Here is a 144,179-nt window from a genome sequence, read left to right as displayed (position 1 = left end):
TTCTTTTCAAAACCTGACTTCTCTTGGCCATTCCTTTGGGCACGGGCAGCCTTTGCACACTTGTGGGTTCCACTTGTTCCGCGTTCCCAGGGATTCAGGTCCCTGGGGGTGCTGGCACGGCCACACCAGGGCTGGGGGTCCCTGTGCACAGGGGCTCCCACTGACACCACTCCTGCCACTGGGCACTGCTGCTCTTCCTGGCCTGGGGCACAGCGCTGTCCCCAAGAGCTCAGCTCTTACCAGCTCTCACACAGGGGGCTCTCACAGCACTGGCCCCTGCAGCCATGCCACCAAAGCAGGCAGCAAACCTTCAGCCACCCTTCCTGCTGCAGCCACAGGCACTCCTGGGCCCAGAGCCACCAGCAGGCCACAGCCCTGCAAAATCCACCTGCATGCTCTCAAGGCCACCACAGGCTTGACAACTGGGCCACCTGCATCTGGGCTGCTGCAGGGGCTGATCTTTAAGCCTTGCAGCCTCCAAAGGCCCTGGGCTCTGCTTCCCAGCCTGCTCTGCACTGCCCTGAGCCCGCTTTGTTCCAGAGACAAAAGCCAGGCCAGGGCATCCTCACCCTGCCCACATTGCTGCTGCTGCCAGTGGCCACTGGCCCCTGGGCCCCACTCGGGTGACAGCTGCAGGGACAGGGCAGCCTGTGCTGGGCAGGGAGCCGGGGGCTTTGGGCCCTGGGGCTGCTGCTGCTGCTGCTGCTGATGCTGCTGCTGCTGGGGGCCATGGGCCCAACAGGGCCCCGAGCTCAGCCCCTGCCCAGGCAGCTGCTCCCAAAGCCCCACACTCCCCGAGCATCCCCATCACAGCTGCCAGGGGGAAATACCACGGGCTTCAGGAAAGAAATTACCCATAGTGACTAAACCAAAGGGTCCAAGGGGAAAGTCAGCACAAGCTGGGGTTTACAGACCCTTGACAATGGTGGCTGCAGGGCAGGTGAGATCTCCAGGCCTCTGGCAGTGCCTGCTCTGCACGTGAGCCTGTGGGGTCCTCCCATTGGGACACAGTACTAGGCTCAGGCCAGCCCTCAGCCCTTCACAGCTGATCCCAAGGAACAGGCTCAGAAAGCAGTTTCAGACCACTGCCTGCAGATATTTCAAAGGACTAAATATCATTCAAAAACCCAAACAGCTGATTTATTTTTGGTGTTGTGGCATGAGAAGCCATGGAGGTGCCTCTGAATGTGCACTCAGGGCAGTTCCACTGCCTTCCCAAAGGGATCACAAAGGACAGGCCTCAGCTTTCAGCACTGCTGAGCTCCTCACCCAGCAATGAAGTCTGAGGCAGAGGCAATGTTTTGCAGGCTGGGGGGCCTACCACTGGAATAGTAATACCTGATGACAATGATATAGAATTAAAGCAGGTTGAATAACCCCTCTGAATACAATGATCTTTCTCATTGTCTTTTGTGGGATCATGCAGATTCAGCACATTTTCTTGGTATCATGCACTTTCTCCTTTCCTTATATATACTCCTCTAGGATGTTCTCCCCTCTCTTAACACCTGTTAGTCCTGAATTACTGCATACAAGGTCCTTTTTTCCCGCATATAAAGCCTTGTGTGCCCACCCCCACTTTGTCTCCCTCCTTGGACCCTCTCCAGCGCAATCCACAGTATTTGCAGTTCCACACATAGATCCCTCTCTTGCCTCATCCATCATGCATTCCAGCAAGTCTGCTCCTACCTCTGGGAGTGCAGGTCTCTCACAGTGTCTGGCTGTGGGCACGTCTCAAGGGCTGCCCAAACAGGGACCTTCTTTGAGAATTCCTGAGAGCCACTCCAGTGAGAATCCAGCTCTTCCACCGTCACGGGACAGAAGACGCCTCAGGTCAGCCAGCACCCTGGATTGGGACCTGAGTTTTATCAGGGCTTGCTGAAGGCAGCGTTGGCACCATGCAGCAGCAACAGGGCCGGCTCAGCTGGTGAAGCCCAGGGACATTTTGAAACACCTGCATCCAGAGAAACCAGAGCAGTGAGCTGGGGGACAGCGGCCTGCAGTGCAGGATCCTTGAGATATTTTAGTCCTGTGGGTGGGCTAACCATTATTTCAGGGGCAGCTCTGGGTAACAAATTATCCCATCCTTAGAGGGATATATAACTCCCAGTTTGGTAGTCTCTCCTTTCAGAGTGGAAGACTTTTACTAAGGGAAGTTGAAAGTCATTTGTTCATTGGCTTTTTAAGGAGCTCCCAGACATGTCTGTTGATTCAGTTTGTCATGTAGCATTTTGAGACTGAGTTAGGGAAAGACTCTATCTTTGGCAAACTCAGAGAGTGATAAGAGTCACAACATTTTACCCAATTTTTCATATGATTTATGGAGTTTTCTCAGGGGTTCAAAGTTCTAATATTCAACCCAGAGTTGGAGTTCTGCCCCCAGCATTCCTGAACCCACTGACACCATCAGGATGAGAGACAGGAACTGCTGTAAAGCACATACAAGACACCTGCTGTCTGCCATCTCCCCTCTTTCTCTACCTGCTACCCACGTCTGTACTGATCACACTGGCCTGGATTCTACCCTAACCCATTCTCCAGTACCTCTCCTCACTGGATCCCCTTCAGATAGCTCACAAAATGGAGTCCCTCCTCTGGAAGGGGTTGTCAATATCAAACTCCCTCCCACCCCCAGCTCTCTCATCGGGTCTTCCCCCTGTTTGGGTCCTACCCCTGCATCAGGAACCACCTGTGCATTGGGATCCAGTGCTTCCTTGCCCAATCCCGCTGCCCTACCCCCTCCAATTCAGCCCCTTGCGGATCCCACACTGTCGGAGCCGGAAGTGTGAGGGGTGGTAGCCACCGCCATCTTGACTACCAAAGGCCCATAACACCGGGCCTGGTCGGGTACCCCAAGGCCCCGCTCCTCTGCCAAAGAACAAGTTCCCTCTTCTGGAGAGGAGAGGGAAGGTTCATCCCACCTTCAGCATGAGCCTGAGGCTTCTTAGCAGAGGATGGAAAAGCTGGCAGCTAAAGAGGGGGACTGGGAATTGGTAGCTAAAATACGAGCAGCACCGGTGCAGTACCAGAGGGGGGCTAACACGTGATGGGAAGCTGTCCCACACGGGGAGATGAAAGATCTTTGTAAAGCAGCGAAAGACCATGGGAGGTGCTCACCGTAATTTAATAATTTGTTAAAAGCCATCTTCACTGCACATGTTATGGTGCCTAACGATCTGCTCCATTTTATGCACATCCTACTTTCTCCCACTGAAATTCTTCGGTGGGAAGAAATGGGGAAAAAACTAGTAAAACAATTATTAAAAGACTATACTAGGGAAGACAGGTGGGCACACATAACATTAGTCCATCTAGCCAGTAAGGAAGATTTCACTTAGACTCATTCAATAGACCTTCCCTGAGCTCTTTTAGAAGAGATGAAAGTGCTGCAAGGACAGCTCTCATGCAGACAGCCAATGGAGAAACACCTACTCTAGATTTCACAGACATTCTGCAGGGACCTGGGCAATACTTTCTAAAATTTATTGACCACCTTACACAAGCAAGAGAGAAACAAGTTGAAAATCCAAAAGCCAGGAAGGTACTCCTTACTAAACTTGCTGAAATAAATGCTAATAACACCTGTAAAGACATTTTATCTTCTCTACCACTCAACCCAAAGCCTACCATTGCACAAATGGTCGAGGCATGCACACTTAGGGCATCCCTACACTGTCACACCAGCCAAGCTAAGGCTACCAGTCAGGGTGTAGTAGAGGTGCTAGTAGCCTCCCAAGTTATTCCCTGACATACACATGAAAAAGGACCTTGCTTTAAGTGTAGGGAGATGGAGCATTTTCAACAGAATTTTAAAAATAAAGCCTATTACCGGGGACCTTCCAGCTGTCACAGGCACTATCCCCACTGCCCCCCTCGTCCACACGCTTTCCAACACCAGAAAAACCGCTGGCCTGCGGGAAACCCCACACAGACACAGAAAGGCCCCACATGATGACACCAAACACGAGGCCATTCCGCTCCACTCTCCCCAACACCGTGGAGAACCAGCACAGCGACCTTCTCAGATCCAGCGGGACAGCTCGATCGCTGCAGAAAACTTGACAGGAGACAGCTCTGCCCTGGAACCCAAAGGCAGCTGGTAAGAGCCTTTTCAATTCCAATCCACGATATTTATGTTCACCATATTCCAACAGGCAAATACAGGCCTGAAGAACAGGCCAGAGACATTTTGATTTAAACCAACACCAGAGAAGGGATGGAGACACTCACTATACTACCTGAGGTACTCGCCTTGACGTCTTTGCAGGAGAAAACTCTCCAGGCTCTATGCTTAGACTTTCCCCTTTTTATTCCAAAAGGAACAGTTATAGCCAGAGCCGACCTCCTACGGGACATGATCAGCACACCAGTTGATCCAATGGTGATGTGGGCACATACAACATGCAGAAATAGACCCGTTCTAAAGTGTGCTTGGTCATTTAAAGCGAGAAAGAGATGTCTTTAAGGATTATTAGATACAGGAGTTGACATCACCAAAATTTCCTGCTCTGATTCCCTAAAGAATGGCCCCTGGTCCTAGCTGCTGGGGTAAATATCAGCTAGCAGGGGAGCCACTACCAGCTTCTGGAGTCAAGGTACACTCTGCATGGAAGGTCCTGAGGGCACAGTTGCTACAGTAAGATCATTTGTCACCCAGGCACCAATAACACTTTGGGGAAGAGACCTCTTGTCCCAATGAGGGAAAAGGCTAGAGATCCTATCAACTCCTCAGGATTTCTAGACGGGGCCACTGAGCAGCGCGCCACCCTTCAGTCAACCTGGAAGATCAATGACCCCATATGGGTGGATCAGTGGCCCCTTCCAGGCAGAAAGTTAAAGGCCCTGCAGTCCCTCGTTCAGGAGCAGCTGTCTGTGGGCCACATCTACCATCTACTAGCCCCTGCAATCCGCCTGTCCCTGACATTCAAAAGCCTGGCAAAGAAAAGAGGCAGCTACTGCAGGACCTCAGGAAAATCAACGAGGTCATTGAGGACATGGGTGCCCTTCTGACCGGCCTGCCCTCAGCCTCCATGTTACCGCGAGTTTGGCAGATGGTTGTTATACATCTAAATAACTGCTTTTTTGACATCCCCTTGCACCCCAATGAAAGCCTCTTGTTCGCCTTTTCCATCCGTAAATTGACAAGCACCTTTTACAGAGGTACCAGTGAACCGTATTGCCTCAAAGAATGAAGAAGAACCCAACTACTTGTCAATGCCTGGGAGACCAAATTTTATTGCCCAGCTGGAAAAGACAGCCTAATGCTATAATTTTTCATTACATGGACGACACAGTCGTTTGTGCAGAAGCTCAAATAATTCTGGATGTTGCAGTACAAGATGTCATCACTGCGATACAGGAGAAAGGTTTTAAGATTGCAGCAGATTAAGTTCAAAGGACAGTCCCTTGGAAGTGTCTCGGCCTAAAACCTGCAGAGAGAGCCATCACACCACAAACACTGCACATCAAGGACAACTCAAAGACTCTGCCAGAACTCCACCAGCTCTGTGAAAGCATCAGTTGGGTACGTTCACTGCTGGGATCCACCACAAAAGATCTCACGCCACTGTTCCTGCTGATTCTTAAAGGCAGTGAAGGACACGATTCCCGTGATCACTGACACCAGAGGCAGAAGCAGCTGTACAAAAGGTATCCTGGATGATTCAAACTAAACAGGCACACAGATACCACCCTAATTTTCCTTTCTCCCTGGCAATCCTTGGTGTAAGTCCAAAATTCCATGCATTATAGTTTCAGTGGGATTCAACTTTCTCAGATCCCCACATTGAAATTGAAGGCGTTTTCAGAGCACAGCAACCTATTAAAACGATGAAAACCCAACAGAGAGTTATTGCAGAACTATTGCAGGAATCGTAGAGAGCGTCTGTGCTCCCTTGCAGGAATAGACCTTGTGAATATTTACTTGCTTCTCACTCAAGAGCACCTCAATTGCCTACTTCAAACATCTGAACCACTGCAATACACCTTAGATCATTTTTACACATATTACGATCAGCCACCAATTCTACCATCAAAACATTCCTGCGCTGCTCAGGATGTTCAAAATTACCCGAGACCCGGCAAGATCCATTGTAGCCACCGGCCCAAATTGTCAGGAACATGGCCTTGCTTCTCTCAGAGCTGGAGTCAGTCCAAGAGGACTAGAGAGTCTCCACATCTGGCAATCAGACATCACACACTAAGCCCCTTCTGGCAGACTAAAGTACATCCACCTCTCAATCGACACCTTTTACAGTGCAGTTTTTGCCTCTGCCCATGCTGTTGAAAAATCAGAAGATGCTATAAAAGATTACTTTTTAGTTTTTTCCACCTTAGCAATTCCACAGGAAATTAACACTGATAATGCTCTTGCTTATACCTTGCACTGATTCCAACAAGCTTCTGACCACTGGGGTATAAAACATGTCACAGGCATTCCACACTCCAGCACACGACAGTCCTTAGCCGAAAGAGCCCACCGAGCCATCAAAAGGATCCTAGATCAACTAAGCTTGGGAGTCCAGATATTATCTTCCATTGGGAGACTGGCCAAGGCCTTTTACGTATTCAACTTTTTGAACAACCCATTTATGGAGACAACTCCCCCAGTCATCAGGAATTATACTAATTCAACTGCAGCCCAATTAAAACACCAGCAACCTGTGTTGAGCAAAGCCCCGAATCTAAACAAATTATTTGCCCTTTTCCATTAATTACTTGGGGAAGCGAAGATGCCCTTGTCTCTACAGCAATACTCCTAAGATCGATCCCAGCAAAATACATAAAAACTCTTTCTGGGAACGGTGAGGCAAACACCAGAGCCACCACCAGAAGAACAGAATGGAAGCCTAAGAGGGACAGCAGCAGCCTGGAAAAGAACAAGGAGAAGGACAGAAGAAGATCTCCTAAACAGCGCTGACCACACACACCAAGACCAAGATAGCTCAGACACCACTAACCAGGATCTATGTCTTAACATTTGTAAAAATTATATTTTAGCATTGATCCATGATTCTTCTAATAAGCTGTGTTCACACCCTTGGCTTACAGAAGAGAAAGTTTAGTGGGACCACAACTTAAATTTCATCTTCTACTCACTTTATCTGTTAAATTTTTGGCCACCAACGCCTCCAGATACTAAATTGCCCAAGTCAGAAGATGCTGCCGTTGGTTGCCGCTGCAGCAGGAATCTGGATGCTCCTCACTGAGCCACATGCCTTCAACTGGGTGCTTCCACAGACAAGCCACAATTTCTTGTCCATGGCCATGCCTGTCAGGCATTTGAAAGCATGTGCTTTTTCTACCTGCTGTCACATAGGGAGTCAGTATACCAGGGCATCCAGCTCCTAAAAGATCAAGGAAAAAAGATCCAGATGGAAGGCAACTACGACTGGTTCAGTAGACTTTCCAAACAAAGGGGGGATGAAAGGCTGGCTTTCATCTTTACTTAATACTCTTCTGTGGAGTTTGTTTATTGTATTCATTGTGTTGGTTATTTTGCCCTATTTTGCTAAATGCCTCCTAAATTCTACGGCAGAAACCTTCTTTACAGACAACAAAAAGGGGGGAGTTGTGAGGGCCCAGGGGCCTACCACTGGAACTGTAATCCCTCAGGGCAAAGTGACCAAGGAAAAAGAGAGACACCGCTCTGAATGCAATGGTGCCACCCATGGGCATTTGCAGGCTCCGGATGATACAGCTCGTTTGTTTCGTATTACTGAGTTAACCTGCTGTGTTTTCCTTATATGTACACCCCCTGGAAGGTTCTCCCCTCTCTTCTACAGTTTTGGTCTTGGCTCACTGCAATGCTACCCTGATTTTTCTCCCATTTTCCATCTGTGTGCCCAGCCCCAATTTGTCACCTTCCTAGACCCTCTTCAGGGCAATCCACAGTGTTTGCAGTTCCACACAAAGATCCCTCACTCGCCTTGTTCACCAGCAGTTTAAGCAAGTGTGCTCCCAGCTCTGGGAGTGCAGGTCCCTCACAGAGGCTGGCTGTGGGCAGGCGGGAACACAGAAACTGAGTGCACGAGGGAACTTGGCCTCTAATACAAGGCATGAATCCCGTTGCCCACCCCAACCAATGCCTTGCATTTTTCTACATTTTCCGTCTTCTCTCGTCTCACGTGTCATTTCCCCCATTTTCTCTTACTGGGAACTTGGCTTCCCTGTCCTGTCTGCAGGTCCAGCCACACGTGTGACCCTGCAGGAACAGCCTGACCCAGGGAATTAGGAGAGGACTCTTGGTCAGGAACTGTAGTGACAGGACAAGGGAGAATGGGATCAAACTGCAAGAGGTAGAGGAGATTTGATGATGGGAAGAAGTTCTTTACTCTCAGGGTGCTTGTCCCTGACACAGGGACCAGTGCAGAGAGGCTGTGGATGCCCCATCCCCAGCAACATCCAAGGCCAGGTGGGACAGGCGCCACAGCCACCTGCTGTGCTGGGAACTTGCTCAGCTTGGAGCCACATCATCTTGAGGGTCCCTTCCAAGTCAAACCATTCAAGGATTTGATCATTCTGCCATCCCCACATCCCCCTGCGCAGCGGCCCTGAAACTTCAGTGACATCACAGCTCCCAGAGGGTTCCAGGTGGAACGTCCAGGACCCAGAAACGAGCACAGCAGACACCTCACCGGCTGCCAAGGGTCAGTTGCCGCTCACCCTGCGCTCTGACCCTCAGCGCTGAGCTGTGTCTGCTGCCTGGGCTTTTCCTGTTGCCAGCTCTGGAGCGCCAATCCCAGCAGGATGTGCTCTGCTGTGCCAAAGGAGGTACAGTGCCATGCCAGGCAGGGGGCACCTGGCTTGGGCAGGCTGCAGCCATGTGGCAATGGATGGTGTGGGACAGGAAGCCCACTGGGAGATTGTGCTGCCCCTTGCAGATTGACAGAGACACTGTGGAGGAGATGGATGTGGACCAGGGGCTGGATGAGGAAGAGATGATGGAGGTGGACTCCTCGACTTCCATGTCCTCCACTGTTGAGGACATGGAAGTAGAAGACAACACCGAAGAGATGGAGGTGGATGCGGAGGATGACACCGAAGAGATGGAAGTCGATGAGAACGAGGAGGAGCCCATGGTCCTTGGATGAAGATGCAGCCTCACAGGTAAGACAGGCAGATGCTTCCCACGCCCTGCCCACACACACACTGGGTCCCCTGACGCCAGGCTGGGGCTGGGCTGATGGCCCCGCTCAGGGACACGGTGCCCGCAGGGGGCCTGGATTGGGCTGCCACAAGCACCAGCCCCGGCCTGCCCTGTGCTTGCCCGGGGCCATGCCAGCCCTGCCAGCCCCGGCCCAGCCCCTGGGGCCCAGCTGCCAGCCCTGCTGGGCCCAGTGCTGCCGGCTGAGTCCAGCTCTGCTGCTTCCTTTCTTCCAGGACTCATGCTCAAGATGGCACAGATCCGATACCTTTGTAAATATGTTTGAAAGTTTAGAAGTTCTTTGTAAATATGTTGACCAGATTAGAAGATTTCTGTAAATACGTTTTGAAGATTGTTAGCCCATCGGATCCCATGTAAATATGTTCTGTACATTGTTGTTGTTGTTGCTATAGCAATTGTTATAATGACACATGTTCTGTAAATCCTAGATTTGCCCATCTTCGGCAAATAAATCCTGTTTCTTTTTCAAACCTGACATCTCCTGGCCATTCTTTTGGGCAAAGGCAGCCTTTGCACACTTGTGGGTTCCACTTGTTCCACGTTCCCAGGGATTCAGGTCCCTGGGGGTGCTGGAAAGGCCACCCCGGGGCTGGGGGTCCCTGGGCACAGGGGCTCCCACTGACACCACTCCTGGCACTGGGCACTGCTGCTCTTCCTGGCCGGGGCACAGCGCTGTCCCCAAGAGCTCAGCTCTCACCAGCTCTCACACAGGGGGCTCTCACAGCACTGGCCCCTGCAGCCATGCCACCAAAGCAGGCAGCAAACCTTCAGCCACCCTTCCTGCTGCAGCCACATGGACTCCTGGGCCCAGAGCCGCCAGCAGGCCACAGCCCTGCAAAATCCACCTGCACACTCTCAAGGTCACCACAGGCTCGGCAACTGGGCCACCTGCATCTGGGCTGCTGCAGGGGCTGATCTTTAAGCCTTGCAGACTCCAAAGGCCCTGGGCTCTGCTTCCCAGCCTGCTCTGCACTGCCCTGAGCCCGCATTGTTCCAGAGACAAAAGACAGGCCAGGGCATCCTCACCCTGCCATCATTCCTGCTGCTGCCAGCGGCCACTGGCCCCTGGGCCCCACACGGGTTAAAGCTGCAGGGACAGGGCAGCCTGTGCTGGGCAGGGGGCACGGGGCTTTGGGCCCTGGGGCTGCTGCTGCTGCTGCTGCTGCCGCTGCTGCTGCTGCTGCTGCTGGGGGCCATGGGCCCAACAGGGCCCCAAGCTCAGCCCCTGCCCGGGCAGCTGCCCCCAAAGCCCCACACTCCCCAAGCATCCCCATCACACCTGCCAGGGGAAATCCCACGGGCTTCAGGAAAGAAATTCCCCATAGTGACTACACCACGGGGTCAAGGAGGAAAGTCAGCACCAGCTGATGTTTACAGCCCCTTGACAAAGTTGGCTGCAGGGCAGGTGAGATCTCCAGGGCCTCTGGCAGTGCCTGCTCTGCACGTGAGCCTGTGAGGCTGCTCCCAGGGGGACACAGCACAGGGCTCAGGCCAGCCCTCAGCCCCTCACAGATGATCCCAAGGAACAGGTTCACAAAGCATTTCCAGACCACTTCCTGTAGATATTTCAAAGGACTACATGTCATTCAAGGAAGTCACATTCCACATTTAGTTTTGGTGTCGTGGCATGAGAAGCCATGAAGGTGCCTCAGAATGTGCACTCATGGCACTCTTACTGCCATCCCAAAGGGAACACAAAGGACGGGCCTCTCCTTTCAGCACTGCTGAGCTCCTCAATGAAGTCAGCAATTAAGTCTCAGGAAGCAGTAGTTTTTTGGAGGTCCAGGGGCCTACCACTGCAACTCTAATACCTCATTAGTACTATGACGAACTTAAGTAAGTTGCGGTACCCCTCTAAAGCAATGATCTTTCCCATTGGCTTTTGTAGGGTCATGGGGATTCAGGTAATTTTCATGATATCATGAAGGTTTTTCTTTCCTTATATGTACTCCCCTAGGTGTTCTCCCCTTTCTTATCCTCTGTTGGTCCTAAGTTACTGCATACAAGGTCCTTTTTCCCGCATATAAAGCCTTGTGTGCCCAGCCCCTTTTTCTCTCCCGTCCTGGACCCTCTCCAGAACAAACCACACTGTTTTGAGTTCCACACAAACGCTCCTCTCTTGCCTCATCCATCATCCATACAAGCAAGCCTGCTCCCAGCTCTGGGAGTGCACGTCTCTCACAGAGGCTGGCTGTGGACATGCCACAACAAGGGGTGCCCAAACAGCGACCTTCTTTGAGAATTCCTGAGAGCGATTCCAGTGACGATTTGACTGTTCCACCATCACGGGACAGAAGACGCCTTGGGTCAGCCTACGCCCTGGAGTGAGAGCTGAGTTTTATCAGGGCTTGCTGAAGGCAGCGTTGGCACCCTGCAGCAGCAAGAGGGCCGACTCGATGGACAAAGCCCACGGGATATTTTGAAACACCTGCATCCAGAGCCACCAGAGCAGTGAGCTGGGGGACAGCCACCAGCAGTGCAGGATCTTTGGGTGATATTTTAGTCCTGTGGGTGGGCCACCCTTTACATCAGGGGCAGCTCTGGGTAACAAATTATCCAAAGACGAGAGGAACATATATGTTCTAGTTAGGGAGGTTCTCCTTTCAGAGTGGAAGACTTTTACTAAGGAAAGTTGGAAGTCATTTGTTCATTGGCTGTTTACGGAGCTCCCAGACATTTCTGTTGATTCAGTTCGTCATGTAGCATTTTGGGACTGAGTTAGGGAAAGACTCTATTTTTAGAAAACTCAGGGAGTGATAAGAGTCACAACATTTTCCACAATTTTTCACATGTTTTATGGAGTTTTCTCAAGAGTTCAAAGTTCTTATATTCAATCCAGTCTTTGCGTTCTGCCCACAGCATTCCTGAACCCACTGACACCATCAGGATGAGAGACAGAAACTGCTGTAAAGCACAGACGAGCCACCTGGTGTCTGACATCTCCCCTCTTTCTCTACCCCCTCCCCACATCTGTACGGATCACACAGGCTTGGATTCTACCCTAACCCATTCTCCAGTACCTCTCCTCACTGGATCCCCCTCAGATAGCCCACAAAATGGAGTCCCTCCTCTGGAGGGGGTCGTCAATGTCAAACTCCCTCCCACCCCCAGCGCTCTCATCAAATCCTCCCCCTGTGTTGGATCCCACCCCTGCGTCAGGTACCACCCCTACATTGGGATATCCAGCGCTTCCTTGCCCAGTCCCGCTGCCCTACCCCCTCCAACTCAGCCCCGTTGCGGATCCCACACTGTCAGAGCCGGAAGTGTGAGGGGCGGTAACCGGAAGGCCGCCATCTTGGCTACCAAAGGCCCACAACACCGGGCCTGGCCAGGCACCCCAAGGCCCCGCTCCTCTGCCAAAGAACAAGTTCCCTCTTCTGGAGAGGAGAGGGAAGGTTCATCCCACCTTCAGCATGAGCCTGAGGATTCTTGGACAAGAATGTGGAAGCTGGCGGCTGAAGAGGGGGACTGGGAATTGGTAGCTAAAATACAAGCAGCACTGCTGCAGTAGCAGAGGGGGACTAAGCCCCAATTGGAAGCTCTCATACATAGCAGATGAAAAACCTTTATAAAGCAGCGCAATACCTTGGGAGGGGCTTGCCCTATATTAATCATTTGTTAAATAACATCTATCCAATACATGTGTTGTTGCCCCACAATTTGCGCCATTTTATGCACATCCTACTTTCTCCAACTGATATTATTCTGTGGGAAGGAATGGGGAAAAAACTACTACAACAACTATTAAAAGACTATGCTAGAGAAGACAGGCGGGCATACCTAACACTAGACCATCTAGCCAGGGAGGAAGATTTCACTAAACCTAATTCAATAGACCTTCCCTGAGCTCTGTTAGAAGAGACCTGTAGGGACCTTGGAAATCCCTTCTAAAATTTATTGATCCCCTTACACAAGCAATAGAGAAGAAAGTTGAACATCCAAAAGCCAGGAAGGTACTGCTTACTATGAAACAAATGCTGACAACACTTTTAAAGACATTGTACTTTCTCTACCCCTCAACAGAAAGCCTACCATTGCACAAACGGTCGAGGCATGCACCATTAGGGCATCCTTATACTGTGATGCTAGCTGAGATAATGCTTCTTGTCACGGTGTAGTAGAGGTGCTAGTAGCCTCCCAGCTTATTCCCTGGCACAGACATGAAAAAGGATCTTGCTTTAAATGTGGAGAGATGAGTCATTCTCAATAGAATTGTAAAAATACAGGCTATTACGAGAGACCTTCTAGGTGTCACAGCCACTGCCTCCCTCGTTCACACGCTTTACAACACCAGCAAAACCACTGGCCTGCGGGAAACCCCACACATACACAGAAAGGCCCCGCAGGATGACACCAAACGTGAGGCTGTTCCGCCCCACTCTCCCCAATATCGTGGAGAACCAGCACAGCAACTTTCTCAGATCCAGCAGGACAGCTCAATCACTGCAGAAAACTCGACAGAAGACAGCTCTGCCCTGGAACCCAAAGGCAGCTGGTAAGCGCCTTTTCAATTCCCATCCACGATATTTATGTTCACCATATTCCAAAAGGCAAATACAGGCCTGAAGGATGGCCCAAAAACATTTTGATTTAAACCAACACCAGGGAAGGGATGGAGACATTAACTATACTACCTAAGGTACTCACCTTGACGTCTTTGCAGGAGATAACTTTCCAGGCTCTATGCTTATACTGTCCACTTTTCATTGCAAAAGGAACAGTTATAGCCAGTGCCTACCTCCTACGGGACATGATCACCACACCAGCTGATCCAATGGTGCTGTGGGCACAGACAACAGGCAGAAACAGTCCCATTCTAAAGTGTGCTTGGTCATTTAAAGCGAGAAAGAGATGTCTTTCACGACTTATTAGATACAGGAGCTGACATCACGATAACTTCTTACTCTGATTGGCTAAAGAATGGCCCCTGGTTCCAGCTGCTGGGGTAATTGTAGCCATCGGGAGAGCCACTACCAGCTTTGGGAGTCAAGGTACCATCTGCATGGAAGGTCCTGAGGGCACACTTGCTACAGTAAGATCATTCATCACCCAGGCACCAATAACAATTTGAGAAGAAGACCTCTTGTCCCAATGGGGAACAGGGCTAGAGATCCTATCAATACCTCAGCATTTCTAGACGGGGCCACTGAGTAGTGTGCCACCCTTCAGTCAACCTGGAAGACCAACAACCCCATATGGGTGGATCAGTGGCCCCTCCCAGGCAGAAAGTTAAAGGCCCTAAAGTCCCACGTGCAGGGGCAGCCATCTGTGGGCCACATTGTACCATCTACTAGCCCCAGCAATGCCCCTGTCCTTACCATATGAAAGCCTGGCAAAGACAAGAGGCTGCTGCTGCAGGACCTCAGGAAAATCAACGAGGTCATTGAGGACCTGGGTGCCTTCCAATCCAGCCTGCCCTCAGCCTCCATGATACCCCGAGACTGGTAGATACTTGTTATACTTCTAAATGACTGCTTTTTTGACTTCTCCTTGCACCCCAATGAAAGCCCCTTGTTTGCTTTTTCCGTCCCCAAATCGACAAGCACCTTAACAGAGGTACCAGTGGACTGTATTGCCTCAAGGGAATGAAGAAGAACCCAACTACATGTCAATGTCTTGCAGCCCAACTTCTTTCGCAAAGCCGGAAAAGATGTCCTAATGCTATCATTTTTCATTACATGGACCATATATTAGTTTGTGCAGAAGCTGTGATCATTTTGGACTTTGCAGTACAGGATGTCATCACTGCGGTACAGCAGAAAGGTTTTGAGATTGCAACAAATAAAGTGCAAAAGACAGCCCCCTGGAAGTATCTTGGCCAAAAATGCACAGAGAGAACCATCACAGGCTAAAAACTGCACATGAAGGACAACCCAAAGACTCTGCATGAATTCCACCAGCTCTGTGGAAGCATCAGTTGGGTATGCTCACTGCTGGGAATCACCACAGAAGATCTCGTGCCACTGTTCCTGCTGCTCCTTAAAGGCAGTGAAGGACTCGATTCCCGTGATCACTGACACTGGAGGCAAAAGCAGCTGTACAAAAGTATCCTGGGTGATTCAAACTAAACAGGCACACAGATACCACACTACTTTTCCTTTCTCCCTGGCAATCCTTGGTGTGAATCCAAAATTCCATTCAGTATTGTTTCAGGGGGACTCAACTATCTCAGATCCCCAAATACAAATTGAATGTGTCTTCAGAGCACACCAACCTACTACAATGATAACAATACAACAGAAAGGTATTACACAATTATTCAGGAAAGCTAGAAAACATCAGTGCTCCCTTGCAGGAAGAGACCTTGTGAATATATACTTAGTTCTCACTCCAGAGCACCTCAATTGCCTACTTGAAACATCTGAACCACTGCAATATGCCTTAGATAGATTTTGGACAGGCAAGGATCAGCCACCAATTCTACCATCAAAACATTCCTGTGCTGCTCAGGATGTTCAAAATTACCCGAGACCCGGCAAGATCCATTGTAGCCACCGGCCCAAATTGTCAGGAACATGCCCTTGCTTCTGTCAGAGCTGCAGTCAATCCAAGAGCACTAGAGAGTCTCCACATCTGGCAATCAGACATCTCACACAAAGCCCCTTTTGCCAGACTAAAATACATCCACGTCTCAATCGACACCTTTTCCACTGGGATTTTTGCCTCTGCCCATGCTGGTGAAAAATCAAAGATGCTATAAAAGATTACTTTTTATTTTTTTCCACCTATGCAGTTCCAAAGGAAATTAAAACTGATAGTGCTCCTGCATATACCTCACACTGGTTCCAACAAGTTTCTGTCCACTGGGGTATAAAACATGTCACAGGCATGCCACACTCCACCACACGACAGTCCATTGCCGAAAGGGCCCACTGAGCCATCAAAAGGATCCTTGATCAACTAAGCTTGGGAGTCCAGATATTATCTTCCATTGAGAGACTGGCCAAGGCCTTTTACGTATTCAACTTTTTTACCAACTCATTTATGGAGCCAACTCCCCCAGTCATCAGGCAGTTTACTAATTCAGCTGCAGCCCAATTAAAAGAACAGCCACCTGTGTTGATCAAAGACCCTGAATCTAAACAAATTTATGGGCCCTTTCCCATTAAATACTTGGGGAAGAGAAGATGCCCTTGTCTTTACAGCAACACTCCTATGATCGATCCCAGCAAGATACATAAAAAATCTTTCTGGGAACAGTGAGGCAAACACCAGAGCCACCACCAGAAGAACAGAACGGAAGCCTAAGAGGGATAGCAGCAGCCTGGAAAAGAACAAGGAGAAGGACAGAAGAAGATCTCCTAAGCAGCGCTGACCACACACACCAAGACCAAGATGTGGGATCTCAGCACCTCAGGATGAGGGTGCAGAGCAACCAAGACCACCCTTGGGGGGCTCGGGAGTCCTGGAATGTTGCCAGAAGTGTCTGGTGGCTGGACTTTGATCCTACACAGGAGATAACATCTGTATGAGGACTGGGAGGATTTCACTGGGGTGAATGGTGAAGGGATAAGTTAGTTAGAGTATAATACACAGGGTTTAGGATTTCTGTACAGGGGGGTCTAGAGAAGTAAGATGGAGGAATTGGGGCGTGTCCTGTCCTTCTTCTTCTTCTTTTTGGCCTCCATCTTCTGTGGTGATGGTGGCACTTTGGGATTGGTCATTACTAGAAGTGCACCGATTAATAAGAGTAGAAAGTATTGGAGAAAAATCATAAATATTGTACACGTAACTTCGAGTATAAAGATAGGTGACCGCCCAGGAGGCTGGGGAGTGTGCCCATGGCTGACTGCTGTGCAGACCTCTGTCGGGCTGAAAGAAAATCTTTTAGATAAACAATTAATAAACACTGAGACCGAAGCAAGATCAGAAGTCTCTCCTCGTCCTTTGAAGCGCCGGGCTGTCCAAGGCCACCCTGGGCCTTTCCAGGTCTTTGGAACAACCGAGAAACCGAGCAAGTGGCATCCCTGAGCTATCTCCGAACATAAAACAGCCGGGAAGAGAAACCGACAACCAGCAAACATAAATCAACCATAAAACAGAAGAGAAAGAGAAAAATGGGATCCAACAACTGGCGTTCACTGCTTGGGCTACTCCCCACCAACCCTTTCGGGGGGGGATCAGCCCTGAAGAGCTGAAGAGCTGAAGAGCTGAAGAGCAAAGAGGGCAGCTCCAATCTAGGACGAATTCCCAGGAGAGCACTGATAGCTCCTGAGGAGAGAAGCCTGAAGAAAAAAGAAAAAGAAGAAGAGAAAGAAAAACAGCCAGAGGAGTCTGCAAAAAACAGCAGTCACTGAGAATTACATCTCTCAGCTTCTACCGAAGACAGTTCGTGGCAGAGCAGCCCGGATCGGAACCGGAAGGCGCCTCCGGATCCTTCTCCTGTGACCTGCTGGACAGAGACGGGAGGCTTCGGACAGCTCTGACGACAGATTCGGTGAGAAGGTCAAAATATAAGAACATAATTGCACACACTCTCCCAAGAACAACGGGAAATTTTGTCCGCCTTACAAGGCGTGGCTCAAACACACACAGAAGAGATCCCAAAGAAAGAATTAAAACAGCTATTGTTGTGGGCAAGGCTTAATTACCCACTGGCCGAAACATGCCTGCTATTCGAAGTGGGGTTTTGCAGGAAATCAATAGGCACTGATATTTCTTAACGACAAAAAAGACGAGACAGCGTTAAAGCTGCTCTCGTCGGCAAGGGTATTGCTGGAAAAGCATACCGGTTCAGTCGAAAAGACTGGGAGAGCATCCTCAACAGAAGGGTGGGGGAGCAAGGCTCCCGGAAAAAGAAAAAAAAAAGAAAAGCATACCGGTTCAGTCGAAAAGACTGGAGAGCAACGAAAAGTTGCTCTGCATCCTCAGCAGAAGGATGGGGGAGCAAAGCTCCGGAAAAAAAAAAAAATTATTTCTGGCCTTAAGAAGCCAGGGGGAAAGGGCTCTCGAGAAAAGAGAGCAGGAAAAAATATTAAAGCCCCGGTCCCAAAACCCAGAAACCCCAGGAAACTCCTAAAGCGTCCTGAAACTCCGGAGAGTACAGGGGAGTCAGGATCGGAGGGGGGGGTGAAGGGGGACAGAGAAGGGATCGGGGGGGGCGCTTCCTCGCGGGGGCACGGCGCGGTAGCGGCGGAGCAGGCGGGGAGCGTGGGTGAAGAGATACCGGGAGACACATGTCCCGGTGCGGCTTTTGTCAGCACGGCGCCGGGGGGTGGCGGCCGCTCCGGAGATGCGCGCGGCGGGCAGAACTCGCAAAAACCCGCGGACAAATTCGGCTCGAATTGCGGGGCGGAGCGGGCCCGGGTGCCGGCGGGGGGCGGGCCGTACACACCGGCGGGAGGAATGGACACAGAGACAGAGTCAGGGGCAGACCGAGGGAGGAGACCTGGGAGGTGGAACAAGGGAGAGAGTGACGTCAGCCCAGGAGAGACGGGGAAAGGCTCGGAGAGCACGCATGCGCAGAGTAGAGCGCGGGCGGGGGCGGGCCCGTGACGTCTCGGGCGAGGAGGGGCCGTGCTCGGGTTCCTATGTCCCAGCGGCTCCACACTCTCTTCAGACTTGGTACCTCTGGATGAAAACCCTCAGAGTCCCAGTCCCTTCCCTTCAAGGGAGACGTTCTGATGTCCAAGCTCCATTTCCAGCTGAATTAAAAGCCAGACAGACACGGTCTCAAACGAGATCACGAACACGGCAGTTGACAGGACGAGGGGCAGTCCAGCTCATGCTGTTGTCCGACCTGGGGAGGCCGGTGACAGCGCCACCTAGAGGGGGGCAAGGCTTTCGCTTGTGTCTCCACAGAGCGAGATCTGACGTGGGTGTCGGTACGACACGTGAAACTATTTCGAGTGCGAGAACATGAAAACGCGGATCCGAGAAACAAGATCCAAGAAACAAAAAGACGAGTACTCAGACGGAGGTCGAGACTCAGACTGCACAGAACGATTCAAAAGAAAAATAAGAAGAGGCTAAAGACTTTGGGGGAATTTTTCTCTAGAGCCTTGAATGAAAAATAGAATGATAATTTCACGCAGAGGCGGAATTATGGGTTTTATGATGCTTATGTGCATCATTCTTTCATTTGTTGCAGTAAGCAATGGGGGTAATTTACCTATTACTCAACCAAGACAAAACGTATGGGAGACTTTAGCTCAGGCAGCAAATTTAGATAGCATTTGCCTGACACATTCAAGGCCAGGAAAACCATTTTCAGCATGCATGGTTGGATTGCCAGTGGATGAATGGCCAGTTCCAGGGCACTCCGCAGTTAACATTTCACAGGTCATTAAAGATCCTGTGAAAGAGTGGTGTGCTTGGACACGTCTACTTCCTGTGGCTTCTACAGAACCTCAGGAATTGGAGATTTTTGGGTCCATGACAATGGAACTCTGCATGCAGTTTGAGGCTCCAAATGTCACAAAGGTGAAAACTGTCGATGTGACTCCCGTTCATGAATTTTATAAAAATGCGTCAGCATGGTGTAAATATACAGAAAAAACTACCAAAGGATCGGTCCAAGTTCCAGTGCAATTGCCACGGGGTTTGTTTTTAATTTGCGGTGACAGAATTTGGCACGGCATTCCTGCTAATGCCACGGGAGGTCCATGCAGCATTGGGGAAATTTCAATGCTATCACCTGATTTGAACATGTTAAGGGAAAGAAAACGCAGAGAAAAAAGATCAATACAGCAGTATGCGGCAGATTGCAATGATAAAATATTTTCTTGGGACAAGAAAGCGAGTATTGCTACAGCAATCTTCTCACCTCAAGCAGCATCAGGGGTGGCCTTGACTCAAGTCGACCGCATGGGTTGTTGGTTAAGCAAACATGCACGGTCTGTGTCTGTCGCATTGGATGACATGCTAAAAGACATCAGTGGTGTAAGGCAGGCGGCTCTTCAAAACAGAGCGGCGATCGATTATCTATTGCTCGCTCATGGACATGGTTGTGAAGAGTTTGAAGGGATGTGCTGCATGAATCTCTCAGATCATTCAAGGTCAATTCATGAAAGTATCAAAAATATAAAAGACAGCATAAATAAGCTTGGTGAGATCACAGGATCATGGATCGATCAGCTGGTAGACTTCTTTGACATCTCTCCCATTTGGAGAGGAATTTTAAGAATAGGGTTCTATGTTTTAATAGTTCTCCTAGTCCTCATACTTGTTATCCCATGCATATTTGCATGTTTAAAACACGCTATGAATCGGATAGCGAAAGAAGTTTTCCTAGTGCAAACAGAAGGGGGAGATGTGGGATCTCAGCACCTCAGGATGAGGGTGCAGAGCAACCAAGACCACCCTTGGGGGGCTCGGGAGTCCTGGAATGTTGCCAGAAGTGTCTGGTGGCTGGACTTTGATCCTACACAGGAGATAACATCTGTATGAGGACTGGGAGGATTTCACTGGGGTGAATGGTGAAGGGATAAGTTAGTTAGAGTATAATACACAGGGTTTAGGATTTCTGTACAGGGGGGTCTAGAGAAGTAAGATGGAGGAATTGGGGCGTGTCCTGTCCTTCTTCTTCTTCTTTTTGGCCTCCATCTTCTGTGGTGATGGTGGCACTTTGGGATTGGTCATTACTAGAAGTGCACCGATTAATAAGAGTAGAAAGTATTGGAGAAAAATCATAAATATTGTACACGTAACTTCGAGTATAAAGATAGGTGACCGCCCAGGAGGCTGGGGAGTGTGCCCATGGCTGACTGCTGTGCAGACCTCTGTCGGGCTGAAAGAAAATCTTTTAGATAAACAATTAATAAACACTGAGACCGAAGCAAGATCAGAAGTCTCTCCTCGTCCTTTGAAGCGCCGGGCTGTCCAAGGCCACCCTGGGCCTTTCCAGGTCTTTGGAACAACCGAGAAACCGAGCAAGTGGCATCCCTGAGCTATCTCCGAACATAAAACAGCCGGGAAGAGAAACCGACAACCAGCAAACATAAATCAACCATAAAACAGAAGAGAAAGAGAAAAATGGGATCCAACACCAAGATAGCTCAGACACCACTAACCAGGATCTATGTCTTAACATTTGTAAAAATTATGTTTTAGCATTGATACATGATTCTTCTAATAAGCTGTGTTCACACCCTTGGCTTACGGGAGAGAAAGTTTAGTGGCACCAGAACTTAAGTTGCACCTTCTAATCTCTTCATCTGTTTACTTTAAGGACACCCAAGCCTCCAGATACTAAATTAGCTAAAGTCAGAGGATGCTGCCGTTGGTTGCCGCTGCAGCAGGAATCTGGATGCTCCTCACTGAGCCACATGCCTTCAACTGAGTGCTTCCACAGACAAGCCACAATTTCTTGTCCATGGCCATGCCTGTCAGGCATTTGAAAGCATGTGCTTTTTCTACCTGTTCTCACATAGGGAGTCAGTATACCAGGGCATCCAGCTCTTAAAAGACCAAAAAAACAAGATCCAGATAGAAGGCAACAATGACTGGTTCACTAGACTTTCCAAACAAAGGGGGGATGAAAGGCTGGCTTTCATCTTTAGTTAAGACTTTTGTGTGGACTTTGTTTATTGTATTCATTGTGTTGGTTATTTTGTCCTATTTTGCTAAATGCCCCCAAAACTCTAGGGTAGAAACCTTCTTTATAGACAACAAAAAGGGGGGAGTTGTGAGGGCCCAGGGGCCTACCACTGGAACTGTAATACCTCAGGGCAAAGTGACCAAGGAAAAAGAGAGACACCGCTCTGAATGCAATGGTGCCACCCATGGGCATTTGCAGGCTCCGGATGATAGAGCTCGGTTGTTTCGTATCACCGAGTTGAACTGCTGTGTTTTCCTTTTATGTACACCCCCTGGAAGGTTCTCCCCTCTCTTCTACAGTTTTGGTCTTGGCTCACTGCAATGCTACCGTGATTTTTCTCCCATTTTCCATCTGTGTGCCCAGCCCCAATTTGTCACCTTCCTAGACCCTCTTCAGGGCAATCCACAGTGTTTGCAGTTCCACACAAAGATCCCTCACTCGCCTCGTTCACCAGCAGTTTAAGCAAGTGTGCTCCCAGCTCTGGTAGTGCAGGTCCCTCACAGAGGCTGGCTGTGGGCAGGCGGGAACACAGAAACTGAGTGCACGAGGGAACGTTGCCTCTAATACAAGGCATGAATCCCGTTGCCCACCCCAACCAATGCCTTGCATTTTTCTACATTTTCCGTCTTCTCTCATCTCATGTGTCATTTTCTCATTATCTCTTACTGGGAACTTGGCTTCCCTGTCCTGTCTGCAGGTCCAGCCACACGTGTGACCCTGCAGGAACAGCCTGACCCAGGGAATTAGGAGAGGACTCTTGGTCAGGAACTGTAGTGACAGGACAAGGGGGAATGGGATCAAACTGCAAGAGGTAGAGGAGATTTGATGATGGGAAGAAGTTCTTTACTCTCAGGGTGCTTGTCCCTGACACAGGGACCAGTGCACAGAGGCTGTGGATGCCCCATTTGCAGCAACATCCAAGGCCAGGTGGGACAGGGGCCGCAGCAACCTGCTGTGCTGGGAACTTGCTCAGCTTGGAGCCACATCATCTTGAGGGTCCCTTCCAAGTCAAACCATTCAAGGATTTGATCATTCTGCCATCCCCATCTCCCACTGCACAGCGCCCCTGAAACTTCAGTGACATCACAGCTCACAGGGGGTTCCAGGTGGAACGTCCAGGACCCAGAAACGAGCACAGCAGACACTTCACCAGCTGCCAAGGGTCAGTTGCCACTCGCTCTGCATTCTGACCCTCAGCACAGAGCTGTTGCTGCTGCCTGGGCTTTCCCTGCCGCCGGCTCTGGAGCGCCGATCCCAGCAGGATGTGCACTGCTGTGCCAGTGGAGGTATAGTGCCATGCCAGGCAGGGGGCACCCGGCTTGGGCAGGCTGCAACCATGTTGGAATGGATGGTGTGGGACAGGAAGCCCACTGGGAGATTGTGCTGCCCCTTGCAGATTGACAGAGACACTGTGGAGGCTATGGATGTGGACCTGGGCCTGGATGATGAAGAAATGATGGAGGTGGACTCCTCCTCTACTTCCATGTCCTCCACTGTTGAGGACATGGAAGTAGACGAGGAGGAGACCACCGAGCAGTTGGACGTAGATAAGGAGGATGACACCGAGGACATGGAAGTTGACGAGAAGGATGAGGAGGAGCCCATGGTCCTTGGATGAAGATGGAGCCCCACAGGTAAGACAGGCAGATGCTTCCCACACCCTGCCCACACACACACTGGGTCCCCTGATGCCAGGCTGGGGCTGGGCTGATGGCCCCGCTCAGGGACACGGTGCCCGCAGGGGGCCTGGATTGTGCTGCCACAAGCACCAGCCCCGGCCTGCCCTGCCCTTGCCTGGGGCCACGCCAGCCCTGCCAGCCCTGGCCCAGCCCCTGGAGCCCAGCTGCCAGCCCTGCTGGGCCCAGTGCTGCCGGCTGACTCCAGCTCTGCTTCTGCCTTTTCCAGGACTCATGCACATCATGGCACATATGCCACGCGTTTGTAAGTACGTTTGCAAGTTTTGAAGATTTCTGTAAATATGTTTTCTACGTTGCAAGTTTTCTGTAAATATGTTTTGAAGATTGTTAGCCCCTCGGATCTCATGTAAATATGTTCTCCACATTGTTGTTGTTACATTTATAAAGATTGTCATAGTGAAAAATGTTCTGTAAATCATACATTTGCCGATCTTCGGCAAATAAATCCTGTTTCTTTTTCAAACCTGACTTCTCTTGGCCATTCCTTTGGGCAAAGGTAGCCTTTGCACACTTGTGGGTTCCACTTGTTCCACGTTCCCTGGGGGTGCTGGCACGGCCACCCCGGGCTGGGGGTCCCTGGGCACAGGGGCTCCCACTGACACCACTCCTGGCACTGGGCACTGCTGCTCTTCCTGGCCTGGGGCACAGCGCTGTCCCCAAGAGCTCAGCTCTCACCAGCTCTCACACAGGGGGCTCTCACAGCACTGGCCCCTGCAGCCATGCCACCAAAGCAGGCAGCAAACCTTCAGCCACCCTTCCTGCTGCAGACACAGGCACTCCTGGGCCCAGAGCCGCCAGCAGGCCACAGCCATGCAAAATCCACCTGCACGCACAGAAGGCCACCACAGCCTTGGCAACTGGGCTGCCTGCATCTTGGCTGCTGCAGGGGCTGATCTTTAAGCCTTGCAGACTTCAAAGACCCTGGGCTCTGCTTCCCAGCCTGCTCTGCACTGCCCTGAGCCCGCATTGTTCCAGAGACAAAAGCCAAGACAGGGCATCCTCACCCTGCCCGCATTCCTGCTGCTGCCAGCGGCCACGGGCCCCTGGGCCCCACTCGGCTGACAGCTGCAGGGACAGGGCAGCCTGTGCTGGGCAGGGGGCACGGGGCTTTGGGCCCTGGGGCTGCTGCTGCTGCTGCTGCTGCTGCTGCTGCTGCTGCTGGGGCCCATGGGCCCAACAGGGCCCCAAGCTCCGCCCCTGCCCAGGCAGCTGCCCCCAAAGCCCCACACTCCCCGAGCATCCCCATCACAGCTGCCAGGGGAAAATCCCATGGGCTTCAGGAAAGAAATTCCCCATAGTGACTAAACCAAAGGGTCCAAGGGGAAAGTCAGCAGCAGCTGAGGTTTACAGCACCTTGACAATGGTGGCTGCAGGGCAGGTGAGATCTCCAGGGCCTCTGGCAGGGCCTGCTCTGCACGTGAGCCTGTGCGGCTGCTCCCAGGGGGACACAGCATAGGGATCAGGCCAGCCCTCAGCCCCTCACAGCTGATCCCAAGGAACAGGCTCAGAAAGCATTTCCAGATCACTTCCTGTAGATATTTCAAAGGACTACATGTCATTCAAGGAAGTCACCTTGCACATTTAGTTTTGGTGTCGTGGCATGAGAAGCCATGAAGGTGCCTCTGAATGTGCACTTAGGGCACTTCCACTGCCATCCCAAAGGGATCGCAAAGGACAGGCCTCAGCTTTTAGCACTGCTGAGCTCCTCACTACCATGATATCTCAGGAGAACACAAGGTTGTGGACGCCCAGGGGCCTATTACTGGAAATATAATACCTCATGACAAAAATGACAAATTGAAGTAAAATGAGGTAGCCCTTTCAATGCAATGTTTTATCAGTTTTACCAGGGCTTACTGAATGCAGCGTTGGCACCCTGCAGCAGCAACAGGGTCGGCTCAGCTGGTGAAGCTCAGGGGACATTTTGAAACATCTGCATCCCACGCCACCAGAGCAGTGAATGTGGGGACAGCCACCTGCAGTGCAGGATCCCTGGGTGATTTTTTGTTCCTGTGGGTGGGCCACCACATCAGAGGCAGCTCTGGGTAACAAATTATCCAAAGCTGAGAGGGACATATATGTTGGAGTTAGGTAGTCTCTCCTTTCAGAGTGGAAGACTTTTACTAAGGGAGGTTGGAAGTCATTTGTTCATTGGCTGTTTACAGAGTTCCCAGACATTTCTGTGTATTCTGTTCATTTTTTATAGCATTCTGGGACTGAGTTACGGAAAGTCACTATTTTTAGGAAACACAGGGAGTGATAAGAGTCGCAAGATTTTACACAACTTTTCATATGATTTATGGAGTTTTCTCAAGGGTTCAAAGTTATAATATTCAATCTTTGAGTTCTACCCCCCTCTTTCTTGAATCGTCTGACACCAACAGGATGAGAGACGGAAACTGCTGTAAAGCACAGACAAGCCACCTGGTGTCTGACATCTCCCCTCCTTCTCTACCCCCTACCCACGTCTGTAGTGATCACACAGGCCTGGATTCTACCCTAACCCATTCTCCAGTATCTCTCCTCACTGGATCCCCCTCAGATAGCCCACAAAATGGAGTCCCTCCTCTGGAGGGAGTCATCAATGTCAAACTCCCTCCCATCCCCGGCTGTCTCATCGGGTCTTCCCCCTGTTTGGGTCCTACCCCTGTATCAAGAACCACCTCTGCATTGGGATATCCAGCGCTTCCTTGCCTAATCCCGCTGCCCTACCCCCTCCAACTCAGCCCCTTGCGGATCCCACACTGTCAGAGCTGGAAGTGTGAGGGGCGGTAACCGGAAGGTCGTCATCTTGGCTACCAAAGGCCCACAACACCGGGCCTGGCCAGGCACCCCAAGGCCCCGCTCCTCTGCCAGAGACCAAGTTCTGTCTTCTGGAGAGGAGAGGGAAGGTTCATCCCACCTTCAGCATGAGCCTGAGGATTCTTGGCAGAGGATGGAAAAGCTGGCAGCTGAAGAGGGGGACTGGGAATTGGTAGCTAAAATACGAGCAGCACCGGTGCAGTACAAGAGGGGGGGCGAACCCCAGATGGGAAGCTGTCCCACACGGGAGATGAAAGATCTTTGTAAAGCAGCGAAAGAGCATGGGAGGGGCTCACCGTACTTTAATAATTTGTTAAATGCCTTCTTCACTGCACATGTTATGGTGCCTCACGATCTGCTCCATTTTATACACATCCTACTTCCTCCCACTGAAATTATTCTGTGGGAAGAAATGGGGAAAAAACTAGTAAAACAATTATTAAAAGACTATACTAGGGAAGACATGTGGGCACACATAACATTAGTCCATCTAGCCAGTAAGGAAGATTTCACTTAGACTCATTCAATAGACCTTCCCTGAGCTCTGTTAGAAGAGATAAAAGTGCTGCAAAGACAGCTCTCATGCAGACAGCCAATGGAGAAACACCTACTCTAGATTTCACAGACATTCTGCAGGGACCTGGGCCATGCTTTCTAAAATTTATTGACCATTTTCCACAAGCAATAGAGAAACAAGTTGAAAATCCAAAAGCCAGGAAGGTACTCCTTACTAAACTTGATGAAACAAATGCTAATAATACCTGTAAAGACATTTTAAATTCTCTACCACTCAACCCAAAGCCTACCATTGCACAAATGGTCGAGGCATGCACACTTAGGGCATCCCTACACTGTCACACCAGCCAAGCTAAGGCTACCAGTCAGGGTGTAGTAGAGGTGCTAATAGCCTCCCAAGTTATTCCCTGACATACACATGAAAAAAGACCTTGCTTTAAGTGTAGGGAGATGGAGCATTTTCAACACAATTGTAAAAATAAAGCCTATTACCAGGGACCTACAAGCTGTCACAGCCACTGTTCTCACTGCCCCCCTCGTCCACACGCTTTCCAACACCCGCAAAACCGCTGGCCTGCGGGAAACCCCACACAGACACAGAAAGGCCCCGCACAATGACACCAAATGCGAGGCCGTTCCGCCCCACTCTCCCCAACACCGTGGAGAACCAGCACAGTGACTGTAGTAGATAGGGTCAAACGCTCGGAAAATCTCGTGATGTTACGGAAAGCAGTAGAGCTCTTTTCCCCCTAACTTCTAGTGATAAGGGATCACCCAAGAATGTAGTCCCCCCTAACATTAGTAACTTTCTACTCCTTACTAACCAATTACAGTAAAGTAAAGCCCCCTGACGTAGGGAAAAAACTTTCCCGGTATAAAACCCGACGAAACGGGACAATAAAGGTCTTGAACCATCCACCATACTGGTGTCCGTGTGTGTTCTTGGCCCGAGTGACCCTGGAGAGTTTGGGTCGCCGTGCCGTTTCCTCAGAACCAGGTCACCTCGCCTTGCATCAGAAGGCGACAAGTGGTGCCGGAAACCCGGGATCGAACCAGTGCTCGGGGAACGGGTATCGCCTGGACAGAGGACGGCGGCTGCACAGCTGGCCTTGTGCAGCGGAGGGGACGCCCTCGAATCATGGAAGTGATTGCAAAGGTCGTAAGTGAAGTGTGCACACGATGGGGAATTGTTTGTAAGCTTAAAGATACGACTCTCGCATTGTCGAGATTGATTAAGCTGGGGGCTATAGAGAGGCCCGGGGATATTTTACACCCGGAGGTGTGGGATAATTGTACGAAAACCCTGGCCGAGGATACCATGTCTTCGGGCTTGGGGAAAGCCCTAAAATCCTGGGGCAGAGTCATCCGGGCTCTGCAAAAAGTTCGAGAAGTGCAAGAAACCTGGAAAGCTGCCAGAAGCTGCTTAATAGCTACTCCGCAGCTAGGGGTGGGGGCAGCGACACAGACCACCCCGGAAAGTGATCAGATTGCAGACGGGGACGTGCGGGGGCTAGGCGCGTCCCACCTCCCCCCGAACCCCAGCCCAGAACCCCCGGGAGACCCCCCAACCCCCCTGTGGAGCCCGCCAGATCCCAGCCCCCCCTCGGAGCCCCTCGACAAAACCGCGGCCCCTCTACCCGTCTCCCCCCCGCCGATTGCCGACCCGACGCAGGAGGCAGAGCAACGGGCGCAGTGTTTTTGGGGGGGGCTGGCGGAGGAGGCGCGGGAAGCGGCGGGACGGTCAGAAACCGCCCGGATCGATACGATCTCTCCGCCGCCGTATGGGCTCGAAAATGGCCACCGACCGCATGGTCAGGGCGGAAGAGAAGAGGGGGAAAAGGGCGGAAATGGAGTCAGTGCGCCTAACATCGCATGCGCGGGAGAGCGGGGAGGGGGGGCGTTCCTCGCGGTGGAGGGTGAGACCAATCAGAGCGCTCTATTCAAATTAAGCCCGTATAAGGCAAGGACCTCCCCCAGCAGGAGGCGGGGAGACCCCAGGGGGAGGGAACGGTCCGCCCTCCGCAGGTGGGGGCAGGGTCGGAGCCCGAGAAAAAGGCAGAGCAGCGCGGAAGTGCTCGGCAAATCCACATCTGACTCCGACTCAGACCCGAGCCGGGACGAGTCCGAGAGGGAGTTGGGGAGCTCCGGTTCGGATACTAGCCTTAACAGAGGGAGAGCAGCAGCATATAAGGTCTCTAGTCGCAGCGCTCCCGCATGGGTGAAGGGATCATCAGAGAAAGACCGGACCCCGCTTACAGACTGGCGAAAAATAAAGATAGCCTGCGCCGAGTACACCCCTTCAGCTAAGTTAGTGTTCCCTGTCCGTGTGGGGGGGGCAGACGGAAACCAAAGAACCTATTCACCGGTCAATCCGAAAGATGTGCAGGCAATTGTTAAAGCGATTGTGGATAAGGGAATTAATTCTGCCGTGGTTAACACACTCATAGACGGGGCTTTTGGGGGGGATGACATGCTTCCCTTTGACATCAAACAGACGTGTAGGATGATTTTTGATGGGGCAGGAATGATTGTTTTTGAACAAGAGTGGGAGGATCAATGCACAAAGGAACTAGCCCAGATAACGGGACCTGACCATCCACTACACGGCTCCAGTATACAGAGATTGATGGGTAAAGATCCCACTATGATCACCCCCCAGGCCCAGGCTGAGGGATTAAGGGCCCATGAAGTTATGACAACCACCCGGGCTGCCCGAGAGGCCATTCATTCTGCTTCCAAAGTAGTGGCTAACCCTGCCCCGTGGTCCACCATAAAACAGGGTGAGAGTGAGAGCTTCACTCAGTTTGTTGACAAGCTTCAGGCCGCATTAGATTCCTCTGCGCTACCCTCAGAGGCTAAGGGTCCCGTGCTGGCAGACTGCCTACGCCAGCAATGCAATTCAGCCACCAAGGACATCTTAAGATCATTGCCACCTGGGGCTAACATAGCCGACATGATCAGACACGTGGCAAAGGAGGAACACCTTGCTCCCATCCAAGCAGCGGTCCACACTGCAATAACCAGTGTGATGGCATGCCTTGAGTGTGGCCAGGCAGGCCACGTGGCAGCAAACTGCCCCCAGCCAAGGTGCCTATCAGCAGCTGCTCCACCACGAGAAGGAGAACTTAGGGGACCGTGCTGGGCATGTGGGAAGAAGGGACATTTAGCTGAGGAATGCAGATCCAGGCTCCAGGGAAATGGGGGAGGGAGGGGGTGGCCGGGCCGTGTTCAGCCCCCTCCCATCTGGAATGTGCAGCAGCCCAACTACAGCAACCCCCAGTGGGGCAGGGGACCCTCATACCCCATGCCCCCACAGGGAGCAGTCAATTTTACATCCCCACCTACAACGCAAAGCCAGAACTGCACACCACCACCAGTAATGCTTTCACACCCCCCACCGCCACAAGCCGCGCCGGAGTCACAGGAACAGGAGGGGATGCCCCAGCGTGGGATCCCTGGGTGGCCTTGGCCATGAGAATAGGGAAGGAACCCCTGATGGTGGGGGGGACATGCCGCCTTTACGGCAGTCAGCATCCCCACGCCATAGGGTTTCAGTTCTGGGCAGACACGGGATCAGACTGCATGATTTTTCCCCAAGCACATTGGCCCGGACACTGGCAATTCAAAGAAGTCCCTCCAGTGAACGGAGTGGGAGGGCAGTCCCGGGCGTGGAAAAGCACTCAGTTGGTGGCTTTAACACTTCACACAAAAAAGGGACCAGGAGTGTCAACATCAGCAGCAGCCCTAATGTTGGAAGAAGCAAAGGCAGAGCTGGAGGACGAGAGGGACCGCGGGAGAGATGTGGATGAGGAGCTGCAGCAGGGGAAGCAGAAGCTGCCGCAGCGAGTGACAAGGATGAAGCCGGAAGAGGAGGAAGATGTGCAGGAACTGAACGCGCTGTTCCTCAGTGCCAAGTCCGACATGATCTGGGACAGGCAAGTCCTGGAGAAGCAGATGATCCTCGAGGAACTGACGGAGGAAGAGAAGCGCCTGAACAAGATGATGGAAATAGAGCGAGAGAAGGACACGGAGGTCCAGGAGGAGCTGGAGCGCCAGAGGAAGCAGGAGCTGATGAGAGCCCGGCAGGGCATTGTGAAACAGACGGAGCAGAATGCAGAGGAGCGGGCATTGAGGGCTGAGGAGCTGCACCAGGAAGGCCAGAGGCAGCTGGAGCGACTGGAGCAGATGAAAAAGGGAAGATCAGAAGGCCTGAGAGCAGAAACAGGAGCGGAGGGCCCACAGGTGGTAATTAGAAACGAGCTAGGCGAATGGGGATGGGGCTGGAGGTTGACGCTCACGGGGAGAGGGTACGCAGCTGTCAAAAGGGACGGCAAATCAGGTGGTGTCCACTTAAGCCAATTAAGCCGGACCTCCATAGCGAGCAGAATGAGACTGACGAGAGTTGCGAGTTTCTGTTTACAGGACCTGCTCGTGGGATGTCCTCGTGACGTGTACATCCCGGTTCCAGACGAAAGTGACCGACCACCAAGCCGTCAGGCAGCACCCGAGAGACCCTCACGGGTGAGACCCAAGCATCAATGGTGTTTCTGTGTGATCTTGCTGTTGGGGCTTGTTGCCAGAGGGCAAGTCAGCCCAGACCACAACCCCCATCAGCCATTCAGGTGGGTCATGTGACACCTTAGTAGTGACAAGGTGCTCACAGAAATCACCACACCAAACACCCCATCCTTCGTGCTCTGCATCACCGACCTGTTTCCAGGACGGCCAAAGGTAGACCCCAATTCCCCACACTCCATACACATGTCCTTTCGGGTAGACCATTTAGCCGAGTCAGACTTAGATCCAATCCTTCGTATGTTAGAAGCTACCTTCCTATTCCTGAACGAATCTAACCCTAACCTAACCGAATCCTGCTGGCTCTGTTAAAACGTCGAATCTCCCTTTTACAAAGGAGTCGCTTTAAACACTCCCTTCAGTTACCCCACAGCAGATGCACCCAACCAATGTAGATGGGACACCCCCGGCAAAGGAATCACCCTGAGTCAAGTCACGGGCAGAGGCAGATGCTTTGGCAATGCAACCCTAGCTAGGCAGAAAGGCAACGTCTGCACCGAAGTTGTCAAACCCAACGGGAAAAACAGTAACTGGGTAGTCCCATCCGCACCTGGGATGTGGGTTTGCCAGCAATCTGGAGTGAGTCCCTGTGTGTTCCTTGCCAAATTCAATGACTCTAACGACTTTTGTGTCCAAGTTCTGATTGTTCCTAGGGCCCTGTGCCGCGCAGATGAAGAGGTGTATCGCCATTTCAGGGAGCCCAGCCGGCTCCACAAAAGAGAAATAGCAACAGGTGTAGCTGTCGCAATGCTGCTGGGCCCAGGAGCAGCAGGAACGGCCACAGGAGTCTCAGCCCTAGCGACCCAGCACCAAGGACTGTCACAGCTGCAGACAACAATTGACGAGGACCTGCAGAGGATCGAGAAATCCATCTCCTATCTAGAGAAGTCAGTCTCCTCACTCTCAGAAGTGGTCTTGCAGAACAGGCGAGGACTAGACCTCCTGTTCATGCAGCAAGGGGGCCTGTGTGCCGCCTTGAAAGAGGAGTGTTGCTTCTATGCAGACCACATGGGAGTCGTGAGAGACTCCATGGCAGAACTCCGAAACAGACTGGCTCAGAGACAGAGAGACAGGGAAGCCCAACAGGGTTGGTTCGAGTCCTGGTTCAATCGATCAACATGGCTAACCACCCTACTTTCCACCCTAACAGGTCCATTGGCAATGCTGCTTTTAGCTGTCACCTTCGGACCATGCCTGCTGAACAAGCTGATCTCATTCATTCAGACCTGCCCAGAATGGGCCAACATCCTGTTCATAGGCCAGCAATTCGCTGCTGTGAATTCGACCAGAGAACACTGCCAGTCACAAGATTTTCTACCCAGGTTCACCAAACCCCTTTCTCTGTTGACAACCCCATGCCTCAGCTCAGTACCCATGTATATGACTACTTCGTTCATTTGTAAAAAAGGGGGGGGAGATGTAGTAGATAGGGTCAAACGCTCGGAAAATCTCGCGATGTTACGGAAAGCAGTAGAGCTCCTCTCCCCCTAACTTCTAGTGATAAGGGATCACCCAAGAATGTAGTCCCCCCTAAAATTAGTAACTTTCTACTCCTTACTAACCAATTACAGTAAAGTAAAGCCCCCTGACGTAGGGAAAAAACTTTCCCGGTATAAAACCTGACGAAACGGGACAATAAAGGTCTTGAACCGTCCACCATACTGGTGTCTGTGTGTGTTCTTGGCCCGAGTGACCCTGGAGAGTTTGGGTCGCCGTGCCGTTTCCTCAGAACCAGGTCACCTCGCCTTGCATCAGAAGGCGACAAGTGACCTTCTCAGATCCATCAGGACAGCTCGATCGCTGCAGAAAACTTGACAGGAGACAGCTCTGCCCTGGAACCCAAAGGCAGCTGGTAAGAGCCTTTTCAATTCCAATCCACGATATTTATGTTCTCCATATTCCCACAGGCAAATACAGGCCGGAAGAACGGCCCAGAGACATTTTGATTTTAACCAACACCAGGGAAGGGATGGAGACACTCACTCTACTACCTGAGGTACTCGCCTTGACATCTTTGCAGGAGATAACTCTCCAGGCTCTATGCTTAGACTTTCCCCTTTTTATTCCAAAAGGAACAGTTATAGCCAGAGCCAACCTCCTATGGGACATGATCACCACACCAACTGATCCAATGGCGATGTGGGCACATGCAACATGCAGAAATAGACCCGTTCTAAAGTGTGCTTTGTCATGTAAAGCGAGAAAGAGATGTCTTTCAGGATTATTAGATACAGGAGTTGACATCACCATAATTTCCTGCTCTGATTGGCTAAAAGAATGGCCCCTGGCTCCAGCTGCTGGGGTAAATATTAGCTAGCAGGGGAGCCACTACCAGCTTCTGGAGTCAAGGTACACTCTGCATGGAAGGTCCTGAGGGCACAGTTGCTACAGTAACATCATTCGTCACCCGGGCAACAATAACACTTTCGGGAAGAGACCTCTTGTCGCAAAGAGGGACAAGGCTAGAGATCCTATCAACACCTCAGGATCTCTAGACGGGTCCACTGAGCAGCACGCCACCCTTCAGTCAACCTGGAAGACCAACGACCCCATATGGGTGGATCAGTCGCCCCTCCCAGGCAGAAAGTTAAAGGCCCTGAAGTCCCTCGTTCAGGAGCAGCCATCTGTGGGCCACGTTGGACCATCTACTAGCCCCTGCAATCCGCCTGTCCCTGACATTCAAAAGCCTGGCAAAGAAAAGAGGCAGCTACTGCAGGACCTCAGGAAAATCAACGAGGTCTTTGAGGACATGGGTCCTTCTGACCGGCCTGCCCTCAGCCTCCATGTTACCGCGAGTTTGGCAGATGGTTGTTATACATCTAAATGACTGCTTTTTTGACATCCGCTTGCACCCCAATGAAAGCTCCTTGTTCGCCTTTTCCATCCGTAAATTGAAAAGCACCTTTTACCGAGGTACCAGTGGACCGTATTGCCTCAATAAATGAAGAAGAATCCAACTACTTGTCAATGCCTGGGAGACTAAATTCTACTGCCCAGCTGGAAAAGATAGCCTAATGCTATAATTTTTCATTACATGGACGACACAGTCGTTTGTGCAGAAGCTCAAATAATTCTGGATGTTGCAGTACAAGATGTCATCACTGCGATACAGGAGAAAGGTTTTAAGATTGCAGCAGATTAAGTTGAAAGGACAGCCCCTTGAAAGTGTCTCGGCCTAAAACCTGCAGAGAACCATCACAACACAAACACTGCACATCAAGGACAACCCAAAGACTCTGCCAGAACTCCAAACACTCTGTGGACGCATCAGTTGGGTACGTTCACTGCTGGGATCCACCACAAAAGATCTCACGCCACTGTTCCTGCTGATTCTTAAAGGCAGTGAAGGACTCGATTCCCGTGATCACTGACACCAGAGGCAGAAGCAGCTGTACAAAAGGTATCCTGGATGATTCAAACTAAACAGGCACACAGATACCACCCTAATTTTCCTTTCTCCCGGGCAATCCTTGGTGTAACTCCAAAATTCCATGAATTATAGTTTCAGTGGGATTCAACTTTCTCAGATCCCCAAATAGAAATTGAAGGCGTTTTCAGAGCACACCAACCTACTAAAATGGTAACAAAACAACAGAGAATTATTGCAGAACTATTGCAGGAAACGTAGAGAGCATCTGTGTTCCCTTGCAGGAATAGACCTTGTGAATATTTACTTACTGCTCATTCAAGAGCACCTCAATTGCCTACTTCAAACATCTGAACCACTGCAATACGCCTTAGATCATGTTTACACATATTATGATCAGCCACCAATTCTACCATCAAACATTCCTGCGCTGCTCAGGATGTTCAAAATTACCCGAGACCCGGCAAGATCCATTGTAGCCACCGGCCCAAATTGTCAGGAACATGGCCTTGCTTCTCTCAGAGCAGGAGTCAGTCCAGGAGGACTAGAGAGTCTCCACATCTGGCAATCAGACACCACACACTGTGCCCCTTTCGGCAGACTAAAATACATCCACGTCTCAATCGACACCTCTTCCACTGGGAATTTTGCCTCTGCCCACGCTGGTGAAAAATCAGAAGAGGCTATAAAATATTACTTTTTAGTTTTTTCCACCTTAGCAATTCCACAGGAAATTAAAACTGATAGTGCTCCTGCATATACCTCACACTGATTCCAACAAGTTTCTGTCCACTGGGGTATAAAACATGTCACAGGCATGCCACACTCCACCACAGGACAGTCCATAGCCGAGAGGGCCCAATGTTCCATCAAAAGGATCCTTGATCAACTGAGAGGGGTACTCCAGATATTATCTCCCATTGAGAGACTGGCCAAGGCCTTTTATGTATTCAACTTTTTGACCAACTCATTTATGGAGCCAACTCCCCCAGTCATCAGGCAGTTTACTAATTCAACTGCAGCCCAATTAAAAGAACAGCCACCTGTGTTGATCAAAGACCCTGAATCTAAACAAATTTATGGGCACTTTCCCATTAAATACTTGGGGAAGAGAAGATGCCCTTGTCTTTACAGCAACACTCCTAGGATCGATCCCAGCAAAATACAGAAAAACTCTTTCTGGGAACGGTGAGGCAAACACCAGAGCCACCACCAGAAGAACAGAACGGAAGCCTAAGAGGGACAGCAGCAGCCTGGAAAAGAACAAGGACAAGGACAGAAGAAGATCTCCTAAGCAGCGCTGACCACACACACCAAGACCAAGATAGCTCAGACACCACTAACCAGGATCGATGTCTTAACATTTGTAAAAATTATATTTTAGCATTGATACATGATTCTTCTAATAAGCTGTGTTCAGACCTTGGCTTACGGGAGAGAAAGTTTAGTGGCACCAGAACTAAAATTTCATCTTCTACTCACTTTATCTGTTTAATTTTGGCCACCTGGCTGCAGCAGGAATCTGGATGCTCCTCACTGAGCCACAAGCCTTCAGCTGGGTCCTTCCACAAACAAGCCACAATTTCTTGTCCATGGCCATGCCTGTCAGGCATTTGAAGGCATGTGTTTTTTTAATCTGCTGTCACATAGGGAGTCAGTATACCAGGGCATCCAGCTGCTAAAAGATCAAGGAAACAAGATCCAGAGGGAAGGCAACTACGACTGGTTCAATGGACTTTCCAAACAAAGGGGGGATGAAAGGCTGGCTTTCATCTTTAGTTAAGACTCTTGTGTGGAGTTTGTTTATTGTATTCATTGTGTTGGTTATTTCGTCCTATTTTGCTAAATGCCTCCAAAATTCTAGGATAGAAGCCTTCTTTATAGACAACAAAAAGGGGGGAGTTGTGAGGGCCCAGGGGCCTACCACTGGAACTGTAATCCCTCAGGGCAAAGTGACCAAGGAAAAAGAGAGACACCGCTCTGAATGCAATGGTGCCACCCATGGGCATTTGCAGGCTCCGGATGATACAGCTCGTTTGTTTCCTATCACCGAGTTGAACTGCTGTGTTTTCCTTATATGTACACCCCCTGGAAGGTTCTCCCCTCTCTTCTACAGTTTTGGTCTTGGCTCACTGCAATGCTACCCTGATTTTTCACCCATTTTCCATCTGTGTGCCCAGCCCCAATTTGTCACCTTCCTAGACCCTCTTCAGGGCAATCCACAGTGTTTGCAGTTCCACACAAAGATCCCTCACTCGCCTTGTTCACCAGCAGTTTAAGCAAGTGTGCCCCCAGCTCTGGGAGTGCAGGTCCCTCACAGAGGCGGGAACACAGAAACTGAGTGCACGAGGGAACGTGGCCTCTAATACAAGGCATGATTCCCGTTGCCCACCCCAACCAATGCCTTGCATTTTTCTACATTCTCTGTCTTCTCTCATCTCACGTGTCATTTTCCCCATTTTCTCTTACTGGGAACTTGACTTCCCTGTCCTGTCTGCAGGTCCAGCCACACGTGTGACCCTGCAGGAACAGCCTGACCCAGGGAATTAGAAGAGGACTATTGGTCAGGAACTGTAGTGACAGGACAAGGGAGAATGGGATGAAACTGCAAGAGGTAGAGGAGATTTGACGATGGGAAGAAGTTCTTTACTCTCAGGCTGCTTGTCCCTGACACAGGGACGAGTGCAGAGAGGCTGTGGAGGGGACCCATCCCCAGCAACATCCAAGGCCAGGTGGGACAGGGGCCGCAGCAACCTGCTCTGCTGGGAGATTGCTCAGCTTGGAGCCACATCATCTTTAGGGTCCCATCCAAGAAAACCATTCAAGGATTTGATCATTCTGCCATCCCCATCTCCCACTGTGCAGCACCCCTGAAACTTCAGTGACATCACAGCTCACAGAGGGTTCCAGGTGGAACGTCCAGGACCTGGAAAGGAGCACAGCAGACACTCCACTGGCTGCCAAGGGTCAGTTGCCACTCACTCTGCGCTCTGACCCTCAGCGCTGAGGTGCTGCTGCTGCCTGGGCTTTCCCTGCCACCGGCTCTGGAGTGCCAATCCCAGCAGGATGTGCTCTTCTGTGCCAATGGAGGTACAGTGCCATGCCAGGCAGGGGGCACCTGGCTTGGGCAGGCTGCAGCCATGTGGGAATGGATGGTGTGGGACAGGAAGCCCACTGGGAGATTGTGCTGCCCCTTGCAGATTGACAGAGACACTGTGGAGGAGATGGATGTGGACCAGGGGCTGGATGAGGTAGAAATGATGGAGGTGGACTCCTCCTCTACTTCCATGTCCGCCACTGCGGAGGACATGGAAGTAGATGAGGAGGAGACTATCGACGAGATGGACGTAGATGAGGAGGATGACACCGAGGAGATGGAACTTGACGTGAAAAATGAGGAGGAGCCCATGGTCCTTGGATGAAGATGGAGCCCCACAGGTAAGACAGGCAGATGCTTCCCACACCCTGCCCACACACACACTGGGTCCCCTGATGCCAGGCTGGGGCTGGGCTGATGGCCCCGCTCAGGGACACGGTGCCCGCAGGGGGCCTGGATTGTGCTGCCACAAGCACCAGCCCCGGCCTGCCCTGCCCTTGCCTGGGGCCACGCCAGCCCTGCCAGCCCCAGCCCAGCCCCTGGGGCCCAGCTGCCAGCCCTGCTGGGCCCAGTGCAGGTGGCTGAGTCCAGCTCTGCTGCTTCCTTTCTTCCAGGGCTCATGCATATGATGGCACATATGCCACACGTTTGTAAATACGTTTGAAAGTTTTGAAGATTTCTGTAAATATGTTGACTACATTAGAAGTTTTCTGTAAATATGTTTTGAAGATTGTTAGCCCCTCGGATCTCATGTAAATATGTTCTCTACATTGTTGTTGTTACAGTTATAACGATTGTCAGAGCAAAAACTGTTCTGTAAATCCTAGATTGGCCGATATTCGGCAAAGAAATCCTATTTCTTTTTAGAACCTGACTTCTCTTGGCCATTCCTTTGGGCAAAGGCAGCCTTTGCACACTTGTGGGTTCCACTTGTTCTGCGCTCCCACGGGCAGGCGTCCCTGGGGGTGCTGGCACGGCCACCCCGGGCTGGGGGTCCCTGTGCACAGGGGCTCCCACTGACACCACTCCTGCCACTGGGCACTGCTGCTCTTCCTGGCCTGGGGCACAGCGCTGTCCCCAAGAGCTCAGCTCTCACCAGCTCTCACACAGGGGGCTCTCACAGCACTGGCCCCTGCAGCCATGCCACCAAAGCAGGCAGCAAACCTTCAGCCACCCTTCCTGCTGCAGACACAGGCACTCCTGAGCCCAGAGCCACCAGCAGGCCACAGCCCTGCAAAATCCACCTGCACGCTCTCAAGGGCACCACAGCCTTGACAACTGGGCCACCTGCATCTGGGCTGCTGCAGGGGCTGATCTTTAAGTCTTGCAGACTTCAAAGACCCTGGGCTCTGCTTCTCAGCCTGCTCTGCACTGCCCTGAGCCCGCATTGTTCCAGAGACAAAAGCCAAGACAGGGCATCCTCACCCTGCCCGCATTCCTGCTGCTGCCAGCGGCCATGGGCCCCTGGGCCCCACTCGGGTGACAGCTGCAGGGACAGGGCAGCCTGTGCTGGGCAGGGGGCATGGGGCTTTGGGCCCTGGGGCTGCTGCTGCTGCTGCTGCTGCTGCTGCTGCTGCTGGGGGCCATGGGCCCAACAGGGCTCCGAGCTCAGCCCCTGCCCGGGCAGCTGCCCCCAAAGCCCCACACTCCCCGAGCATCCCCATCACAGCTGTCAGGGGGAAATCCCACGGGCTTCAGGAAAGAAATTCCCCATAGTGACTAAACCAAAGGGTCCAAGGGGAAAGTCAGCAGCAGCTGATGTTTACAGCACCTTGACAATGGTGGCTGCAGGGCAGGTGAGATCTCCAGGGCCTCTGGCAGTGCCTGCTCTGCACGTGAGCCTGTGCGGCTGCTCCCAGGGGGACACAGCATAGGGATCAGGCCAGTCCTCAGCCCCTCACAGCTGATCCCAAGGAGCAGGCTCACAAAGCATTTCCTGACCACTTCCTGTAGATATTTCAAAGGACTACATGTCATTCAAGGAAGTCACATTCCACATTTAGTTTTGGTGTCGTGGCATGAGAAGCCATGAAGTTGCCTCTGAATGTGCACTCAGGGCACTTCCAATGCCATCCCAAAGGGAACACAAAGGACGGGCCTCTCCTTTCAGCACTGCTGAGCTCCTCAATGAAGTCAGCAATTAAGTCTCAGGAAGCAGTAGTTTTTTGGAGGTCCAGGGGCCTACCACTGCAACTCTAATACCTCATTAGTACTATGACGAACTTAAGTAAGTTGCGGCACCCCTCTAAAGCAATGACCTTGTCCATTGGCTTTTGTACGGTCATGGGGATTCAGGGAATTTTCATGATATCATGAAGTTTTCTCTTTCCTTATATGTATACCCCTAGGTGTCCTCCCCTTTCTTATCCTCTATTGCTCCTAAGTTACTGCATACAAGGTCCTTTTTCCCGCATATAAAGCCTTGTGTGCCCAGCCCCTTTTTCTGTCCCTCCCTGGACCCTCTCCAGCACAAACCACACTGTTTGGAGTTCCACACAAATGCTCCTCTCTTGCCTCATCCATCATCCATTCAAGCAAGCCTGCTCCCAGCTCTGGGAGTGCACGTCTCTCACAGAGGCTGGCTGTGGACATGCCACAACAAGGGGTGCCCAAACAGCGACCTTCTTTGAGAATTCCTGAGAGCGATTCCAGTGACGATTCGACTGTTCCACCGTCACGGGACAGAAGACGCCTTGGGTCAGCTCTGCCCTGGAGTGAGAGCTGAGTTTTATCAGGGCTTGCTGAAGGCAGCGTTGGCACCCTGCAGCAGCAAGAGGGCCGACTCGATGGACAAAGCCCACGGGATATTTTGAAACACCTGCATCCAGAGCCACCAGAGCAGTGAGCTGGGGACAGCCACCAGCAGTGCAGGATCTTTGGGTGATATTTTAGTCCTGTGGGTGGGCCACCCTTTACATCAGGGACACCTCTGGGTAACAAATTATCCAAAGACGAGAGGAACATATATGTTCTAGTTAGGGAGGTTCTCCTTTCAGAGTGGAAGACTTTTACTAAGGACAGTTTGAAGTCATTTGTTCATTGGCTGTTTGCGGAGCTCCCAGACATTTCTGTTGATTCAGTTCGTCATGTAGCATTTTGGGACTGAGTTAGGGAAAGACTCTATTTTTAGAAAACTCAGGGAGTGATAAGAGTCACAACATTTTCCACAATTTTTCACATGTTTTATGGAGTTTTCTCAAGAGTTCAAAGTTCTTATATTCAATCCAGTCTTTGCATTCTGCCCACAGCATTCCTGAACCCACTGACACCATTAGGATGAGAGACAGAAACTGCTGTAAAGCACAGACGAGCCACCTGGTGTCTGACATCTCCCCTCTTTCTCTACCCCCTGCCCACATCTGTACGGATCACACAGGCCTGGATTCTACCCTAACCCATTCTTCAGTACCTCTCCTCACTGGATCCCCCTCAGATAGCTCACAAAATGGAGTCTTTCCTCTGGAGGGGGTCGTCAATGTCAAACTCCCTCCCACCCCCAGCTCTCTCATCAAATCCTCCCCCTGTGTTGGGTCCTACCCCTGCATCAGGAACCACCTCTGCATTGGGATCCAGCACTTCCTTGCCTAATCCCGCTGCCCTACCCCCTCGAATTCAGCCCCTTGCGGATCCCACACTGTCAGAGCCGGAAGTGTGAGGGGCGGTAACCGGAAGGCCGCCATCTTGGCTACCAAAGGCCCACAACACCAGGCCTGGCCAGGCACCCCAAGGCCCCGCTCCTCGGCCAGAGACCAAGTTCTGTCTTCTGGAGAGGAGAGGGAAGGTTCATCCAACCTTCAGCATGAGCCTGAGGATTCTTGGACAAGGATGTTGAAGCTAGCGGCAGAAGAGGGGTACTGGGAATTGGTAGCTAAAATACAAGAAGCACCGGTGCAGTAGCAGAGGGGGACTAAGCCCCAATTGGAAGCTCTCATACATAGCAGATGAAAGACCTTTATAAAGCAGCGCAATACCATGGGAGGGGCTTGCCCTATATTAATCATTTGTTAAATAACATCTATCCAATACATGTGTTGGTGCCCCACAATTTGCACCATTTTATGCACATCCTACTTTCTCCCACTGAAATTATTCTGTGGGAAGGAATGGGGAAAAAACTACTACAACAACTATTAAAAGACTATGCTAGAGAAGACAGGCGGGCATACCTAACACTAGACCATCTAGCCAGGGAGGAAGATTTCACTAAACCTAATTCAATAGACCTTCCCTGAGCTCTGTTAGAAGAGACCTGCAGGGACCTGGGAAATCCCTTCTAAAATTTATTGATCCCCTCACACAAGCAATAGAGAAGAAACTTGAACATACAAAAGCCAGGGAGGTACTGCTTACTAAACTTGCTGAAACAAATGCTAACAACACCTTTAAAGACATTTTACCTTCTCTACCCCTCCACAGAAAGCCTACCATTGCACAAATGGTCGAGGCATGCCCTATTAGGGCATCCTTATACTGTGATGCTAGCTGAGATAATGCTTCCTGTCACGGTGTAGTAGAGGTGCTAGTAGCCTCCCAGCTTATTCCCTGGCACACACATAAAAAGGATCTTGCTTTAAATGTGGAGAGATGAGGCATTCTCAATAGGATTGTAAAAATACAGGCTAATACGATGGACCTTCTAGGTGTCACAGCCACTATCCCCACTGCCCCCCTTGTCCACATGCTTTACAACATCAGCAAAACCGGTGGCCTGCGGGAAACCCCACACAGACACAGAAAGGCCCTGCACAATGACACCAAACGCGAGGCCGTTCTGCCCTACTTTCCCCAACACCGTGGAGAACCAGAACAGCAAACTTCTCAGTTCCATCAGGACAGCTCGATCACTGCAGAAAACTCGACAGAAGACAGCTCTGCCCTAGAACCTAAAGGCACCTAGTAAGCGCCTTTTCAATTCCAATACACGATATTTATGTTCTCCATATTCTAACAGGCAAATACGGGCCTGAAGAACGGCCCAGATAAATTTTGATTTTAACCAACACCAGGGAAGGGATGGAGACACTCACTCTACTACCTGAGGTACTCGCCTTGACGTCTTTGCAGGAGATAACTCTCCAGGCTCTATGCTTAGACTCTCCCTTTTCATTCCAAAAGGAACAGTTATAGCCAGTGCCTACCTCCTACTGGACATGATCAACCCACCAGCTGATCCAATGGTGATGAGGGCACAGACAACAGGCAGAAACAGTCCCATTCTAACGTGTGCTTTGTCATGTAAAGGGAGAAAGAGATGTCTTTCACGAGTATTAGATACAGGAGCTGACATCACGTTAATTTCCTGCTCTGATTGGCTAAAAGAATGGCCCCTGGTTCCAGCTGCTGGGGTAATTTTAGCCATTGGGAGAGCCACTACCAGCTTCTGGAGTCAAGGTACCATCTGCATGGAAGGTCCTGAGGGCACAGTTGCTACAGTAAGATCATTCATCTCCCAGGCACCAATAACAATTGGAGAAGAAGACCTCTTGTCCCAAAGGGGGACGGGACTAGAGATCCTATCAATACCTCAGGATTTCTAGACGGGGCCACTGAGTAGCGTGCCACCCTTCAGTCAACCTGCAAGTTCAACGACCCCATATGGGTGGATCAGTGGCCCCTCCCAGGCAGAAAGTTGAAGGCCCTGCAGTCCCACGTGCAGGAGCAGCTGTCTATGGGCCACATTGTACCATCTACTAGCCCCTGCAATGCACCTGTCATTACCATATGAAAGCCTGGCAAAGACAAGAGGCGGCTGCTGCAGGACCTCAGGAAAATCAACGAGGCCATCGAGGACACGGGTGCCCTCCAGTCCAGCCTGTGCTCAGCCTCCATGATACCCCGAGACTGGTAGATACTTGTTATACTTCTAAATGACTGCTTTCTTGACATCTCCTTGCACCCCAATGAAAGCCCCTTGTTTGCTTTTTCCGTCCCCAAATAGACAAGCACTTTAACAGAGGTACCAGTGGACTGTATTGCCTCAAGGGAATGAAGAAGAACCCAACTACATGTCAATGCCTTGCAGCCCAATTTCTTTCGCAAAGCCGGAAAAGATGTCCTAATGCTATCATTTTTCATTACATGGACCATATATTAGTTTGTGCAGAAGCTCTGATCATTTTGCACTTTGCAGTACAGGATGTCATCACTGCGGTACAGCAGAAAGGTTTTGAGATTGCAACAGATAAAGTCCAAAAGACAGCCCCCTGGAAGTATCTCGGCCTAAAATGCACAGAGAGAACCATCACAGGCTAAACACTGCACATCAAGGACAACCCAAAGACTCTGCATGAACTCCACCAGCTCTGTGGAAGCATCAGTTGGGTACGCTCACTGCTGGGAATCACCACAGAAGATCTTGTGCCACTGTTCCTGCTGCTCCTTAAAGGCAGTGAAGGACTCGATTCCTGTGATCACTGACACTGGAGGCAAAAGCAGCTGTACAAAAGGTATCCTGGGTGATTCAAACTAAACAGGCACACAGACACCACCCTGATTTTCCTTTCTCCCTGGCAATCCTTGGTGTAAGTCCAAAATTCCATTCAGTATTGTTTCAGGGGGACTCAACTATCTCAGATCCCCAAATACAAATTGAATGTGTCTTCAGAGCACACCAACCTACTACAATGATAACAATCCAACAGAAAGGTATTACACAATTAGTCAGGAAAGCTAGAAAACATCAGTGCTCCCTTGCAGGAAGAGACCTTGTGAATATATACTTACTTCTCACTCGAGAGCACCTCGATTGCCTACTTGAAACATCTGAACCACTGCAATACGCCTTAGACAGTCTTTAAACAGGCAAAGATCAGCCACCAATTCTACCATCAAACCATTTCTGTGCTGCACAGGATGTTCAAAATTACCCGAGACCCGGCACGATCCATTGTAGCCACCGGCCCAAATTGTCAGGAACATGGCCTTGCTTCTCTCAGAGCAGGAGTCAGTCCAGGAGGACTAGAGAGTCTCCACATCTGGCAATCAGACATCACACACTAGGCACCTTTCGGCAGACTAAAATACATCCATGTCTCAATCGACACCTCTTCCACTGGGAATTTTGCCTCTGCCCACGCTGGTGAAAAATCAGAAGAGGCTATAAAAGATTACTTTTTAGTTTTTTCCACCTTAGCAATTCCACAGGAAATTAAAACTGATAGTGCTCCTGCATATACCTCACACTGATTCCAACAAGTTTCTGTCCACTGGGGTATAAAACATGTCACAGGCATGCCACACTCCACCACAGGACAGTCCATAGCCGAGAGGGCCCAATGTTCCATCAAAAGGATCCTTGATCAACTGAGAGGGGTACTCCAGATATTATCTCCCATTGAGAGACTGGCCAAGGCCTTTTATGTATTCAACTTTTTGACCAACTCATTTATGGAGCCAACTCCCCCAGTCATCAGGCAGTTTACTAATTCAACTGCAGCCCAATTAAAAGAACAGCCACCTGTGTTGATCAAAGACCCTGAATCTAAACAAATTTATGGGCACTTTCCCATTAAATACTTGGGGAAGAGAAGATGCCCTTGTCTTTACAGCAACACTCCTAGGATCGATCCCAGCAAAATACAGAAAAACTCTTTCTGGGAACGGTGAGGCAAACACCAGAGCCACCACCAGAAGAACAGAACGGAAGCCTAAGAGGGACAGCAGCAGCCTGGAAAAGAACAAGGACAAGGACAGAAGAAGATCTCCTAAGCAGCGTTGACCACACACACCAAGACCAAGATAGCTCAGACACCACTAACCAGGATCGATGTCTTAACATTTGTAAAAATTATATTTTAGCATTGATACATGATTCTTCTAATAAACTGTGTTCAGACCTTGGCTTACGGGAGAGAAAGTTTAGTGGCACCAGAACTTAAATTTCATCTTCTAATCACTTTATCTGTTTAATTTTCGGCCACCAAAGCCTCCAGATACTAAAAAAGCTAAAGTCAGAGGATGCTGCCGTTGGTTGCCGCTGCAGCAGGAATCTGGATGCTCCTCACTGAGCCACATGCCTTCAGCTGGGTGCTTCCACAGACAAGCCACAATTTCTTGTCCATGGCCATGCCTGTCAGGCATTTGAAGGCACGTGTTTTTTCAACCTGCTGTCACATAGGAAGTCAGTATACCAGGGCATCCAGCTGCTAAAAGATCAAGGAAACAAGATCCAGATGGAAGGCAACAACGACTGGTTCAGTAGACTTTCCAAACAAAGGGGGGATGAAAGGCTGGCTTTCATCTTTAGTTAAGACTTTTGTGTGGACTTTGTTTATTGTATTCATTGTGTTGGTTATTTTGTCCTATTTTGCTAAATGCCTCCAAAACTCTAGGGTAGAAACCTTCTTTATAGACAACAAAAAGGGGGGAGTTGTGAGGGCCCAGAAGCCTACCACTGGAACCGTAATACCTCAGGGCAAAGTGACCAAGGAAAAAGAGAGACACCGCTCTGAATGCAATGGTGCCACCCATGGGCATTTGCAGGCTCCGGATGATACAGCTCGTTTGTTTCCTATCACCGAGTTGAACTTCTGTGTTTTCCTTATATGTACATCCCCTGGAAGGTTCTCCCCTCTCTTCTACAGTTTTGGTCCTGGCTCACTGCAATGCTACCCTGATTTTTCTCCCATTTTCCATCTGTGTGCCCAGCCCCAATGTTTCACCTTCCTAGACCCTCTTCAGGGCAATCCACAGTGTTTGCAGTTCCACACAAAGATCCCTCACTCGCCTCGTTCACCAGCAGTTAAGCAAGTGTGCTCCCAGCTCTGGGAGTGCAGGTCCCTCACAGGGGCTGGCTGTGGGCAGGCGGGAACACAGAAACTGAGTGCACGAGGGAATGTGGCCTCTAATACAAGGCATGATTCCCGTTGCCCACCCCAACCAATGCCTTGCATTTTTCTACATTCTCCGTCTTCTCTCATCTCACGTGTCATTTTCCCCATTTTCTCTTACTGGGAACTTGACTTCCCTGTCCTGTCTGCAGGTCCAGCCACACGTGTGACCCTGCAGGAACAGCCTGACCCAGGGAATTAGAAGAGGACTATTGGTCAGGAACTGTAGTGACAGGACAAGGGAGAATGGGATGAAACTGCAAGAGGTAGAGGAGATTTGACGATGGGAAGAAGTTCTTTACTCTCAGGGTGCTTGTCCCTGACACAGGGACCAGTGCAGAGAGGCTGTGGAGAGGCCCCATCCCCAGCAACATCCAAGGCCAGGTGGGACAGGGGCCGCAGCAACCTGCTGTGCTGGGAACTTGCTCAGCTTGGAGCCACATCATCTTGAGGGTCCCATCCAAGAAAAACCATTCAGGAATTTGATTATTCTGCCATCTCCATCTCCCCCTGCGCAGCGCCCCTGAAACTTCAGTGACATCACAGCTCCCAGAGGGTTCCAGGTGGAACGTCCAGGACGCGGAAACGAGCACAGCAGACACTTCACCGGCTGCCAAGGGTCAGTTGCCACTCACTCTGCGCTCTGACCCTCAGCGCTGAGGTGCTGCTTCTGCCTGGGCTTTTCCTACTGCCAGCTCTGGAACGCCAATCCCAGCACAATGTGCTCTTCTGTGCCAATGGAGGTACAGTGTCATGCCGGGCAGGGGGCACCCGGCTTGGGCAGGCTGCAGCCATGTGGGAATGGATGGTGTGGGACAGGAAGCCCACTGGGAGATTGTGCTGCCCCTTGCAGATTGACAGAGACACTGTGGAGGAGATGGAAGTGGACCTGGGCTTGGATGAGGAAGAGATGATGGAGGTGGACTCCTCCTCTACTTCTATGTCCTCCACTGTTGAGGACATGGAAGTAGAAGTGGAAGACAACACCGAAGAGATGGAGGTGGATGCGGAGGATGACACCGAAGAGATGGAAGTCGATGAGAACGAGGAGGAGGCCATGGTCCTTGGATGAAGATGCAGCCCCACAGGTAAGACAGGCAGATGCTTCCCACACCCTGCCCGCACACACACTGGGTCCCCTGACGCCAGGCTGGGGCTGGGCTGATGGCCCCGCTCAGGGACACGGTGCCCGCAGGGGGCCTGGATTGTGCTGCCACAAGCACCAGCCCCGGCCTGCCCTGTGCTTGCCCGGGGCCACGCCAGCCCTGCCAGCACCGGCCCTGCCGCTGGGGCCCAGCTGCCAGCCCTGCTGGGCCCAGTGCTGGGGGCTGAGTCCAGCTCTTCTGCTTCCTTTCTTCCAGGGCTCATGCTCAAGATGGCACAGATCCGATACGTTTGTAAATACGTTTGCAAGTTTAGAAGTTCCTGTAAATATGTTGACCACATTAGAAGATTTCTGTAAATATGTTTTGAAGATTGTTAGCCCATTGCATCCCATGTAAATATGTTCTGTATATTGTTGTTGTTGTTGTTATAACAATTGTTATAATGACACGTTCTGAAAATCGTAGATTTGCCGATCTTCGGCAAATAAATCCTGTTTCTTTTTAAAACCTGACATCTCTTGGCCTTTCCTTTGGGCAAGGGCAGCCTTTGCACACTTGTGGATTCCACTTGTTCCACATTCCCAGGGATGGAGGTCCCTGGGGGTGCTGGCACGGCCACCCCGGGGCTGGGGTTGCCTGTGCACAGGGGCTCCCACTGACACCACTCCTGCCACTGGGCACTGCTGCTCTTCCTGGCCTGGGGCACAGCGCTGTCCCCAAGAGCTCAGCTCTCACCAGCTCTCACACAGGGGGCTCTCACAGCACTGGCCCCTGCAGCCATGCCACCAAAGCAGGCAGCAAACCTTCAGCCACCCTTCCTGCTGCAGCCACATGGACTCCTGGGCCCAGAGCCGCAAGCAGGCCACAGCCCTGCAAAATCCACCTGCACGCTCTCAAGGTCACCACAGCCTTGGCAACTGGGCCACCTGCATCTGGGCTTTTGCAGGGGCTCATCTTTAAGTCTTGCAGCCTCCAAAGGCCCTGGGCTCTGCTTCCCAGCCTGCTCTGCACTGCCCTGAGCCTGCATTGTTCCAGAGACAAAAGCCAGGACAGGGCATCCTCACCCTGCCCACATTCCTGCTGCTGCCAGCGGCCACGGGCCCCTGGGCCCCACTCGGGTGACAGCTGCAGTGACAGGGCAGCCTGTGCTGGGCAGGGGGCACGGGGCTTTGGGCCCTGGGGCTGCTGCTGCTGCTGCTGCTGCTGCTGCTGCTGCTGGGGGCCATGGGCCCAACAGGGCTCCGAGCTCAGCCCCTGCCCGGGCAGCTGCCCCCAAAGCCCCACACTCCCCGAGCATCCCCATCACACCTGCCAGGGGAAATCCCACGGGCTTCAGGAAAGAAATTCCCCATAGTGACTAAACCAATGGGTCCAAGGTAATGTCAGCACGAGCTGATGTTTACAACACCTTGACAAAGGTGGATGCAGGGCAGGTGAGATCTCCAGGGCCTCTGGCAGGGCCTGCTCTGCACGTGATGCTGTGGGGCTGATCCCAGTGGGACACAGCACCGGGATCAAGCCAGCCCTCAGCCCCTTACAGCTGATCCCAAGGAACAGGCTCACAAAGCAATTTCAGACCACTGCCTGCAGATATTTCAAAGGACTAAATGTCATTCTAGGAAGTTCTAGGAAGCCACCTTGCACATTTAGTTTTGGTGTCGTGGCATGAGAAGCCATGAAGTTGCCTCTGAATGTGCACTCAGGGCACTTCCACTGCCATCCCATAGGGAACAAAAAGGACAGGCCTCTCCTTTCAGCACTGCTGAGCTCCTGACCCAGCAAGGAAGTCTGAGGTAAATGCAGGAACTGAATGCACCAGGGGACCTGGCCTCTAATAAAAGGAATAAATCCCTCAGGCCACTCAAACCAGTGCCTTGCATGTCTGTACATTTTTTGTCCTTCTCTCATCCTTCACGTCACTTTCCCCAAAACCTACCATTGGACAAATGGTCAAGGCATGCACCATTAGGGCATCCTTACACCGTGATGCCAGCCTATATAAGGCTAACAGTCAGGGTGTAGTAGAGGTGCTAGTAGCCTCCCAAGTTTTTCAACAATAAACATGAGAAAGAACCGTGCATTATATGTGGAGAGATGGGGCATTTTCAATAGATTTGTAAAAATAAAGGCTATCACCAGGGACCTTCTAACTCTCACAGGCACTGTCCTCACTGCCCCCTCGTCCACACGCTTTCCAACACCAGCAAAACCGCTGGCCTGCGGGAAACCCCACACAGACACAGAAAGGCCCCGCGGGATGACAGCAAACGCGAGGCTGTTCCGCCCCACTCTCCCCAACACCGTGGAGAACCAGCACAGCGACCTTCTCAGATCCAGCGGGACAGCTCGATCGCTGCAGAAAACTCGACAGAAGACAGCTCTGCCCTGGAACCCAAAGGCAGCTGGTAAGAGCCTTTTCAATTCCAATCCACGATATTTATTTTCACCATATTCCAACAGGGAAATACAGGCCTGAGGAACATCCCAGAGACATTTTGCTTTTAACCAACACCAGGGAAGGGATGGAGACACTCACTCTACTACCTGAGGTACTCGCCTTGACGTCTTTGCAGGAGATAACTCTCCAGGCTCTATGCTTATTCCCTCCCCTTTTCATTCCAAAAGGAACAGTTATAGCCAGTGCCTACCTCCTACGGGACATGATCCCCACACCAACTGATCCAATGGTGTTGTGGCCACAGAGTACGGGCCCAAATAGACCCATTCTAAAGTGTGCTTTGTTATGTAAGGGGAGAAATAGATGTCTCTTGGGACTATTAGATACAGGAGCTGGCATCATCCTAATTTCCCGCTCTGATTGGCTAAAGAATGGCTCCTGGTTCCAGCTCCTGGGGTAATTTTAGCCATCGGGAGAGCCACTACCAGCTTCTGGAGTCAAGGTACCATCTGCGTGGAAGGTCCTGAGGGCACAGTTGCTACAGTAAAATCATTCGTCTCCTGGGCACCAATAACACTTTAGGGAAGGGACCTCTTTTCCCAATGGAGGAGAAGGCTAGAGATCTGTCATGGTTTGATGCTGGCACAATGCCGGTGCCCCCATGAAAATACACTCTCCCTTGTTTCTGCTGTTAGATGTGACCAGTAATAAGTAAAGGAGGGTCCCACTTAGAAATAAAGAAAATTTTATTAACTAAACTACAACTATAAGTAAAAAGAAACACACAGGCTAAATGAAGACCTGCCAAAAACATTTCCTCCTCCCCCCACCAAATCTCTAGTACATCTATACCCAAATCACCAACTCTTAGTCCAGCAGCCCCCTTAAGATAATCAATACTCAGTTCATCAAGAGGAGTGGAGTCCTTCTTGTGCCATAGGCTTCCCCAGCAAACACCATTGAAACCTCGTGTGTTCTTATGTCACTCGTGGCACCGCCCAGAGAACATCTGCCATCGTGACCTCTTCCTTCCATCTCCAGTGCTCTCACCACTGCACATGGACCAGAGCTGCTTCTAGGGTCATCTTTTAAGGATGTTTTGTCCCATTCCTAAAAGAGCACAGTCTCAATTTTGGAACACCTTTCTCCCACAAATTTCACCACCTGGGGCCGAGGGGTACCAACACTGAACCCTCTTGGCTCTTAGACATTGTCTCCCCCTGGATGCAGTCTCTGTGTCACAGGAAACATGGTTCTGTCCATGGCTATAACAAGAAGAGTCCTGCTAAGGCCACTACATCATCTCTTCCCACCTAAGATTCTTCTCTCCCAACGTCTTTCACTTACCCAGACCTTCATCACACTTGCCCATTTCCTTCTTAATCTTCCACTCCATCCCTCTTCTAGGGAAGGTTAATGTTCTGTAAAGTTTTTATTGTACAAAAAGTGGTTAAAAACTCAGGCTCTGCCTGCCCGGAGACTCCCACAAGCGGCCGGACACCTTCTCGCTGCACCCCCCCTTTGTCCGCAAGCCGGGCTGTTCTGCCAGGACATGATATGAAATTTCAAGGCAGTCCAGGCTCTCTCTCTCTCTGTCTCCTGGGGGGGTCTGCCTGATGCCTCCTGGTGCTTCTCTCTCTTTAACCCCTCCACACTCGGCGCCAGGCCTACCTCTCCCGGCCGCATGGCTTTTACCCTCCCCCTGCCCAGCCAGCAGCTGGGACAGGGGAGAGATCCAAACTCTTTCCCACCAGAAACCCAAAAGAGCTTCCCCCGGGCCGTGCTCTGCTTTTGAACCTCTGTGTTCTCAGAAGCGTGGCAATGTCCCCAGCGGCCAAACCAGGTGCCAATATTAAAATCTGAAAACCTATTGGTGTGACGACAGCATCCCAGAAAACTTACTTCCTCTCAAACCACGGAAAGATCCTATCAACTCCTCAGGATTTCTAGACGGCGCAACTGAGCAGCACGCCACACTTTAGTCAACCTGGAAGATCAATGACCCCATATGGGTGGATCAGTGGCCCCTCCCAGGCAGAAAGTTAAAGGCCCTGCAGTCCCTCATGCAGGAGCAGCTGTCTGTGGGCCACATTGTACCATCTACTAGCCCCTGCAATGCGTCTGTCCTTGACATACAAAAGCCTGGCAAAGACAACAGGCAGCTCCTGCAGAACCTCAGGAAAATCAGTGAGGTCATTGAGGACATGGGTGCCCTCCTGCCCAGCCTGCCCTCAGCCTCCATGTTAACTCGAGTTTGGCAGATGGTTGTTACAGATCTAAATGACTGCTTTTTTGACTTCTCCTTGCACCCAATGAAAGCCCCTTGTTTGCTTTTTCCGTCCCCAAATCGACAGCACCTTTACAGAAGTACCAGTGGACCATAATGCCTAAAAGAATGAAGCAGAGCCCAACTATTTGTCAATGGCTTGGAGCCCAAATTCCCTCGCCCTTGTGGAAAAAACATACTAACGTTATTATTTTTATTACATGGGTGACACATTAGTTTGTGCAGAAGCTCAAATCATTTTGGATGTTGCAGTACAAGATGTCATCACTGTGGTACAGGAGAAAGGTTTTGAGATTGCAGCAGATAAAGTCCAAAAGACAGACCCCTGGAAGATCCTCAGCCTAAAAAGCACAGAGAGAACCATCACACCACAAACACTGCAAATCAAGGACAACCCAAAGACTCTGCATGAATTCCACCAGCTCTGTGGAAGCATCAGTTGGGTACACTCACTGCTGGGAATCACCACAGAAGATCTTGTGCCACTGTTCCTGCTGCTCCTTAAAGGCAGTGAAGGACTCGATTCCTGTGATCACTGACACTGGAGGCAAAAGCAGCTGTACAAAAGGCATCCTGGGTGATTCAAACTAAACAGGCACACAGACACCACCCTGATTTTCCTTTCTCCCTGGCAATCCTTGGTGTAAGTCAAAAATTCCATACATTATTGTTTCAGTGGGACTCAATTATCTCAGATGCCCTGATAATAATTGATACGGTTTTCAGATGACACCAACCTACTAAAATGATAACAACCAAACAGAGAGTTATTGCACAACTAATAGGAAAGCTAGAAAGTGTCTGTGCTCCCTTGCAGAAACAGACCTTGTGAATATTTACTTACTTCTCACTCAAGAGCACCTCAATTGCCTACTTCAAACATCTGAACCACTGCAATATGCCTTAGATAGATTTTGGACAGGCAAGGATCAGCCACCAATTCTACCATCAAAACATTCCTGTGCTGCACAGGATGTTCAAAATTACCCGAGACCCGGCAAGATCCATTGTAGCCACCTGCCCAAATTGTCAGGAACATGGCCTTGCTTCTCTCAGAGCAGGAGTCAGTCCAGGAGGACTAGAGAGTCTCCACATCTGGCAATCAGACATCACACACTAGGCACCTTTCGGCAGACTAAAATACATCCATGTCTCAATCGACACCTCTTCCACTGGGAATTTTGCCTCTGCCCACGCTGGTGAAAAATCAGAAGAGGCTATAAAAGATTACTTTTTAGTTTTTTCCACCTTAGCAATTCCACAGGAAATTAAAACTGATAGTGCTCCTGCATATACCTCACACTGATTCCAACAAGTTTCTGTCCACTGGGGTATAAAACATGTCACAGGCATGCCACACTCCACCACAGGACAGTCCATAGCCGAGAGGGCCCAATGTTCCATCAAAAGGATCCTTGATCAACTGAGAGGGGTACTCCAGATATTATCTCCCATTGAGAGACTGGCCAAGGCCTTTTATGTATTCAACTTTTTGACCAACTCATTTATGGAGCCAACTCCCCCAGTCATCAGGCAGTTTACTAATTCAACTGCAGCCCAATTAAAAGAACAGCCACCTGTGTTGATCAAAGACCCTGAATCTAAACAAATTTATGGGCACTTTCCCATTAAATACTTGGGGAAGAGAAGATGCCCTTGTCTTTACAGCAACACTCCTAGGATCGATCCCAGCAAAATACAGAAAAACTCTTTCTGGGAACAGTGAGGCAAACACCAGAGCCACCACCAGAAGAACAGAACGGAAGCCTAAGAGGGACAGCAGCAGCCTGGAAAAGAACAAGGAGAAGGACAGAAGAAGATCTCCTAAGCAGCGCTGACCACACACACCAAGACCAAGATGGCTCAGAAATCATTAACCAGGACATATGACTTAACATTTGTAAAAATTATATTTTAGCATTGATATATGGTTCTTCTAATAAGCTGTGTTCACACCCTTGCCTTACAGTAGAGAAAGTTTAGTGGGACCACAACTTAAGTTCCACCTTCTAATCTCTTTATCTTTTTACTTTAAGGACACCCAAGCCTCCAGATACTAAATTACCAAAGTCAGAGGATGCTGCCATTGGTTGCTGCTGCAGCAGGAATCTGGATGCTCCTCACTGAGCCACATGCCTTCAGCTGGGTGCCACCACAGACAAGCCACAAATTCTTGTCCATGACCATGCCTGTCAGGCATTTGAAGGCATGTGTTTTTTAAACCTGCTGTCACATAGGGAGTCAGAGTACCAGGGCATCCAGCTGCTGAAAGATCAAGGAAACAAGACCCAGATAGAAGGCAACAACGACTGGTTCACTAGACTTTCCAAACAAAGGGGGGATGAAAGGCTGGCTTTCATCTTTAGTTAAGACTGTAGTGTGTGCTTTGTTTTTGTATTCATTGTGTTGGTTGTTTTGTCTTTTTTTGCTAAATGCCTGCAAAACTCGATAGCAGAAGCCTTTTTTATATATAACAAAAAGGGGGAGATGTGAGGGCTCAGGGGCCTACCATTGGAACTGTAATACCTCAGGGCAAAGTGACCAAAGTAAAAGAGAGACACCGCTCTGAATGCAATGGTGTCACCCAAGGGCATTTGCAGGCTCATGGCATTTTATTGGTATCACCCGGTACAACTGCTGTATTTTCCTTATATGTATTTCCCCTAGAATCTCCTCGCCTCTCCTTTACCCTTTCAGTCCTGGCTCTTTCCACGGCTCCCCGGCTTTTCCCCCCAATTTTCCCTCTCAGTGCCAAGCCCCATTTTGTCTCCATTCTGGACCCTCTTCAGGGCAATCCACTGATGTGTTTGCAGTTCCACACAAAGATCCCTCACTCGCCTCGTTCACCAGCAGTTTAAGCAAGCGTGCTCCCAGCTCTGCGTGTGCAGGTCACACACAGACGCTGCTGTGGGCAGGCTGCAATGCAGGGACTGAGTGCAACAGAGAACCTGGCCTCTAATAAAAGGCACGAATCCCGCAACCCACCAAAGAAAAAACATGCATGTCTCTACTTTTTCCTTATCCTCTCTGTCCTCATGCCACGTTCCCCATTTTTTCTGACTGGGAATTTGGCTTCTCTCTCTCCTGTCTGCAGGTCCAGCCACACGTGTAACCCGCAGGAACAGCCTGAAACACAGGGAAGTGGAGGAGCAGATTTTGTCAAGAAATTTAGAGACAGGACAAGAAAAAATGGGATCAAACTGCAAGAGGCGGAAAGGATTAGATAATGGGAAGAAATTCTTTATTCTCAGGGTGCTTGTCCCTGACACAGGGACCAGTGCAGAGAGGCTGTGGAGAGGCCCCATCCCCAGCAACATCCAAGGCCAGGTGGGACAGGGGCCGCAGCAACCTGCTCTGCTGGGAGCTTGCTCAGCTTGTAACCAGATCATCTTGACGGTCCTTCCAAGCCAAACCATTCAAGGATTTGATCATTCTGCCATCCCCACCTCCCACTGCGCAGCGGCCCTGAAACTTCAGTGACATCACAGCTCACAGAGGGTTCCAGGTGGAACGTCCAGGACCCAGAAACGAGCACAGCAGACACTTCACCGGCTGCCAAGGGTCAGTTGCCACTCGCTCTGCGCTCTGACCCTCAGCGCTGAGGTTCTGTTGCTGCCTGGGCTTTCCCTGCCGCCTGATCTGGAGCACCAATCCCAGCAAGACTTGCTCTGCTGTGCCCATGGAGGTACAGTGCCATGCCAGGCAGGGGGCACCTGGCTTGGGCAGGCTGCAGCCATGTGGGAATGGATGGTGTGGGACAGGAAGCCCACTAGGAGATTGTGCTGCCCCTTGCAGGCTGCCAGAGACACTGTGGAGGAGATGGATGTGGACCAGGGGCTGGATGAGGTAGAAATGATGGAGGTGGACTCCTCCTCTACTTCCATGTCCTCCAATGTTGAGGACATGGAAGTAGACGAGGAGGAAACCATCGAGGAGATAGAAGTAGATGAGGAGGATGACAACGAGGACATGGAAGTTGACGAGGAGAACGAGGAGGAGCCCATGGTCCTTGGATGAAGATGCAGCCCCACAGGTAAGACAGGCAGATGCATCCCACACCCTGCCCACACACACATCGGGTCCCCTGATGCCAGGCTGGGGCTGGGCTGGATGGCCCCGCTCAGGGACACGGTGCCCGCAGGGGGCCTGGATTGTGCTGCCACAAGCACCAGCCCCGGCCTGCCCTGCGCTTGCCTGGGGCCACGCCAGCCCTGCCAGCCCCAGCCCAGCCCCTGGGGCCCAGCTGCCAGCCCTGCTGGGCCCAGTGCTGCCAGCTGAGTCCAGCTCTGCTGCTTCCTTTCTTCCAGGACTCATGCACATGATGGCACTGCTCCGATGCCTTTGTAAATACGTTTGAGAATTCAGAAGTTGCTTGTAAATATGTTCACGGCGTTGGAAGTTCTTTGTAAATATGTTTCGAAGATTGATAGCCCATCAGATCCCATGTAAATATGTTCTGTACATTATTCCTGTTGTTGTAATAAAATTGTCACAACTAAACTTCTTCTGTAAATCTGAGATTTGCCGATCTTCGGCAAATAAATCCTGTTTCTTTTTAAAACCTGACTTCTCTTGGCCATTCCTTTGGGCACGGGCAGCCTTTGCACACTTGTGGGTTCCACTTGTTCCGCGTTCCCGGGGCTGGAGGTCCCTGGGGGTGCTGGCACGGCCACCCTGGGGCTCGGGGCCCCTGGGCACATGGGCTCCCACTGACACCGCACTTGGCACTGGGCACTGCTGCTCTTCCTGGCCTGGGGCACAGCGCTGTCCCCAAGAGCTCAGCTCTCACCAGCTCTCACACAGGGCGCTCTCACAGCACTGGCCCCTGCAGCCATGCCACCAAAGCAGGCAGCAAACCTTCAGCCACCCTTCCTGCTGCAGCCACCGTCACTCCTGCGCCCATAGCCAGCAGCAGGCCACAGCCCTGCAAAATCCACCTGCATGCTCTCAAGGCCACCACAGCCTTGGCAACTGGGCCACCTGCATCTGGGCTTTTGCAGGGGCTCATCTTTAAGTCTTGCAGCCTCCAAAGGCCCTGGGCTCTGCTTCCCAGCCTGCTCTGCACTGCCCTGAGCCCGCATTGTTCCAGAGACAAAAGTCAGGCCAGGGCATCCTCACCCTGCCCACATTCCTGCTGCTGCCAGCGGCCATGGGCCCCTGGGCCCCACTCGGGTGACAGCTGCAGGGACAGGGCAGCCTGTGCTGGGCAGGGGGCACGGGGCTTTGGGCCCTGCTGCTGCTGCTGCTGCTGCTGCTGGGGGCCATGGGCCCAACAGGGCCCCGAGCTCAGCCCCGTCCCGGGCAGCTGCCCCCAAAGCCCCACACTCCCCGAGCATCCCCATCACAGCTGCCAGGGGAAAATCCCATGGGCTTCAGGAAAGAAATTCCCCATAGTGACTAAACCAAAGGGTCCAAGGGGAAAGTCAGCAGCAGCTGAGGTTTACAGCACCTTGACAATGGTGGCTGCAGGGCAGGTGAGATCTCCATCGCCTCTGGCAGTGCCTGCTCTGCACGTGAGCCTGTGCGGCTGCTCCCAGGGGGACACAGCACCTAGATCAGGCCAGCCCTCAGCCCCTCACAGCTGATCCCAAGGAACAGGCTCAGAAAGCAGTTTCAGACCACTGCCTGCAGATATTTCAAAGGACTACATGTCATTCATGGAAGCCACATTGTACATTTAGTTTTGGTGTTGTGGCACGAGAAGCCATGAAGTTGCCTCTGAATGTGCACTCAGGGCACTTTTACTGCCATCCCACAGGGATCACAAAGGAAAGGCCTCTGCTTTCAGCACTGCTGAGCTCCTCACTACAATGATATCTCAGTAGGACGCAAGGTTGTGGAGGCCCAGGGGCCTATTACAGGAATTATAATACCACACGACAAAAATGACAAATTACAATAAAGTGAGGCAGCCCTTTGAATGCAATGTTTTATCAGTTTTACCAGGGCTTACTGAATGCAGCGCCGGCACCCTGCAGCAGCAACAGGGTCGGCTCAGCTGGTGAAGCCCAGGGGATATTTTGAAACATCTGCATGCAGCACCACCAGAGCAGTGAATGTGGGGACAGCCACCTGCAGTGCAGGATCCTTGGATGATTTTTTAGTCCTGTGGGTGGGCCACCCTTTACATCAGGGGCAGCTCTGGGTAACAAATTATCCAAAGCTGAGAGGGACATATATGTTGGAGTTAGGGATGTTCTCCTTTCACAGTGGAAGACTTTTACAAAGGAAAGTTGGAAGTCATTTGTTCATTGGCTGTTTACGGAGTTCCCAGACATTTCTGTGTATTCTGTTCATTTTATAGCATTCTGGGACTGAGTTAGGAAAAGTCTCTATTTTTAGAAAACTCAGGGAATGATAAGAGTCGCAACATTTTACCCAATTTTTCATATGATTTATGGAGTTTTCTCAAGGCTTCAAAGTTCTTATATTCAATCCAGTCTTTGCGTTCCACCTCCCCTCATTCCTGAACCGTCTGACACCAATAGGATGAGAGACGGAAACTGCTGTAAAGCACAGACAAGACAGCTGCTGTCTGCCATCTCCCCTCCTTCTCTACCCCCTGCCCAGGTCACACCGGCCTGGATTCTACCCTAACCCATTCTCCAGTACCTCTCCTCACTGGATCCCCCTCAGATAGCTCACAAAATGGAGTCCCTCCTCTGGAAGGGGTTGTCAATATCAAACTCCCTCCCACCCCCAGCTCTCTCATTGGGTCTTCCCCCTGTTTGGGTCCTACCCCTGCATCAGGAACCACCTGTGCATTGGGATCCAGCGCGTCCTTGCCTAATCCCGCTGCCCTACCCCCTCCAACTCAGCCCCTTGCGGATCCCACACTGTCGGAGCCGGAAGCGTGAGGGGCGGTAACCGGAAGGCCGCCATCTTGGCTACCAAAGGCCCACAACACCGGGCCTGGCCAGGCACCCCAAGGCCCCGCTCCTCTGCCAGAGACCAAGTTCCCTCTTCTGGAGAGGAGAGGGAAGGTTCATCCCACCTTCAGCATGAGCCTGAGGCTTCTTAGCAGAGGATGGAAAAGCTGGCAGCTAAAGAGGGGGACTGGGAATTGGTAGCTTAAATACAAGCAGCACCGGTGCAGTACCAGAGCGGGGCTAACACCTGATGGGAAGCTGTAACACACGGGGAGATGAAAGATCTTTGTAAAGCAGCGAAAGACCATGGGAGGTGCTCACCGTACTTTAATAATTTGTTAAATGCCATCTTCACTGCACATGTTATGGTGCCTCACAATCTGCTCCATTTTATGCACATCCTACTTTCTCCCACTGAAATTCTTCGGTGGGAAAAAATGGGGAAAATCTAGTAAAACAATTATTAAAAGACTATACTAGGGAAGACAGGTGGGCACACATAACATTATTCCATCTAGCCAGTAAGGAAGATTTCACTTAGACTCATTCAATAGACCTTCCCTGAGCTCTTTTAGAAGAGGTGAAAGTGCTGCAAAGACAGCTCTCATGCAGACACCCAATGGAGAAACACCTACTCTAGATTTCACAGACATTCTGCAGGGACCTTGGCAATACTTTCTAAAATGTATTGACCACCTCACACAAGCAATAGAGAAACAAGTTGAAAATCCAAAAGCCAGGAAGGTACTCCTTACTAAACTTGATGAAACAAATGCTAATAAAACCTGTAAAGACATTTTACCTTCTCTACCACTCAACCCAAAGCCTACCATTGCACAAATGGTCGAGGCATGCACACTTAGGGCATCCCTACACTGTCACACCAGCCAAGCTAAGGCTACCAGTCAGGGTGTAGTAGAGGTGCTAGTAGCCTCCCAAGTTATTCCCTGACATATACATAAAAAAAGGACCTGGCTTTAAGAGAAGGGAGATGGGGTATTTTCAACAGAATTGTAAAAATAAAGCCTATTACCGGGGACCTTCTAGCTGTCACAGGCACTGTCCTCACTGCCCCCCTCGTCCACACGCTTTCCAACACCAGCAAAACCGGTGGCCTGCGGGAAACCCCACACAGACACAGAAAGGCCCCGCGGGATGACACCAAACGTGAGGCCGTTCCGCCCCACTCTCCCCAACACTGTGGTGAACCAGCACAGTGACCTTCTCAGATCCAGCGGGACAGCTCGATCACTGCAGAATACTTGACAGGAGACAGCTCTGCCCTGGAACCCAAAGGCAGCATGTAAGCGCCTTTTCAATTCCAATCCACGATATTTATGTTCACCATATTCCAACAGGCAAATACAGGCCTGAAGAACAGGCCAGAGACATTTTGATTTAAACCAACACCAGGGAAGGGATGGAGACACTCACTCTACTACCTGAGGTACTCGCCTTGACGTCTTTGCAGGAGATAACTCTCCAGGTTCTATGCTTAGACTTTCCCCTTTTTAATCCAAAAGGAACAGTTATAGCCAGAGCCGACCTCCTACGGGACATGATCAGCACACCAGTTGATCCAATGGTGATGTGGGCACATACAACATGCAGAAATAGACCCGTTCTAAAGTGTGCTTGGTCATTTAAAGCGAGAAAGAGATGTCTTTCAGGATTATTAGATACAGGAGTTGACATCACCATAATTTCCTGCTCTGATTCCCTAAAAGAAAGGCCCCTGGTCCTAGCTGCTGGGGTAAATATTAGCTAGCAGGGGAGCCACTACCAGCTTCTGGAGTCAAGGTACACTCTGCATGGAAGGTCCTGAGGGCACTCAAGTCACTTCCACTGCCATCCCAAAGGGATCACAAAGGACAGGCATCAGCTTTCAGCACTGCTGAGCTCCTAACCCAGCAATGAAATCTCAGGAAGAGGCAGGAATTATGTGCTCCAGAGATTCTGGACTCCAATAATTGGCATAAATTCCACAGGCTATCTAACCCAATGACCTGCATGTTTCTTTTTCCTCTTTCTCTCATCTCTCATGTCACTGTCCCCAAAACCTACCATTGCACAAATGGCCGAAGCATCAACCTTTAGGATATCCTTACACCATGATGCCAGCCTAGCTACGGCAACATTAGTTTGAGCAGAAGCTCAAATAATTTTGCATGTTGCAGTACAAGATGTCATCACCGCTGTACGGGAGAAAGGTTTTTAGATTGCAGCAGATAAATTCCAAAAGACAGACTCCTGGAAGTAGTTCGGCCTAAAAAGCGCAGAGAGAACCATCACACTCCAAACACAGCAAATCAAGGACAACCCAAAGACTTTGCCAGAACTCCACAGGCTGTGTGGAAACTGTTTTGGTGTCGTGGCCTGAGAAGCCATGAAGTGCTCTGAAAGTGCACTCAGGGCACTTCCACTGCCATCCCAAATGGAACACAAAGGACAGGCCTCTGCTTTCAGCACTGCTGAGCTCCTCACCCAGCAATGAAGTCTCAGGAAGATGCAGGAATTGAGTGTACCAGGGAACCTGGCCTCTAATAAAAGGCATGAATCCCACAGCCCACCCAACCCAAAGCCTTGTATAACTGTACCTTTTTCTTCTTCTCTCTTCTCTCGTGTCACCTTCCCCATATTCTCTGTCTGGGAGTTTGGCTTCTCTCTCTCCTGTCTGCAGGTTCAGCCGCACGTGTGACTCTGCAGGAACAGCCTGACCTGCAAGCAAAGGTCACGTTATTTCAGAGCACTGCACTGTTCCCGCTTGGGGAGGAACTGGGAACTGGAGACATGTGCTCCTCCTTGGGAGCAGCTCCTCCCCATCCTGCACAGTGAGGAGTGGGATATCTACCACTGACCTCCTCCCATGCAGCAGCACCCCTGAAGTGCTGCTTTTCCCTCCCAGAATTGCCACCCTGAGCCACCCAAGGTGTCCCTCCGCTGCCGGGCTGGCTCTGATCCACAGTGGAGGTGGAACCCTGAGCCCAGCAGACACTGATTCCTCCCCTTCTAGCCCAGGTCCTAGCAGAGCACTAAAACTCCACACCAGGAGTGGATTTGGAGGCTACATGGAGAAAGGGGAATTGTGTCTGATTGGGGCAGACAGAATAAAATGCAGCTGCCAAAGGGAAATCAAAGCATCCCAGAGAGTACAGCCAGGTACGCTGCACATCAAGGCTGTGCTGGTGTAGAAATACTGTATTAAAAGGAATTTATGATCACTACTATCTGCCAACAAAAATACACAGAATACATTAAGCTTCAGTTTTAAATGCAGAAAAGATACGAAATTCAGAGTGGTTTTCTCCACAAACACATCTCAATGGCCAGCCCAGCACTGGGGTCAAGGGGAGGCAATATTTTGTTGCTACCTCTTGATGGCATTTCTTCTTCTCCTAATGCAGGAATTCTGCCTGCCCAGGACAGCAAGGATGCAGGTGAACAGCCACAGAGCTGCTCACAGATGGACAGACAGACCAAAGCTTCTCATCTTCACCCTTCTGAGGAGGATTTCTTATTCAGCCTTTCCTTTCTCTCTTCCTTTTACCTAAAAAGATACCTGGGATAGAGTAACAACTTGCAGGAGACAGGGAGCATCTCTTACCAAAGGGAAGTGAAGGTAAGGGTAATTATTTTGTAGAATAAATGCATGTACTCACAGACAAAAAGCTCTGGTCTTGGGAACAACTGGATTGATCCCTCCCTGTTCAAGACCAAAGAGACATTTCCCTGATCAAAGGACCTGGTCCCTCCTGTGTAAGACTGGGATGTTTGTCACAATTCAGACACAAGCATTTCAAAGCCTGTAGTCACCCAATAGGTATAAATGCTTTTAGAAAATGCAGGAAAATCCATCTTGGAGGATTTCCCATTAAAACAAGGTTTGTATTTCTGGTAGACTCTCTTTCTCTCCATCAGTCCTGTCCACTGGAAGCTGCATTGGTTGGATATGTGAGAGGACAGGTGTGCTTATCTCCCCATTTTAGGGGAGGATAGGCTACATGTTCCTCCTCCACACTTGGGATGCTTTCCATGGACAGATCCCAACCTTCTCCTGCTCCTTAAATTTGTGATGCACAGGACCTTTAATCTCTGTCTATCTATGGGAGCATCCTCCCACGCTGAGAAATCGGGCTCTGCAGGAATTTGGTGCCCTCACCAATGTGTGCCCCTTGCTGGTGGTGGAGTGCTGGTCAGAAAGGAGTTTGTAGGATCTCCATGAAAAGGCCAACATCACATCTCCTGTCCCTGGCTCGGGCAACACCAGAACAGGGCTCTGCAAGCAAGGAAAACACAGCCAATGCTGACCTGCTCTAGTGGGAGACGTCCCTGCCCACGGCAGGGAGGTGGAACAAGGTGAGCTGTGAGGTCCCTTCCAGGCCAGGCTCTGAAGGATGAAATGCCATCGCGGGCTGAACGGGAGGCGGGAGGACAATCCCCTCCTCCGCAGACACAGCCAGGGCCCGGCTGCCTCCCCCCAAACCCAAAGCGTTCCTGACCGTGCCACCAGCGCTGGGCAGGCCAGGTCACAGCCCCAGCCGTGGCTGTGGCAGCTCTGGGCTGTCACACAGCCGGGAATGGCCCCTGACAGGGAGCACAGCTCAGCTCCAGCTGCATCCAGCCACAGCAGCCTGCCAGGGAGGGGAAGGAGGTGGATGGAATCCCATCGAGGGAATCACCCAAAGGGAAAGCACAGGAGCAGGCTCCAGAAGGGTGGGGGACTGGGGGGTCCAGCCCTCTATTCTCAGTGTGAGAAATGCTACTCACTTCCAAAAAATTTAAAAGGTTTATTAAAATCCTATCAAAAATAAAACAGAAGACTGAATAGAGACAATATTACAGCGCTGGGAGCAGAGGATTTTCCCCACCATGTGCTCACCCACACCAGGGAGGTTTCACCTTTTAACCCTTTAGCCCCCCCAAAGTTCTGTCCATCGACTCCTCCTTCCCTGCCCAGGGGTGGAGATCCCTTCCTGACACCTTGAGTGGGGCTCAGGTGCTGCCACAGGAACGAGTGACCCTCCCAAATGTCCCAAACCCAGGGCATCCCTGATAACAACACAAGGGGGTAAAACACAACTATTAAACTTCTGTTAACATTTCCCTTTTAAATGTGAGAGTCAACCATGGCATTACTCATCTGTCTAATCAGCAAGCAGAAAACAAAACCAAACCCAGGCCTGGTGCTCATGAGCTGCACCCCCAGCACAGTCAAATCCCCGAGGCTGCATCAGCCCAGGCACAAACCCTTCCTGCTCCTCCTTTGCAACACTAAATGGGATTCAACCAGGAGCATCCGAACCCCAGAGCAAAACTCACAGCCCTGATGTGTTTAAGCAGCTCTTGGTGCTCCAGAGATTTCCCCTCCCCACCCAGCACAGCGACTCAGGCTCATGGCACAACAGGACAAATGTGCTGCTTTAATAAATAAACCACGAAAAACATCTCTGTTTTCAATAAAAAGATTGACACTAACACATAAAAATGTTGCAGCTGTTCAAGGAAGGTCTTCTGTCTTATTTAGTTTGGGGTATTTTGAAGTCAAAAGTGTGTTTGAGGGAAGGTTGGCTTGAATAATGTGATTAAAATTGCTGATTTAGACGAGTAAGTTGGAAATCTTGAATTTTAATCATGTTTCAGTATGTAGCTTCTAGACATTTCCCTTAAAAATATTGATTCTCTTTGATTCCTATAATTTGATACTATTCAACAACTGGGAGCACACACTGGAGCAATACATGTGTAAGCAATTACACAGCTTCACATGCTGCTAAAACAGAACCATTTGGTTAATAGCTTTTTCCCAAGAGAAATTAATTTCTTACTTATTGTTTGCATTAGGTTGCATTTGAGAAATGAAACTCAATTTAAAAAATACAAAACCACATTTTCATTTAAGCCATTTCGTAACATTTTTTTTCCTTGACACCTCAGACAAATAAAATATGTGTATCCACAGGTAGGCACTGCATAGATGTGTTACTGAATCGTCCCTCTTCCCTGAGAGCTGCAAATCCTACAGCTGCCAGACCTCATCCCTTGCTCCTCATAAAGGGAAAGAAGAGTTTCCATTCTAGTTAATTTCCCAGCTCTAAATCAACTACCCAGTGAGCAGAAATAGCAGTGAAATCCCCTCCACAAACCTGCAGAAGGGTTCCAGCTGTGGAGAGGGAAGCAGCAAATTCCTGCTTCCACAATTGGGTTGGAACCCTTACCAATTAAAAAATATCCCACTCTTGGGATTTTTTTAACCACAACTAAAATAAATTAAAATCAATTAAAAGAAAGATCACAGACTCACAGAATGGCTTGGGTGGAAAGGAACCTTAAAGCTAATCCAGTGCCATCCCCTGCCATGGCAGGGACACCTCCCACTGTCCCAATGTCCAGCCTGGCCTTGGGCACTGCCAGGGATCCAGGGGCAGCCACAGCTGCTCTGGGCACCCTGTGCCAGGGCCTGCCCACCCTCACAGGGAACAATTCCTCCCCAGTATCCAATCTGAACCTGCTCTCAGTTGGAATAGGTGTTATTGCATTGCCTTGGGATGATGGATCAGGAGAAAGCCCCAGGGTGTGAGCAGAGCTCCCAGTGCCGCTGCTGGGGACGTGCCTCCCACCTGCTCCTCAGTCACTCAGCTGCCTCACAGCCAAAAAGACAGTGTCCAACAGGAAAAGTACTCCCAAAGGATAAAACCCTTGCCACTGCACAAATGACAAGGCCTTTATTGGGAATAAATGTCAAAGCAGAGCAACAGCGTTTATTTTCCAAACAGGAGACACTGATCCTGTGGCGACGCTGCAGGGATGGTGTTATTCCTGCTCCTGATTTAATCCCTTTATCAGCTGCAGAAGCACCAGGACAGGCTTTGATCTCCCATGCCAGCTCTGACTGACACTGCTGTCCCCACGAGCTGTCCCCACCCCTGGGTGCTGCCTCTGCAGCCCAAAGCACCTGGAGGTCCCTCTGAGCACTGGCACTCCTTCATTTGGATGCACTCTGCCCATAAAGATGCTTAAAGAGACGCTGAGGAAGACTTTAATTTATAGCCCCATTCTTTTAATCTTGGTCAGCCAGATTTTTTCAGACATCTGTTTATATCTCCTTATAATATATTGGCTGGAGCAGCAGCACCAGGCAGCAGCTCCCTCGCAGGGGCTCTGCTGGTATTTATAAACCAAAGCGCTTTCTCTCGTGTGCTTTATGTTATCAGCTAAACCTGTCCACTTAAATTATTGCCTTGTAACCAAATCACAACTATCTGTTACTCTGCTCTGTGCACGTTTCCCAGGCTCTATACCAATATCAAGCTTTGCAGAGGCTAAAAACAAGATTATAAATTAATAAACAAATGGAAAACAGGACATGCTTCCACCAGGCTCACAAATGAGGGAGGATCAGGCACGTTGTGCACCACATTAGTAAAAGCAGAGGGTTGCTGGTGGAATATGCAGCACGCAGTGATAACCAAAGAACCCCATCTCTCTTCTTCTAGAGCAACCAAATGATCAGCTGTGTTTCCTCACTAAAGGAGAAAGGTCTCATCCTGGGCTCCTTTCCAGCACATCATTCTACATTCCACAGGTGGGTTTGTGTTCCAGCATGGGGACAGGGCTGAGCCCCAACTCACTGCACAGCTACAGGCTGGCAAGTTGTACATCACACACTGACCTGCAAACCTCCCACCAAGGTTGTGCAGTAACTCACTGCACTCCTGAGAGTGGCTTCCCATCCCATCCCATCCCATCCCATCCCATCCCATCCCATCCCATCCCATCCCATCCCATCCCATCCCATCCCATCCCATCCCATCCCATCCCATCCCATCCCATCCCATCCCCACCCCTTGGACAAAGCTGACAGCCACTGACTGCCCATCAAGAGGAGCCCAAGAGGGACAGGAGACTCTCCCCCTGCAGCAGCACCCTGTCCCCTTGGCACAGGAATGTCCCCTGGGAAGGCTAGAGCAAGCGGAACAAAGGTGATCCAGCTCACTGAGGCAGATTCCTGGCTTGTCCCCAAGTGAGCATCCTTGTTTGCCATTGTAAGAGAATTCAAAAATCTATCAAGGGTTTGAAAACAAGCCCCAGTTATGAGTCAGTAAGTGGCCCTGCAGCTCTCAAAAATTACCACGGCGTGTGAGCAAGCCTCAGATAACATCTCCCTTCCTTTACTCTTTGTTTCTCACCACACAGGGAGTGAGGGAAAAGCGACTTTCTTTCTAGTACAGGCAACAAATTGGAATCAATATGTGAATGTTCCAGCAAACCACACCAGCAGTGCTGCAGTACTGAAATAATCACACTGCCACAGCATCCATAATAAGTTATCTGAGGGCGCCACACCTTCTCCCTTAATAAAATATTTATTAAAAACTACCAGGAAACAAATCCCAGCGAGCAGCAGAGCTCCCCACAGCTGCGTCCCCAGCTCCAGGAGCCACCAGTGCCAGGGCTGGGGACCTGGCTGAGGCTGGGGCATCCCGTGCTGGTGGCACATGGGGACACTGTGCCTGACTCCAGCTGTGCCTGGGTGGATGGGATGTCCCACACCAGTGTGGTCAGAGGAAAACAGAGGAGCCAGACCCAGTCTGGGGGCTCAGCTCACACCCTGACCCCAGACTCTGGTTAGAGCTGCTGAGCAAGGAAGCAGCAAAGCCTGCCTCCATTTTTCTTTCCTTTCTTTCCTACAAAGGCAAGTCTACCACTCTCCAGATTGTTTGTTACTTCAAAACAAAACATTTTTACACGCAAAAGGAAGACATGTAACAGACACAGGTAAGAATGAGATGGATTACTGATGAGAAGAAGAGGCCCAGAGCCTGAATCTCATTTTATTTCTTTCTGTCCCTTCTTCACTCAGCCTTTTGCATTAGTTCACTGTCTGGCATTTACTGCTCCTCCCAGTTAAGTGCCACTAGAAAATGTCATTAATATGCTCTATGTCACCTCCTCCTGATAGCTGGTGGGGAGGTTTCACAGCACCAGGCCTGGAAGCTCCCCCAGCAGCTGCCCCTGCACCCCCAGCATTCCCCACCTCAGGCAGGGAGGAAGCTCAGACACCTGTGTGCACATCCCAAGTACAAACTCCTGTGACAAACTCCTCTTCCTGGGGAAGAAATGCTTTACAAATGCACTCCCTGGGCAGCTCCTCCTCCCACAGTACTGCTGGGGAGCCAGAGCTGCCTGCTGAGTGCAGCATCTCCTCAGAGCAGCACCAGCCTGGGCACTGCCTCTCCACTGCTCAGGTAACCAGGGACAGCAGGGGCTCTGCAGGGGATGGGATGCAGGAGGAACCCCTGGGGTGATGCACCATGCCCAGTGCCACGGTGCCACCTCTCCCAGGCGCTGCCCAGCTCGGGCTGGAGGAGCTGGGCTGCCTCTGCCTGCGAGTGACCAGCCCTGGTGCTGCCAGCCTGGTTTCAGCACTGTTCTGTCTGATCATTGCCCAGAGGGCTGACAAGGACAGAAATGTCCTTCTCTTCCTGGGATTGCAGAGGAAACCCTCAGAGAGGAGTTCTGTCCTTACAGCATGAGCAAACAATTGGCACTGCTGCTTCCTTCTGCCTCCCAGGGCACCCCGATGGAGCAACACAGGGGTTTGGATGGTGGGTGCTGCTGCCTATTTCCCAATAAGCATCTCCTTGGAAAAGCTGCTTGGGTGAACATTCAGGGAGAGCAGCCAAGTCCACACACCACACTCACCATGGTTAGTTCAGCCACGAGAGGCAGAAGGGCCTTTTGTATGACAAATTCCAGCAAAGGTTTATTCCAGCACGCCAAAGGGGAATCAGAGACAAAAGAGCTGGCCATGTGGTGTGCACAGGGTTAATTAGGGGTCAGTGGCCAATGGTCCAAAGGCACTGGGGTGGCACAAAGGGCAGGGCAAAGGGCACTGCCCTACAGGGGAGACGCAGAGCCAGCACCAGGGATACCACAACCAATGAGGGAACAGGGAAAGGAGAAACTACCAGAGTTTGGGACATATGGGAAAGGAAATGGGGTGGTTCATAGTGTTGTGCAAGGCTCCATGGGGAAGTTTTCTCTTGCAGCCTAGGTGGAGACCCTATAGCATAATTTAGGGCAAGGCCCTGGGGATTGCCCTGAGGGATTCAAAGGATTCCACACCCAGACATACAGGGAGCAGGCAGGGCCTGATCCCCAAACCACAGACCTTGCAGAGGCTCCTCCAGAAAGGCCTGAATGGGATGAATTGTTGAGAGACTGAATGAAGAGTTCAAAGCACCTGAATAAAACCAAGGAAATCTCATGTAAGAACTTCAGTTGGCTAGTTTATCTGACAAACCTTTCTGTGACATTCCAAGCTATGTTAATAAACATCCTGGAAATCAACCTGTCAGAATGGTGATGTCTAAGTATGACATCTTCTCCAGCATCTGATTTTGTTCTGTGCTGCACTGGAGCAGGGACAGAAGCCATCTGAAATGCTTTCAACCTTGCCAAGGGTGAATCTGTCCCCTGTCCAACATCCAGCACAGCTGCTGGCAGCAAAGGCATTCCTGGGAAAGCCCCAAAGCCACCCTGTTCTGGTACATCCCAACAGCAGGTGTGCTCCTGCCCAGGCTCCTCACAGGTCCCAAAGCAGCAGCTCTGCTTTCTGCTTGAACTCCACTTGAACAGGGGCAGGGAACGAATTATGGAGTGGTTTGGTTGGAAGGGACCTTAAAGATCATCCAGTTCCAGCCCTCCTGCCACAGTGATGCCACCCCAAAAGGGCTGATCCCATTGCAGTTTCTCATTTAGCAAGAGACAAGTGACCCACTGGTGCTTGCTGTGCTGCTGCTCTCCCATGGCTGATGCCACAGAGCTCACTGGTGGACTCAGGGTGTTAAGGGCTCCTCACACCAGGATTACAGGGAGACAACCTCCACAGTAACCCCTGGAAGAACTTTCTTGCACCCAGTGATTTTAATGCCAACCTTGCTGCAGTAACCACATCTTTAAGCACCATCCATCAGGCCTTCAGCTCAAACACTTGTTTGGCTGAAAAGGGTTTTAGAGCCACTCTTTTGTCACAGTGCTGAGAGGTCTTCTCTGTAATTCGTTCCCCTCAGCAAATAGAATGAAAACATTTTTAAAATGATGCCAGAATCCAATCCCTCCTCCCGTGATTCAATCCACAGCTAGCAGAGAACAAAGCCTCACAAGGAAGGGGCTCTCCACTAAGTAACCCTTGATAAGAGATGTGAAAGCACCATTCCATTTGGACACTGGGCTGGACGGCGCTCACAACTGGCCCTTTTCCCTGAGCCAGGGCTCTCCTGTGGCACTGGGATTTATGTTCTCCCAGCTGATCAGTGGGTGCTGAGTGCTCTGAACGCTGCTATTCAAACAGAGGCACTCTGTGGGGGAGGCTGGGCTGGGCTCTCCTCACACCGCCTGCCAAATCCACTTGGCTTCTCCTGCAGCTCCTGCAGCAAGGGGGAAGGAGGGGCAGGCGAGCCCCTGGGACAGGCAGGGCCGTGGGGACAGGCAGGGCCTGGTAGTGCCAGAGCAGGTCCCTGTGACTGCCACCCACCCTCAATGGCAGCCAAGGTGACGATGATGATGGTGGTGGCACACCAGGGGGCCCAGCCTCATGCCCAGAGCTGAGCCTGCTGAACACACACCAAACCTCATCCCTCACGTGCAGGGGAGCCACACGGACAGGAGGGGTGTCTGTCACACACAGGGCACAGCGTGGCCCTCCCATGATGTGCCTGGGCCCCCTGGGAAGTCTGGAAGTGATGGAATTGAAGGTGGAAGCCAGCGAGGAGCCTGGGGAGGAGGGATCTCAGGGAAGGAGGGGTGACAGGAGGGCTCCAGGGGGAAATACAGGGCCTCTGATGGAGGCACTGCTGCAGCATCTGCTGATGTACCTGCTGCTGCTGCTGCTGCTGCTCCTGCAGGAGGGAAATGCTTCCTGTGGCAAAGAGCTCCTCCAACAAGTGCTCCATTCTCCACCTCCTTCCTCGGAGGGCTGCTCTGCCTTGCAGTGCAACAGCAGCAAACACACCAGGAAAAAATAACCACAGGGCAGGAAGAAGAAGGGGTACCCTTTTGTAGAGTGAGGTCAACATGTTTTCACTTTTCCAGCAAACCCTTGTCCCCAGTTTCAAGGCAGGCACTGCAGTGAGTTAGGGTGCAGCAGGAGCCATGTGCTGAGGATTTAATACCAGGCATTTGATTTAGTTTTTCTTCTGATACTGGGCTTGAAGTCTGTGAACTGCAGCAGTTTAGAGAGTTTAATCCCACAAAGGTGCAAGCAGAAGAAAGAGAGAGACCAAAGGTATCCAGCCACACTGATATCTCATCTCTCAAATGGCACACCAGGCTGCAGAGACACTGCAGTGACCTTGGTCTCACCATGTCCCCAAGTCAACATCCATGAGAAGCTTACTTACAAAAGCCAGTTTTAATCCCTTTCCAAATCATTACATTATTTATCCCCAAGCCAATGCTACAATCCTTTAATAATTGTCATTCCTCAGGTCTATTTGTTACTCCAGAAAGACCATCTGGGATGCTGAAGGCTTGGCTATGTTCAGAGAAGATCAATGCAGGATGTAGGCAGAGAAGAACAAGGCAGCTGACCAGGAGAACCTGACAAAAGGAACTGAGGATGATTTTAATTTTGTGGAATTTTAAGCATCTAATACCTTTTGAGAGAGGCTTCTTTACTATGATGGAGGTTAGCACCTCCAGAACATCATCAACCATCGTGTCTCCCACATGTGTCACTCTCAGAGAGCCTCTCCTCCTCTCTCAGCGACTCAGGAGAGGGCCACCAAAGAACCTGGCAATGTGGAGGCACAGAAAGGACACAATAGGGGGGAAATATCCATCAGGACCAACAACAGTGTGAGAACCAGGAGGTTTAAAACAGCCATGATTAATCTGTTGTTGGAAACATGGAGTTAAAGGCTAAAAGGGCTCAACTTGAGGAGGGCAAAAGAGCAAAACAGGAAACTATTTTCCAGGGGAGGGCTGGGAAGCTCAAGAAGGGGATTCATGACCAGGCCTCAGCACTCTCTCTTCCTGTCCTCAGGGTCTGAGTCTGTAACTCAGCGCTGAAATTGCAAGGATGAGACACGCACGACACAAACTCCCTTCTCCCAGCTCCAACTCCGAGTGGGAGTGTTTCAGGACACGCTGTGCCTCTGTCAGGGTGTGCGGCTGACTGCCTTGGATCCCCTCTCTGCTCGATGGGTGTCAGCTGCCTCCCCTCAACCAGGCCCCAGCCCCGTCCCAGCAGTGCTGCCCCCTGTGAGAGTCTTTCCGAAAATCCTTCATTTTTGCCTCACAATTGTCATGAAGAGAAAAGACCACTGAAAGGTTAAAAACTGTTGAGCCAGTTGGGAAAGAAAGTCTTACGCTTATTCAGTGTGTTCACAGGGGGTGTTTGCAGAACATGCCATGCTGAACTCGAAGGGGCATGCTGCCCTTTCTGACCAATGGATCTGGACATTCTCCAAACCTCCTGACCTGGCTGGTCTGAGCTCTGGGGTGGTCCCCCCCCCCAAGAGAAGACCCCTCTTGCCTGCCTTCAACCACCATGACAGACAAACAGAGATGAGAATCCCCTCATCAAGGAACCAAGACAAGACAAGAAACCCCCTGGCACCCCCCTGGCACCCCCTGGCATCCTCCTGGCACCCCCCTGGCACCCTCCTGGCACCCCCTTGGCACCCCCTTCCAGAGACTGGGACTTAACAACCCTCCCAGCTCGGGGAAGGTGTGCACGAAGCAGGGAATACTGTCCAGAATAAACGTACCTGCGAGCATTCGGCCATGAAAACAATAGAAATAAACACCCCTTCTCCTGTTCCTATTCTTTTCCCCTCCATGGAAACCTAATTTCAGCCACCCTCCCCCCAACGAAAAACGGTATATTTTTGGGGTGAAATCCGACCGTCCTTTGAGATCTCCCTGAGACGTGCACCAGTGAGCTTCAACGGCTGAACCCCTGAATGACAATGACACATTTCGGTAGCTATACCCTACCTGACACTTCTTTCCTCCCTCTTCCCTTGTCTTACCCTTTTCTTCCCCAGATTCCCTAACCAACGCATATTCAGCTGTGGTTATTTCAATAAAATTGCATTTTGTTGATTTGTTACTGTAAACCCCCTGTGTCTTGTTGGTTATTTTGCACCAAAAAATCATCCGTCACCCGTTCATTCGGGCAGACCTCGACACCCCCGAGCCCAGAGCCTCCCCGGGGCCGAGGGCTCCGCAGGGCTTGGCCAGCACTGCCCAGTCCAGCTCGGGAGGTGCTGCTCCCACCCCTGGCTGCCAGACCAGATGGATGGGCAGAGCTGCCTGCCAGCCCTGCTGCCAAGGCAGAGTGAGAAAAAATTTGGATAATAAAAGCTGGAATAAGGAGATGCCTTGGAGAGGGCGCTGGAATATCGCTTTGCCAAGCTTCAATTTAAAGCCTTGTTTCTATAGCTAACGCAGTCGTAAGGGACATTAGGCTAATTTCTGTCAAGAGAACTTGTCAACACTGCAGTATTTAAGATAGACACTAAAGATGTGTTTTATCTCACAGATAGATCACTGGGAAAGGAAGGAGCTGTGTCACACTTGGTTCACAGGAAAATAAATTGATGTTCTCCCTGGGCCTAATTCGTGGATGCTGTTTTATAACACCACATGCACGAGCAGCCTCCCATTTTATCAGTGTGCAGCTGAGATTGGTGCCAAATCCACTAGAAAGTGGAGTTAGATACAGGAACCCACAGGGACATGCTTCAAATGGGCACCCAAGGACACAGAGCTGGGCATTTTCCAACCACAGAGTATCTGAAACATTGGGCCATGTCCTGAAGGGTCAGGTCCTTCTACTGATGGTGCTCACCAGCTGCGCCATAGTTGGTAGGGGGGCTTTCAGGGCCAAGGGGAGAAAACTGGGGATAGAAGAAAAGAACTGTCTTGGCTTCCTCAGGACCAGCAGCAGGAACTCACCTGGCCTGGTTTTTAGAGATGCTCCATTGTGAGTCAATAGAAAGCAAAGAAAAGAGAGGCTGTACCCTGAAGCTTCAGGAGAAGTGTTGCAAGCTCCTGCTCCCATCATACCCCACTCTGAGGAACTAAAACATTCCCAGGAGTCCGAGTATATTAAGGCTGGCATGGCTCCACATGTCCCACGTGCCAGCCTTGGAGCTGGGTTTGAGACATGCCCAAGATAATGCTGGTGCCACGGCACAAAGTCTTGTCCCAGACTTGCAGCTTCTGCAGTGGAAAGTTGAAAATGCCCTTTTATTTGCAGTTGTTACACGGAAATAACAGCCATGCAACCTTGTCCCAGCCTTGGAACAGAAATCAGCTTGCAGAGGAAGCCTGAGGGAGCGCGACCCTGAGCTGCAGGCTCGAGGGCAGGAAGGTGGCTCTGCTCTGCCATGGATTCTGCCCTTGCAGAAGAACTAAATCACTACATCAGCCAGAAATGTCCCTCGGGAAGGAAATCCTCTCAAAGACAAATCAATAACTCAGTGTAATTTTAGTATGCAGCCAGGAGAATTTACATTGCCAGGAAGGCTGAGAGCTCTGCCACAGTGACAGAGGCAACAGCATCATCAAACAGGCCTGCAGCAGACCCTGCACAGAGCACGGGCTCTGGGTGTTCACTGCCAAGCCACGAGGCTGGGCTCTGCATTTTGGGACCCCACAGACCCAAATCACAGGGACAGCAGCAGGGATGTGGTCCAGCCAAACTCCCTTGGGACAAACCCACCTTTCCCTTTTCTCCTCTGCGGCAGCAAGGTTGCAATCATGGCAGTGCTGGCAAACACTCCAGATCCTGCAGGGTGAGACACACAAAGCTCAGCTAAACCAGGCTCAGGAGCAGAGGGGGAGTGCTCCAGCCACAGCCCCCATCCCTGGCCAGGGGTTCCCACCAGCCAAGCCACCCACGAAACAGCACAACAAGGATGTGCTGCAGCCCCCAGTGATTAATGAGACTGCAATTTACATAATTATATTAATGCTAAGTACACTTGGAGCAGTAAGTTCAAGGGAAGTGATGACACTGTAGAGGACAGTTCAACACTGAGCAGTAACTCCAGCAGAAAGGGAGAAAAAAAAAGCCCCTAATTATTCAGTAGCTCTTCTCCCAGATTCTCAGGGTCAGCTTGGAGGAGAAAGTGGCCTGAATTATATTTTCATTTCCAGAACATCAACAGAATTGCTAAGTGAGTTCCAGCGGCAGTGTCAGAGCCTGCCCATTGTTATGGGTGCCAGCCCTGTCCCCTCCCTGGCTCGGCAGGGCCAGGCAGGGCTGGGCTGCCGTGTCCCTGCCAGTGCTGCCACCACTGAGCCCTGCTATCCTGGGGACACAGAACCAGCTCCTGTGCCAGTGCCTGTCCTGGTCCCCAGCACGGACAGACAAACTGCAACAACCAATTCCTCAGGAGCCAGGTGTAGCCTCCAGGTCTGAAGGTGCAGGAGCCTGTCCAGGATAAGCCTGAGGAGCAAACAGCCCAGTCCAGCCAGCAGACGTTTGTGCACAGCCAGCCCTCTCCAGAGTGCCTGTTGGCACAGTCACAGCCCCTGGCAGATGTGGAGCCTGTGCCAGGGCATGCAGAGCTGGGAAGGACTGTGCCCACACACACACAGAGCTCTTCCCCTGTACACTCACCTGGAGCCACGGAAGCATTTTGGAGCACCCGTGCTGGCCACAGTCCTGTCACTCCTCACAGGTTCCTCTGGTGCCAACAAGCTCTCACACAGATTGTGCCATCAGTGCTGATGTGCTCCAAGAGCCTCAGTCTGCAAATCCAGCTTTACAGCAGTTACCAATGCACACTGGGCTTCTGCATTGCTTCATTGAGACTTGAACCTTTACAGGGGCCTGGAGTGCCAGGACACAGGGAATGGCTTCCACTGCCAGAGGGCAGGGATGGATGGCATACTGGGAATCAGGAATTGTTCCCTGGGAGGGTTGGCAGGCCCTGGCACAGGGTGCCCAGAGCAGCTGGGGCTGCCCCTGGATCCCTGGCAGTGCCCAGGGCCAGGCTGGACACTGGGGCTTGGAGCAGCCTGGGATGGTGGAAGGTGTCCCTGCCATGGCAGGGGATTGGAATTGGATGAGTTCAAGGCTCCCTTCCAACCCAAACCATTCTGGGATCCAATGACTCTGCACCTCTGAAATGCTGAGATCTGCCTGCAGAGCTGCCCCAAGGGCCAAGGTCAGTGCTGGAAGCTAAAGGTGCATTATGACCACCCCACACAAAGCCAGGACAATGACTTGTTTTGCTCCTACAACACATAACACGAAGCTGCCTGAAAAGCCAGGGCAGAAGAACTCTGCAAAGATTACACAAAAGAGGAGACCCCACAAGCCTCATGTGACCCCTGTGTCTGATTGAAAACCAAACTGATTTAAATGAGAAGTCACAAGATTGGTGTCTCAGGATTGCACTCAGAGCTCTCCTGGTGCCTTCCACGCTCAGCAGCCGCATCCAGCAACAGGGAACATGCAGAAGGCAACTCAGTGATGATTAGGAAGACACATATGAAGTTATCCACCACAGAACAACCTGTGTGCACCTACATGTCCTGCAGTACAATCAGAAATCAATAACAAGATGCAGAAACCCTCAACCACTCAGTAAAATATGAAGAACAATTGTAATATTGATTTTAAAAGCACCACTGTAAAGACAGTTGAGAAGAAGCCTGAGAAAGCAAAGCAAAATGCCTGAATTGAAACTTTTTTTTTTTCCCTCAGAAAGACATTAATAATGGATTTTAAATGCAAGAAGAAAAACTGAAACCCACACCAGATTGTCCTGGTAATAACAGCTTTCTGCAAAGCACAGCTATTAATGTAACAGGGACGTCCATCAATCAAGCACACAGAAAGTACTTTGAGAGCTAAAAAATGAGCATGCAAACATCTGCATTTGGCAACTTAAATTTTGCCTTTAAGCATAAGGAACATAATAAATTATCAGGAGGTTGGGCTTGAACTTGTTTTCCTCCATCCTGCACCTAAAATGCTGAGGATAAGGATGAAGGTACACAAACATGCTGCTGCTGAGATTTGTCATGACAAAAAGTGGGCGAAAGGAGCACAATTTCATTTGTGTTTTCATTTGAGAACACTGGTGCAAGAGGACACCAAGCAGGGGTGTAGCATCTCCCTGTGTGCAGTTCAGGGAGCTCCTGTGAACCCTTTTCCACCTCCAGCATCCTCAGCACATCCAAGACTGCTGGGGTGGTCCCACAGTGGAGTGACAAATGTGCCAGTGTGCTCCAACATGCCCATGGCTCCCTCCTCGCCCAGCTCCTTCCCTGCTCCCCGTGGAGCTGTGGTGATTTTGGCAGCTCCTCAGTCCCTCAGTGTTCTCTTCAACCATCACATCACACCTGGGGTCCATCCACGCAGCCAAGCACTGCCTGGGGTGTCCCAGCAATCCCAGAAAAGCTGGATTGGCACGAGGGGAATGGCTGCAGAAAGCAGCTGGGGTGTCCCCATGCCTCCAGTGTCCCCCCCCTTGTAAAACACAGCGGGTCAGAGCAAGTGCTGGAGATAATGAACACAATTTATGGATTCCAGCACAGGAGGCTGCAGGCATGGCTGCAACCAAGTCTTAATAAATTCTGAAGAGTGACACCATAAAATGGCATTTTGGAAGGCTGTATTTATTGTCTCCCCATGCTTCCGTCTCCAAGGTGCCACGTTACACTTAATAACAGTTTTCTCCCCAGCTGCCAGTGCTGCAAACCCTGACAGGCTAATGGCTGGGCCAGCCCTCCCCAAACACACACATCTCACCCAGTACACAGCTTCCATGGCAGGAACAGGCAAAAAGGATTAAACCAGTGCTGCCCAGCTGCTGCCCAGCCTGTCCCCTCCGTGCTGGCTCTGCAGGGCTCCCTGCCACGCAGCGGGACAGGAGTTCTGTCCCTGGAAGTGATGCAGAGGAGGAGCAGCTGCTGTTGGGTGGTACCTGCATGCCCAGTGTCCTGCTGGGACAGGAGCATCCCTGCCCTGCCCTGCTGGGAACACCAAGGCCCTGCCAGCAGAGCAGCCCTACCTGAAACTGCTGCCTGCTGACACAGCAAGCTCTGGGCAAGGCACCAGCACAGCCCTGGGGGGAACCATGGGGAACCAGGGATCCTTATGGAGAACCAGAGATCCTCATGGAAGACCATGGAGAGCCAGAGATCCTCGTGGAAAACCATGGAGAACCAGAGATCCTCAAGGAGAACCATAGAAAACCAGAGGACCCCTGGTTCCTGGTGCCAGAAGGGCAGGAAACCTCCCCATTCAGCATTCCCACCTCCCCTACCACTGCAGTGTGCACTTCCATGGTTCCATATTTAGCTTTTGGGCCACGCATACCGTTTTTCTGGAGCATAATCTCCACTGAGTTTCTTGTTCTCTCTGCTGGTGTAGTGTTCTAAGCCTGCAAGAAAATCACTTTGAGCTTCAGGCAGTACCGTAGGTGTGGATGAACACTTGACAAGTATAAAGATGCTGCTGTTCCATCCCTGCCTGTATCACCTGCACTGCAGAAGGCACAAAAAAAATCATGTGAACCATCTTTAGTTCTCTTCAGAATACAAAAAGGTAACAAAAATGCCCAAACTCACATATATCAGTTTATCAAGTACAGCAAGCCGTACAAACAGGAGTGCAGGTGTGTTTGGCACTCGCAGTGGATGGAGCTGAGTGTGAACATCTCCTCACCCAGTGTCCCCCCCTCTGGCCTCCATGTCCCTCCCCTCTTTCCAGCTGACAGCCACCAGCTCTCCTCAGCAGCCTGGCTCTGCTCCTCCTCCAGGACAAGTCCTTTCCCCTTCAGAAAGCAAACCAAAGGTTTAGAGAGGTTTAGAGAGCATCTGAAGAGATCAGTGTGTGGAAGGATGATGAAACAGGAGTCAAGTGAAAGCCCCTTGGCTTCTCTTCCAGCAAAGGCTTTGCCCTCATGGGCCCCCTTCCCTGCAGCCTGTGGCTCCTGGCTCCAGCCCTCTGGACCCGCAGCTCCCCAGCAGCTCAGACATTTCCTGCTGCCTCTTTTCAGAGGAGCCCTTTCTGTGCTTGCCCTGCTCAGACTGCAGCTATGTTAGTGGGGCAGCAGTCAGCACCACCACCAGGGCTTGCAGCCCTCTGTGAAGCCCCCGTGAGATTTTCTGTCTCAAAAAAGGCACTGCCAGACAGTCCCAGATAGCTGAGCCTGGAAACACCTCTGGGATCAACCCCTGCTCCAGCAGTGTCCCCTCCAGCCCTAGGGCTGTGCTCAGGTGGGTCTGGGATGTCCCAGGACTCCATCACCTCTCTTGTGGAGATGGCCTGCTCCAGCCACCCTGCAGTAACCATTTTTCTGTGTTTAAGCAGTGTTTTCTGTATGTTTTGCTGCTGGGATGGCAGCACAGCCAGTGGGGCAGCAGCCACTCATCCAGCATTTCCTCAGACAGTCTATAAATACCTGCACTCCACCTGTAAAACCCATCACCATGTGCACCCCCCTTACAGCTCCAGCTAATCCAGATACAGCCAGGGATAACAATTTTTTTGTGTATTATCTGGTGAAGAACAGACAGATAACTGTAATTAGTAGCACCCTGGTTAGGTGAAATGATAGTGTAATTAATGAAGATCAGGTAGGCTTTGTTTCAGATAAGGAAAGCAGCAGATTCTATCAAAATGTAAATGCAGCTCAAAATCCAGCCTCAGTGATCACTTAGAGGTGCTTTTAGAAACACCACCAGCCTGAGATGCAGAGGTTTTGCTTGGGCTGACTGACACATCCTGAAAATAAACCCTGGTCCAGGGCTAACATGTAAGTTGTTGATTAGATCTATTTATTCACACCCCGCAGTGATGGGGGAGACTTGCAGCTCCCTGCTCCTCCTCTGGCTTTGCAGGATCACTGGTACATTCCTGTTATTGCTGCTTGCAAGGACTCTGCAACCCCTGGAGCTCTCCAGCAGCGGAACAGCAGCAATTCCAAGTGACAGGCTGCACACATCAATTCTGTATTCACATAACATCCTGTTGCAAGTGAATGACCCAAGCAAAACTTCCTGCAGTCTGAAGGATCAGGCAGAAAAATCAGGAGAGAGGAGCCTGAGTCTTTTCAATCAGAAATGTTGTCCCTCATTAGAATTTCCAACACCACCACCCTTACTCCTTCCAAAATGTAAACACATAATAAAAAATTAAACGTTAATCTGGCATGGAAGAGTTCTTTCAATAAATGGGAATTAGCTGTACAAAACATCAGGACAGACCCAAGGAGATTACATTTCCTTCCCCAGCTTTTGCTGGTAAAGCAGGGCTGGAAAAACAGAGCCATATTTATTTTTTAGCTAGGAAGCTTCCTCAGGATGCCAAAGGAAGCAGCTTCAGTAAAGCAGAGCCATTTATCTCAGTGTGCGTTCAAGTAAAAACAAATGCAAAACTAGCTTCTAGACCTCAAGGAGCATCAAATACCTTTTTAATTTATGTCCCAAATTCCCTGCAGATTCTGAAATGAACAGAGGGCAGGGTTCAGAGAAAATGCCTCGCTCAGTCAAGACAGCTGGATGGATATTCTGAGTTTTCCTCAGAGGAGAAGGTGCTTTTGCACCAGAATGGAGCAGGCACAGCACACGGCTCTGGAAGGATCTGTGGAAAAAGCAGACCTGTTGCATGTGTGACCCTATAAATAAATGTGTGGAAAACTGAATAACTTAGGAAAGAAAAAGGAGAAAAAAAAAAGAAACTGGAGCCCCATCTGAGCAAGAGGACAATTTGCAGGCAAGAGCTGTGAAGGAGCAAGTGAAATATTCCTCACAGGAGCCATCTGACTGTGCTGACTGCTGAAAACCCTCTGGCCTTGTCCTTGCCCACCCAGAATCAGCTCTGTGGAAGTTTCAGTAAGTCAGGCCTTAACCCATGGGGGAAACTGCAGGGAGGAAGGGCCTGAGCAAGACCATGGAAAACACTCCCTAATTATGGAAAAAGATAATGCTGCAAAACTATAGTTAAGGGATGTATATGATGCCGACTGAACAGCAAGGAAAAACCAGGGATTAGCCCCTAGAGCCAAGTTCTTTTGTAACAACTGCCACACACATCCCAAGGCCCAAATCCAGCATCTCCTGGAGCATATGGCCACAAGTATCCTGGGAAAAGGGCTCAGAAATGGTCATCCTGGCCACAGGCTCAGACACCTGTGCTCCAGCAAACCTTCAGTCAGGGCAGGGTCTGGGTACAGAGACAGCAATGCCAAAGGGACAGATGTGGAAGGAGGTGGAAAGATGGTGCAACCCCTCAGGGCTGGGGCTGCCTCCTTCACCACCAGCAAATGACAGCAAACACAGGAGAGTGGGCTGAACACACAATGTCTGCAAGATATCTATAGAACAGGGCCGAATTTATGACATTACAGAATAAAGTTGACAAATTTAGGACAAAAAAATCTCTGCAGGAATGCCTGACCCCAGAGCTGCCAGCCTCTCCCAGAGCGTGTGGTCAGTCACATCCTGCAGCAAAAACCAAACACTGCAGTGCCTGCAGTGCCTGTCCCACACAAGATCACACATTTGAAGCCTGAGGCAGTTGCTGTGATTATGTTTGATCAAACCTTCATAACTGTTTCAGTAACCCTGGGACCCAAGTCCCATGTTTTGAAAGCATATTCCCCCAGGAATTTCCCATTTCCCAAGGAAAATGTTGGAGCTTTGGGCCTGCTGTGGCTTGCTGGCTTTGGAAAGAGGAGAGATGCTAGCCAGACTGGAAATTCAAGATAACCAAGGCTGGAGGCACTGCCAAAACATTTCAGAGGAGGGAAAACATTTTTTTTCCAAAGCACTGTTACAAGCTTGAAATAATTGTGCAGACTGTTAGATAAAGAGAGAGATAAAAATAGGTCTGTTATTAAATACCTCTTCTTTAATGAGGTTCATCCTTCTAAACAGCCACTCGAAGGTTATTGGAGCTATTGCAGCAAATCCAGCCTACTTGCACATAAAAACCAGAGCAAGGTATTCCTCATCACCCAGCACACATTTGAGCACCTCTCAGCAGCTCACAGGCTCATGGCATACCCAGCTTGGCAGGGAGGAGATAAAAGCAAGGAATGAGAGATGTCTTCCCTGGGAAACAGTCTCTCTTCCTTCAAAGCACTTTTCCCCCACCAAACAATGTACATTTAACCATGGGAATGGCTCCCACTGCTGATGTCTGCTGCTATTACACCACCAGCAGCCTGAGCATCATTAAAGTGAAGTTTGAAATTATTCTGAAAGCTGCAGCTTAACCTCCTCCTGTTGCACTAAAACCACTGCTTGACTCTCAGCACCTCATCCCCTGGTTTATGGCCACTCCTGACCACCTGGAATACCCTGCAGGGCTCAGAATTCCACAAACCACTAGCAGGAGTCATGGCTTGGCTCATGGAAACACAGCCCTGCACCCTTGTTTTGGCAGTGCCCACAGCCTAGCCCATGGCTCTGTGTTACAGAAGCTCAGATTTTATTCTGGCTGCTCAGAAGCACAGTTAGTTTTTGGCAGAAGGAGCATCCCTGCCAAAGTCTTTTGTAACCAGTTTGAAACCAGAACATCATGGCCAGCAAGGGACAGGACTGACCTGACACACCAAAAACCCACCCCAAGCCCACTCTGCTCCTAAACCTGAGCAAGCATTGTAGGGCTTTTCCTCACCACACCAGTGCTGCCAGGACACTGCCACTTCTGCAAATGACAGAAGTTTTACCTGCATTTGGGGGGCAAAAGCTGGCTCCCAATTAATGGAATTGGGGGTCCCAATTCTGTACAGAAATGCTGAAACCAAGCCGCAGGGCAGGACATTTGTGCTGTGATTCCCTGCCCAGAGCTGGCATCCTTCAAACACATCCTCCTGCTGGAGCAGGGGGCTGGGAACCCCTGTCTGCTCACTGTCCCAGCATCTCCTGAGCCCCAGTCCTGTCCTCTCACCAACAGCTGGAGGGAAACATCACCATCCCTCTTACCCAGACCAGGACCAGGGCATGGAGGGTGTGCTTGGTGAGCCCCATCTGCCTGGCACTGCCCCACACGCCGGGCAGGAGCAGCACCTGGAGCTTCAGCCCTGGCACTTCTGCCAAGGACTTGGAATTAGGCACAAGTGTGGACACTGTGCCACCTGTGATGTGAGGATGAGGGGCAAAGGAAAGCTCACAAGGGTAGGAAGCTGAGAGAGGAGCCCATGAAGGCAGCTGGCAATAAAAAGGACAGGCAGGAGATAAATTAAGGAGATGGAAAGCCTCCTATGCTAGAAATCAGATTGAAAACAAGTAGAGGGAGAACTACCAGGGACCATAACTCAGCTTCCAAGCACTGAACATTTGCTCTCAAGTCAGCCTGGCCTTTCCTACCTGCTGGAATCATCCTCCAGCTCTCCTGTTGCTGGCCAGACAAGATTATAACAACTCCAGAGTCGAGATTCCTCCCATCTGCACATCACTAACAAGTCGTTTTATAAAGAAACGTGGAGAAGAAGCATTTCATCTAGTATAGATGAGGTTTTTAAAATTCCATTTGCCTTCCCTCTGTATGCAAAACCGTGCTGATCTGATGAGGCTTCTATTTCCTGGATTAGACATGTCAAACTTTGCAAAAACGAGCATACCCTGGTGGTTTCACTCTGTATTTCACAGCCCTCTCTTGACTGTGCTGCCATAAATATTTCAGAGACCTGCCCACCACTGTCTCAGTTAGGTCTGGGTCAGTGAGAAGCCAATGGTTTGGACAGTGATGAATTCAGCAGAGCAATTAGCAAGAGTTGTTGCAGCTTAGGACATCCCAGCGAGCAGCAGGAGCAGACAAGGTGTGAGGGGACCCTCAGCAGCAGCCAGGTCACCCCCACGGGCTGTGGCACAGGCCTGGCACAGATCATGCTGCCTCCTGCCTCCCCTGCCTCAGGAACCTCCTGTCAGCCAAATCAGTGCTGCCTCATTTGGCCACTGGAATCCCCTGGAGGACAGACTGGCAGTGAAACTGGGCCGAGGTACTGCCCATCCTCAGCCCTGTCCTTGCACAACAAGCCCTTCAAAGCAGCCCTGAAAACGCCTCCCTGCCGTGGCTGCCTGCAGAACTGGGCTCCCACAGGTGTAAAACCTTGTTTGAGCAGCAAATGAGACGGGAGAAGACCTGTGACAAGCAGGAGCAGCAAAGGCAGCCTGAGGATCCTTGGGAGCTGCAGCCATGGATATTTAAATGCCAAGCAATGTATCACTGGCTCCCTGCTGAACATGAGATGGTTTCATCTTTGCAGAAGCAGCACCAACAGCATGCTCACATCAGCTTCACTCTGGCAGCCTGACCAGCAGCAGCAGCTGTGGCTCCTTGGTTTTTAACTGGGAAATCATTGGGCACTGCAGAAAATTACTCTGGGCAGCACAAACAGTGGGGAGTCACTGCAGGTTCAGCTCTGCAAGGCAGAGCTTTAACCACAGCTGAAGGTGCAGGCCAGCTGAGCTCCCTGCTCTGCCCTGAGACATCCATCCAAAGCCCAGAGAGATCCACGCTGCACCATGCCAGTCACAGTGCCAGGCTCTGCTCCCATCCCTCCAGTCTGCAGGGAGCTGCTCTGCAGCAAAGGCAGCCTCTGTGCCCCACTGCCACCTCTCTGCAGAGCAATCTGTAAATATTTTGATATTTGAGCAGTGGAGGTTCTCACTTGTCCATCTGGATTGGAAACTGGACTCATTAACTCCCAACTGTCAGCTGGAAAAGCTGCCAGAGGGTTTCTGCCACATTAGGGAGCAGCAAAGGACTGCTGCCACGGGGATGGGCAGAGCAGAGCCTTGTGCAGCCCCAGCTCTCCACTTATCACTGCTGGGGGGCGATTAATGCCCTTTTCCTTTCCCAATTAAACCCCTGCCTCTAATATCCTTGCTCTGAATCTTCACAGCAAACTCTCCCCAGAGGCGCCACTGCTGCGTGGAAAATTTCCCACCACTGCTGGGTGGAAAATCTGCTGCTCAGTGATACAACTAGATGGCCAGAGAAATCCAAATTCCAATCATCATTAGGAATGCTGAACAAAATTTTGGGAAATTTGGTGCCCAAATAACAAAAGTAAAATATGTTCCAGCTCCCAAGGGTACTGTCACATGGAGAAAGTGTATTCTGAAAGAAAAAAGACTGCAGAGGAAGCACAACTTCAAACAAACTCTGTTACCTGACCATGAGGAGTCAGAGCAGGGGTGTGAACCTTCATTCAGAGGAAACAGCAATCCCACTCACTAAACCCCAAAAAACCTCCAGGTTCCTGTGGACTCCAACCATGGACAGAAGGAAAAGCCCCACAGATGATGCCCAAAAGTCTAAGAGCAGAGGTGCTGGAAGCCTCTCTGGGGCACACATCTCCCTTCAGTTTGAGCCTGCACCTGGTGCATTATTTAGTGCCAAGTGAGAAAGAAGCAATGCCTAACCAAGTGTTAAAGGGCTTTGGGAAGTTTCACCAACCTTTCCAGAGGTGTCAGCTCCGGCTGCCTGGCAGAAGAGACAACTGATCTTGCTTCCAGACTACAGGCAGCACAGCTCTTAGGGCAACTGTCTCTCTGTGTTTGCATCCAGCCACCTCCAGCAGCTTGAAGTGTGCTCATAGCGCAAGGAAGCACTTGATCAAAATCCAGCTCACACTGTAGACAGCGAGGAACCACCGCCCAAAGCATTACAGACACAACAACAATCGAATTTGGGGAGGGATTTGACAGGTTACAGGTTGATGACACTGCTGCAGTCCCGGTGGAAATGTGGATTGATGCAATTAGCAACAGGGAACTGGAAACTCAGCAGAGGAAAACTGGGAACACATCTATAAAAGATGAGCTGCTGCACCATTGTAGAGAAGCACAAAATCCTGCGTGAGCTCAGAACAGGAACAAGTTGAAAGAGGAGTGAGATAGGGGAAACGCAGCTCCAAGCTCCCTCCCAGTGCTCAGAACTGTAGATCCAAATTCTAAATTCAAACACTTGAATTTGCTTCCCCCAGAGAGACTGGCCTAGTTTGCCACAGGCATACAACGGGAGAGGGAGTGGGGGTGTCCTGGAGACATGGGCAGCAGCAGGCAAACCCTGAGCCCAGCCAGGCTCTGCTCAGCTGCCAGTGAGTGCAGCCACATGGAAAACATGGCAAGATGCAGAACCAGTGGGATGGACACTCTGCCGAGTTGCGTGGCTCTGCTGCAGCACCAAAAGGTGAATCCCTGTGCAGCCACAGCAGCAGCTGTGCCAGTCAGCTCCCTGCCAGCCAGAGCTGTGCTCACACTGGGAAAATGTGGCCAGAGGCTACAGGGATGGGCTCATGCTGGCAGGAGGGCCCCAGCCTTGGCTAACACGTGCTGAAGGTGTCAGTGCCAGTCCTCACAGGGATTTCACTGCAGAAGAACCCCAGGGGACAGAAACCCAGGCTGGCAGCAGGAGACCAAGGCCGGCTCCTCTTTGTGCCACGTTCCCAGTGCTGGGGTCTGTAGCAGTCAGAACATGAGGCAGGACACCATTTAAGTCTTTACAAGAGTAACCAAAATTACTCTCCTCTGTGAATACTGACAAGCTCCCCACTTCTACAAGCCCTTCACTGCATGTGCCCAACATGGAATAACTACAAAAATGAAGCGGAATAAGGCACCCGAGCAGTGGAGAAGGTGCTCGTGAACAAACCCTGCAATGAGGTTTCTAATGATTGTACATACATGTTCTGCTCCAGCAAAGCTGGTGGGGATCTGCCAGGCTGAATAATGAGCAGGGACACCACACGCCTTCCATACATAATGGTACAGAAATGGAATATAAGTATATACTGCAGCTCTGTGGAACGCAGGGGCTTTTTTAGCCATTTATGTTATACAAAGATTTACATTTGGAAAAGTCATTCTGCTATATCTGGCAGAAATTTCAAGACAAACGGAACCCATACTTATTCTTTCAATGATAATACTGAGCACAGGATAAAGCTCTTAAATTCAGAGCACATTATAAAAATTAATTACTACTTAGTTCACCCTTGTGAGGTGGGAAGGTATTACACCTGCATATACATGAGGACACCAAAGCACAAGTGGATTAAACAGCTTGTTCAGGATCCCAGAGACAGGCTAATTGTTGAAATATGTATGCACATGTGCATCTGTGTGTGTTTGAATGGGTTTGGCCCCTCCAGAGCCTTCTCAGCACACAGAGGCCAAGCTGCTCTGCTGGGCTCCTCTCACCACAGAGTCCCAGGCATGTCTAATGAAAGACACCAACCCAAAGAAAGGGAAGAGATTTTTTGTGGTTGCACAGATGGAAATAAAAGCTAGCTTTCAAACAGGCGAGGAACAGAAAAGCCATTGTTAAAAAGCTGTGCAGTGCTCCAGTGACAGCTCCTAATCAGCTTGCCACTGAGCAGCGTCACACCAGAGCACAGCAGACCTGGGAATCCACGTGCCAACAAACGTTATAAAACCTGGCCCTTGACAAATGAAGAGAGAAAGGGCTGTGGAGCCAGTGACAGAGACAGCCCCCCCACCCACAGGGGGCTGGCAGCCCACTCCTCCTGCTCCAGTGACCTGAAAGCCCTGGGGCAACCTCTCCCCTCCTTGGACGCTTTGCTCACCACCTCCAGTCCCTGCACTGGGTCACGAGTCCTCCTCTCTGTGTGAGCACCAGCAAAAGCACACATTGTCATGGGCACAAACAGCTCCTGGAGCGTCTGCAAGGCTCCTGTCAGTGCCGGCAGGTGGGTTCCAGAGGCATGCTATAATTAGCAGTTACCTGGACGCAGGGTTTGCTACTGATCCGTGGGGTAAAACACTTCCAGGTCTTCAGGATCAGCGTCAGCCTCTGTCCCCAGCTCCTTCCCACTGTCATCTTTTATGTCGCTCTCTTCTATTTTTGTAAGGGCAAACTCCTTTTGGAGAGAAGAGATTCAGCTCATTAGCAATTGGATCTGGGTAATTTAGTGCTGGCTGAGAATACAAAATTTTTTCCCTCACCAGCAGATTTTTTTTTTTTTTGACATCTGAGATTCTTTCCACATGGTTAAATTTAGATTTAAAGTATATTAAAGGTTAAACATGCATAACTAGCATGACATTTGTGCTGAACAAAGCAACGCAGCTTATTTCCTATTCCAGAGCAGGTTGCAGGTTTCAAACCAGCTCTCACAGAGCCTTACCTGTATTTCCTCCTGTCAGAGGCAGGAGCCCTGGCTATTATTAGGGCTATATAACATTGTAAGACCCCATTTTCCCTTGCCTAAAAATATGTCAAACTTTTAACTTTTTCAGCTGAAATTTTCCACACAAGTGGAATGCCTCAAGGCTTGTTGGTTGGTTTGGGGTTTGGTGGGTTTTTTTCGGTTTTGTTGGGTTGTTTTTATTTTTTCTTTTTCTTAAATGCACTTATTTCAGGCTTGGAGAAGATTTCAGCTAAAATAGTTCAGCTGTTTCCAAAATAGGACACGGGAAAAAACACACTGAGCTGCCCACATGATACAAATGTGAGGATCCTCTTCTCCACCCTCTTCCAGTGTTCTCCAAGGCTTTTAAAACAATGAGGCAGGGATTAAATCACCACCTCCATGGCAAGCGCAGCACGAGGCTGGCAGAGGTGTGGGAGAGCAGCCAGCACGAGCGGCTCGATGTTACACCAAGGGAAGAACAGCAGGGAAAAAAATCCTTGCTGTGAGGGAAACCTTGGTGTTCAATGGAAAGCCTCCCTAGGGAGCTGGTGGGAGTCACAAAAAACTCTGGAGAGTGCACAGAAATGACCTGTACTCTCACACCTGGCACTGATTCTGGGTCTGGGCTGTTCTGGTTCCAGTAGGAACAGATGAACTGGTCCAGGCTCATCATCCCCACAGCTCAGTGCCTGCTGAAGGGAATATTTTCAGCTTCTGAGATCACCAATTCAGTCACCACTGAGGAATTTGAGTTAACCACCCTACAAGGAACGATTAGTCCTAATTGTTGGCAATTAAGATGGAGTTACAGTTCACTTCATGAAGTGTTTGGTTCTTAATCCTTAGGATGTTTTCACTGGGAAAAATGTAAGTAAATTCAGAGGTTAACTGGGAAATTCTGGGACACATTCTGCCTTCAGTTCTTCCACTCTTTGGGAAAAAATGCATGCACATTTTCTGTCAGAGTTTGGATGCTCTGCATATAAATATCTGTTTCCAGCCTAGAAGAGTCTTTCTGAGCAACAGAAATGTCAACCTGAGCAAAACACGCAGAGTAGCAACAACAGTGTGGATGTGGCACTTGGGGACGTGGGCTGTGGTGGCCTTGGCAGCACTGGGTTAAAGGCTGTACTCAATGATCACAAAGGTCTCTCCCAACCTACACAATTGCACAATTCCATGATTGTGGTAACACACAAAGAAGGCTGACAAACCCATAGAATGTTTTTATTTCAGCTATGGAAAGCGACTGCGATTTCAGAAATGCACGAGGAACCAGATCTTAACTCCTGCTTTTGCTGAGTGCATCAGGGGCTTGGAATTGTTTAAATTGTAACAAATGGTTAAAGCTCAGGAACAATCACAGCCATAAAAGCCCAGGTTCTGCAGATGAAAATCAATGTTACCATTTTCTGAGCCAAGACTCAACAGGACTAAAAAAGAGTGAGTGGAGCAGTTATTACTTAACTGATTTCCACAGCTCTGTGATTATCCAAGAGGGAGTTAGTGATACAGGCTATTGTAAATTTACCACCAGGCCTCCCAGTGCTGGATCTGTTCAAACACATAACGGAGACAGCTGATGTTTACCAGCTCTGCTCAGGAAAAGTGTGGGGTTTAAACGCTCAGTAAGGATAAAAGGATGTGACTTGGTTCATTTAAGTGCTGCTGTCACTGCCTGGCCACAGTTGCTTTGCAATACCCCATTTTCATTAGCATTTCTAGCAAAAACGGGCAGCACCACACAAGCGATTCTTCATTTACACAGAAATCAGCAGAACCCTTTCTGGTTTGTTTTCATAATTCAAGCAGGAGAAAGACATTTCCTAAAGAATAATGGGCATTTCCTTAAAGGCAAAAATCATCTGTGTTTTATCAGTCTGAAGTCAAGTGGAGCAGCCAAAACTTACAGACACTCTCTGTCCCAGGCTGGAGCAGGAGAGGAGCACAGAGCCCAGCAGCAGCAGCAGGCTGACCCTGGAGGTGCTGGAGAGGAGCCTGGCCCAAGGAGACATTGCCACCAGCCTGAAATGCAAAGCAAAACAAACCCAACAGTATTTTTTTTTCCATTTTTGCAGGTTTCAGGACTCTTTACACAACACTTTGCCACACAGCGTGGGATCAGGGGTGTGACATGGCAGGAGGCACAACACCTCGAGGTGTGAGCACAGGGACTCGTGGGGCTCACTGCTAATGGGGTTTGTGACAGGAAATGCCAAGAACTCATACTGACCCCACAGGGGATGATATCTCTCCTGGAAAATATGAGGAGACCTGCAAGACTTGTTTAAAATCTCTGTGTCAGTGCCATGGATGACAACTGGAGGGAAAAATAAAAAGCTGTGCAATCCCTAGGTGAAGGCTTTTTATGCCTGTGCCTCATTTTAAGCACTGAAGTAGCTGCGTTAATTCAAATTAAACAAAACAACCAGCTGTCCAAGGAGCAGGGGTTCATCTAATCCATATGTAGGTTTTTCTTGAGGAAAACAACATTTTGCAGAGGTCAGCAAGGTTTACTCAGTGGTTCCTACAGCACAAGGCTTTCCCTGCTGCTCAGAGCAGAGGCTCAGCCCAGCCATGGGGCCAGGAGCTGGCTCTGACCATGCTCAGGTGTTCCAGGGAGCAGAGCCATGGCACAGACCCACTCTGATGGGGCACAGAGCCACCCTGATGGAGCACAGAGCCACCCTAATGGGGTACAGAGCCACCCTGATGGGTATAGAGTCACCCTGATGGGGTACAGAGCCACCCTGATGGAGCACAGAGCCACCCTGATGGAGGACAGAGCCACCCTAATGGAGCACAGAGCCACCCTGATGGGGCACAGAGCCATCCTGGTGGGGCACAGAGCCACCCTGATGGGGCACAGAACCACCCTGATGGGTACAGACCCACCCTGATGGGTACAGAGCCACCCTGATGGGGCACAGAACCACCCTGATGGGTACAGAGCCACCCTGATGGGTACAGAGCCATGGCACAGACCCACCCTAATGGAGCACAGAGCCACCCTAATGGGGTACAGAGCCACCCTGATGGGTACAGAGCCACCCTGATGGGGCACAGAACCACCCTGATGGGCACAGAGCCACCCTGATGGGTACAGAGCCACTCTGATGGGGCACAGAGCACATCACGGGGAAATGAGGGCTGCTGCTGCTGCTGTGGGTGCCAGTGCCCGGGCACAGAGCAGTTGTGCCCACCCTGCGTGTGAGCACACACACGTGAGCCCCCAGTGCCTCACACGAGGCTCGGGATCCACCTGCAGCCTTCAGCTCTCTGCTGGGCTAGGGAGTGCAGCAGCCTGCCAGCACACAGGCTGCACAAGTATTTCCTTTGATTGGCTCTAAATTTACATGCTGCTAAATTAAACTAAATGAGGTCTTTTGAAAGAAGATAGGACTGATTAGTTCCATTCAAACACTCCTTCATTACTCATCCCTCCATCAAGTCTGCTCCTACTCCTATCCAGGTTTTAAAGAAGTTCCTCCCCTACACACAGTCCAAAATTGCTTTGCTGTCCATCAGGGTGGCACATCAGATAGCAGAGCTCTCCCTCACTGAAGCAACCACTTTGCGTCCCACAAAGCAGAAAACCTGCTCACAGCAGCACCCACCACCAGCTCCTGGCACCAAAGAGCCTCTGCCCCCAGAAGCCTTCAGGGACGTGGAGGGAAGCCTCCTCTCCTTCCACCCTTTCACTGGTACCTTGTCCCTACACTCCACTTTGTTATTTCTTCCTCTCCCTGCTTGGTTTTTGCCAGAAAAGGAAGAGGAAACCAGGAGAGGGACAGAGCAGAGGTAACAGTGCACCTGATGTACTTCTGCAGCCTCCAAAAACTCCTGAGCCAGGGTCTTCCTGAGCAGCAGCCTCTTCCTTTGAGCCACCTCGACCACATCAACTGGATTTTTCTCATTAATTGGTTTTGGAACAGATCTGGATTTCTGACACCCACAGCATGCCTGAGCAATGAGCATCCCCCTGCTTAACTCACACAGTTCAGGAAAGCATCACCTCCCAGTTCCTACTTCAGTGTCTCCTCTTTCCTAAAGGGTCAAAGAATCACCTCAAGGGCCCACAAGCCCTTATTAAACCACAGCTGGAGTAAAAGAAAAGCTCCCTGTTTTCATAAGCCAACCTGTGGCCAGAGCCTCCAGCTCTCTCCTGGGACATGGCCAAGCAAATCCAGGCTACAGCCAACACCCAGGCTCCTGAGCTGGCACACCCAGAGCACAATGCACAGCCTCAAACTCCCTCTGCTCCCAGATCTTGATCCTTGTGCCCTTCTGGACAGTCCCACGGTCCTGACCTCAGTCCAGTGTGACCACAACACACAATTAATTCCCTCTCACCTCAGAACAAACTAAAGCTTTTTACACAGGAACAGGTTTCTTGGTTGGATTGAGGTTTTCCAATTATAAAACAAGCAGCAAAACTGGAATAATGAAAAATAGATGTATCCCTCAAACTTTATCTGCAAGCCTGGAAATAAAAAGAGAAAAAAAAAAAAAAAAAAAAAAAAAAAAAGAGAAATTCAACAAAGCAGTGGCTGAAAGCGAACGCACACTCCCAATAAAAATAGAGCTCATGTGTACCGAGGAGGCTGCTAGCAAATGACAGCACAGCCTCTTCCAAGCCTCCAGCCTCCTGCCTGCCTGGCAGATGACATCTGCACAACAATTAGCACTTTGCTCAGTCCCAGGTAGGCAGGAGGAGCCGACATGTGCAACAGGGGCTCTGGAGCTCCTGGAGAGGAGCTTCTGCACAGGCTGACATCTCCTTACAGACAGACACACATAGAGAGCAGGAGAGGATTTCCACACAGAATGTTCTGTGGATACAATGAGAGCAGGAGAGGATTTCCACACAGAATGTTCTGTGGATACAATGACAGCAGGAGAGGATTTCCACACAGAATGTTCTGTGGATACAGTGGATTTCCAGAAACAACTCTCACAGCCTGTGAAGCAGAAAGGGTGGTCGTGGTGACCCCACCTGCACACGGAATGTTTGCTTGGATTTGAGGGCATCTTTGGGGATCCAGCACGTACAGCAGCCAGGCAGCAGCAAAACTGGACTAGGAAGGTCACAAATTCCCCTTGTGCAGAGTGGAGGGGCTGGTTTTTTCTCAATAATCCTTTTTTCAAACAAAATCAGGCACTAGGGAAAGAGCAAAGGGTCAGACTCTGAGAAGTCTCCTCTGCTGGCAGTAACCCTCCTGTCAGAGATGGGGATGTTGCTGGCTGGGAGGTTCTGCTCCACAGCTCCAGAAATCCTGGTCTGCACCAACAGCAGCAGAAACAGCCCAGAGCTGTGCTCCCCATTAGCAGGGACATTCCAGTGAGGGCAGAGCTGTGCACAGGGGGCTGCACAGCCCCGGGAATGCAGCTCCCACAGCCACAGGTGACAGCCCCAAGGCAGCCAGAGAGAGGAGCACATGTCATTGATGCCTCCTGCTGCTGGCAGCACTGCCCCCACAGCCCAGCACAGAGCCCACACTGCCCGTCCTGTGCCACTCCAACAAATCCTCCAGGAGCCTCATCTGAGCCCTGACATGCTGCTCCAGGAGAGCACACAGACATCCCAGAGCCCCTCAGCCCCAGCATCAGCCTCTGGCTTTGCAGCCAGCTGGAAGCAGAATTCCAGAATCACTGAGCTTGGAAGAGACTGCCAGGACCACTGAGTCCAAGTTGTGCCTGATCCCCACCTCGTCCCCTGCCCAGAGCACTCAGTGCCACCTCCAGCCCTTCCTGGGCGCCTCCAGGGATGGGAACTCCAAACCCTCCTGGGCAGCCCCTCCCAATCCCTGAGCCCCCTTTCCATGGGGAAATTCCTGCTGTGCCCACCCTGAGCCTGTAGGCAATTTCCTCTTGTCTTGTCCCTCATTCCCTGGGAGCAGAGCCTGACTCCAACCTGGCTCCTCCCTCCTGGAAAAGGTTCCCCTGAGCCTCCTTTTCTCCAGGCTGAGCCCCTTTCCCAGCTGCTCCTCACCGTTCCATACACTGCTGGGACTCTCCAGCCCCTTCCCAGCTCTGTTCCCTTCCCCGGACATGTTCCAGCCCCTCCATGTTTTTCTTGCCATGAGAGCTCAGAACTGGACACAAGACTGGAGGTCCCTCAGCAGGGCCAGCACAGGGGACAGGCACTGTCCTGCTCCTGCTGCCACCCCAGTGCTGATACAAAAACACCAATTATCTCCAAGAATATGCAATACCAATAAGCTAATCCTTGTTTTCACCTAGGGATGACCTGAGGGAGCAGGACTGGTATTATAGCCTTACAAACTGTCTGCAGGTTAACTCAGGACAGGTTTCTGTCCAGCCAGCCTCACTGAGATGGCAAGGGGAGCACCAGCAGCACACTGTGCCATCCAGCACAAAGCACCAACAGAGCTCCCTCGGTGAGAGCAGGGCAGGGATGGGAACCCCCCGGCACCTCCAGCTGAAGCAGGGCACAAAGCCCTGGCGGCACTCACAGCCTCTGAGGCTGAAGGAGAAGTTTCCTGCAACAGCAGCTCAGGGAATGAGCTCCAGCCAGCCGTGCACGGGGGCTGTGGGACTGGAGAGGCTCTCAGGACACAGAGTGCACTCACAGTGAGCTGAGATCCCCTTCACACACAATGTCCTTCCAATGGTGGCATCCAGGGCCGAGCCCCTGTGACAGGCTGAGTGATGTGCAGTGCCACAGACAAAGAGAAGGAAATGCAGCTGACCTGACCTGCAATTTCCCTCCTCTGAGCAAGAGGGTCCCCAGGTCTGTGAGGAGCACTCATGTTTGCTGGTGTGCTACAGACACCTGGGGAGCACCCTGTGGCCAGCTGTCCCTCCTGCTTGCCAACCGCACAGCTACACCAGCAGGAGAAAGAGGAGGCTTGGAGCTGAAATTCAGCCTATGCCTAGGACAGGAAACAGCTGGACGGCAAAGAGAGGATTATTGGGAGGCCACAGAGGATTACTGGGAGGCCACACTCTAATGCCCTTCCCCAGCCACTAGCTGGGTGTGCACAACCCTGTGCTTTCACACAGGACAACCTGCACACACCATCACCCGAGGCCAATGCCCAGGATGATCCCAGCAGCTCTGCTCCTCCAGGCATCCTGTCCTCAGGAAAGCACCCCTGTGCCTCCAGTGGGTGTCCCAGCCCCACTGCAGTGAGAGCCCCCAGCCCTGCCAGAGGGTCCCACCTGGGCACAAAGCCCCAGCCAGGTAGGGCAGCCCAGGGAGCAGAAGTTGTTTTCCAGCCCACTCACACCTCCAGGATCCCAGTGGAGAGGGTGTAGCTGCCACACAGACCATTCCATTCACGTCGCTTATGAAATGGCTTTAAAAAAACATTTATTCTTCTCGCCTGCTCCTCATCATTTACTCCTACTAGGACTCTGCTCTGGCATGTTAAAAACACTCCTACACAAAGGGAAAAGTTGTGGGAACACCTTCTTGCTGCCTACAGAGAACCCACACAGCAAGGAAGCCACACTTTGAGGCTGGTAGGAATAAACTGGGCTGGCTGGGCCCAGCCTGAGCAGGGGCAGCAGGTCCTGCTCCAAACTTGAACTGGCCCACAGGAGGGAATTGTAACACGGGCACAGGATGGCAGGGGCAGGATAACCATGGCACAAACACATGTTTACAGAGCTTGGCATCTACTGAGCACTGATGCAACCTTTGTAACCGCTGCTAACAAATAATAACAATAAATATCAATAACCCCTCCAGGCTACCTGTGCAGCCATCAGCTCACATCAGCCCCTCGAGCAGCAGCTTGGCCATGGCACCACCCAACACAGCTCTGACAGCCCTGCCAGGTGCCAGGAGCAGGACAGGGATGTGTCCAGCAGCAGGAGACAGCCCAGCAGTGCCTGGGCACGGTGGGGGCAGCTCCTGGCACCAGCAGCTTCACCAGCACTGCCACAGCTCCCCCAAGAGCAAGGGAGGCGTTGTTGTGTGTTGGATAAAGCCAGAACCGCCCCTTCTACGCTGCCACAGCAACCCTGACCCTGCTGTTTATACAGCTCGCACAGTTTAACACTAAGCATCGTTTAGTCTATCATTTAAATTGACTTCATTCATTCATTCAGCAAGCTGCATTCACACAAAACGCTGCTCTCCAGAGGGCAGGAGCACAGCTTTGAGCGGGGGTGGTGTGAAGGCTGAGCAAGGCTGCCCTCACCCTCGTTAGCGGCCGTGGCACAGGGGCCACGCTCATTAGTGCTGCCGGCAGAAGGGGCCACGCTCCACCGGGGCTCAGCACGACCCCAATTCCATGAGCTGCCTTCCCCAGACCCTCCACGCCAGAGACAGACTGCTGAGTCCAGCACGGGGAATCTTCTCTGCCAGCATGGAACATGCAGAAGCAGAGCGTGCCTCGGAGATCAGAGGCTGAATTTATCATTTATTATTTATAAGCAGCGCATCTCTCTGAATTTCTGGCAGCTGCTCTCGCAGGGCTCTGCTCTGCCTGCACACCACATGACACTGACTCCTCAGAGCTCTGGGGTTGGCAGGGACCTCTGGGCCCACATCACAGCACTGGTGCTGATTTGCTCCAATTTAGGACTTCAGGACTTGCCTGGAGATGAGAGTGCACAGGGACCTTCAGGACAAACATCTTTCTAAAAGCTGTCACACTGCCTGACCTCCACCACATGAAACAGCTTTTCCCTTCCTCTTCGCCTCCCCACCACCCCGAATCCCAGCCAAAACACCTCTCATCCTACCCATACCTATTCCCTTCTCCCACTCCTTGCTGCAATTTCCCATGCACAGCACAGACAATAAGTGATGTTTTCTCCCCCCCTCAGATCTATCCTTTCCACCAGTTCCTATTTGCAAGGTGACACGTTGCCTCACACTATCCCAGAAACCTCCTGCTGATGTGGAACACTCTGCCCGAGCTTCCCCACATACACTCTGTACTTGATTACCCCACGCTTGCTGGGAGAAGAGGAACAAAATGCACTCCAGAGCCACTTACTGATTCCTGATTTGAATACGACCATGGCAGCAACACCATTTTTCCCTCCCTCTCCAAGGCTGGCACATGCCATGTCCAGTTCCCAGAGACAGGAACCTCACACCCAGCCCTTCTGTTCTGTCACCCTCAGGAGGGCCCATCTGGAGGAGCCATCACACACTAGGTACCAACACAGTATTCAAAACTACATGCAGAACTTGCAGAAGCACTTCGATCACCCACGGCTCCTGCTGGAAATTTTCCACAGTGTAAGAGTTTATTTTGTGGGCAGGAAGAGAGCAAGAAAATTAATTAAGGCAGAGTAAGAAGAAAAAACTCCTCCTGAAGTGAGTTAAATACACTAAAGCAGCAGTTGTGAGCAGGCCAAGTCCATTTTAAGGGCTATACATTTTCACTTCCACAGTCTTGAAAAGGAAAATAAAGAGACTTAGTTCTGTATGCATATTGTCCACCATTTGTTATTGTCTGTCTATTGATGCTCAGTTGAAAAACAAAATTCAATTAAACCCCACAGTACTGCATTGCCTGCCTTTGAAATATGCCTGCATTAGTGGATCATTACAGTAAATGAAATACAGCTTCATATCGGATTTTTCAAATGACGTCCTAAAACTGTTACAAATTAAATAATACTCCTGCAGAGAGAAATTAAGAAACAGTGTTTTTAGCAAGGGCAAAGAGATGTTTACAGATGAAGTCTGGAATAAGACATGGAGGCAATGAGGCAGAGTTGCCACAGGGCCCTTCCAGACCTTGTTGGGAGGGTTCTGTGTACCAGAAACTAGAAAGGAAAGAGTGTGCCAGGGGCAGGCACAGAGAAAGGGCAGTGTCCCCAACCCCCCAAGAATGTCTGCATGACCAGAACAGGGTTTTGGGGTGTGCTCAGCCCAGAGAGGTGTTTCTGCATGGGGGAGAACTCACCGCAGCCACACACCCTCCACGTCCTCCCCAAACCCGGCCAAAGCAGCAGCAGCCATGGGAGGTGAAGCCTTGTAACCACTCAAAGCATTGAAAGCCTGGACACTCAGTGGGCAAGGAAAGGGATCCAGGAAGGTGCTGTTGTGGCAGGATGACAAATACCTACACAGGGAGGAGAAAAGCAACAGGAGCTTTGTTATCTCAGGGTAAGTAAAAGCACAAGTGGGTCAGTGAGTCAGCATTGGGCACAGCAGCAATGCCTGATGTGGAACACAGCAAAGCAGGTGAATATTGTATGAGCCTTACAGCTCTGGCTTCAAGAGATCTTCTCCTTAATAGCACCTGAGCTGATGCCAAGTGTTCTTTGACAATTTATTTACTCCAAGAAATCATTTTCCCTAAATAAGAGGAGCCCGTTACCGCATCCTTCTTCACGTGAGCCTGGAAAAGGCTGCGCCCTGCAGCTCCTGTGGCCTCATCTCCATGGTGATGCACCAACAAACACACACACACTGACTCCAGCAAGAAGGCAAACCTCCCCAAAGGAAAGGCTGAACCTGCTCAAGGGAGAGGCTGAACAGCCCCCAGGGAAAGGCTGCAGGTGGCAGAGCTCTCAGCAGCACCAGGCCTGGCACAAGGTGTGCTGCAGGTGTTGGCAGGCAGGGCTTCCCTGAGAAGCAGAGCAGGTCAGCCTATCAACAGGCTGGAAATAAAACCTAGCAAGGGCACCTCTGGATCCATTTTATAGGAAAACAGCACATTTCCAGCTGCTGTCCATGCCAGGGAGCAGCAACTGAGAGACAAGTTCCTAAAGCTCTCATCAGCCTGTGAATCAATTATTTATAGGAAGAAGGTTCAGCATATAATCATTGAAAGCTGTCAACTTCCAGCCCACACAGAGCTTCCTCTGTGGAAAGGCTGCTGGTCTGTGAGCCAGGGACTCCTCACCCCTCATGTCACAGGATTAAATGAGCAGCTGTGACATGAGGGGATCCATTACACTACAGCCACAATGAGCACTGGCACCCCAAGGCACTAACAGCACTCAGCAACATCGGGCAAAAACCACAGGAACACAGTAAATGCAGCCCAGCATCCTTCCTAAAGGAAAAATAGTGGTGAAAGGGCATTGGGAGTGATGTAACAGGGCTGGCACATGGAGCAGCTGGGGAAGGAGACTCTGACAAGGCTCTGTGGGGCCAGCCTGTCGAAGGCAAGGCAAGCACAGCACTCAAGCACCAGCCCAGTGCTCTGCTACCCCCACAGCAAAGCCTCTGTAGGGATCAACAACTCTCAGCCACTTACCTGCACACCCCCAGTGCTCTCCATCAGGAGACTCTGGCTTTGTGCTTCCCAGGCTGTGGCAAAGCCACCCCTAATGGTTAAGAGCAGCACAAGTAGCTTGCAGAGAGGATGGATATTGCTGAGGCTCTGCAGCTCCCGAGGGTGGGAGCAATCCTCGAGTGCCACAATCATCAGGCTGTGGGAGCACGCCAGGAGCAGGGCAGACAGAGGCTGAACACGAGCAGGCTTCACACTCCCAGGTACTGCAGGAAACCTGCTCATCCTCAGCTCACCAGCACTCTTTGAGCACAGCCGAATGAGGTCTGAACATTAAAAACACACCAGAGTGCTGCTCCCAGTCTGCTGGAGGAAATAGAGGGAGGGGGATGTCTGATGGGGAGGAGAGGGCGCAGCACAGGCACCTCTGGAAGAGCCCTGCCTCTGCAGTTCAAGGTTAAACACCTCCTTTGCACTCATCTCTGAATCTGCCTCTCTTTAAAGCTGCACCAGGTAATTAGAATCATTATAACTATTATTAGACCATAATATTATTATAGCATTTTTGCTACACTTGACATCTGTTGGCTGATAGATTTAACTGGTACATAAGAAATAACTGTGCAGAGATTTCTTGAAAATGAGCACCAACACGGAAGACATTAAAGCATTCTGCATTCAAAAAGTTAATTTTATGGAAGGACACTTGAAATAAAAATTCTAAAATTAGGTTAAACCTTTAAAACCTGCCGTTAAACGAATTATTTGGGCTTTAAGTAGGCAACCATTTAAAAAATCCTGACTTTTATTTAGATGCTGGAAGACATATATGTGGCTTGGTATCTCCTTCAGATCAACATATGCATCTTTTTCCCATCTACTCCAGAGATTTCTAAATCATCCTTCCATCTTCCTTTCCCTCTCTCTGCAGCAGGCACTTGAATTATTTGGGCAGAGTCTGACTGCACAGGGAACCAGTATAATCAGGGCTTTTACAACCTGCTGTCTGCAAATCCTATAGAATTATCAGCAAACACACATCCAGAATAAAATACAGCTTCCTGCAGCCCATGAAGCCCAAAGGGCTTTGCAAACTAGACTTGGGATGCAATTTATCCACCACTGAGATTCAGCTATAATCCAGAGTGGAACACAACCTTTCCATCCATATTTAACTACAGCACACAGCCCCCTGGAGAAAAGTGAGGAAGAATCCAACAGAAGCCATAGGAAGGTTTTAGGGAGACTGAATTTTCTGCCCTGGAACTGAAATTAGGTCAGGGCATCCACCAAGTTGGACACAATGATGCTTGTAGGTGCCTTCCATCTCAGAATATTCCATGATTCCATGACCTCTACCATCAGCCACAGACCAATAGAAAGAGGGCACAGCATCTCCATCCTGTTGATGGTGTCCCTGAAGCACAGCTGGATTGAACAGCTGGGTACCACAAGTTACCAGCCTGGAGAGGAGGAAGACATGAACACCCTGTGTTGTCCTTAAATTCAGTGGGGCCCAAATTTCACCCCACAGTTACACTCATGTGCAAAGAAAGATGGAATAGCACTTCAGAAAAGGACCAATTCTTGAACCTCAGGGAGCTGAGCCCAGCAGCTCAGTACTCACAGAACTCAGGGAGGGTAGAGCTAGGCAGAGATGTTTGCTCCAGTGAAATCTATTTCAGCTCTTCCTTCAGCAGTTGGCACTGAGGTGACAGCAGAGGCCTGGTGCAGTGAGGTGTTTTGCAACCACACCCACCATGACACACTATTTAGGAATAAAAATGAGTGTCATTAATTTCTCCAGAGCAGGTAGTTTTATCTTTTCCAGAGAAGAGCAACCACACAAGGAACTTGGAATTGCTTGAGGAGAAAAATGCATTTTTGCTACCTTAGCCACATACAGACAAGCCCAACTCTCACTGAGGAGAGACTTATAGAGAGAAAAGGGGAGCAGGAGATGCTGGACACAACTTCCCCCATGCACAGCCCACTGCTGAGGCAGCTCTGAACGGGAAGCGGGGCTGAGGATTGTCCCAGAGCTGTGACAGCCCCAGCAAGCATCAGCAAGAAGCCCCAGGTGAACAAAGTTTATGAAAGCTCTTAAAAATCACCTCAGCCTTCCGAAGGAGAGCACAACACAGTCCTCCCCTACAGAGACCTGCCCATCACACCTGTGACCAGCACAAAGCAGGTTTTTCACTCTATCCATCTGATGCTTTCAATAGCCAGAGGAGCTGGGTCTGGGCAAGCTCACCTTCATGAGGCCCAGTGCTCATTAATAAGAAAAAAAAAGACCAACCAAAGCAACTCAACCCCACACACTTGAGGGGTAGCCATCAGCAATTCCCTGTCACCACAAGAGAAATCCTTGTGTATGAGCCCTGGGAGCTCAGCCCAGGTCTGCTTCTGTTCAACCTTTCCATTAATAGTTTGAACAAAGAAGAGAAAGCACTTTTATAAAACCTGAAAGGATGCCCAAGAGTTAAGAGCTGGAGGCACTCTGGAGGTCATGATCGGAATTGATAAACTGAAGAAAAGTTCCCAAAACACCAACAAATCAATAGAAAGAAAAGCTAAGAAAACAATGCAAAGAAGTGTACTTGGAAACAGCACAAACAGAGATCAAGCACACAAACAGAGTCCAGGGGAAAGTTCTCCAGACAGAGGGAACCTAGGGAAAACTGGGGACCAGACTAAATGTGCCAGCACTGTGACACCACAGCTCCAAAGAGCTGAACTCCCCTCTGTGATCCAGAAACATAAAATACCCAGTTCTGGGCTCTGTGCTGGTATCAGCTCTGAGGTACACACAAACCAGAGGGTCTGGGCAGCCAGCAGAGCAGTCAGCAGTATAAAACATGCTGCCCTACACCAGCTGTGGAGGGGTTTCTCCATCCCTGCTCCCTCCAGGGCCAGTCCCAGCTCTCAGATTTTAACAGGGTTTACTCACAAGGAAAACCAGCCACAGGACTCCCCACTCTATGAAGGCAAGACACAAACTGGCTGCTCAGTTTGCTGCAAGGACAAGTTAGATGGGCTGTCAGGCTCTGAGAGTGGGATTCCATCAAGGCCCAGAGGGAACTGGGCCCTGTCCAGATCTGCACTACCATCCACCGCTGCCCAGCCTGGAGCCAAGCATCTCTCACCTGGCTCAGGACAGGGGCATGGACAAGGAGGCTGTTCCAGCCCTGTATTTCCTTTTAGCATCCTCCATCTGGCTACTCCTACAGCAGTGACAAAGCCACATGAACAGCCTTCTCTTCCCCAAAATACAACAGAGCTCCTCATCCTGCTGAGGGGCACCCACACAACACAGAGCCAGCACTGCTGTGGCCGTTTCCATTCACGCCTTCCTTATCCCTCACTAACAGAGCTCATCAAGCTTCATTTGCCACCTGCTGCTGCAGCAGAGAAGCCAGCAGGGAGTGGGATGCTGCCCTGGGGGAGGGCATGGTTTCCTAGCTTCCCTCCTCCCTTCCACCCCACTGACCTCTGCAATGCCTGAAGCCCACAGGGGCCATCACCCAGCCCTGCCCACCCCAGACACCTTAATTTGAGGGGACAGTTGTTAAAAGCCATTGCCACAAGGTGTTACAAAGCAGGTGACACCAGAACACAGCTGCACCAAACCCAACCAGCAGCTTGGGAGAAACCCAGCGAGGGGGCAAAAGCTACAAATCTCATGCAAAAGCAGGGCTTAGCTCTCAGGAACGTTTCACATTTCCCAAAGACTCAGAGGGATTTGGGGTTTTGCTGAGCTGCCTCGTGAACCACAGCCAGAATGGATCTCACGGTGAACAGGCGCCATCTCCCTTGGCAGGGCTGCTTCCCGGAGATCGCCAGCCTTGTGTCACTTCCCACTGCAGGTGCTAAGAATATCTGCGTGCTCATAAAAAATAGCAACCAGCTATTGAGAACTTATCAACAAAGTGCTCAACAAATCTTAATTAAAGCTGATTCACCTCCCTCACGAGCCCGAGTGGAGCGTTATTTCTCAGAGGAGAACGCTGGGTGTAAGAGCTGAGGTGGGTTACAAAAGCCACGGAGGGAGTCAGTAGCACAGAGGATTAGCACATGGAAAGGCTGACTTTTATCCCTAAATTTATCCAAATTATCCACTGCCTCACAAATTCTCAAGGTATGGCTGCTGTGCATTCAACCCCATCTGCTCAACCCAAGCAGAAGCAGAGACAGGTGTGGGGGTGCTGGAGTTTGCCAGGTGTTTTATTGCTCAGGCTAAAGGAATTCTCCACTGTAAAAATGAAGAAGGTGGTGGCAGTAGCACCAGCCCTGCTCTTGTGCTGCTTCAGGACACAGGGACAACACTGTGGGTTCAAAGGCTGTTCTGACAGTTCACCAGGAATTGTTTCCAGCTGATTTCTTACCAAGAATCATATTTGTATCCTTTCAAATTTAGTAAATACATGGTCACACAGACTGCAGCCTCCACGAACTCGCAACACTGCTCTCCCACCTCTGGTAGCTGGACTCCTACACTGAAGTTTCTGGGACAGCATTTTGGATACTTCCACCACAGAAATACCCTAGAGGCTGCTGAAAAACCAAGTGGATCAGGCTGGGTCATTTTAAGGCAGGATTGGGGGAAAGAAAAGACAGAAACTTAGAAGTGCATCCCTTAACAGTGCTACTCCCAGAGAACAAATGAATTCAAATGATCACAGGGTGCAGGAGCACTGCGGCAGCAGGTTGGGTAAATGACAGGGCATGTCACCATCTTCTAACATCCTCTGGACACTTATCTGCACTTAAAAGGCTCCTGCCAGGCTGTGCACAGACCAGCCTCTTCCACAGACAGCTCCACCACAGAAATGCCTCTGCTGATCACCCTCCTTTGGCAGGCACACTGAGCAGCACCAGCGCAGGCAGCTCTGCCTCTGCGCTGCACTCAGACAGGGTTAGTTCTAGCAAAGAAACACTGCAGAATAAATAACTTAAGAAATTGTGTCTATAGAGCTTGGTGTAAACCCAGACCCTCCTGAAGGTGGGCAGCATCAGAGCTCTGTCAAAGCTCACTCCTAATGCAAGTTAGTCAACCACTGAACTTAAACATTTTAAGGCAACATTGCAAACAGTGTTTATATACAAAGTCCCGTTTGCTCAGCGTTCTCCTTCCTGGCCTTGTGGAATGCATCGTTTCACCAGTTCCCCTGCCAGAAAACCATATGCGGGCTTGTACCAAAACAATTAAACCAGTTTTAAAATTCATACCTCCTGTTACAGAGCGCACACCCTGAAGAAACATTTATTTTAATATCCCAGAGCTACTTCAATTTTTCCAGCAAGTTTTTATTCCACAGCAGCCTGGGCACACAGCAGGCCAGAGGTCACGCAGCCTCGTGCTCCAGGTGTTGGAAAAGAAATGAAATTTAGCAAAATATTTAATTATAGTGAGTTGTGTGTGAACTGGTTTGTTAAAAAAGCAGTTTTGTAGCCGTTGAAAAGTGTGTTGAGTTTTGTGTGTAACCTAGCAGGTAGTCTTAGGGATTTAATAAATAATTAAACTAGTGCAAGAAAGTAAGAATGCTAACCTGTCTAGAGGCAGCATACAATGCTCTTAGAATAAGATAAGCAGAGGATTAATGATCTTGTTTGTGAACCAAGGAATGTATCACAAGGGGTCTGTGACCAGGCAAGGGGAACGGGGAACTGTTTCTTGGAGGCTAGGCAAGGGGAACGGGGAAACTGTTCCTTGGAGACTTTGTTGTGAATCGCATGTATAAGAGGGAAGCACCCATACGTGAATTTGGGGGCTCGGACTTTAGGGACGTGAGTCCCCCAGTTCCCCGGGCCCTTAATAAAGCACCCACAAAACTTATCCGAGTTTTGTGTCATTTATCAATCGGGCAACAGTTTTCTGGCGACCGCGGCAGGACTCCGAGGGCTGCTGGGGCGGTTCGCGTCCCGATCCACTCCAAGCCGGCACCGAGCACTTCTCGGGGAGTCATCGGTCGTGCCCGACCCCCCGCGCCTGTTGGACAAACTGCATTAAGGTAAGCCCGAAGGTGCTTTATATTGGAAAAAAGGTGATAATTGGATTTGGTGGTTGGTAAAAAGCCTAGGCTCCAGCCATAAGACGTCTAAGGACGCAGGACCGGAACTCGCCTCCTGTTTTGTTTTAGGGAAGGACGGCGAGAAGGTATATTGGTTTAAGGTATATTGGTTTATTGGGATTAATAGTGGAATTAAAGGTTGTAATATGATGTCTTTTAAAACTTTTAAAACCTTAGTGCAAGCCAATGGTAAAATACCTGGAAATACACCATTAGGTTGTATATTGAAACGGTGGAAAAGTGAGGGGTATTATCAAGAATTGGATAAAAGTAAAATGATAGATTATTGTAATCATTGGTGGCCTGAATATGAGATTGGGGAAGCGGGATGGCCGGTGAATGGTACACTGGAATTGGGGATAATGGAATCTTTGATGCAATTTTTAAGGAGGAATGAGAAATGGGATGAAATACCATATTTGGATTTGTTTTTCGTTTTATATCGGAAAGAGGAATGGCAAAAGGAATGCGGTATTTTTGTTTTAGAAGTGAATGATGAAAGGGAGTGTGTGGGATGTAAAGAAAGAAAGGAGCGTAATTTGTATCCTTCAATCGAGGAAGATTTGTCTTATTGTATAGCACCTCCAAGGGTTCCGGTTGCTCCTAATGTGCCCCCTGCTCCCTCTGCGGATATAGCTATAAAAACGGGATCTAGTGAGAGTGATAGTGATGGTGGTGATGGTGAAAAGAAGGTATAAAACAACAGGGAAAAAGAAACTGCAAAAAGACAACAAGCTAGTATTCTGGCTGTAATGCAACAGACAGGGGCAGGAGGAAGACCCATTAGGGGTCGAGGTCGGGGAGGAGCTAATCGCGGACAGAGGGGGTTGGCAAGAGGTCGGGGAGGATTTGGGTTTGCACCTAACATGGGGAGGTTGGATCCAAACCAGTGTGCGTTTTGCCGACAATTGGGACACTGGAAAAATGAATGCCCGGTTAGAGGAGGTATGGGCATGGGAAACATGGGATTAAGGACAGCCCCAGTGGGAAATGCCCCTGTGGGAGAATTCACGGGAGGACCAGCAGAAGTCGCTCAAGCACTAGTTTTGGGAAACTATCAGAATCAAAGCTGACTAGAAAAGGATTTAAGGGTAGTTTTAGAAATAGATGGAAAAGATCAGGAATTTATGGTAGACACTGGAGCTACTTATTCTGTACTCAATAGACGATTGGGACCTTTGAGTGACACAACGGTACAGGTGGTGGGGGCAACAGGGAAACTAGAGGAACAACCATTTTTACAACCTTTAAATCTTAGGTTTGGGGGGAAGGAATTAGATCACCAATTTTTGTATATGCCAAACTGCCCCACACCCCTTCTTGGCAGAGATCTGTTGTCCCGACTTAATGTGAAAATAATATTTGAAGGGGGAAGGGTGAAATTGGAAATACCTGAGGAACAAATAGCAGGCATTTTTGTAATCAAGGAAGTGGATGCCTCTCCTATTCCAGAAGAAATTGAGCAGGCTGTAGTACCCTGGGTATGGGAGTCAGGGGTCCCCGGAAAATCTAAAGCTGCGCAGCCAGTAAAGGTGGAACTAAAGGAAGGGGCCCGACCAGTGAGGATAAAGCAATACCCCTTGAAGCTTGAGGCAAGGAGGGGAGTAGCCCCGTTAATTAAACAATTTTTGGCTCAAGGAATATTACAGGAATGTGAATCAGAGTATAATACTCCAATTTTTCCAGTAAAGAAACCTAATGGTAAGTACCGTTTGGTACAGGACTTAAGGGCTATTAATGAAAGAGTGAAAGACATACATCCAGTTGTTGCTAATCCTTATACTTTGTTAACATCTGTATCAGAGGAGTTTAAATGGTTCTCAGTGATTGACCTTAAAGATGCCTTCTTCTGCATCCCACTGGCAGTAGAGAGTAGGAAATATTTTGCCTTCGAGTGGGAGAGTCCTGATTTTTGGGAGAAAGAAGCAGCTTATGTGGACGAGACTCCCACAGGGATTTAAATGCTCCCCTACTATTTTTGGAAACCAACTGGCCAAGGAGCTGGAGGAATGGAAGATAACCCAGGTAACAATATCCCCATCCTTGTATGTAGTCTTGCAGTATATGGACGACATTTTTCTGGCTACTAAGGAAAGGGAAATGTGCGTGGAATTAACAATTAAATTACTCAACATGCTTGGCCAAGCAGGGTATCGGGTTTCTAAGGAAAAAGCTCAATTGGTCAAAAATAGCGTTATTTACCTCGGTTGTGAGATCACACAAGGGCAGAGATGTTTGGGAGTAAACCGAATAGAGGCAATATGTGCTATTCCTTTGCCTCGTAACCATCAGGAATTGAGATCTTTTCTAGGAATGGTGGGATGGTGTCGACTGTGGATCATGAATTTCGGTCTCCTAGCCAAGCCACTATATGAGGCCTTGAAGCAGCATCGGTTGGAGTGGACGACACAGCAAAAGAAGGCCTTCCAGGAATTGAAGCAGGCACTAAAGGAGGCCCCAGCCCTAGGACTCCCTGACGTGACCAAGGAATTCCAGTTGTACGTGAATGAGAGGCAAAAACTGGCATTGGGGGTCCTCACCCAGAAGGTGGGATCCTGGAAGAGGCCAGTGGGATACTTTTCTAAACAACTGGATTCGGTAAGTTCCGGGTGGCCCTCGTGTTTACGAGCCATGGCGGCAACAATAATTCTTATTCAAGAGGCCCGGAAATTGACTTTGGGGCAAAAAAGAAAGTGTTTGTTCCCCATATGGTCATGGCCGTTTTGGAGCAAAAGGGGGGTCACTGGCTATCATCCAGTCGAATGTTGCAATACCAGGCCATCCTGAGAGAACAGGATGATATTGAAATAAGGACTACTAATCATGTTAATCCAGCAGAGTTTTTACGCAGTGACCAGGAAGCTGGGGGACTGGTGCACGATTGCGTAGAGGTAATTGAACAAGTATATGCCAGCAGACCCGACCTAAAGGATGAACCATTGGAAGAACCTGAATGGGAACTATACACTGATGGATCCAGTTTTGTCGAGAATGGGACTCGCTATGCCGGGTATGCAGTGGTAACATTGGATCAGGTAATAGAGGCAAAGGCTTTGTTACCTGGAACTTCGGCCCAGAAGGCAGAGGTGATTGGACTCACCAGAGCCCTGTATTTGAGCAAGGACAAAAGGGTTAATATCTGGACAGATTCTAAATATGCCTTTGGTGTGGTTCATGTACATGGGGCGTTATGGAAGGAAAGGGGGCTTTTGAATTCACAGGGAACCAACATCAAGCACCGGGAAGAAGTGCTACAGCTACTGGATGCGGTACACAGTCCCAAAGCAGTTGCAGTAATGCATGGGACATCAGACTGCGGAAGGAGACGTTTACAGAGGAAATCGATTTGCTGATGTTACAGCTCGGCAAGTGGCACGGGAAGTATGGACTCAAATGGCATTGGTACCGGTAAGAACAAATCCGGCTACCCCATACCTGAATCAGGAGCCCAAATATTCAATAGAAGATGGAAAACTAATAAACTTGCTAGGGGCACAGAAGAATCAACTTGGGTGGTACGTTACACCAATGGGACAAATAGTGGTACCTACGCGCATAATGAAATTTATTTTGGAATCAGAACATAATAAATGTCATTGGGGGGCAGAAGTATTGGTAAAATTTTTGAAGAATGAGATAATCTCTAATCAGATGTTAACAATGGCAAAAAGAGTTAATGCAATGTGCCCGGTATGTTTGAAAAATAATCCAGTAGTTAGGAGACAAATACAAATGGGAAAGTTGCAAGTCGAGCCACAACCAGGAGATTACTGGCAAGTTGATTTTTCTGAATTGCCTAGGGCACAGGGATACAGATACTTGTTAGTGTACGTATGTACGTTCTCAGGGTGGCCGGAAGCTTTTCCATGTAGAACTAATCAGGCTAAGGAGGTGGTAAAAACCTTGTTAAAAGAAATAATACCAAGATTTGGAGTACCTTTAGGATTGTCATCAGATAGGGGTCCGCATTTTATAGCCGGGGTAGTGCAGGAATTAGCACGAATGTTAGATATAACCTGGAATTTGCATACCCCCTGGAGACCTCAGTCTAGTGGGCAGGTGGAAAGGATGAATCAAACCCTGAAAGGACAAATCAAAAAGATTTGCCAGGAAGCTAAACTGCACTGGCCTCAAGCTTTGCCTTTGGCCCTACTCAGGATTCAAATTAAACCAAGGGAAAAGGTAGGTGTAAGTCCATATGAGATATTATATGGCAAACCATATAATGCAACTGTATTAAAAGGGGAGGTACATGTGAGTGGGGACCAGGCGATTGCAGAGTATGTTATGTCACTTAATAAGATCTTGAATTCTTTAAGAAATACGTTACAGTGGAATAGACCGCTCACGCTAGAGAATTCTGTCCACGACATCCAGCCTGGGGACGAGGTGTACGTCAAGAAGTGGATCACGGATCCGCTACGGGAATCATGGAGCGGACCCCACCAGGTGATGATGACGACCTACACGGCGGTGAAGGTCCAGGGGATGGATGCTTGGATCCATTACACCAGGGTAAAGAAGGCACCGTTCCAATGGGAAACCCAGATAGTGTCTCCAACCCGGATGATCTTCCGCGCAAAGCCGCCTTCTTAATTATATTACTGCTAGTGATCATGAGACTAGTACCCGTTCAAGGGTCTACTCTTGTACAGGTTGAAGAAACAAAGGTTACAGTCATGGAAGGGATGGATGTTCAATTAACTTGTGTTATCTTTGACAGCCAGAGAGTTGAGGCCGGTGAAGTTATTGCAATATGGCAACGGGGGGCTGAAAGAAGCCGAGGCAAGATAGGAGTCGGTTGGGATCAGGATAAACAACAAGGAAACACGGTACTGAATCTTACCAAGGTAACCACAAACGACACGGGAGAATATACATGTTTGGTCAAAATACAGGATAGTTTTGATTACAAAAGAGTGAGTATGAGGGTTTTGCCATGGACAGGGGATCGTGCTGAAAACATAAAGGTTAATCCAGTATCAATGGCAGTGGACATATGGGATGGGCCACCTCTCAGAATAAATTGTTCCTTCCTAGTAAGATCAAGATATCAAAGGAACCTTTGGGTCAAATAGTGGAAGCAAAATAGGGAACTGACCTGGGACAGAATAGAGGACGAGACCAATTGGTGGGGGAAGGAAGGCAAAGGTTGTGGGTGGTCGAGTGTCACTAATCCTAGAATAGGAAATGCATGGTGGAGGCATAACAGAATGATGTTATCCTTACAGAGACACGGTAGGAGTAGACCGGAGGTTAATGATACAATAGAACAAAATACTGAGCAGGAAAATTTAGTGGTAGGATTAATCAGAGATTTTGGGATCATGCAGAATGTGACTAAAATAACAGCTTGCCTGCCATTACCACAGGCTGCAGGTGAACCAATTCCCTGGGGAATAATACCAGTAACCAAAATGCCTGAAACATTCAAGAATGTTTCATGGTCCTGCCAGTCAGTTCCCAAACCAGTAGATGTATGGAGGGATTTGTTGATGACCATTTGGGCCATGACTAGAGAGGAATGTGAAAAGAAATCCAATCATTATGGTTAGATTCAAAATACCAGGAGGTGTTTAATTGCAACCCCAATAGATGAGCCATGCAATACAGTACGAATAAGAACGAAATCCCAACGAAATGAGATGAGTTGTCAGAATGTCACACAGAATTTTGACACCTGGAATAGTTGGAAGACATTATGGGGACCTAGTGTTTTGGAACACTATAATGACCTTGGGGAAGTACAATGGTGCATCCAATGGTCAGGAGTAAAGAATCAGTCACATTATAGGGCCCTTATCACGTCTACATCTTCCCGAGAGTTCAGACCGCAGAAAGAGGATTGGAATTGTACTGAGGTTTTTACATGTGATACACCGGAAGACCGAATCGGATTGGTACCGGTGAAAATGGCATTAAAGTGGGGATGCGAGTGTAGGGGGTATGATCACGGTTAGCAGAGAGTCCATGGATGGGCCTATAGATTGCAGATATACTACTGTGCATAGCCCTGGAAATCTAGTCTGGGTGTTGGGACACGGACAGTGGACCACACATTTACCTCTAGATGGATCAGTAACACAAATCACCCTAGGGGTTCCCACATTGTGTCCATACTGGAAACAGAACAGGTTGATCCAAAGGAAAGGACTCAGAAAGAGGGAAGAATCCCTAGAGGAGCAGTGGCATGAACCTGGCTCAGGAGTGCAATTTGGATGGATATTGGAGTCATTATTCCCTCCGGTAGCGACATATTGAAACAGGGAAATGCTCAACAATTTGTTAGGACAGACAGAAAGGTTGGCAGCAGCTACTAAGAAGGGATTTAAGGATCTAAATTTGCAATTGCAAGCTACATCAAGAATGACCCTACAAAACAGAATGGCATTGGATTTGCTACTGTTAAAGGAACATGGAGTTTGTGGTTACCTGAGTAGAAGAATAGATCATTGCTGTGTACACATTCCAAATGTTACACTTGAAGTTGAGAAAGATATTTCTCAACTGGCAGAAGTGGAAACAAAAACCAAGGAAATTGAAAGGGAAGCACAGCATAATTGGATAGGAGCAGTATTTGATTCTTTGGGGCTTCACCTGTCTGGCTGGATTACGTCTGCTATACAGTATGTACTAATGTTTTTAGTATTTTTAGTGACTATATGGATTGTATATAGATGCCTCTTGGGTGTGATCGAAAAGGAAAAGAGGCGATCTCTCCGGTCGCTGAAGGCGATGACCCGCGGGCGGCAGAATGAAGAACACTCCCCCCCTCGTTATGAAGATGTTACTGTCAATACTGTTGATTGAGCATCCTTGCAGCAGGACTGAAGGATGCTCAAAAGGGGGGAAATGTTGGAAAAGAAATGAAATTTAGCAAAATATTTAATTATAGTGAGTTGTGTGTGAACTGGTTTGTTAAAAAAGCAGTTTTGTAGCCGTTGAAAAGTGTGTTGAGTTTTGTGTGTAACCTAGCAGGTAGTCTTAGGGATTTAATAAATAATTAAACTAGTGCAAGAAAGTAAGAATGCTAACCTGTCTAGAGGCAGCATACAATGCTCTTAGAATAAGATAAGCAGAGGATTAATGATCTTGTTTGTGAACCAAGGAATGTATCACAAGGGGTCTGTGACCAGGCAAGGGGAACGGGGAACTGTTTCTTGGAGGCTAGGCAAGGGGAACGGGGAAACTGTTCCTTGGAGACTTTGTTGTGAATCGCATGTATAAGAGGGAAGCACCCATACGTGAATTTGGGGGCTCGGACTTTAGGGACGTGAGTCCCCCAGTTCCCCGGGCCCTTAATAAAGCACCCACAAAACTTATCCGAGTTTTGTGTCATTTATCAATCGGGCAACACAGGCAGGATCCAAACTGTGCCCGTTGGGGGAAACTCACGTGTAAGATTTTTGTTTAAAAGCCCTGAGTGTAAGGGACCCCTGCCCTGCTCCGACTGTGTGCCTAAGTGCCCTTCACAGGGCACGCGTTTGCTGCAGCACTCCAGCCGCACAGGCTGCCCGTCCTGCCGGGGCTGCCGAGCCTCCGGGGCCGCACACGCAACGTCCCCAACGGCCCGGCCACAGCCAATGAGGGGAACCGGGCCGGTGGGCAGCCTCCACCCGGCAAGGCCTTACCGCCGGGTCCGCTCGCGCGAGGGCAAAGCAGGGAGGCAGCAGTGGGTACCCCCGAACCGGGACCAGGGCTCCGTCCCGGATCGCAGATCCCCGACCCGGAGCTGCGCCCCGGCTCTCACGGGCCGCCAGCACCACCGCCCCCTGCTACCCCCCCAGCCCGACTCACCGCTCCGCACTGCGCACGCGCCGCCCGGCCCCAGCCGCCCCGCCCCGGCCCCGCTCTAGCCAATCAGCGCCGTCCCTGCACGAGCTCCTGCCATTGGCCCCGCCCCTGGCCCCGCCCTACTCACTCAGCACGGCCCCACTCTTGGCCACACCCCCTGACCCGTGCCTGTCTGTCACCACCGCTCTTGGTCCCGTCCCCTGGTCCTGGCCCCGCCCCCTGATCCTGGCCCCGCCTGTGCCCTGTGAGGCGGCGGTGGCGGCGCTGTCTGGGCCCCGCCGTGTCCCGGACTGGATTCGCCGGCCTGAGCCTGAGCCTGAGCCGTGTCCTGGGCCGATCTGAGCCATGTCCCGGGCTGAGCCTGAGCCTGAGCCTGAGCCGTGTCCCGGGCTGAGCCTGAGCCGTGTCCCGGGCCGATCTGAGCCATGTCCCGGGCTGAGCCTGAGCCTGAGCCGTGTCCCGGGCTGAGCCTGAGCCGTGTCCCGGGCCGATCTGAGCCATGTCCCGGGCTGAGCCTGAGCCTGAGCCGTGTCCCGGGCCGATCTGAGCCGTGTCCCGGGCTGGGTTAGCCGGGCTGAGCTGTGTCCGCTGCCCTGGGCTGCGGGAGCCTCCCTGGCTGTGGGAGCGGCGTGTCCCGGGCAGCAACCCCATCCTGGAGGATCTGTCCCTCAGGAGTGAATGCCTGCTTTGGCGCGCCTCTGTGCATCGTGTTTAGTTGGACTAATGGAGGAATTTCTCAGTGGAAAGGGTGGTCCGGCCTTGGCAGGGGCTGCCCAGGGAGGTGTTGGAGTCTCCTGCCCTGCACATGTCCAAGGAAGGGCTGGAGGTGGCGCCCAGTGCTCTGGGCTGGTGACAAGGTGGGAATATCTGGGATGGATGCCTGGGATCAGGAGGGAATAATTGCAATGATCTTGCAATTATTGATATATTGGCTTTACACATCACATCATCCCTGCCACAGGCTACTTCAGCACCCCCTTTATTTTTCACAGGTTTTGAGGAAAGTAGTGAGGTTTCAGGTAAATACAAGGGTGTAAATTCTCAGTCTTGGCACCCCTGGTTGATGCTGAAATGAGGTGAGAAAGTCAGAGAAGGCACAGGGAGCTCACTGGTCCCCTCACCTCATTCACTCAAAGCCCTCTGCTGATTAAAATCATGCCAAAGCATTTCCCACCCCTCTCCCAACTGCAACTGAGTGATGGCATTGCAGAGATGATGGAAAATCAGCCACGAGCTGTGCAGCCCTCCCAGGTAAGGGCTGGGCTGTGGCTGAGGAACAGGCCATGGGATCCACTGCACAGCAGCCAAAACCAACGTGCCAGCCCCAAAATTAAACCTGCAATGCTTAATCATCTAGTGAAAGATGCTCAGTGACATCAGGGGACCTGTCCCTGGGCCACTGTCCCCACGGCTCTGCTCACCCATGCTGTGTTTCACTGCTGGCACCCACAGAGATCCTGGAGGCAGGAGATTGACTGTAAGCAAATCTCAGCTCTCCTTGCCAGTAATTGAATATTTTCAATCTTTCCACGTTGGTTGTAAACATCTCAAAAACATAATCTGGAATCAAATCCCTCAAAGCCTGTCAGGAGTGCACCAGAGCTTTATAGATGTTTATGATTTTTGTTGAGGTTTATAGTTTCTCAGGCAGCTATGTGATTGCTGCCTGGGTGTAACTCCTGGCTTTTGGATGGGGGAAGTACTGCTGTACATCATCCTCTTCCTTCTCCTTTTGGGCTCCACACACCAAGCCAAGGCTGGCAGCCAGGCAGGACTGGTCTCTCTGCTTGCAGCCCAGGAGCCAAATGTCAGCTGGGGCACTGAGAAGGGGATTTTCCCCCTGCTTGTCTCAGGCTGCTGCACACCAGGCACTTTGGGAAGCCTCACTGAGATGCTCAGTCCATCCAGAGAGGAGCACTGCTGCATCCCTGGGCAATCCCAACCAAATCCCACATCTGAAACTGCTCCCACATCTAAGAGATAAGAAAATACACTCTGCATGTATTACCTTCTGCATCTGGAGTTCCTCTCTCTGGTCTGATGGGATGAAGGGCTTTTTCAAAAGGTATTAGAGAAGATGGGTGTGAGAGAGTAATTTGGGACTGGGAGTAATTTTTCATCAGTATACTTAAAGGCAGTCACAGCACTAGGAGGGAGGCCTAATTGTGGAGTTGTGTAATTAGTTTTTATGTCACTGCAATTATTCTGTTGGCTACATATAAAGAACATGGGAAAATGCAGCACTTAATTTTAAATCAAGACTTGATTCTCTTTTAGTAGGTAATTGATGTTGATCACATCACTTAGCAGCAACTATAAAATGTGCTATTTAGATTGTAAAAGGATGGAGAAAAGGACTGAGCAGATAGGTAATTGATGAATCGCGGCAGCGTTGGTGGGAGGCAGCAGGAATCCCTCAGCTGCCTCTGCCTGCAGCTGCTCCTGGGCTTCCTTAGTGCCCAGGGCTTTAACAGGCACTGAGCCCCTGTCCCAATCCCACAGCATTGCTCTGTCCTGGACAGCAGTGGAACAGGGCAGCTGCTTTTCATGGAATTGATCCCTCCTGGGAAAACCCCTTCCTTTAAGAAATCCAGATCTTCTTCCTGGAATTGATCCCTCCTGGTAAAACCCCTTCCTTTAAGCAATCCAAGTTTTCTTTGTGGAATTGATCCCTCCTGGTTAAACCCCTTCCTTTAAGGAATCCAGATTTTCTTCATGGAGTTGATGCTTCCTGGCTAAACCCCTTCCTTTAAGGAATCCAGATGTTCCTCTGGCAAAGGCGTGTGAGTTTGTTCCCAGGACTGCCATATGCTCATCTGGAGCCACCAGGCTCCTCTCCTCTCAAGGCTGTTTGGCTTCTCCAGTGACTCAGTTGTGGCAATGTGTCCCAAATTTGGTCACAACAGCTAAACACTCCCAGATACATAACTGGACATTTAAGTCCACAAGCAAAATTAAGTCCCAAGGTGCCAATGCTGTGAAGCCTCACAGTGCTGCCCTTGACAGGTAACTTAGTTTTTGGTGATGGGTTCATACTAAAAGTACCTGCAAGTAGTTTTGGTTGGGGGAAGACCCAGAGACACGGCCCACAGCAAGGCACAGACATCCAGAGGGTTCAGTTGCCCTTTTCTCTCTGGAAGGATGCCAGGATGAGCATGAGAGGTGTCTCTTCTGGGTACAAAGCAAACTCCACAGGCTACAGGAGACTCTTGAGGTCACATTTCCAGGTGGCAGGTCCAGGCTTTGCACTTGCACCAAAACAGATGGATTTGTGGCCAGACAAGCCACTGCATAGAGTCCTACCAGGATTTTTAAGTGAAACACTTTTCCCCTTCAGCCTTTCCTTCCCCTGAACCTTTTTTGTGTGCTGTAGCAAAATATGAGATGGAATTTGGGCTCCAGTGGGTGTAATTGCTGAACAGCCTGCCCTTGCCAGCCTCACCGCTGCCAGAGCGCTGCCCACAGCCACTTTCCTGCTGTCACAATGAAATGCATTTTTACAGCCCAAGACATGAGTCATGACCCAGCCTAAATTCAGAGCAGAGCATTTTTTAAGTACTTGTGACTCCAAAGAGGCCAGAGCGGAACCCTGGGCTTGAGATAGGATAGCATCATAACTGCAGAGTTTCCCCAGTCACTTTTAAAAATGCTTTTTCTCACCCATTTTGTGTGCTGGGACATGAACACTATTGTAGGACCTGTTCTGCCATGTCAGCATCAGCCTCTCTGAATTGCTGTGAGGATCAGATGAGTCCATCTTGCAGTCTCTTATCACCAGCAGCACAAATCCTATTTCATTCACTGCCAAAATAAGAGACTCATCCAAAGGCTTTTGCCATCAGTCCCTCGGGGGCTCTGGAGCCATAAGTGGGATGCAATGAGCCTGGGGCCATCCCTGCTCTAGAAGGGCTCTGCCGGCGGGGATGCAGCTCGGGGTTCGCAGGTGAGCTGCTGCCCATGCAGCCCTGGCACAGCTCGGGGTCAGGCCTGCCGGGTGACAGCCCCTGAAAGTCCCTGTGCCATGTCCCCAGGAGTGATCTGTCCTGGCACTGAGGGCTCAGCACCCGCTGGGTGACAGCCCCTGACAGTCCCTGTGCCATGTCCCCAGGACAGCTCTGTCCTGGCACAGCTTGGGGTCAGTCCCGCTGGGTGACAGCCCCTGACAGTCCCTGTGCCGTGTCCCCAGGACAGCTCTGTCCTGGCACTAAGGGCTCAGTGCCCGCTGGGTGACAGCCCCTGACGGTCCCTGTGCCGTGTCCGCAGCACAGCTCTGTCCTGGCACTGAGGGCTCAGCGCCCACCGGGTGACAGCTCCTGACAGTGCCTGTGCCGTGTCCCCAGGACAGCTCTGTCCCCGTGGGAGCTGTGCCAGAGTGAGAGGGGCGATGCCGGGGGGCTGCCGCCTTTCACCCCCGTTATTAACAGCACCGCTCGGCACCGACGGGTTCTTCACAGCATGCCGGGCCCGCGGGCTGCCCTCGCTTGCTCCCTCGCCTGGTTAAATTTGGATTAAATCAGCGAAGCCAACACAGTGATCAATTCCCAGTGCTCTCCTCCGGAGCCGGGCACAAATGAGGGGAAAGCAGGGAGGAGAATAAAGCCCAGAGTGAGGGCACAGGGACCTGCAGGTACAGGAGGGATGTGAATGGAAACTCAAGTTTTCAGTGCCACCAGCTCAGCTGTGACTAGGCAGGGACAGCGACCCTAGGGACGCTTTTCTAGAAGCCATCATGCCAGATGATCTGGGCAGGGGCCTTTATGGGTGCTCAAGCCAGGATTTAGGTGAAAAATTGGCCAGCACAGAGGGCCATGCAGGCAGCAAGGGGACAATTCAATCCCCTGCCTCCTCCCCATGGAACAGAGCCCAGTCACAGACACACAGTCCTGGTTATCCCCCAGCAAAGTCAGACTCCCTTAGTCTGGAGCAGTCACTCCCTCCCAGGGCTGAAGGTTTCAGATCACTGGTCAGCTGTGGGCAGCACCATCCCTGCCTCTCTGGCTGCCTCCCCCAGGAGCCACATCCTGGCTGCCACCTCCTTGTCACTGCATTTGAAGCACGTCCACATCACAGCACACACGGGCTCAGGAGCAAGGCCAGGGACAATTAATAAAACGCCTCCCCTAAGGTGGAAATGAGACCACCCATCTCAGCAGTGTCACACCACTAAAGGAGAGGGGATGGTTATGAGCCATTATTCCCTGCACAAATGGGCTTTAAATCATCATCCATCACCAGCACCCAGCACTGGATGTTCCAAAGGTGTCCAGCAAAGCCTTTGTGGCTCCTTTCCACCATGGCATGGGTGACCACAGTGCCCATCACCTGGAGATCCTCACGGAGCCTCCATACCCACACTCTGCTGCTGCTCTGGAAGAAATCAGCCCTGCCAAACATCAGCAAGACCAAACGTGCTGCTTTGGGGTCTCAGGTCTATCTCCCTGGGGTGGGATCATAGGAGGGCAGGGTTCCTCAGCTGCCCCACTCCTCCTGGCCTGGCAGGGGAATTGGGTTGTTATAGAGCAGCAGTGAAAGCCTTTTTCCTTCTGGAAGCCCTTGAGGCTGCCAGTCTCAGCTGAGCCGCCACTTGCCAACAGTTTTTAATTTCTTCTCTGTTTCATCTAAACTTTCCAGTGGGTTCCTCATCCATCTGAGCTGCAATGATAAATATGGAAATAAAGAGGCATTTACAGCCCCTCTCTTGGGCTGATTCTGTGTATAAACAAGCTGTGCTCACAGCATCCTCCTCTCCACAGTGCTGATTCAGGAGCAGCAGGGTCTGCCCAGGACTCAGTGGGCACAAGGATTTGGGGGAAATCCCTGGGTCACTGTGGGGAGAAAACTGCAGCAAAAGGAATGGGGCAAGCAAGGCCCACAGGGACTTCTGTAAAGGACTAGAAGGGAAAGAACAACAGCTGAAGAGCTGGATGTGCAAAGCATGAAGAAAGGCTTTAATTTGCACAGAATCTCTTAATCCATTAATCACAGGGACATATGTGTATGAAAACCTCCCTCTCGTTTAATACTATCTCAAGTTTGTCCAAGAAGGTCATAACTGTTTGGCAGGGGAGTGGGAGGGGCGAGGTGGGACAGGCAAAGGCCATGGGCTTGTTTCCAGGGAGAGATCAGCCATTAACAGCGTGGAGCCAGCCCAGGGATGAGCAGGCATGAAAAGCACTGGACATGGCAGTCCAGGAGTCACAGTGGCACTGGGGACACCAGTCCCCTGAAAGAGGATGTCCCAGTGCCTCTTGGCTCTCTGGAGGTTGCCTGCAAAGGCTGGATAAACTTGCCTGGGTGCCTGGAATAGAGGGTTTGGGGGTTTAAGAGCAGACTCTGACATCTTCCCTTCCCCTCCACCACAGTCATTTCCTCTTCATTCGCTGCTCCAGTGTTCCTTTCCTCACCCTACAGAGCTGGATTGTGAGGATCATCCTGGAGGCAGGGGGAAGCTCTGGCAGCATAGCATGGACTGATCCGTCCCCTGATCTTCACCTGACGCTTCTTTCAGGTTTAACCTGTTCTGCTTTAATCCCACATTCTTTCTCAGCAAATCCAGCCTTGCACCAGACCAGCCAAAGTCTCCTTGTGTCCCATGATGGTCCCACAGACCTCAGAATTCCCTGTCAGCCAGTGGGTAAACATAATATCTACAAACCCAGCTGCCTTCCTGGAGCTGTTACCTGTGTTCCTCAAGGGAGGAAAACAGGAAAAATTAGTATGCGGCTTCTTCCTTGAGAAATCAATGCGATCTCAACTCACTGTGAAGTTCCCTGACTGTTAGAGATGCTGCACTGGTAAAATCTAACCCTCAGAGGAGAAAGGGTGGGAAAAAAGAAAGAAAAATAAATTCCAGTGACTAGACAAGTCTAAAATGTTGCAGAAGGCTAAACTGCCAGGGCTGGGGCTTGTTTGGAAGTCCCAGAGTGGAGAGGGCTGTGCAGTCCAGCTGTTTATCACCCCACCAAGAATCAGCTGTAATTTTTAATTCTAATTAGAACTGTTGGATAAAAATGTAATCAAGAGTTTCCATTAGGAAAAAAAAAAGACATTTCATCTAAATTAAAAATTTTGTTTTTTAAGAAAGGGGGTAAACATTGAAAATTTTGTAACAACTCATTTCAGCATTTTCAAGATGAAAAGGGATGTATTTTTGCCGTGAAATGCATCATCAATTCAAATTCTTTTATCTTACAGTCTGAAGAGCAAAAAATAGTTTTCAAATCAAAGCAAAAATGGTATTTTTAGGCATTTTCTTTAAAAAAGCCTATCTGGAGGTTTCTGTCCTAATTAAGAATGATTATTGGTTTTCTTTTTTTCTTAATGGAATAAGCTGTTCCTAGTTAGCTCTGCTCTAAAACATTGGGTTGATGTTGACGTGCCCACCCATCTGCCCCAGCACCTGACCCCAAGGCTGTGCTCACACCACCCCACTCTGCGTGTCAGCACTGCCTGAAATCCCTGGGGTTTGAGTCAGGCTTTATAAAACTCACAGAACTAAAGCAAATTCCTTGCTGCCAGGAGACCTGGTGGGGCACTGGAAGGACACAGGTGTGTTTGGTGGGCCTTGTGCAGGTCTCAATTCATGAGGCAGGCTGATTGTGGTGCCCACACTCGGGCAAGGCAGCTGCAACCCCCCCTTGTACGTTTGACCCTGTGGCTGATGCCATGGAATTGCCACAGATCCCAGCAGGGGTTTGCATCCTGGGGGATCCTCTCCACACGATTAGCAGATCACCTTTATCACACTGAGACAGTGGCTTGGGATCTGGTAGATGAATAGCAGAGCTTGTGGTTTGTGATCTGTCCTCTGGCCAAGGAGAAGCTCAGAAGGAGGAGAGGAGGGTGGAAGAGGAAGGGAGCAAAGCTCAAGGGCTCTGCCAGAGATGAAATGGAAAAAGGAGTTGCTGTGCAGCAGTTTCAGCCCAGAACAGAGGGAACTGCACGGGCTCCTCGAGCTGCCCGAGGGCATTTTGAACAACAAAACCAGCAAGCTCTGACAGGGCCAGGAGACCCAGGCAAGAGTGAATGGACAGAGGGGCTGCAGGGTCCCACAGGCAGGGCACGCTCCTGCCCAGCCACATCCAGAGTGGCACTGCCCTTGCTGCTGCTGCACCGCCCCTCTGGCAGCCTGATCGGGGTTATGTAACCTTTCCTGACTGCTCTTTCCCCCGATCAAGTGAGGTTGCTGCTCCAGCTCCCTGCAAGGAACAGCTGGAGCAGCCTTTCCTGAGCTGCCCAGAGGGACACAGCCAGCCCCAGCCTTCGAGGCAGCTGAGCAGCAGATCCTGCCCCACTGCCACCCCCGGGGAGCTGTGCTGGCAGAGCTGGCACCCAGGACATGGCACCAAGCCCCGGTGGGAGGCTGCAGGCCCTTGGCCAGGGAAGGAGATGGTTGGATCATGGGTTCTTCCTGCAGGGAGCAACTGGTGGGTGAAGCCTGGAGCACCCACTCACACGTGGGAGCAGACACAGGGGATAACACACTGCACTAGTGCTTTATGCACCTAACTCAAAATAAGATTTCTTTTTAAAAAACATATCTAAGAAGAATGATTTTTCTCTCTCTTTTTTTTTTTTTTTGTTATTATTTTGAAGTTATAAATTATTGAAACAAATTATTCTCACTACTCTCCCAAATCATTCTGAGGCAAAGAAAAGGCAGCTCTACCTTCAACACCTTCAACACTGCTTTGTAACAAAATGAGTCAGATTCGTTTTGCTCATGATTTGCCCTTGGCTCCCTTTGTCCATGTCTTAAACTACATCCTGGCTCGGTCTGATGAGCAGCGTGTCCTCGGAGGCAGAGGAGGCCCTGCAAGAGGCCGAGGTATTGCAGGTCAAGATTAAAGTGCTCTGCATGACATTCACTGTCAAAGCTGTAACTGGCTTAACTCAGTGCAATTAGATGGCTCAGAGGTTACACAGTAACGGCAGCAGTGTTTCAGTGCAGCTGATTAAGGCACAGCCCTGGAGTTAAAGGATGTGATTAAAAGGCAGTGTCAGGGCTGAGACCTGGCAGAAGAGCTCAGCAGGCAGGGTTAAATCCACAGCTTCTTCTGGGGTTGGACACCCCAGGGCCTGGAAAAGATCTCCAAGTATCAGCTGAGCCAGCTCAGCTTTTAGGTCTGGAATGCCATCTTGTGATGGCAGTGGGGAAGTGGAAATGGCCCCTCTGTGGAGGCAGAGGAGATGATGGAATTACAGAATGGGTTGGGTCAGAAGAGACCATAAAAATAATTTTATTCCTCCCCCTGCCATGGCAGGGACACTTCCCACTGTCCCAGGCTGCTCCCAGCCCCACTGTCCAGCCTGGCCATGGGCACTGCCAGGGATCCAGGGGCAGCCACAGCTGCTCTGGGCACCCTGTGCCAGGGCCTGCCCACCCTCACAGGGAACAATTCCTGATTCCCAATATCCCATCCATCCCTGCCCTCTGGCAGTGGGAGCCATTCCCTGTGTCCTGTCCCTCCATCCCTTGTCCCCAGTCCCTCTCCAGCTCTCCTGGAGCCCTTTAGGCCCTGGAAGGGGCTCTGAGCTCTCCCTGGAGCCTTCTTTTGTTCAGGTGAGCACCCCCAGCTCTCCCAGCCTGGCTCCATGGCAGAGGGGCTCCAATCCTGGGAGCATCTCCATGGCCTCTCTGGACTTGCTCCAACAGCTCCAGGTCCTCCTGATGCTGGAGCAGCTCTGCAGGGGTATCTCACAAGGGCAGAATAGAGGGGGACATCCTCCCCTCACCTGCTGCCCACTCCTCTGTGGGTGCAGCCCAGCACAGGGGAGTTTCTGGGCTGCCACTGTTGGTTCATGTCCAGCTTTTCATCCATTATATCCTCCAAGTCCTTCTTTGCTGGTCAATGAGCTCTTCTCCCAGTCTGTGCTCATGTGTGGGGTATCCCTGACCTGGGTGCAGCACCTCAAAGAGGAAAAGGCACCATCGAGGCCATGGCTGCCCTGCCTTCTGCTGTGTGGGAGCCAAGCAAGGCTGGTGTCACTCACAGGGCTGTGCAAGCACCAACACCCATGAGGTGTCATCATCACGGGCCCCAGCCATGACAGACACCAGGGGGATAAAAGTTCTTCTCACCAAAGCCTGAACGTGCTTGGCTGTGGGGCTGGAGGTGACCACCATGGTAAATGATGATGTACATCCACAGATCTTTTCTTCCATAGGTTTACTGAATTTTCTTCCTCTTCCCACGGTACTACTCTCTTTTTCTCCAGTGACTGACAGTGTGGCCAAATGGTGTTGAGCCAAAATCTGATTGGTACAGAAGGATCACAGTACCAGCCCTGCAGTGCTAGAGCTGAGCAGTGACGGGGGGCAGGCAGTGAGCCCTGGGCACGGGTGTGTTCAGGGCTGAGGTGACAGTAAAGGATCTCTCTTGCTGCCCCAGGAGCTGCAGACATCAGCTACATGGGGGATGTCCCACCGCAAGCTTGGAGCACACGTCTTTTGAGGCACTACAGCTCCATGCCAGTGCAGATCTCTTGAGTGGATGCACTGTGCCAGCAGACAGTGCTCATGTCCTGGTTTAACCCATCCTGCTAATTTATGGGAGCAAAATCACTCAGATGTGATTCCTCCTTTATGATGCAACTGAACATTCACTCAACAGAGGTTACCCAGGCTTCTGGAGCCAGTTGAGTTGCTTTGAACACAAGCTGCAGGGCTGTGCTGGGATGCAGGGAGCTCAGGGGAGGCTGCGTCTAGACTAGAGGAACTCTCCAGGAGGCTTGCTGGGCTTTTGTTTTGTACTAACTCATATCTCTAATCTGGCTTGGAACAAAGCTTCTCAGTCCTTTCAGGCCTTGCCAGGACACTTGCAGGAGAAAAGGAGGCTCTTTTTAGTGGTCAGCAAGCCAAGATGAACAACAGGGACTGGCTGCAGCTAATGCAGAGAGCACATTCCTGTGACAGAAAAGGGCTTCACCCCCATGGCAGAGCGGCTCTGCTGTGTTTCATCTGGTTTGATGCTTTTCACCCAAAGTTCACAAATGATGTGCAGGCCTTTGTTTGAGCCCCCCTCCAAGGCCAGCAAGCAGAGAAAAAGCTGTGCACACAGAGGGAATCTGTACTGGGAAGTGAGAGACTGGTCCTGGCACTGAGAGTTGCTGAGTTCTGGTATTTGGCATTCAGGAAGCTTTTGAAGTATCTCCCCAATCCTGCTGAAAATGTCTTATTAAAGAGACAAAGCATAATAATTTGGGCCCCATGCTGGGCTAATGAATTAAACAGTTCTAAACTGAAGCTGTGGCTTAGGGTCTTGGCAGAGTCATCATCCATGCCTGTGTGGGCATGTGCCCTTGGCCATGGGCAGCGAGACCCCCAGGAACAAAAGCATGAAGTGTTCTGTGTCTGCTCTTACCTGTCTCTCCCCAGACAGGTTTTGCTGTGTGCACTGGGCATAGCTGGGAAACCTGTTCCTCACCAGGTTCATCAGTGACAGGGGAAGCACCTTCTGCTTAGCACCAGCCTCTGTCCCTGCACACAGCAGTGTCCTGGGCACAACAAGCCCAGAGCTTCCCAGGACAAGGCAGGATCCGGCTGAGCTGGAGAGGAGCACTCCACATCCAGGAAGAATAGCTGCCTGCTTGGGCTGAAAATAGACCATGAAACATTTGAAGAAGACAGAGATGGAGTGGATGATTGCCTGAGGCAAGGCACAGCTCCAGCTGAGTTCACTGCTGAGCTCTGAGAGCATAAGCACATGAGGAGCATGGGGGAGGGATGCCAGGCTTTCTGGAAAGGCCTTCAAGTGTCTCAATGGAGCACAAAGCCCAGAGAAAAACTTCCTTTGAATGGATCCCCAGTGAGGGAGTTACAGTTACACTGCTGTGCCCAGACATGGATACACAGAGCACTGGGCTGATGTTACAGCATCCAGTGGAGGTCAGGGAAGGTGTGGAATTGTGCTTCTCCCAGCAAGGCACTTGGCAGCACCACAGCTTTTTCTCTGCTTATTTCAGGGCTGGATTTTTGTTGCTGGCAGCTGTTTCTGAGCTGACACTTCTAGCTCCTGTGCCCGAAGTGGGACACATCAGGGGCAAGCAGAGGCAGCTCACCAGCCCTCTGCTTCCCATGAGCCGGTGCTTGAGTTCAGTTCTCCCAGCTCCACAGATCGTGTTCCTGCTCCGGCTCTGTCAGGGATGCTGGAAGTGTCCAAGGCCAGGTCGGACAGGGACTGGAGCAACCTGGGACAGTAGAAGATGTACCTGCCCATGGCAGGGAGTGGGACGAGACGACCTTAAAGTCCCTCCCGGTGCCTGATTACCGAGGTTTTTCACCGCCCCGGGGAGAGCGGCCGAAGCGAGCGGGGCGGTGTCTGTGGAATCACCTCGGCAGCATGGTCAGGCCTGCTCCTTTTCTGTCCCCGCCGCCATGTGGAGATGAAGCGGTTCTGGGGGGCTGGGCTTCTTCAGCTCGCTGCCATAAGGGCCAGGAGCGGCTCTGGCGGGCCGGGCTCCCTCGCCATGAGGGCAGGGAGTGGCTCTGGCGGGCTGGACTCCTTCAGCTCGCCGCCGTGAGGGCAAGGAGCAGCTCTGGTGGGCTGGGCTCCTTCAGCTCGCCGCTATGAGGGCAAGGAGCGGCTCTGGTGGGCTGGGCTCGTTCAGCTCGCCGCCAGGAGGGCAAGGAGCGGCTCTGACAGGCCGAGCTCCCTCGCCATGAGGGGCCACCGCCGCCATGAGGTGAGGGGGGGCGGGGTACAGGGCATGGGTGGCGGCGGCAGCGGGGCTGGAGACCGGGGCTCCGGGGCAGGAAGGCGCCACCTGAAATACTCACTGCCTCCTATTTAGCTGTTCGGCCGGGGGACTGGGGATGTTGCTCGGCTGTGCGGTTCAGAATTAATTCCTTAGCCTTTCGCTCGGTGTGCTGGCTTTTGTCCTCTGCCACAAGCCAGGCTGCTGCTGTTGAGCTTTGTGAATACAGATGGAATAATGGCTTATTTGTGATGTTTCTGCTGTCCTCTCTTTAGGCCTTCAGCCGATGACCGATGGCGGTGACCTGCCCGAAGGAGCAGCTCTGAGGTGCCCCGGCCCCGTCGCGTGTGGAACCCCAAACTGAGTTGTGCTGAGCTGTGCTGGGACAGCCGGGGAGGCGCTCCGGGAGGGCACTGGAGCCTGCGAGAGCAGATGTGAAGGGCCCGTGGGACACAGCAAGAGCTCTGGAGCCACATGGGTGAGGTGTGACCGTGAGCCAGCCTGGGAAAATGGGCAAAAATGTTTTGCTGTCTAAAAGGCCTCTGCTGGCTCCTGTGCTAGCCTCAGGTCCTCAGGGTGGAAATAACGTGGTTTATCCAGAAATAAGTTTAGCTTATCTATTCCTCTTGCTGGATGAAGCCTTGATGAGAGTAGGCATCATCAGAAAAGTGCCTCCACGTTTTTTCTGCCATCTAAACCCCCCAGTTTTGGGGTTTTTGTCTCCCAGCAGTAGCCAGCTGCCCATGGCTGCTCAGTGCCTGTGCCAGTGTTATGCTGCTGGGAGAAAAAGGTGCTGCTGAGCTTTCCTGGCACCAGCAAGGCCATCCTGGTGCTCAGTGGTGCCAGGTTTTGGCAGCACTCTGCATGCCTGAGAGTGGAGTAACTCCTGCCCGTGGAGACAAGTGACTAGACTGTACATGTTCATGCAGCAACAGGCAGCTTTATTGAGATCTGACTTATTTATATAGATAAGAAGGCCCATGAAGGTAATCCTCATTGGCTGAGCCAGTTACTACTCAGCTAACCAGCCAATAGCAGCCTGAGTCTCCAATGGCCTGGGCCTGCTCTTACTGGTCGAATTACATAAGCAAGGTAATTATATAATAAATCACTTATGAAGTTGGAATTATTTATACTGTGTGGCCTACAGGCCAGATGTAGAGCATCACAGAGGAATAGCTCATAAATATGGAACTTGTGTGTGTCATAAAACCTCTATAGCTTATAAATATGGAACTTTTGTGTGTCATAAAACCTCTGTTCGCATGATGTTTGGGGCACTCGAATGGAGGAAGGATCCTCCAAGTGATCAGTGCTGCAATAAAAATGAATGCTTTTTGATACTCAAACTGTGTTAGAAAGTTTCTTTTTGGGTGATTTCAGTGTCAGTTCCACAAGGCCCTGTAGTTTCACAGTGGCCCCTTGGTTCTAAAGTGTCACGATGGCCTCAGTCCCACAAGGCCCCACAATGTCCAAAGAGTCCCCTTAATTCCATGGGGCCCTGAAGAGCTACAATGGCCCCTTGGCTCCATGAGGCCCTGCAGTGCCACCCTGGGGCAGGAGGCCAGGAGGAACTCGTTCCCCACACGCTGCAGCTCCCTGGGCCAGCTGGCACCAACACCTTCTCCCAGGCCAGCACTGCCTGGCACAGCCAAGGCCGAGCCACACTGCAGCTCCCTGCAAACCACGGCGGGGGCTGCAAGGCCAAAACCCGAGTCACAGACAGTTTGTCACTCTTCCTGACTGTATCTGACCAAGAAATGTCCCATTGTGGGGTCCCCTTTCCTGCAGTCACTGCAGCACTGGGACCATCCCTGGAGCTCTGAGCAAGAGAAATGGCCAGCGCTGCACCTCTGCACTGACTCAGGGATGGTGGGAAATGCTCTCTGGGGTGGCTGGAACCATGGAAAAAGGACAGTTGGGAGCACAGAGGAAAACCCAGCTGGGCTGCTGGACTGGGGCAAGACATCTCTGTCTGGGGGAGAAGTTGGCTGTGAAACTCTCTCCTGTGGATGCTCACGTGCCCAAGAGTTGGGCACTGAAGAGCATCACAACAACTGACAGGAGGATGGGGTGGCCAGGATTAAAGTGCCTCAGGGGGGTCTGGACTGGCCACACAAGGGTGAACCCTGGACACCATCTCCAGGTTATCCCTGACTGTGAAACATGGGCTGAGATCAATCAGGGCCTGCCGGATTTCTCCCGGCTGATTTATGGCCTGGAAAGGCTCGGAGATGGCCTTGGACAGCCCGCGCTTCAAAGGACGAGAAGAGGCTTCAGGTTTTTTCTCGATCTTCAGTATTTATTAGTTGTTTATGTAAAAGATTTTCTTTCGGCCCGACAGAGGTCTGCACAGCATGTCAGCCATGAGCACACTGAGACCCCCAGGGCGGTCACCTATCTTTATACTCAAAGTTACGTATACAATATTTACCTTTTCCCTCCAATACTTGTCACCCTTATTGATCAGTGCACTTCTAGTAATAACCAATCCCAAAGTGCCAACATCACCACAGAAGATGGAGGCGAAGAAGAAGAAGAAGAAGGACAGGACACGCCCCAATTCCTCCATCTTACTTCTCTAAACCCCCCTGTACAGAAATCCTAAACCCTGTGTTTTACACTCTAATTAACTTATCCCTTCACCATTTACCCCAGTGAAACCCTCCCATCCTCATACAGGTGTCGTCTCTCTTGCAGGATCAAAGTCCAGCCACCAGACACTTCTTGCAACATTCCAGGACTCCCGAGCCCCCCAAGGGTGGTCTCGGTCTCTCTGCACATCAGTCCTGAGGTGCTGAGATCCCACAAGGGCCAGGCCAGGCAAAGCCCCTGTGGTGTGGGGGGGCAATGGTGGGAATATAAATCTGGGGCGACACGTGGTCTTGGTAGTAGGTGTAGTAAATTGGGAGCACCATTCCTAAACCACAACAGCCCTGTCAGAACCAGGCCTGTCCCTGCACTGCCCCCGCTCTGCTGCCCCACAGCTGCTGGATCAGGAAGGGCAGAGCCATGGGGGAGGAAAATGCACAGGGACTCCTCCTGGGAGCGACCTTCCATCCTGATACTCAGACCCCAAGACAGAAACCCCCATTGTCAGCTGGGAGGTCACTGTCAGAATCTCTGCCTGTATCCCACTTGGTGAATCTTTCACACTGAGATTTTGGTCCTTCCTTTCAGTTTCTTTGCTTTTTGGGGCTTTTCATGATTCCTCCATAAACATGACAATTCATGTCCCTAATATGGCAATTCTTTCCTTTTTATGAAAGTGTTGGGAATTAGGCCACATTAAAATGCTGGCAGGGTGTGCATAGGTATTTGAAGCCCTGTGGAGAAGCAGTTGGGATATAAGAACCAAAGAAATGTAAAATGGTTTGAGTTAGAAGAGACCGAAAAGAGTCTCTGGTAAAACTCCCATTACCCAGGAACACCTTCACTCATTCAGGTTGTACAAAGCACCTGACCTTAAACACATCCAGTGATGGGGTTTCAATTCTGAGGGCAGCCTATGCCAGTGTCCTGCCACCATCATCAAAAAATATTTCATCCTTACAGAAAATCTAAATCTGCCCTAAGTCACTTAAAAGATACAGTGTATTATTCTGTATTATATTCCCCAATACAATCTTGGGCAAAAATGTACTCAGCCATTCCTGGACTTAAATCACATCTCCAGGGCTGAGCACCTTTGACAAGGCCCAGAGATCTCCCAGGATGGGATTTGGAGGCCCCAAGAACATGATCACTGTATGGGAACTGGAAGTCCTGGGTTCAGTGGAGACTGAGGGCAGAACAAGAACAGCCTGTGAGGATGACAAAGGTGGATTCAAATATATTGGACCTCTTCTTCATAGTGGAAATGAACCTGAGATAGAAATAATGTCACCAAATGCAGCTGTGAAGACCCAGAATGGAAACAAGGAGAGATTAATTTCCCTGCCAGAGCAGGGCTGTGGCACAACACATCTCCCAGAAGGAGCCTGGAGCAGCCCAAGGCTCTGTGTGGGCAGGCAGGGGCAGGCAGGAGGCAGAGCTGTCAGCAAAGGAAGGGCCCAGCCAGGTGGGGCAGCCGGGGGATGCCAGCAGCCTGCAGGGACAGAGGCGCAGGGCAGGGACACCGTGGGACAGCCTGGGCTGCACAGGGCACAGGGATGGTCAGCAGCTGCAACACAGCCCTGCCAGAGCCAACTTGGGCAGCACTTTGGCCATGGCTGCTGGGCCTGGGTCTGAGGCAGGAGCAGGAGACAAGTGACCCTTGCAGGGCTGGGGCCTCATTGCCTCCTTGTCCCTGCTCAGCAGCCTGGCAGGGGCCGCCCCATGCTCCTGCCCTTGGCATTGCACATGCCCACATGCCAGTGCCCATCCTGGGAAGAGCCCTGAGCAAGGAGGGAGGGATAGGATCTGCCTGGCCAGGGGATGGGGCTCAGGCCTTGGCCCTTTGCATTCCTCAAACACATCCAGCTTTGCTCAGCACCAGAAGCACCTTGGCCTTGTTTGTCCCCAGCTGTCATCACTGCCTCCAGTGTTCTGCTCTAACTGCAACCTGGGGACACTTTCCCAGTTGCATTCTTCAGTGGGACCCATTAAAACTTCTAGAAACTTAAGAGTTTAAATTTAATTTTGAGTTCTTGAGAAGTTTTTTGAAGACACTCTCCGGGGCTGAGTCTGATGTAAACAACACCAAAGCCCCAAGAGGCTCATTTAAGTCCTTGTGCTGTGTCTGTGCTGCTCAGCTTTAAAGGAACAGCTCTTCCCAGGACCAGCTCCTCTCCCAGCCCAGCAGGGCTGAGGGCTCTGCCTGCAGGCACTGAGGGGATAGGAGCCAGGCAGAGACAGGCTGAAGGCAATCAGGATTGGTAAGACATTGAGCTGAGACTTCACTTGGGGAAAGATCTTCACAGCCCTGTGCATGGTGAGTGTGTGGGTGCAGGGCAATGACCCCTGTGCTCCTGGAGGGACCTCCTGAAGCCAGCACACCCCAGAGCCTGGGGGATGTGTCAGGAGGACTCTCCCAGTTTCTCTGTGGCACAGGAGGAGGAGAAGGAGGAGGAGAATGTGCTGCAGAGCGGGGCTGCCCTGGGCACCGTCAGACGGACAGGGCAGGAAGGCTCCTGCTTCCAGGGACGGCTGCAGGGGGTGAAGCTGTGGCTGCAGCCAGGGCTTTCCAGGGCTGTCCTGCAGAGCAGCTCCTGCAGCCCTCAGGGCTCTTGGCCAGCCCAGGGCATGTGCCACCTGCCAGGGGCAGCTCTCAGCCTGCCTGGCAGCTCCTCATGGACACTGCAGGGGAGAAGTTGGAGGTGGAGGGAGCCACCCCTATCAGGGCAGATTCCTCCTGCTGTGGAGATGGTGCTGCATGGCCAGGGCTGCTCTCACCTTTTTCCTCAAGGGAAGGGAAAGGGGCTGTCAGCTTTGCCTGTGTCACTGACACTCCTGCACTGTCAGCCTGGGCATCAGCAGATGTGCCTCAGATCTCCCTCAGACAATACCTCCTCAGCCTCCTCTCCCTACAGACAGCAGCAGCAGCACCTTGGCTTGTAGCATCTCTGTTTGTCTGCCCTGCCCTTAAGGCCCTACTGCCAGGGAGAGCCCCCTGGGCAGTGCCCTGTGCTGGGAGGGGTCTGCAGGGCAGAGCTGAGCCCCCAGGGCTGGCCTGGGCTCGGGCAGCACTGGCAGGGACAAAGCTTGGACAGAGAGAAACAGCTCCCAGTAGGCACAACTCCAGGCAGCAGAGAGCCAGACCAACCCTTGGTATCCCTTCCTTTTCAGGTGCACAGGGAAAGAGAGAAGGATTTGGAGATAATTATTTTTAAACTGGAGTGTTCAAAAATTGCACAATATTGTTCAATCAAGTTATAAGTGCAATCACCCTGAAACAGAGAGAGGTGAAATGAGCAAAGGGCACCTGTGTGGGATGAGTAGGTCTGATTTCACTGGGGCACAGGGAGCCCTGTTTTCCCTCTTGGTTCCCCGGTGCTTTGGCAGAGAGCAATGCTGAAGATGAGCCAGCAGCCTAAACCTGAGCTCAGAGATAAAAATGTTCAGCAAAGTTCCCCCAAAAAGGAAGTAATTTTGAGGGGATTCATAACAAAAAAGGATAAGTATAACACAGTTAGTTCTTTCCCAGCTTATCAGTGTCTTCTTTCAACAGCCCATGATGCCCAGAGTGAAGAAATGTCTAACAGCAGCTCCATTGGGCACTTCCTCCTCCTGGCACTGGCAGACACGCAGCAGCTGCAGCTCCTTCACTTCTGCCTCTTGCTGGGCATCTCCCTGGCTGCCCTTCTGGGCAACGGCCTCATCATCAGCGCCGTAGCCTGCAGTCACCACCTGCACACGCCCATGTTCTTCTTCCTGCTCAACCTGGCCCTCTGCGACCTGGGCATGATCTGCACCACTGTCCCCAAAGCCATGCACAATTCCCTCTGGCACACCAGGACCATCTCCTACTCAGGATGTGCTGCACAGGTATTTTTCTTTGTCTTTTTCATTGCATCAGAATTTGCATTTCTTACCATCATGTGCTACGACCGCTACATGTCCATCTGCAAACCCCTGCACTACGGGACCCTCCTGGGCAGCAGAGCTTGTGCCCACATGGCAGCAGCTGCCTGGGCCAGTGGCTTTCTCTTTGCTCTGCTGCACACAGCCAATACATTTCCCCTGCCCCTCTGCCATGGCAATGCCCTAGGCCAGTTCTTCTGTGAAGTTCCCCAGATCCTCAAACTCTCCTGCTCACATTCCAGCTTAAGGGAAGTTGGGCCTCTTGTGGTCACTTTTTGTTTAGGTTTTGGTTGTTTTGTGTTCATGGTTTTTTCCTATGTGCAGATCTTCAGGGCTGTGCTGAGGATCCCCTCTGAGCAGGGACGGCACAAAGCCTTTTCCACCTGCCTCCCTCACCTGACTGTGCTTTCCCTGTTCCTCAGCACTGACACATTTGCTCACCTGAAGCCCCCCTCCATCTCTTCCCCATCCTTGGATCTGGCAGTGTCAGTTCTGTACTCGGTGGTGCCCCCAGCCCTGAACCCCCTCATCTACAGCCTGAGGAACCAGCAGCTCAAGGAATCTCTCAGGAAAGCTGTGACTGGATGCTTTTCAGCCTTTTCATTGTCCCATAAGAGCGCTCACAGTGCTTTGCATTGGGAGCGACAAAGGACCTGGCAACACACCCCTGCTTTGGCTCCTGCCGTCTCTCAGAATTCTCTTTCCCTCAAGGGGCTTCAAGTGGGTCAGGTCCTGGGAACGGACAGCAGGTCATAGACCCAAATTAACCAAAGGGATATTCCAGACTGTATGGCACCAGTTCTGGTATAAAAGCTAAGGAAGGAGGAAGAATAGGGTGCATTTCCTATTTACAGTGTTTGTCTTCTTGATAAACCACTCCACCTGGTGAAGTTCTGCTTCCTGGGAAGTGGCTGAACATCACTTGCTGACAGAAGAAGAGAACAAAATTATTGGGGTTTTTCCTCATTGCTGGTGCCTGTAAAAACTTCCTCTTTTGCCTTATCTCAGTCCACAATTTGTCTCCCATAACATTTTCTCTCCCCTGTGCAGCCAAGGAGGGGAGTGCTAGAGTGGCTTGAGAGGCACATGGACTCAGCAGAGGTAACCCACCAGAACAAGCCACAGAAGGCCTGCTTTCCTCTGTCAGCAGCTCTCAGTGCATATCATGAGAGGCCAAGTCTGCCCTTAAGTATATTTTAAATTGCTTTCTGCTTCTGATTCTGTTATAAATAAAAGAAATGCTTTTATCCACCCCCTTCAATTTAATTATCCCTCCTGCTTGTGTGACCCAGAGAAATTGTGTAAGAAGGGAGTCTCACATTGTATCTATGTGAAATAAATTAATATGCAACCACTTTGTAAAAAATTTTATACTATTCTTATCACAGTAGGAATGAACAGAAATGGGCACAGCTTTGTGGCTGCCCCAGCTTTGGCATGGGCCCTGGGCCTGGAGCAGGAGCAGCTCTTGAGGGCCCCAAGGCTGGGGCTCTTGTGCTGCCCTGAGCAGATGGGATGGCAGCAGGGGCTGCAGAGCTCTCAGCATCTCCTGTAGAGGGGAGCAGGGCACCCAGGGAGCCTCCTTTCCCTTGGCCAGGCACCTTTCCCCATGGCTGGGGCTGAGTCCTGTGGCAGCTGCAGCTGCTGCTGTGCCCTTGCCAGGGACTGAGGCTGTGGGGCAATGCCCAGAGCAGCCTGGCCTGAGCAGAGCTGTGGGGCCAGAGATGGCTGGGCTGGGCTGGGCTGGGCTGGGGAGAGGCCCTTGGTGCTTCCCAGAGCTCAGGGCAGCTGGCAGAGCTTGCAGGGAGCTGGGCTGGGCTCAGAGAGCCTGGCCCAGAAACCCTCAGTGTCCATCTCAGCCTGGCTGAGCGTGCAGGGGCCAAGAAGAGCAGCCCAGGGTCTGCAAGTTCTCTGGGTGGGAGCTGAGCTTGTGAGCTCTTGAGCCCTGCCAAGTGCTGGGGCTGCGCCTCCAGCTCCAGAGGAGATGGGACAGATGGGAGCAGAGACAAATCATTCCTGCTGCATTCTTTCTTGTGTTGTCTGATACAGATCACCTGGATCCATATGTAGAGGAGGTGTTTTGTGTCAGATAACACTGGTAAAGGGAGAAGAATAATATTATGTAGCTGAAAATAATATTTCATGCATAATACACACTGAGGAAAAAAAGGCACATATGATCAGAAGATCGTCTGAGTTTTTCAGAGGATGAGAGACCCATTGATGTTCCAGTAGTCAACCCTGTTCAAATACTTTCCTCAGGGCTTCCTTGCGATGAGAGGTGACCACCAGAGCCTGGTCCAGAAACCATCAGTGTCCATCTCAGCCTGGCTGAGCGTGCAGGGGCAGGACCCAGGCCAGGCCTTGTGGGGCAGGGCCAGTGCCTGTGCAAGGCATTGCAAACAGGCAAGTGGCCCAGAGAGGAGGCTGCTCTGTGGCCTTGGTGGCATGGACAGAGCAGGGAGGGGGCCCAGGACATTTGTCAGTGCCAGCCTCTGTGCCCAGGCCTTAGCAGCCCTGGCTGCTGGGCCCAGCTTTGGCCTGGGCTGAGTTTGGCTGTGGCCCATCTCCATCCTCCTGTTGGGCTCGGGGCCTGTTCCCGGCCATGGCCAGCTCTGGCTGCCTCTCTGCTGGCCCAGAGGCTGGCAGAGCCCAGGGCAGGGCTGTCTGTGAAGGCCCACAGGTGCCACGGGCTCTGCAGGAGCTGGCAGAGGCTGCCCAGCAGGGAGGCCATGGGGCACAGAGCCCCAAGGCTGCTGTGGGCACCACAGCACAGGGGCCATTCCCAGCCGCAATGCTCCTGGCCTGGGCTGGGCCTTCACAGGGTCTGGGCCACCATGGCTGGGCCAGCACAGGGCCACAAAGGGGCCACGCAGCCGCTGCCGGGGCTGACAGCAAGGCCAGACACACACAAGCAATTGCTGAGCATGGCCTGCGCTGGCCAGGCCTGACTGTGCCAAAGGCAGAGCTCAGCTGCCCTTGGGGGCTGCAGCAACAGTCCAGAGCCCAAAGAGCCTCCATGGCTGTGCTGGAGACCAAGGCTGTAGAAGGGAAATGCAGAAATGCAGGGCTGCTGCAGGGTAGGGAGGGCATTGAATTCCAGCGCACACCTCAGCTCTCTGATGATCCCGGCACCATGCTGGGCCCTGTTTCAGCCTGGAGCAGAGCAGATGTTAACAGGACAGGAGCCCTGCGGGGCTGTCAGGGACCTGCAGCTTACAAGGTGCTCTGCTCTCCCTCAGGTGCTCTCGGAGAGATCCAACCCCAGCTGGGAACCTCAGGGCACAAGTGGCACTGCTTGTTCATAGGCACACAACTGATGTCTGCCTGGAAAGGGGCACAGGTTTTAATACGTGTTTATCTGATAATATACAAGTGAATCTTTATTATCTTGATCATTTGAGTACTATTAAGAAATAGCAATATTTTCCCACCAGGAACGGGAATTTCCTGGAAGTGTACTGATGGCAGGAGAAGCAGTACTGATCTTCCTCTCTACTTGTATGACCAATACTCATTCTATTATTTAATCTCTCTTTTCCATCTGGTGTTTCTACCTCTCCTGTTGAAATAGCCATGTCTGACTACATCTCTTACTAGACCAGCTGGATCCATGTCCTTCCTGCTGCTCTCACATTTCTTCTTCCATATGCTCTCTGGCCATTCAAGTGCCTCTCAGCTGACTGGTTTCATGCTTTGAATCTCAAGGAGTGGCCAAATCTTTAAGAAGTTCAAATCAATATGAATTAAATATGTCATTCTGGTTATATCTATCTCAGTATTACCTTTTTTATGTCTTTGTCTTGAACTGTTTCTGTATAGAAATCCCTTCGGGATGGTGGACATGTGAAATGCTGCTGGGACATGACAGGGAGCCGAGGGAAGAGCTGTGATGGTTATTAAACTCTTCAAATATTCCTGTTGTGTTTGTTGGCAAGAAACCTTTCTGTGCCTCTGAGTGTCACCAGGCCCTGAATCCAAAGGACACAAACCTGATGAGTTGTGGTTCCCACTGCAGGGGCTGCACTTGGACCTTGGCTCTGCACAGGAGAGCTCTTCATCCCCTTTCTCTCTTTTCCTCCCACTGGGCATAGAGGGAGCTCCTGACTTCAGCATGTGACTCGTGTGTGCAAAGAGCAAATCTGGGCAGAATTGGGGCAGGGAGGGTTTGGGGGGACCTTGGGATCTGTGCTGGGCACAGAAGGTGTTTTCCATTGTTCTGAGGCTGCCTGCTGTGGAAAGAAGATTTAATATCCAGCAGAGGAATTACTTTTGCATGTGACGGAGCTGTGCCTTCCCTTGGCTTTGTTGGCTGACAAGAAATTGAACATCCCTCTGTGTCTTGGGCAGCTCCTTCTCCAAGGAAAGCAGGTGGGAGTTGGAGCCAAGGAGCTGAAAGCTGCAGGTGCAGCCTGGGCTGGAGGGAGCTCAGATTTGCACAAGGCTGCTCTGAGTGCCAGGGCTTGGATGGCAGAAATGGTGGGGTGGGGGTAGGGACAGAGTGTGATTGATTGTCAGCCATGGAGGGTCTTGATTTTCATATCTATGCAAACTGCATGAGGAGGCACTTGGATTCAGTGTCAATTGGAGATTGCACACATCAATGAATTAACAGGAAAACAAAATTAACAGGACCTAAAAAGTATTTTCTCACCGTCTTTTTAAATATCATGTGTTCACTTTGAATACACTACTGAGATTTACCTAAATACAAATTATTTGGAAACTGAAATCAAATTGTTCCCAGAGGCTTGGCTTGTTGAGGTGTTCTCAATGTTAATGAGCCCTGGGACACTGAATTCCTGCACTGAAGAGCTGAAGGCTGAACAAGCCTCTGGAGCAGGAAAATTCAGCAGCAGCCTCCAAGGTGCTGAGGATGTCAGCAGCCCCCACTGAGGCCATCCCGGCCCAGAGACCGTGGGGGAATGGGCAGACAAGGAGAGCGTCCCTGGGGCTGGGGCAGCAAAACTCAGAGGCACCAGCGGCTGCAGCTGGGAAATGGAGTGTGGAATGTTGCTGGGAAAGCCCTGCCTGGGCTGTGCCAAGCAGGACAGACAAGCCCTGACTGCCATCCCCAAACAACTCTCTCAAGGAGACATTTAAAAGGAAACTCAATTGTTTGTGTCCTCTGAGTTTATGTGCTGAAGAAATAGCAACAAGAGACTAAAAAGTTCAAAATAGCAAAACAACCTTTACTGTCAACTTTAGAAAATCAGAGAAACTTTTGCAAATGTTTAATATGACATTAAATCAACAAAAAACACAGCTCAAAGCATTACCTTGTGCTATTCAACTTCATAAGCTCTAGGCCTGTTCAATTTTAAGTCACTCAAAATTTGAAAGAGGACATATATATGAGAAGTAGACACAGAAAGAGAGACAGACAGAAAAGATACAGAGAAGCATACACACAAACAAACAAACAGAACTACCAACTCCTGGATTCCGGCAGTACTCAGATGGAAATTCCAAGAGGAGGGAGGGTCAAGATGTGTGCTTGCCTTGTGGTCAGCCTTCAATACCTCTTGGTCTTCCTGGGCCCTTCCCCCAGGTTGCACTAGGGGTCATTTGGTCCCTCAGGAGCTGGGCTGGGGCCTCCACAGGTGGCTGTGGAGCATTGCCTGTGCTGTGTCAGGGACTGGCAGACACTGCTGGGCTGGGAGGGAGGCTCTGGGGGGATTGGGATTCCAGGGCAGGGCAGGGCTGGGGTTCCAGGGCAGAGCAAGGCTGGACCTGCCCCTTCCTTCCCAACACATGAAAATTTTCCAGCCAAAAATCTCCTCCAGTCTTTCACAACAGGCAATGTTGGAGGTGGAAATCCCAATTCTGGCCATGGGCACCTGAAGGACATGGGCTAAGAAGGACAGTTGTTTTCCATAGGAAGGAAAGCATGGAGCCCCAGTGTTTCAGCAGCTGGTAAGAAGAGATCCCCAAAATGCCAAGGTCAGTTGGATCAGTCAGGAAGTCAAAAGGAGGCCAAACCAGCCAGACATGTTCCGTGTTCCCTTGGTTTTATGGGGCCTAACAGTGTCACAACAGTGCCTTGATTCCATGGGGTCCAGCAGTGTCACAATGGTCCCACAATGATCCCTTGAGAAGACCTGCAGTGTCACAATGGACCCTTGGGTGTATGGAGTCCAGCAGTGTCACAATGGCCCCTACATTTGATAAGGCCCTGAAGTGTCACAATGGCCTCCGTGGCTCCTAGGCCCCATAATGTCATGTGACTCCTCTGTTCCATGACCCCTGAAATGTCACAATGGACCTTTGGTTCCATGCAGCCCTGCAGTGTCACAAAGGCTTCTTGGTTTCACGAGGCCCCACAGTATCACAATAGTCCTCTTGGTTCTGTAGGTATCCCCATGGTCACAATGGTCTCTCTAGTTCCATGAGGCCTCACAGTGTCACAAGGCTTTGCTTATTCCATGGTACCTCATAGCATCACAAGAGTCTCCATGATCCCATGAGTCCCCTCAGTATCACAATGGAGCCCTCAGTGCCATGGTGCCCCACAGTGTCACAAGGGCCCCTTGCTTCCATGAGGCCTCATGGTGTACCAATGTATCCTTGGTTTGATGAGGTCTCTCAGTGTCACAATGACCCCTACATTCAATGGAGTCACACAGAGTCAGTACACACCCCTTGGTTCCATGAGACCCAGCAATGTCACAGTGGTCTCCATGGTTCCATGAGGCCCCACAGTGTCACGATGGCCCTTGGTCTCACAGGGGCCCACAGTGTCACAATGGTCCCTTGGTTCCATGGGCCCTGTGCTGGTACATTCCCCCCTCCCCTTCTCAGGCTGCCCTGCCAGCTGACAAATGCTCCTTGGGCCTTGGCCTTGGCCAACAGCCCCTGGGCTCAGCTCCTCTGCAGCTCATCACAAACACTGTCTGCTCCAGGAACTGCTGCTGCCCAACCAGCTCCTGGTTCCTGTAGGAGCAGCTCTGGGAACTGTTTCTGTTCCCTCAGTGGCACAACATCCCTGTTCTCACACTGCCAAAGAAAGCTGTTGGTGCCAAGTACGGCCAGGATGGACCATTGCTGGGACTGAAGCCCCTCTCTTGGGGCCCTGCAAACAGCGCTCCAAAAGGAGCCCTTGGAGCTCTCCTGGGCCAGCGACTCCCTCTGAGTGGGGCCTCTCCCAGCCGGGAACTCTCCCGTTTGCTGCACTCGGGGATCCTGAACAACGACGGAGCCTGGGCCGATCCCCCCACTCCCCCAGGCTCAACCCTTCACCCTCTGGGGAGATGCCAAAGGATCCACAGGGAGCATTCCCTGCCCTCAGGGGAATTGCTCACAGGTGCCTTGCACTGAGTGTTTGTGTCTGTGTGCACACCGGACTGCCTGTGCTGGGGAAATGTGTCAGAAATGCTGCTGTCTGAGGGATTTGAGTGCCTTGGATAACTGAGTCAGTCAGGCCTGTAGGTCAGGTTAAGTCACAAGGCCTAAGTGAAGATAAATGCTGCTAAGAGTTGTTCTTTTGCTAAGTTGTTACATTTAATATAAGTTATCTGCTAAGCAAAATATTGTAAAGTGTTATTCCGCTGTTAAATTGCAAAGTCATAGGTTTGAGTTAGATTAAATGCTGTTACACTCTGCTCTTTTGCTAAATTGTGAAGTTGAAAGTATCAGTTAAGGTTAAGGTATAAGTTAAGTCCTGTTAAGTTTGAGCTCTGTTAAGCTTTCAGGCCGTATTCATTTTATCCTTGCCCTCACTGTCCTTGTGTCACACACAGACACACAGGGACAGTTCTTGGTTAATTTCTGGTTTGATTGCCTGGATTTGGTTTGGTTTTGTTGTTGCTTTGTTTCCCTGGTGTGCCTGGTTTCCCTGGTTTCCCTGGTGTGCCCAGTCAGGAGCAGAGTGACTCTTGCCAAGGAATTTTGTGCTGCTGTCCCTTAATATTAAATCTTGTTTTTGCTGCTCCCTTGCTCGGGATTTTTTCAGCGCTCTCAAGGCCTCGTTGGTAACAGGGTGAAGGAGCCCTGGCCCAGGCTCTGGCCCTGGGGGACACGGGGATGCTGCTGGGGGGTCCCTGTTCCCCTGTGCCACCCCCAGGGCCCCGGCCCCCCATCCCCGTGTCAGGCTCTGGGGTCGATCTCGTGGAACATCCTCTGGGGAGGCTGCGGGGCCGGGGGTGGGGGGACCCAGGGGGACAGGGGACCCCATTGTGCATGAGCAGGGTTGGACTGCTCTGGGGGAACTGTGAGGGGGGCCGGGGCAGAGTGACCTCCCCAGTGACCTCACACAGCCCCTGTGATGTCACACAGCTCCTGAGATGCCACACTGCCCCCGTGATGTCACATAGCCCCTGTGGTATCATGCAATCATCTCTGTGATGTCACACTACACCTGTGATGTTACACAGCTATCTTTGTGATGTCACACTGCCCCTGTGATGTCACACTGCCCATGTGATGTCACAATCTGTTCTGTAATACCACAGCCAGCTCTATGATGTTCCACAGCCACCAGGTGATGTCACAACCCACTCTCTGATGCCACAGAGCCACCCTCTATGTTGACAGGATCTGCTCTATGGCCTCACACCCTACTCTGTGATGGCACAGCCAGCTCTGTGATGTCACCACCCCCTCAGTGATGTCCCAAAACCCTCAAGAACTCAGTTCTATTGAAACCCTGAAGTTTCTTGTATTTGAAGAAATTTCTGTCAGGGACACAACTGAGAAAGTGTCGCCAGCTTCCATACAGAACAGAACATTGGAGGAAGTGATGGCAGCTGGGGACAAGCAAGGGAAAGGTGTCTCTGATGCTGAGTAAAACCTGGATGTGTTTGAGGAATGCAAAGGGCCAAGGCCTGAACCCCAGCCCCTGGCCAGGAAGATCCTGTCCCACCCTCCTTGCTCAGGGCTCTTCCCGGGATGGGCACTGGCATGTGGGCATGTGCAATGCCAAGGGCAGGAACATGGGGCGGCCCCTGCCAGGCTGCTGAGCAGGGACAAGGAGGCAATGAGGCCCCAGCCCTGCAAGGGTCACTTGTCCCATCGTGGCCTCAGTCCCAGGCCCAGCAGCCATGGCCAAAGAGCTGCCCATGTTGGCTCTGGCAGGGCTGTGTTGCAGCTGCTGCCCATCCCTGTGCCCTGTGCAGCCCAGGCTGTCCCACGGTGTCCCTGCCCTGCGCCTCTGTCCCTGCAGGCTGTCGGCATCCCCCAGCTGCCCCACCTGGCTGGGCCCTTCCTTTGCTGACAGCTCTGCCTCCTGCCTGCCCCTGCCTGCCCACACAAAGCCTGGGCTGCTCCAGGCTCCATCTGGAGGACATGCTGCACCACAGTCCTGCCCTGCCAGGGAAATTTCTTTCTCCTGGTATGCACTCTGGGCCACCCCAGCTGCCCTTGGTGCCATTGTTTCCTTCTCATGCTTATATCCTCAATGAAAAAATATCCAGCATCTGTGGAACCACCCTTCAACCCCTCCCAGGCTATTCCTGTTCTGTCCTCAGTCTCCACCCCTCAGCCTCTCTCTGATGCTTATGTGATGAGGCCTCTAAACCCCATCTGGGGAGATTTTTGTGTCCTCTCCAAGGTCTGTGAAAATGGAAAAATAGTGGTCAAAGTTATTTTCTCCCACATCTTGACAAGACAGAAAAAGGGTCAATAACTTTAAACTGAATGAGGGTGGATTTACATTTGTAAGAAAGAGGAAATATTTTACAGTTATGAGAAAGGCACAAAAGTGCAAGTGCATTTACAGAGAAGTTGATGCCCAATCCTAGGAATACTCCAAGATCAGGACTTATGTGCAACCTGACCCAGTGAAACCTTCTCATCCCCAAGGATGGAATTCCTGTTCTGTGATGTGCTGCGTGCCCTCACAACGTTTCTGGCCAGAATGTCTGCTGAGGGCAGCCAGGCTGCTGCAGGGGCAGTGGCCTCACAGCCATCGCCATGGCAGCCCTGTCCCCTGGGCCTGGCTCTGCCCTTTCCTCTGCCCCTGCCTTGGCTCTGCTGCCATGAAGAGTTTTGTCATTAATATCTTGTCCCCAAGGTGCTAGGGCCAGTGGCTTCCCAGTCAGGCTCCTGGGGCAGAAGTGGCTTTTCAGAGCACAGCCAGGAATGAGCCCTGAGGCAGCAGCTCTGCAGTGGTGGCCACCAGCCCCGGCTGCCAAGGGAGGCTTCTGGCCATGGCCTGCAGGCAGCTGCTGCTGCCAAGGTGCCTTTGGTGCCTCAGGCTCTCCCTGGCACAGCTCCCAGCACGGCACTCTGCCCTTGTGCCTGAGCCCTTCCCTGTGCTGGGGCTGGCCTGGGGCTTTTCCTGCAGCGGGACCTGCCCTGCTCATGGCACAGGCAAGGCAGTTCCTGCTGGACAAGGAGGCTCTGTGCCTGCAATGGGCTCCAGCAACTCCAGCAAGGCCCTGTTGACCTCAAAATTGCTTCATAGAACATTATATTCTAATAATTGTTATAGCACCTGTACTGTGGAGTAAATAACTCTGGTTAAGATCTTCCTGTAAAATCATGATCACAATCAATCAGAGCGGTATTTGTATAAATGTATCTGGTATTCTATCATTAATCCTGTGGGACAAATTGAGTTAAAGTTCAATTCTACCTGTCCAATCTTTTACACCTTTGAAAAAGTCTGGGGCTGGGATTGTATGCAGCCACTCCCATTCTCCTCTCTTAGAAGGAATTGTAGAAGTTGAGGGGTCCTGCAGGGGTTAAAGGATCCATGGTGGCTGTTGGATTTCATTTCTCCATCTCATGTCTCAGCAGAAGATTCTGTGGTAAAGAAATAAAGCTTTTGCCTGAAGCTCCCACTGTGCCCATGACAGGAACCCCTGTGAGTGTCTGGGACATCCTGGCCCTTTGCCAGCCTGGGGACTCCTGGGATGTCACTGTGGAGCCCCCGTGAGTGCCTGTGACAGACCGGTGCCTTTGCAGCCCAAGGTCTCCTGGGATGTCACCATGGAATGGCTGTGACTGCCTCTGACCACAAGGCTCTTTACCATCCCCAGAAAGCTCTGGGAGGTCTCCATGGAGCCCCTGTCTCTGCCTGTGACATTCCAGCTCTGGAAGAGCCTGGAGACTCTTGGAAAGTCCCCATGGAACCCCTCTGAGAGCCTGTGACAAATCTGATCCTTAGCAGGCAACCATCACCAGGATCCTGTTGCTATGGTCAGTTTCCATGGCAACCATCACCAGGATGCCCTGTTGCTATGGTCAGTTTCCATGGCAACCATCACCAGCCCCTGTCCCTATGGTCATTCCCTTGGCAGCTCCATGGAGACCCCATGCCAGGGGTAGTTGCCATGGACACCAGCTCAGCCCTGCAGCCACAGCTCGTTGCCATGGCAACCATTGGCAGCCCCATCCCCAGGCTCATGGGATCCCAGAACCACAGAATTGGCTGATCTGGGAGGGACACATCAGGATCCTCCAGTCCAACTGCTGGCCCTGCACAGGACACCCCAACAATGCCAGCCTGGGCCTGAGAGCGCTGTCCAAACGCTGCTGCAGCTCAGAGAGCCCTGGAGCTGGGACCCTTCCCTGGGGACCCTGGGCAGGGCCCCAGCAGCCTCTGGGCAAAAA

At 50.9% G+C, this 144,179-nt stretch overlaps 1 protein-coding gene across 1 annotated transcript; it reads left to right on the top strand.

The window, feature by feature from the left end:
* Window positions 1-30,640: 30,640 nt before the first annotated feature.
* LOC134432893 (olfactory receptor 14J1-like) lies at window positions 30,641-133,166 on the top strand (the record flags this gene model as incomplete). The annotated part of the gene is made up of 2 exons (XM_063181766.1): window positions 30,641-30,751; window positions 132,639-133,166. Coding segments are annotated over exons 1-2 (639 nt in total), but the record flags the coding sequence as incomplete, so codon positions are not given.
* Between the last annotated feature and the right edge of the window lie 11,013 nt (window positions 133,167-144,179).

Source organism: Melospiza melodia (assembly GCF_035770615.1).
Source record: "Melospiza melodia melodia isolate bMelMel2 chromosome 7 unlocalized genomic scaffold, bMelMel2.pri SUPER_7_unloc_1, whole genome shotgun sequence".
NCBI classification, from domain to species: Eukaryota; Metazoa; Chordata; class Aves; order Passeriformes; family Passerellidae; genus Melospiza; species Melospiza melodia.
The sequence above is the reverse complement of the archived record's forward strand: the minus strand, read 5'-3'. Positions and strand labels throughout refer to the sequence as shown.